We start from the raw sequence: 126,570 nt of genomic DNA, 5'->3' as shown, positions 1-126,570 counted from the left end.
ACGGTGATACACACCGATAGAGGCAATTTAACCCCATGAGGACATGGGCCTTTTATTTTTTTTTCAGTTTTTTTTCCCTCTCCGCTTTAAAAAAAATCCTAACTATTTTATTTCTCCGTATCCGTTGTTTTTTGCGGGACGAGTTGTATGTTTCAGTAGCGCTACTTAATTTACCATATAATGTGCTGAAAGACGTTAAAAAAATCTTTAAGGCCTCATGTCCACGGGCAAAATATGATTTAAGATCCGCAGCGGATCTCCCGCATGCGGATCCGCACCCCATAGGGATGCATTGACCACCCGCGGGTAGATAAATACCCGCGGATCGTCAATAAAAGGGATTTTAAAAAAAATGGAGCATGGAAAAATCCGGACCATGCTCCATTTTCGTGCGGGTCTCCCGCGGGGACGGCTCCCGCGGGCTTCTATTGAAGCCTATGGAAGCCGTCCGGATCCGCGGGAGACCTAAAATAGGAATTTAAAGTATTTACCATCCGGCGCGGGCGGGGAAGGTCAGCTGTTCCTCACGGCCGCATCTTCCTTGCTTCGGCTCGGCGGATGTGCCCGGCGCATGCGCGCGGCACGTCGGCGACGTGCCGGCGACGTGCCGCCGGCGTCAGGAATTCATCCGCCGGCCGAAAATGAAGATCCGGCCGTGAGGAACAGCTGATCTTCTCCGCCCGCGCCGGATGGTAAATACTTTTAAATTCTTATTTTCGGCGCTCATGTCCGCGGGGCAGGAGGGACCCGCTGCAGATTCTACATGTAGAATCTGCAGCGGATCTGATTTTCCCCGTGGACATGAGGCCTAAGTGGAGTGGAATAAAAAAAAAATCTGCACACAGGTGGGTGGGATACCACATGCAGGAGCCCGCAGTGTAACCCGCCCCTGTGCCCGGCTGGCATCTGCGCGTTCCTGTATTTTCCGTACTGTGGATGGTCTGCACGGCTCGCCGTAGAAAAGGCGCAGTACAGATTTTTAATTGTATTTTTATTTAGGCTCCTCGTCCCGTCCGCAATGACTTCATCCCCATGAGGATGTTATACTCCCTCCGTTGGCCGTCCGGCTCACATAGGAGACCATGAAGCTGCCGGCGCGGTGCCCTCAGCACAAGTCCCATCAGAGAGAAATCTCAACGTCAAAAAATCTTTCATCCAGAAGATCCCATAGGAAACCATAGATCATTTTTGACATGCCTACTCTGCTTCAAAATAACGCCCATATGAAAGAGGCCTCACACTCGCCTCTCCAAACCATGTTCCCTGCTGGTGCCGGCGGGTCTCAGCTCTGACATATTGCTTACAGGCTGCAGCAGCTAATAGCAGAGCAAAGCAATATTTTACTACTGCAGACACAAGAAGGAAAATCTTGTGTTTTTAACCCTTTCCAATACAATTTGTATCCTGGTTTTCCTAGGGGGGCTTACCCTTTTTCTGCCATTATACCACAGCGCTATATGCTGGCTAAAGCCAGTACTGCATGAGGTGACACGTTGGATAGGCTCCGACAGCAGAGAGGCTGGCAATATACAGTAAGAGAACCCCGACGGACGTCTTCCAACATCGGAGCTGTACAGCCTTAAATCATAATGTCTTCAGACGTCAGACAGTGGATTGGAAAGGGTTAATTTTCTCTAAATTCTATGTTTATTTCTAGGGGATAGAGATTACTGGAGTCAGGAATAAACATTTTATTGAAAAAAAGAAGGAATGGGCCGCTAATACCGGATGATTATCACTCAAAACTCGTTCAAACTTTCAGTCAGCATAAAAACTACCACTGCATCGCTGGCTTCTCGTTCCGTGTAAATGCTCAGCACTGAGCGAGAAGCCTGCGATCCAGTGGCACACTCTGCCTGTGTAAACGCTTTGCACAAGTGCCAGCGACTTTAGCGGTGACGTCAGCGCTCGTGCAGTCGTTTACTCGACTCGACCCGTGTAAAAGAGACTACACAACCCTTTTCACTCATTAGTTGCTAAATCGAATCTTCTGTCCCGGAACTTAGCTCCACCCTGTCCCGCCCCCTCCTATTGCAAATAGTGGAGAGGGGGCGGGAGCTCAGTGCACTGCTCCTGGCTCTTCCAGCCTCCTCCCCCTGCAGAGAGGGACACCGTATATCGGATGGGCGTGAATACCTGGCTGATATACGGCCGCCAGAATAAGCCCAAAATAATATATTAACCCATTCCCGCTGCAGGGCGTAAGTTTACGTCCTGGGAGCGGGGTACTTCCCGCAACAGGGCGTAAACTTACGTCCTGGAGATAGCGCGGGATCACATATGATCCAGCGCTATCCCGCAGCGGGAGCCGGCTGTCAGTCACAGCCGGCGTCTCGCTGCAACAGCGGGGGGACATCGGAGATGCGCCCGCCACTGTTAACCCCTTCCCTGCCGCGATCTAAGTAGATCGCGGCAGGGAAAGAGTTCACAGCGGGAGCGTGGCTCCCTCTGTGTCTCCGGCCGGAACTCGTGATGTCATCGCGAGAGCCTGGCCTGTCACCATGGCAACAGGACGCCAGACACTGGCGTCCTGTATTGCCTATGCCTGAGATCGCTGTATGAGCGATAAGGCATGGGAGAGCAGTAGCTCTGCCATGCCTTATGACAGCGATCATCAGGGCAGTGATTAAAGTCCCTCAGAGGGACACAAACAGTGTAAAAAAAAGAAAGATTTAAAAAATGAATTTAAAAAAATGTTAAAAAAAAGAGTAAAAAAACCATTTTTTATGCTTTTTCTCAGATTAGCATAAAAAAAGGTAAAAAAAAAATAAAACCCCACATATTTGGTATTGTCGCGTCCGTAACGATGCGTACAATAAGTTGCACATGCTTTTGACTGTGCACGGAAAAAAACGCTAAAAACAAAGCTAAAAAACTGAGGCAAAATGCTAATTTTTAGCATTTTGCCTCACTAAAAACGCAATAAAAGTGATCAAAAAAGCCGTATGTACGCCAAAATGGTACCAATAAAATCTACAGCTCGTCTCGCAAAAAATAAGCCCTCATAGAGCTCTGTACATCAAAAAATAAAAAAGTTACGTGACTTTGAATGCAGCGATTTAGACTAGAAAAAAGATTTCCAAAAAAAAGGGTTTTTATTGCAGAAAAGTGGGAAAACCTAAAAAAAATTTTAGAATTTTGATATCGTTGTAACCGTACCGGTCTGCAGAAAAAATGGAAAGTCTCATTTATGCTGCATGATTAACGGTGTAAAAAAAAAAAAAAAAAATCTATGGCAGAATTGATGCGTTTTCTCTCTCTGCTATCATTAAAAAAAAAAAAAAAAAATTTTACAATATGGTCTATGTACCCAAAATTGGCATCGATAAAAACTACAGTTCGCCACGCAAAAAACAAGCCCTCATACGGCCGCGTCGACAGAAAAATAAAAACGTTATGGCTTTTAATAAACGGAGAAGAAAACCCGCCAAAAATTGTTGCGTCCTTAAAGGGGTTGTCTCGCGGCAGCAAGTGGGTCTATACACTTCTGTATGGCCATAATAATGCACTTTGTAATGTACATTGTGCATTAATTATGAGCCATACAGAAGTTATCAAAAGTTTTATACTTACCTGTTCCGTTGCTAGCGTCCTCGTCTCCATGGTGCCGACTAATTTTCGGCCTCTAATGGCCAAATTAGCCGCGCTTGCGCAGTCCGGGTCTTCTGCTGTCTTCAATGGGGCCGCTCGTGCAGAATGCCGACTCAGTGTAGCTCCGCCCCGTCACGTGCCGATTCCAGCCAATCAGGAGGCTGGAATCGGCAATGGACCGCACAGAAGCCCTGCGGTCCACAGAGAGAGAGGATCCCGGCGGCCATCTTCAGCAGGTGAGTATGAAGACGTCGGACCGCCGGGATTCGGGTAAGTACTACCCGGTTTGTTTTTTTAACTCCTGCATCGGGGTTGTCTCGCGCCAAACGGGGGGGGGTTAAAAAAAAACAAAAAAACGTTTCGGCGCGGGACAACCCCTTTAAGCCCAAAATAGGCCATGTCATGAAGGGGTTAAAGGAATTTTACAGGCTGGTACTATTATGCCAATACCAAATTGTAATAGATTTTTTTCTTTTTTGCTACACAGTTTAAAAAACAAATGATTATTTTTTTTATCGCTGCATTCAAAGACCCCTAGCATTTTAATTTTTTTTATCACCGGAGCTGTGTAATGGTTTTTATTTTGAGGGATAAGTTGTACTTTTTATTAGTATCATTTATTGATCTGTGCAGAATTTTGATCACTTTCTATTTCATTTTTTGTATGGTGAGATAGGCTAAATGAGCTATTTTGGGCACGTTTTAAATTCTTTATTCATGTCCTGCACCCTGCAGATTAACCCCTTCCCGATCCAGGACGTACATTTAAGTCCTGCAGCGTGGGGGTATCTATGAAGAGAGATCGCGGCACGATCTCTCTTCATACAGTGCAGGCGTCAGCTGGTTTATTACAGCTGACACTCGCGTGCAATAACTGCAATTATACAGCATTACGTCATACTGCACGAGCGATCAAAGCATTGCTAGTTGTGGTCCCCCAGGGGGGCTTAAGAAAACAAGTAAAAACAAGATCAATAAAGTTTTATTAAAAAATAAGTAATAAAAGTTGAAATCACCCATCTTTTGCCATATCTATAATAAAAAAAATCTAAACCATAAAAGAAAAATACATATTTGGTATCGCCGCATCCATAAAAGTCCGATCTATCAAAGTAGCGCATTATTTACCCCACATGGTGAATGTAGTCCAAAACAAAATAAAGAACTCCGAAAATGCACTTTTTCAGTCACCCTGTCTCCCAGAAAAAATGCAATAATAAGCAATCAAAATGGCGTATGTATTCCAAATTGGTACTTACGTAAACTACAGGACATTCCACAAAAAATGATCCCTCGCACAACTACGTCGACGAAAAAATAAAAAAGTTATTGCCCACAGAAGATGCAGCAAAAAATAATTTCTAAAAATGTAAAGTCTGAATAAAAAGACAAGTACTACAGCAAATAAAAAACTATATAAGTTTGGTATCGTAGTAATCGTACTTACTGACCCATAGAATAGTTATGTCATTTTTGTCGCAGTTTGTGTGCTGTAGAAGCAAGACGCACTGAAAGATGGCAGAATGTCTTTTTTTTTTCATTTTACTGCACTTAGAATTTTGTAAAAGTTTTTCACTACATTATATGGTATATTAAATAGCACCATTGAAAAATACAACTCGTCCCGCAAAAAACAAGCCCTCATTCAGCGACGTCAATGAATAAATAAAGGAGTTACAAATTTTTAAAGGGGGGAGGAAAAAACGAAAACAGGAAAAAAAGGAGCCGCGTCATAATGGGGTTAAATAATGTACTAGCTTCCTTCTCTGGGTCATTACGATGCAGGGATACCACATGTGTAATTTTGTTTTTAATTTTTTACAAAGTAAAGAAAGGTGGTGTTTTGGCGTTTTTTTTTTTTTTTTTACTTTTTTAAAACTTTTTGTCCCTTTAGGGCAGTGGTCCCCAACCTTTTTGGCACCAGGGACCGGCTTCAAGCAAGACCATTTTTACAAGGCCCGGCAGGGTGGGGCTGGACATGGGTGGGGCTTTGGTTATATGGGGTGGGGTTATGAAGGGGTTAGAGTTTAGTGCATATTTAATTATGGCATTTAGAATGTCCTGGCAGTACACACATAGGGCAGTATAATATATCCCTCCCCTGCCTGGCAGTACACACATAGGGCAGTATAATATATCCCTCCCCCCCAGGACACACATAGGGCAGCATATAATTTACTCCCCAGCACACACATAGGGCAGCATATAATTTATCTTCCCCCCCAGCACACACATAGGGCAGCATATAATTTATCTTCCCCCCCAGCACACACATAGGGCAGCATATAATTTACTCCTCCCCCCCAGCACACACATAGGGCAGCATATAATTTACTCCCCACCAGCACACACATTGGGCAACATATAATTTACTCCCCCCCCCCAGCACACACATTGGGCAGCATATAATTTACCACCACCACCACCCCCCCCGACACACACATAGGGCAGCATATAATTTACTACTCCCCCCAGCACACACATAGGGCAGCATATATTTTACTCCCCCAACCTACCCCTCCTCCCCGGCAGGATTACCTTGAAAACTGACCTGCTGCTTGCACAAAGGCGGCTCTTCCTCCTACTCGTGGGACGCTCTGTTGTTTGGTGCTGCAGTCCTCAGCGTTTCAAGAAGGCGCCTTGTGATTGGTTGCTGCGCGCTGCTTCCACACCAGCAAGGACAATTGTATTTCAGCCGCACTTCAGTAGCGGAGAGCGATTCCAGCAACCTCATTGGTTGTTGGCTACACCCCCCCCCAGTTTGAGGTGTGGGGGTGTGTACCCAACAACCAATGAGGTTGCTGGAATCGCTCACCGCTACTGAAGTGCGGCTGAAATACAATATATGCGGCCCCTTCAGCAGCACTCTGTGCTCACACTATAGCAAGGGGCCGCTTCCACACATAGCAGGTTAGTGTGAGCGCAGAGCACTGCTCAAGGGGCAGCGGGATTGTTCCTTTTAGAACAAAAGTTCCCGGCGGTGCTGCGGACCGGTGGTTGGGGACCCCTGCTTTAGGGGACATCCACAGAGACCATTAGGACCCCCTGATCATATTGCAGGGGTCCAATGGTGACAGCCCTTTACATGCTGTGGTCGCATAGATTGCGGCATGTAAAGGGTTAAACAGCAGAGATCGGAGGTTTTCTCCATTCTCTGCTATAAGAGCTGGTACCCGGCTATCCTCTGACAGAGGGAGCCCCCTCCCGCTGTCAGCCCTTTACATGTTGTGGTCGCATAGACTATGGCATGTAAAGGGTTAAACAGCAGAGATCGCAGGTTTTCTCCTTCCTCTGCTGTAAGAGCTGGTGCCTGGCTATCCTCTGACAGAGGGAGCCCCCTCCCTGTCAGTCCTTTACATGCTGTGGTCGCATGGACCGCAGCATGTAAAGGGTTAAACAGCAGAGATTGGAGGTTTTCTTCATTCTCTGCTCTAAGAGCTGGTGCCCGGCTATCCTCTGACAGCCGAGCACCAGCTCTCGCTACCACGCTGACCATTGGCCGGCTTCTGACAAGCCAATGGTGGCAACCTGTAAACAAAACAGTGCAGGAGTTTAAAAAAAGAAGCAGGAAGATCGGTTCTATCTTCCTGCTTCTTTTTTTAAAGTCCTGCACTGTTCTCTGTGGTTCCGTGCAGGCAGAGCACACGGCCACAGCGTATGGCATTGTGTTCTGCAGGTCCCATAGTGAAATGCAGCCCGGAAATCTTCCGGGCTATATCACTATGGGCAGTGGAGCTCATCCCGGAAAATTTCCGGGTGTGCCACGGAAGGGGTTAAATAAGTTAGATATGTCATCAAAATTCCATTGGTTGGAGTCTGACAGCTGCGACACCCACTGACCCTGAAAGCCGAGGAACATGGTCAAACAACGTAAATGGAAGATTCAGAAACACAAAAGAATGTCTGACTATTATATGTCACAGCCCAATGTACTGAATACCCATCAGTGCACTGGGCCCGGCGGGAGCAAGCGCTGTGAAGGGGAAGCCCTTCACAGAATAGAACGCTTCTTCTTCACAGCACCCGGAGACGGAAGTATATGAGCGGGACCTGAGAATTGTAAAACACAGGGTGAGGGGGCACAGGATTATGTTAAAAAAAGATATATATATATATATATATATATATATATATATATATATGTAAAAGTGACATTAATTAATAAACTGTAATACAGGGAAGGGAACAGTGTTTGCAGCTTCAATAGAGTAGAGAAGGCTGTTTTCTAAATCCATTTACGCAGCTCTCATGAGAAAAAGTTCCAATCGGCCTGGGAGAAGTCCTGCCTTTAGAGAGACGCCACTGCACTCGCTGAATGTTTAATAACAAGAAATGAACTATATAATAAACTAGCTGCTACTTTAAAGGAGATGTCTCGAGGAAGCAGTGATTTTTTTTTTTTGCCCAGTCCCCCCCATTAAGTACACATTACTAATTACCCCTGTAAATGACATTTCTAGCTGGTTTGTACTTACCGTTCCAGCGTTTCAGCAACTTATAAAAGTTTCCCCAAGATGGCCGCCGGCTCTTTTCCCGTCGCTCGCTGCAGCCCGACGTGCGCGCTCCCGAGACGCTGCCAGCTGTGTCTCCATGGCAACACGACGCCCCGCAGCCGCCGACCGGACCCACCGCAGCCGCCGACCAGTCACCCACCGCCAGGCAGCAGGTAACCGGCGCTAGCCCCCGGCTCGCCAGCGCTACGCTCCCGGCTCGCCAGCGCTAGACCCTCAGCCCAGGTGAAGGCCCCGGAGCCCAGCGCTAGGCCCCGGAGCCCAGGTGAAGGCCCCGGAGCCCAGCGCTAGGCCCCGGAGCCCAGGTGAAGGCCCCGGAGCCCAGCGCTAGGCCCCGGAGCCCAGGTGAAGGCCCCGGAGCCCAGCGCTAGGTTCCGGAGCCCAGGTGAAGGCCCCGGAGCCCAGCGCTAGGTTCCGGAGCCCAGGTGAAGGCCCCGGAGCCCAGCGCTAGGTTCCGGAGCCCAGCGCTGGGTTCCGGAGCCCAGCGCTGGGCTCCGGGGCCTTCACCTGTCAGTGAACATCACCCCCGACCCATCACTTACCTGGGCGGCTTCTCGGGACAGCTGGACACCTGGGCGGCTTCTCAGGACGGCAGCTCCAGTTTCTGAACCTTCCTCTAACAGAGGAAGGTACAGAATGGCCGCTCCAGCGCGCTCCCGAGCTGTGACAGCTCGTCTGCGCATGCGCAGAAGAGCTGTAGCGGGGAGCACACTGAAGCGGCTCGTGCTGAATGGAGAAGACCGGACTGCGCAAGCGCGTCTAAAAAAGCAAGCTGCCGGCGAATTTAGACGGAACCATGGAGACGAGGACGCTAGCAACGGAGCAGGTAAGTGGAATAACTTCTGTATGGCTCATATTTAATGCACGATGTACATTACAAAGTGCATTAATATGGCCATACGGAAGTGTATAGACCCACTTGGTTTCGCGAGACCACCCCTTTAAGTGCGGCTGTTGTCCTTCTGCCCAAACAAGTCCTTCGCTTGTTTGACATCTTATATCTAAAACACAAAATCCGTTTGTGTCGCATACAAATCCTCAGTTCTGGGCTGATTCTAGTAAAATTTGGCGTTTTTTGTTGCCAATAGCAACCAATCATAGCTCAGCTTTTCATTTGTTATTCTGCTGAGGTATGAACGCTCACTCTGACTCTTCTAATGGGAATTAATTGTTGGAAATAACCAGGAATACTAAATCCAGTACGTAGAATCTATTGGTGAAAGCAAATTTGGGGGTTGCTGTATTAAAATACAAGCAAAGGCAAAAAAATGCAAATAAGGTTGCCAAGACAACAACATTTTTAAATTTTTTTTAGCCTATAACCTTCTCCGGGTTGAGATTATACTGTGTGCGAAATTTCATGTCAATCGGTCGAACAGTTTGTATGTGATGCTCGAACGAACAAACAAACGGACATTGACAAATAAATAGAAGATACATGTTTATAAGTCAGGCATCTTCTAGCTAAATTTTTAATTGTCTTTGTATAAATACTTCTGCTGATTAACTAATAAATCAGACAACTTCTAATCACATTCAATGCTGTCTGTGATTTGTAAGCTTTCTCGAGCTCCAATATTAACTCTTTGAATTTGTCCGCCTGAAAACATACCAACTAAAGAATATTGTGCTAACACCAGACAGAATGAAATCAAGAGGGATAGAGAAGCCTTTATTACGAACAAACGGATCCCAAAGGTAGTAGAAAGTTTTAGAACAATCAGCAGAAGCCATGAAAGACATATCCAAGGCCTATTCTCACCTGTCAGGATGGCCCGAAAACCTTTCATGGCATGCAACGGCACAAAGAAAAAAATGGGAAGGATCTAAATGACCAAAAGAGTATCAAGGACAGGTGGAGGGAATACATAGAGGAACTATATGCCTTCAGCCATGTACCTGGACCATTGTGTGAGGTTGAGCCTGTGAACTTGGAGCCCCCCACTTTGGAGTCAGAAGTGGCTATAGCAATGAAACAATTAGCCAAAAGTAGGCCGCCAGGCATAGATAACATACTGGCAGAGCAATTGCTGCCAGTACCAGTGAAAACCATCACGGCGGTGTGCTAGGCGTATTTGTATCCACGTAATGGCCACAGGACTGAAAAAGTCCTGCCACCTTTGCCAAAAAAAAGGTGACTCCCAGATTGCTCCAACTACAGAACAATAGCCCTCATTACGCATGCAAGCAAGATCCTTCTCAAAATGATACAGGAAAGACTGAGATCCGTAGTCGAAGCGGCACTCCCTGATGCGCAGGCAGGATTCCATGAAGAACGTTGCACCTGCAACCATATTAAAAACCTGCAATGGACCATGGAAAAAGCTTAAGAATATAAAAAAAATATCTACACGTGCTTCATCGACTACATCAAAGCCTTTGACTGCATCGACCATGACAAGCTATGGCAAGCCCTACAAGAGCTGGGCGTATCGGCACATCTAGTCAAGCTGATAAAATCACTTTATACCAATCAGAAAGCCACTGTGAGAACACAGTATGGGGTCACGTATTGGTTTAGGATCGGCAAAGGCGTCCGACAGGGCTGCATCCTCTCACCGTTTTTTGTTTAACCTATATGTGTAAGTGATTGCGCGAAAAATGGACCTAGGAACTCGGGGTGAAAATAGGTGGCAGAAACATCAACAATCTCCGTTATGTAGATGACACAACTCTGCCTGCTGAAACAGATGCAGGTCTAAAGCCGTTGATATGGAAGATTAAAACTGAAAGTGAAAAAATGGGCATCTACCTGAATTTAATGAAGACAAAAATTCTGACTGCAAAAAAGAGACAAATTCTCATCAAACTCAACATCGAGGGCTGTAGAATGCGTGCCAGACTTCATCTTCCTTGGTTCGTTTTCCCCATAGCCACGTATAGATGTGAAAGCTGGACTGCGAAAAAAGCTGGTGGAGGATTGATGGATTGGAGCTGTGGTGCTTGCGAAAGCTGCAGCGTATACCCTGGATGGTGAGAGTAACAGAGTCCTGGATCATATAAGACCAAAGTATCACTGCAGGACAAGATGGCCCGGCTCAGACTCACGGAGGACAAGATGGCCCGGCTCAGGTTCACGGATTTTGGCCATGTAATGTGAGCAGAGTCGCTAAAAAAATCTATAATGCTTGGACAGATCAGTGGCAAAAGAAGACCCGGCCTCCAAAGAACACAATGGCCGATACTGTCAGAGCTGATACTGGCATGGATATTAAACAACTGAAAGAAGCAGTGCAAAACCGAAAACATGGAGGGAGGGAGCCTTTAGGGTCACCGAGAGTCGACTTAATGGCTTTTTCACACGAATGATATTTTCATGCAGGTTTTGTGCGATGCGATGAGCACAAATATGATATCAATTCTCTTGAATGGATTAATTCACACGAGCACTTTTTGCAGCACGTTCTATCTATGGGCGTTTCCTTGGGAAGCCTTGCCCATTATTTTCAATGGCACCTTAAAAGACATTGCATGGCTCTCGCATGCCGTACGATGTGTATGCGAGTGTGGCGCGGTTTTCCACTGAAGTCATTGGGAAACAATTGTGATCCTATCGTGTGTGAAAATCACAATTTTAGGGCTCCTTCACACTGGCGAGGGCAATATTGGGCTGTGATTTACGGACTGATATCGCCCTTGCAATCCTTCTGAAATCTCCTGGATGCAAAGTGTTTTCACATGGAAACAGCCTTGTATCACTGCGAGGGTCTCCATCCCACAGCCGCAGGATGTCACAGCCGCGGCAGGAGATCGCAATGTTTTCCCACTGTTTTCAATGGGGCCGATGCAGCTGCCGCAGGCCCCATTGCAAACATATTACAGCCCCTGGATGCGACAGCCTCATATCCCTGTGGGGCTGAAGGAATTCTCCGCCGCAGCTGTCACAGCCGCAAGAGGGGATTGCAATGTTCTCCCATTGTTTTCAATGGGGCTGGTGCTGCTGCCGATATCGCAAGCAGAAAGGACATGCTGCAATTTTTTTTCACGCAGCATCGCAGGAGTGAACACATCGCAAATGAATGTAACCATTGAAAATCATTGGTCCCCTAATCATGCGTTTTCACTCACTCTCGCATTGCGAGAAAATCGCACGATTTTCTTGTCAGTGTGAAGGTGCCCTTACAGAAGCAAAAACGCTTTGCACAGCCGTGAAAATCACTTGTTGGCAAGCAGATTATCCAGCCAAGTTTCTCAGCCTGATATTGTGAATTACGCGACAGCAAGCATTTCCACATGTACTGAACAGTATATAAATACCCAATCGTACATTGTTATTGATGAGTCTCATTCAGCAAGGAGAACGCAAGTATACAAGCTGAATATTTGGGGATAACCTTAGAGGGCGATCATCTTTGGGGACACTTAGGCCGCGCTGACATGGGCGGATTCCCATTGCGGGATCTGCGATTGGCGTCTGCATGGAGGATCCACTGCAAAATGCAGGCATTGAAAAGCAGGAACTTTGACTTTTTCATTCACACTCGCAGACACAAATTGCATTTTCTGTAAGCAAGAGAAAAATTGCAGCATTGTCTATTTTGCCGCGGACTCAGCGCGGATGGCCTACATTAAAGTCAATGGAGGCCATCCGACGCACAGCCCATATGCAATTAGCTAATGGGCTGCGGGTACCTGTGTTATCGGTAAGTGACGGTGCAGGAAATACAAATATTGAAAAAAAACCTGTACTGCTCGTTGACCGACAGCGAGCCGCTGTAGTCATCCGCATTGCAGAAAATTCAGGTTGGCAGGGTCGCCGGCTGGGCTCACAGCCAGAATCTGCTGCGGGCCTCCCACATGCAGAATCCGGTCCGCCCGTGTGAGCCCGGTCCTATACAGTTTAGATCGGAATGGGAAGCAGTCATGCAAATGGCTCTTTAGAGGATACTAGCAGAATTACCCAACTTCTCACGGGTCTGTTTCATGTAGTTTATGTGTCTGGTTAAAATCTTTGTTTGCTACTGATATGACGACAACATAATAAAGTCTGTTCAGGGCGAGGGAAGAAAAATGGCTGGGTTGTTATGTGCAGAAATGGAGTCGTCTGGTTACTGGACCATCCGCTGCAATAGTATCTCCTGTATTAACATAATGAAGTGAAGTATACTTACCCCTCCACGACCGCCCGCTGTGGTCCCAGCCATTGGTGTGAAAACAAGCATTGACATTGCAGCCTCAGGCCACGCTCACACAGGCTTTTTACTGCGATTACTGTGGTGCTTTGAACGCCGCGGTAAAACACTCCCATTGTTTTCAATGGAGCCTCGCAGACATACGCTCGAACACGGCATTTTCTAACGCTGCGATTTTCGAGCGGTCTGCTGTATTTTATCACGTTTTCACCCTTTTTAACGCACCTCATTACCCATCACAATGATGCAGTGCGTTAAGAACCGTGGCCGGACGCAAGTTACTGCGTCCGAAAATGGCGATATAATCGCAGCAAACTGTTGCGATCGAAATTGCGTCATTTTGCCGACAGTATGTGAGAGTGGCCTTACATTGGCTGTACTGGTCACTTAATTCCCTGCAACATCATGTGTCACAACAATCACCAGGACTGCAGCGCTGGACCATGGTGGCCATGAAGGGGTAGGTATAGTTCACTTTATGATTTTAATACGGGGCCTCCTATATATATATATATATATATATATATATATATATATATATATATATATATATATATATATATATATAGTATATGAGAAGCGTCAAGGCTGACAGATCAGGCTGTGTCCTTATGCCATTGTATGTATAAAGTTGGTTTAAAAAGAAAAAAAATGAAAGAACGCCGTTGGTGCCGTCATACGAATGACAGCTCAGGTTGTTCTTGCTGTGTCCTTTTGCCCTTGGATGAATAAAGCTCGTGCAATTTAAAAGGGAAAAAAAATCCAAGTGGGTGGAGCCTGCGGTGGGCGGGAGTGACCTTCCCTTCACTAGCTCTCTACCGGGCCGCCATTTTTTTCAGTCTGCGCGGACAGGCGGACAGGGAGGACTCGCACGCCGCTGACCCCTCGCCCTCACCATGCTCTCAGTCCGTGTAGCAGCCACCCTCGCCCGCTCCCTGCCCCGGCAGGCCGGTCTGGTAGGTTCCTTCCTCCGCTGTTTCCTCTGTGTTCCACCTCCCAGCATGGCCGGCCTGGGCCTGAGCCGCCGCTCCTCGTCCGCCCGCGGCCTGCTAATACGGGGCCGCCCTGCAGAGGTCACCGGGGACGGCAGGGGGCAGCGGGGTCAGTGCTGCAGGACAACCGGTGGCTTTTCGTTGTCCGGGCTGCAGGTGTCCCGTGAAGGTCAACGGACGCCGCCGTCCTTGTCAGCATTGTCAACGCCGCTGCTGCATGTGCCTCACCGCCCCCTTACATCCCCTGCTGCTACATGTGCACCTGGCACTAGGGGGTGCTGGTGGCCCCACTGCCCCCTTACATCCCCTGCTGCTACATGTGCACCTGGCACTAGGGGGTGCTGGTGGCCCCACCGCCCCCTTACATCCCCCGCTGCTGCATGTACCCCTGGCACTAGGGGGTGCTGGTGGCCCCACCGCCCCCTTCCATCCCCCGCTGCAGTATGTGCACACTGTAATGGGCCCTGGGTACCCACATCACTAGGCAATGGGCAATACAAACCGTTACACTATAAAGCCTGTACTGTGCAGCCTGATGGTGAGCTGCCACGGTCATCTGCAATACAGAAATCACCGGTTTGCCAATGTGAGTGCAGCCTTGGGGTACGTAAACGGGTAGCAGAATTGGTGTGCCCTTTGCAGCCCCTTCAGTTGCCCCGGTGAAATCTGCTGTGGCTCCACGTCACAATCCACACCGTCACGGTGCCCCCCCAGAGACCCCAATACTTACCTACGGATCCAGCGTCCTACGTCCCACATGACGCTTCGGCTGATGCGCTGCAGCGTCATGTGACACGCCGGTCATGTCACATGACACGCCCACAGCGTCACATGGCTCGGCTGGCCGTGTCATATGACGCGGGGGAAGCGGTTTCACGCTATTTTCCGCTGTGCTACAGCGGAAGATAGCGTGACGGACGGCTTCCATTGACTGCAATGGAAGCCGTCTGCGCATACACCCGTGACAAATAGAGCATGCCGCGGGCGAGGATGGGAGATTTCACGGTGCGGAATTCCGCGCTGCGAGCATTAAGCTATTAGGTTCAATAGATCCGTCCGTGGGAAGGAGCCCTTACCCCCTAATGCTCCGACTAGTAAGTTGCGCACAGACTGCTCACACTTGTTTGGGGTGAGTGGCATCGGGTGGCACATGCCACACATCCCGTTCTTATGTGAGACGCCAATAAGACATGCAGCAGTTTTGTAAACTTGGACCGTCAGTCGGAGTGAGAAATCACTCAAGTGCTTGAATCCATCCAAATAAACCGTATCTCAGTCAGACGGACCCGGCATGGGAATGATGTCCATGTAAAGAAGCCCCTAATCATCGCTCCGTAGGCCCTGCAGTGGGTCAGTAGTTGGTAACATTTGGCTACTCTTACATTATTAACAGCAGTCCTGAAAAACATTAAATGGCAAAACTTCAACTTTACAGCTTTATTCTGCCAAATTGCGCCTTTTTATGTCCCGCATACAGAAGCTCATACTTGTAACGTCCGTGGAAGTTGTGATGGGAGCTTTTGTTTAAAGGTGTTGAACCACATTTGATTTCATCGGCCAACCATACGCTACAGAAGTGTTATTGTTGGGGGGTCTTGTTACAGAGACTCACTAATCCCTTTAATGGGGGTCCTGTATCCCCCTCTACTCCTCACTGCATTCCCTGCAGTAGGGAGCAGGTTTGATGGAGCAGCGGTCACACATGTGCAGCACTTGGAGTGCTTTTCTGACAGCCCCGTTGAACTATCTTATCTCTGGCAGTCCCATTGTAGATGAATGGAGCAGCAGTGCACATTTGTGACATCCCCCCCCCCCCCCCCCCCCCCCCCCCGTGTGGTGGGGGGGGCACAGGGATCACATTCTCAGGACTGGTGGGGGTCTCAGCAGTGTAACCATCACCAATAAGATTTTAATCGCCTATTTTATGCATGGGTGATAAGTCAATTGTACCCCCCCCCCCCCCCCCTTTATTAGGATGAGGTCCTGCCAGCATTGTAAGATTTCCAGTCAGATTTTCCTTTCCCTCTGTACAAACTGCAGCTGTTTCTTAGACCCTCCAGTAGTGGCCTGTGGTGGGATGAGGCTACTCTCCCATAAAGTCCTGAGGGGGCTTTCCACTGGCTCTCATGTCATGCCCTTGTCTGTTGTTTCCCTTTGTCCTTCAGGTCTGTCCTCTGTGTAGATCTTTCTATGTACAGTAATGTCCTAGATCTATTATATTGACTCCTGCCTCTTCTCCTCAGGTCTCTAAGAAGGCACTCGGAGCTGCATTTGTAGCTACCCGCAACATCCATGCATCCGGATCATGGCTCCAGAAGACGGGTGAGTGTCCTCTACTCTGTTGCACGCCAGGGATCAGAAACCGTGCCATTACTGTGAAGTTTCTAGGCTGTCCTCCTAGGTTGGGACTTTCTACTGACTGACTGACAAACCTACCGTATTTTCCGGCATATAAGACGACCCCCGACTTTTCGTCTTATATGCCGGGAATACCGTGTGGTAAAAAAAACCCCAAAAAACAATCAATACTCCCCATTGGCGGCGCTGCTGCAGGCTGTTGCCCCCTCATGCACGCTGCAGACCATTGCTTTCTGCAAGCAGGGCTTGAATGCCCTGCCTCCAGAAAGCTAATGCCCTGGTTGGCTGTGATTGGCTAACACCAGACTAAGTTAGCCATTCAATGACGTCATGAATGGCTGTGATTGGCTAACAGTCTGGCAATTGAACAGCAAATGATTCCGTTCATTGCTTTTCACATTTCTGTTTCCGTTCTATCATGCAAGAGAGAAAACCAAAATGCCTGACCCATCATGTGATGAACACTAGCAGTGCCCAGTGGATCCGACTCACCATAACAGGGTCCGAGGGGTTTCCATCATGCAGGTCATCATCTTACTAGGAATAAAGTGTCTTGTGCTGCACTTTCTTCTCTGGCCTTTATGATGGAAACTGGCCGTATGCTGCGAATGGAAACATGAAAGCTGCTTTGCATTTATATATGTATATATAATTTTTTTCTTCACGTACGTCATCCTACAAGAATGTGTGATCACACAGATTGGGAGGGCGTACTAGATGGACCAGGGAGGCTTTTTCTGCCGTCAGTCATCTTTCTATGTGCTAGACTAGTAACGGCTACTTTTGCTTTCTGCAGGCACTGCTGAGGTGTCCTCCATCCTTGAGGAGCGCATCCTTGGTGCAGACACCAGTGCCGACCTAGAGGAAACCGGTCGCGTCCTTTCCATTGGTGATGGTATTGCCCGTGTTTACGGCCTCAGGAATGTCCAGGCTGAGGAGATGGTGGAATTTTCCTCTGGACTTAAGGTAGGTTGTTTTATTTCTCAGTTAGGCTCTTTTTAGTGCTGGTATCAGGAGATGTAGCATCAAGGTAACTGCAGCAATCCAGCAAAGAGGGTGCCAGCTGTCCCGTTCACCCACACCGGATGAATGGCACTTAGTCACACAAGTAACTCTGCTCTAACTGCCCTAAGCAATTTGTGGAGGTATTATAGATGTGTTTGCGTTTTTAGGATGTGATTACATGAGCATTACTCCCCTGCAGAATGCTGTAGGGCTGCACTGGAGGCGCCTGGACTCTTCAGTTAAATGACTATGGCAAGATCAGGCACCGAATGTAAGCTACCTTTTTTTTTTTCCCTCTCCATCTGCCTTTTGCAAGGGAGGAATGCTCATATAATAGCAGCCTTAAAGGTGACAGAAGTGAATAAATCATTACATTAATGAGGAATCCATGATGCAAACAGTCTGGCAGCATCTGCTGCCTTACGGGGCCTGTTCTTTGTACTGCTCTTTATTTATTGTCATATGAAGGGATGGAAGATGAAAAGCTTGTAGGCTGTAAGTCTTATACTGCTTGTACTTGTACTGCTGTATTGGGGGCAATCATGATATCCCATGGATCTTTGTGGGTCACTAGAAGTCGCCCTTGAAGGCCTGGCCCAGACATGGTGCAATTGCTGCAGCCTTGCAATGTAGATTTCGCACTGAAAATCCAGTGCAGTTTACAGTACAAAACATGTGAATGGAGATTTGAAAACCTCATCTGTATGCAATGGAGAGAATCGGCACTGAAATCAAGCTGCAGGTTTGGCAGCAAACTCATTTTGATGCAAAAAAAAAGCGTTAGACGTCGCCCTTTGATATGTAGTATGAAATCTGCTGCCTGACGCACAAGTGGGATTTGCGATGGTGTTAAACAATGGTGTATAACATGCTTGTGTTAATGGGTAGTGCAATATCTGTCTAATTGTTAGCTAAACTGTCATGTCTTTCTGTATTGTGTATTAGGGCATGTCCTTGAACTTGGAGCCCGACAACGTTGGTGTTGTCGTGTTTGGTAACGACAAACTCATCAAGGAAGGAGACATTGTGAAGAGAACTGGCGCCATTGTAGATGTACCTGTTGGTGAAGAGCTGCTTGGCCGCGTTGTCGATGCTCTGGGAAATGCTATTGATGGCAAGGTTGGTGTCTGGGTTATTTTTGCAAGAATGGATACTAAGGCCCAATACTCACAGACGGAGTTTCGCTGCAGAATTCGTGGCCAGATACTCGCCACGAATTCCACAGCAATGTCCATCCACAGATATGCTATGTTAAGACTCTAATCAACTGCTCCCCACCCCCCTGCTCACGGGGGACAGTCACAGCATGCTCTGCTTGTTGCGGAAAATTGACTGCAATGGAAGCACTCCATCCTGCGACACTACTGCAGAAGTATTGCAGGAATTTGCAGCATGTCCTGCACTGCACATGCTCACCAGCCAAGACACTCGCGGCGGTTCCGGACAGGTGAGTATTGGTCTCTGGGGGTCACTGCCGGAGCATCGGGTCTGATTTTAGCTAAGAGATTTCGCGGTCAGAATATTAAGGCATGAGGGCTTAATATTGAGCGACAAGTGGGTCAGATAAAAAATCCCCCCCCCCCCCCCCCCCCAAGAAAAATCATAACATTTTGGTTACATTTCCACTTGTTTTGCTTTTTGTTAGCACACCGTTGGAGATATATTTTGCCTGTACTCAGAAATGTGTTATATGAAGGCTTCACCTAAATTGATAGATGGATCAGACCGCTGAGCACTGATGGGAATCAGGATGGGCCACTTTACAACTGAGGTCTCCAGCCAGTGCCACTCCAGCTGTTGCAGAACTACAGATGTTGAGATTTAAAGATTTGCAACAGCCTTTTGACTTAAATCTTCTGCTTTACAAGATGCTGCTTGTTTTTAGAAGGGACATTACCAATTTTATAGTCTTTAGTTGTTTTCTGATCAGTAGCCTTTAAACAAGTGACATTACTGTTCCCGAAAGGTAGAAAAAAATGTAATGGAAGACCAAATGTAATAAAGTGCTTTTATTAAAGGGCCCACTTGCATCAAAAATCCGCAGAAGAGTTGGACTGAAGGCCCCTGGTATCATTCCACGTATTTCTGTGCGTGAGCCCATGCAGACTGGAATCAAGGCCGTGGACAGTCTGGTGCCCATCGGGCGTGGACAGCGTGAGCTGATCATTGGTGACAGGCAGACTGGGTAAGAAGTGTGCATAGGAGGTAACTGAGCATATTCACTGGCGTTTACGAGGAGACCTGTGTGCATGGCAGCTATGTACAGTATAAGCTGGCAGGAGAGGCAAATTTGCAGAACTTCAATAGGATGCATTCACACGGGGCATGAAAATACACTTCGAAATCTGCATGTTTTACATGTGCCCTCTGCATTACAAAGGGGTGAATCCGCAGCAAATCCATGCAGAAAAGAGATGCAGCTTTTGTGACGTCTTAATGCAGTGTGTGAATTTAACCTTAGGGCTGTCTCACACGAGCATATGGTAATTGCGTATTATGCGTGTGTAATACGCTGTACTAATGTGTAGGCGGCCATGTTACGTTTTTGCTTTTTGAGAAGCGCACAAATATGAACGCCATTCTTTTGAAGCAATGCTGTGAGGACAAAATAATCGCAGCATGTTTTCTTTTGGTGTTTCTTTGGAGTGCCTTGCCCATTGCCTTCAATGGAACCTTTAAAGGCCTTGCACGGCTCTCGCGTGCCGTGCATGCACATGTGATATTTCCCATTGGAAACTTGTGAACCTCTGCGTGTCCAACACATGCCTAAGGATCACAATTTCACAGAAGGAATGCGGGTTTGAATAAAACCTCCTCACATCCGCATGAAAAATTCACGTTTACAAGTGCGATTATTTTATTTTTGCGGCAGTGTTATTAAAAATGGCATAGCTTCTGTCAAATTGTAATCTTCACGCACTTGAAAGCATGGCAAGTGTTGTCCATAGACTGCGATGGGAAAAATCACATGCGAGTGCTATCCAACTGATTTCCACAGTCCTCCACAGCATCCCACTGTTTTGCATCTTGTTCCTGTTCACCATTTAGATACTTCTTGTATTGTTAAATGACGCTTGACATGCTTCTCACTTTACAGCAAAACATCCATTGCCATTGATACCATTATCAACCAGAAGAGGTTCAATGATGGAACTGATGAGAAGAAGAAACTGTACTGTATCTACGTGGCCATTGGTCAGAAGAGATCAACCGTGGCTCAGCTGGTTAAGAGGCTGACTGATGCAGGTATGACCAGTGTTTACAGCGTCAGAACCTAAGACCTTCTACTGTGCTTTAGGCTAGGACAGCGACATGTTGCACAACAGATTGATGTCGCACTGAGATGTCATCTAATGAATGTTTATGGTGTCTCCACCTGTGACCTCTAGTCACGTGCAACTTTCCTACCATAGACATCAATGTAAGTCACATGCGACACAGACCTGACTGTTCAGCAGCCAAATCACATCTCTGAAACAGTCGTGTGAGATGGTTGTGTGACTTTTCTGAGACTTGGTTGTGCAACACATGTTGTTGTGTAGCCCTAGCCTTGTGTGACCTCCTAGATCTGTTACCTTAATTTAAGGTTAATTTGCAAGTGGAATATACAGACTTCTCTAAATAGGACTTGCTGAAATCCATGAACTTGCTGCCAGAAGAACCCCATCCAAATGTATAAAAAATATTTTCAGTCCCAACGTTCTGCTACAATTTTTTGAGGGTTTTTTTTGGAGTTATAAAGAGGCTTGCCTTTTTCCACCACCAGCAGTAGCTCTAAGTGCAGTCTATAAACAGAGCGGCAGTGGTGGTCGAAGAGGTGATTATTAGCCAACTGCTATTTTACAGTATGGGAGACTCATTAGAAGGCCCTTCAACCCACAGACCTCCACAGTGCTTTTGGTGCTGCCCATGGCTGTCAATAAAACGTCTTTCACTTATCAGCCTCTTCCTCCCATAGCGGTCTTTGTTCGGTTTTTCAACTGCATTATTTTGCAAATTCAGACTTTTTTCTGCCTCCCTTATAGATGCCATGAAGTACACAATTGTGGTGTCTGCCACTGCCTCTGATGCTGCCCCCCTGCAGTACCTGGCACCATACTCTGGTTGCTCCATGGGAGAATATTTTAGAGACAATGGAAAACACGCTCTGATCATCTATGATGACTTGTCCAAACAGGTAAATATATTTTGCAAAGGTGTTTAACTGCCTCTATATGACAGCTATGGGGCCACACATGCCTTTTGTCTTGCTCATTTACACAATGCATGCATACTCTGCAGCGCTGTACACAATCTAGCGGCCTTTACACTGGGTGCTGTACACAATCTAGCGGCCCTTACACTTTATCTTTATTAATAAATTGGTAGCAAATGTCTTATTGTGATTGCAAAAATTACAACTTTGTTGGTATTCTGATATGACCCTTTCTCCCTAATTCTTTGATTTTACAGCGTCTTGCTTACACTCCACATGCCATCTTCCTGGAGCTCTAGCCTAAAAAATATAGTCTTTGCTTCTGTTTTTGAAGGAGTCCATAAACCCTGGCTCAAAACATTAAGTAACTTTGTGTTTACCTTGTATCTCCAGGCTGTGGCCTACCGTCAGATGTCTCTACTGCTGCGTCGTCCTCCTGGTCGTGAGGCCTACCCCGGTGATGTGTTTTACCTTCATTCTCGTCTGCTGGAGAGGGCTGCTAAAATGAATGACCAGTTTGGTGGTGGATCCCTGACTGCTCTCCCAGTCATTGAGACCCAGGCCGGTGATGTGTCTGCTTACATCCCAACAAATGTGATTTCCATTACTGATGGGCAGGTAAGTGTCAGCTAAAGCATACACAATGTGTGAAGATGAGAAGACAGAATAATTCACTTTTTCTCCTTTTAGATCTTCTTGGAGACTGAGTTGTTCTACAAGGGTATCCGACCTGCCATCAATGTCGGTCTGTCTGTGTCCCGTGTCGGTTCTGCTGCTCAGACCAGAGCCATGAAGCAGGTGTGTGGCTCTTGTTTGCATGTCCTGTCTTTATTTGTCCACCTGTAGAGTGATCTAGCAGATTCTCCACACAAAGCCTATTGTAAGTCTTAATATTCCCATCCCTAGGTGGCCGGTACCATGAAGCTGGAGTTGGCTCAGTACCGTGAAGTAGCAGCTTTCGCCCAGTTCGGTTCTGATTTAGATGCAGCTACCCAACAACTCTTGAACCGTGGCGTCCGTCTGACTGAGCTGCTGAAGCAGGGACAGTATGGTAAGCTGCGCTCTTGGTTTGCACTGTACAATGCTGGCTGATGTCTCCTACTATAAAGCTGACGAAGGGTTAGGAAATCTGGAATTAAACATGTACATTGTTTTCCAGTTCCCATGGCCATTGAAGAACAGGTAACCGTTATCTATGCTGGTGTGAGGGGTCATCTGGACAAAATGGAACCAAGCAAAATCACAAGATTCGAGAATGCTTTCTTAGCTCACATTAAGAGCCAACACCAGGACCTCCTTGCTACCATCAGGTGAGTTGTAAATCAAACTACTTAAACTAAGGCCATAGACACTGCTTCGTTATAACAAATGTCGCTATTCACAAGTGCAGGTTTTCCACACAGACGATGGACTGTGTGGAGAAGGACAAAAGTGGTGGCATGTTCTATCCGTCTGTTTTAATGGATAGGAATAGGACATGCAATGTGCAGTGTAGGCTTTGCTGGTGGCTGATGTGAGTTGCACCTGAGTTTCTTGAATGCAACTCTCATATGGCCATGTCTTGGCCTAAATGATCCTGCAGAGCGACGTTCTGAGCAGCATGAAGATATCAGGTACAAAGCTGTAATACAGCCTCAATAAGACCTTTTACACGGGCAATAGTCTGTTTATGGAGATGAACCATCGCTACTATAATCACTCATCCCCCTGTTGCCACGCCAAGATGTACCGCCAGTTACAGCGGTTTGTGCTTGCTGAAGGTGAACAAGCAGCCAGCAAATGTATTTGCTCGTTTGTCGTCTGATTGGCTACTTTTACATGTTCTGCGTGTCGGATGAACTAGTATGTAGTGAAATTCCCAAGCCCCCATAATCTGCCCATGTAAAAGGACCCAGAAGTCTGTGCTCCCGTACTGTAACTTCAGGAACTTTCCTGTTCTTGATCAGTTGCTTGTGGTAATGCTAAACCTTTACCTTTTACCCAATGCTGAGTCTTTATTTTTCTCACTTTAGGGCTGATGGAAAGATCTCGGAGCAGACAGACGCCAAGCTGAAAGAAACTGTAATAAATTTCCTGTCTAACTTTGAGTAAACTCTCACCGGTTTCCGACTCCAGTCTGTGGATGTGGCGATTATGCTTGTTCCTGGTTCCATTTTCACTAAACTTATTGAAGCACTTGTGCTTTTAATGTACAGAGATTTCTCAATTGGAGAGTAAAATGTTCCATGAAACCTTTACTGGGTCCTCCTTTGGGTCTTTGTTCCTCATTATTACATTCCTTTATTATACTTCTATGGCATTTTAATTCAGTTATAATGGTTCCATCCAAATATTACTCTTCTGTTCCCCTCCCAAGAAAAGTCCTGAAGGGACATGCAGCTGTCAAGTCCTGGGGGGAATGTACCTGCCACTCACCTTAAACCAGAGCTGGTGACAAGTGCCAGCTCTTAATCTTCCACAATGTCTGTGGTATGACCAGCTACAGCTTACCTTGGCTAAATCTATTTGCCAAGGGTCTTGGGAGTTTGGACCTATTGTAGTTATCTGAGAGCCACAAAAGTAGTCAGATTAAAGAATTTGCTGTGGCGAGACTGCCTTTCTGTGTACTGTAAGGGGCAGGGGGGGAGTGGTGGTAAACCTGTTCAAAGGAGTATTCTCATCGAAAGCATGTGTAACTTGGTCACTAGAGTGTTTTTGCACTCTAGCACCGCTTTTTCCAAGTAACTGACTACTCGGATGAAAAGATTCGGGGAGTAGCAGTGGGGAACAGGGGGAGCTCGTTCTCCCCTTCCCAGTGCCCCCTGAATTTTTTCGCCCGAGTAGTCAGTTACTCAAAAAAGGCGGTGCTCGAGTGCAAAAACACCCAAACCGAGTATGCTCGCTCATCTCTATTGGTCACAGTATAGTGATCAGCCGCATCTACTTCAGCGCAGATGTAAGGCTTCCTTCACATGGAGCATAATCCTTGTATCGCAACAAATCCACATGTAAGACATACAGACTTTGCCGCAGATCTGTTTAAAATATTGTGCCCAGTGTTTGGGCACCATAACAAGTACAGCTATATTGGTTGTCACTTCTGAATTGGATTCTCAAACTTGTGCTTAAAGGGGTAATCCAGTCAGTTCTCACTACAAAAGTCATTGCCATAGCTCCGTATAGTTGTGTATTTCCTTGCACTCTTGGGCCGGGCTCACACAAGCATGTTGGTGCAGCATATTCCACACATGGGTTTTGCATGCATAATATGCTATACGAATTCTGACAGACGGCCATGTTGCTGCATGCAACTAAAATCAAAGCATGTTCTGCCTTGGCATGGTTTATGCATGCCAAGCTAGTACATGGCTACAATGTCTTTGCATGCTTGTTGCGTGCCATGTGTATCTTGCAGGCTGCCAGACATGCTCGTGTGAGCCCGGCCTTAATGACGCGTGCATGGGGTGTGATGTACTTGGCTTCCTGTGACGTTCACCTCTTGCAGCCCTATACTACAATATCCATACATGGAAGTCTGGGGTGCCTGTGCCACAGAACGACAACTAGAACATCCAGCTTCTTCCACCTGATGATGCACTTTTCTGAAACATGACAGGAAGCCATGTATGCTGACTGGAACAAGGCATCATGGGAAGTAATTGACTTGAGGTGAGGAGGAAGGGTCGTGTAACAGGCCATCAGATTGTGAAAACCATTGATTTTATTAGTTTTTCTATGCGCAAGTGTGGGAAAATTTAAGCAGGTAGTTCTGCAACCCCAAAACGCCTTTAAGCTCTCTATGGGGAGCATGCTTTTAAAATGACACATAACTAACTTGGCTGCAATTTTTTTTTTTCACGAGGCTGTTCAAAAACAAATCTAAAGAAAAAGCTTGGTTTATTAAAAACGGTGTATGAAATGCCAGTCCTAACGTTAGTCTGTCCTCTGGTGCTTTCCACTTTAAAATTTAAATTCCAATCTTTTTTTTTTTCTCCAAGTTTTTCATTACACAACAAAATATAACTTTTTATAGAACAAATGATATTGAAAAACATAACTTTTGCAGAAATATTAGTGTTTGAACGGGCTGGTCTGAAAATCTTATTGGATAGAGAAGAAAATTCACACTGTCCCTTTAGACCACCAATGTGACATGAGTTGGTTTATGCCAGAAACCAGTTGTGGAACTCTTCATAGATCCACGTTGTGTTCAATTTCCTGGTGGTGCCACCAGTCTAGGAGAAATGTATACCTTTGCTTTACACATACAGTGCTGGCATTGTGTAGTTGGAACCAAGTCTTGTTAAATTCATGGTGTCGTCTGACTTTCCTGCTGTTCCTCATTGCTTTCCTCCACAGTGCCAGCTGCAGCCACCTTCAAAGGCTGTTATCGTTGGTGCAGGACCTTTTTAGTCATGTGATGTCAAGGAAGGTCCTGCAGCTCTTAGAGTTGCAGTCTTGCCCTGCTTTTTGCAAATTCTATTTTGCTACAATTTATCTTACCATCAGTAACAATGCAGTGCAAATTGTGGTCAATTAGCAAAATGCTAAAATATCTCAGGGGCCCACTGGACATTCACCAGATCCTCCATTGGATAGTCTGGGCCTGTATATACAGTGAATGTTTGATAAGGAGACTAGATGCCTCACCTACTAATAGAAGGGAATAGTCTGTAGACAACGTTGCAGAATCAATTCTTGCTGAAGAAAAACCGCATGGAAATTTGCTGCTTCATAGAATGTCATTTGGCTTAAAGAAATGTAAGAAGAATAAAGCAAATTGTTTTTTTTAATTCTGAAGCTTTATTGAGACATATGATACAGCTCTGCACAGAAGACACATTTAACTTCTAGAATCTTATCAGCTCTCATCCATGAAATTTCTCTCAAAAATAGTTTTGATCCGATTCAGTTTCCATCTGGAATTTTAGTGTGGTCATCTAAATGCAGCCAAAGGCCTGGATTGCATGATTTGTAGAGGGGCAGTCATGAATTCAGAGTTGGAAAAGGCTACATAAGTATTGCTGAAGACCTGGGAGTAAATCAACCCATAGTTCCAAAAAATTGTACATGGAAACTATTCATGGCTTGCTCCTCTACAAGAGAAAGTCTTGTTGAGATCGCTCTAAAGGCATAATTGTGACAACCCCAAAGGTAACAAAACATTCTACAAAAGACAAACTCCCAAAACCTCCGTTCATGTGTCTATTAGGAAAACTGCACAAGAATAGTCCTTGTGGAAGGACATCACACAGACAGCTGCTGCTGTCCAGGAAGAGAACCTGGCGGAACATCTCACGTTTGTCGGAGATCCCTAGGGTGTTTCCCCCAACTGCCTAGGAAATAGTTGATGGCTGGATGAGACAAAAGTAGAAACTTTTAGCACAAATGCACAACTGTGTTTGGAGTTTAAAAAAAAAAAAGAATACTACCCACACTGAAACCTCATTCAACTCTGACACCTGGTGGAGGGGGTGCCATGGTTTGGGGCTGCTAAGCTGTTTCAGGCTGCACCCATTACAATCATTGAGAAATCAATTAATTCTAAGGTGGCTCAGAACATCTTACAGGAGAAAATGAGTCATCCATGACCTAAAGCTGAAGAGACAACTGGTGCTGCAACAAGACCAGAACCAAAGCACACAAGTAAATTTGCTAAAGAATGCTTGAAAAATAGTGTTTTGCAATGGCCAAGTCAGTGGCCTGACCTTAACCTGAGGGGGAAACTATGACGTGAGCTGAAGGTCGTGCATGCAAGGGCATCCCAGAAATATTGATGAATTCCTTATTCAAATCTTATTTTGGCTGCAGGAAATATTTAGTTCTAAACTGATTGGTGCTAAAGTGGTAGCTGTAGGTTTTAACCCCTTAGTGACGGAGCTTTTTTGCTTTTTTTTTTTTTCCACTTTTGTTTTTTCCTACTCCCTTTTAAAAAAATCGTAACTCCTTTATTTATCCATCGACGTCGCTGTATGAGGGCTTGTTTTTTGCGGGACGAGTTGTATTTTTCAATGGCACTATTTATTGAACCATATAATTTACTGAAAAACTTTTAAAAAATTCTTAGTGGAGAGAAATGAAAAAAAAAACGACATTCCACCATCTTTCAGTGCGTCCTGTTTCTACGGCGCACAAACTGCAATAAAAACAACCTGATATTTTTATTCTATGGGTCAGTACGATTGCTACAATACCAAACTTATATAGGTTTTTTTTTTTTTGCTGTAGTACTTGTATTTTTTTTTTTTTTTAAGATATTTAATTTTTTCCCCTCGTCATCCTGACAGCATACACATGGAGGTTGTCCGCTGGACCCCTGTTGGGACAGGAAGCGGAAAAACATACAAAAAGCGACTCCCACCACCGGCTCACCAGTGTCTTCCTGTCCCTACAGGACAGTCCAAGCGGAAGCCTCCAGGTGTATGCTGGAGGCAAGAAAAAAGGAAAGCTGCATGCAGCCTGCCCGCCCGTGGGGGGACGACTCTCTGGTCGGGCTGGCAGAGCTTGCGCGGGTGAGACCCTACGTGGGGACCCTCACCCGCAGGATCCAAACCCAGCACCTCGTTTCCTGCAAGGGAAATCCTTCCCCAGTGCGCTGCCCAGTGGGGTTGTCGCACTGGGAAGATGCAGCCCCGTACCTGCGGGGCTTGGAAGCCGCCCTCCGGACACCAGCACTTCCAGGGATCCTCCGTCGGGCAGAGCGGCTGAACAGGTATGCCAGCGAGGGGGGGGGAGAGAGCGCACGGCGCGGGTCAACCAGCGCACTCGATCCGGCATCTCCTGACAGCAGGCGTCCTCCCCTGAGCGTCCCGACGTAGAGTGTATCCCCCGGGTCCGGCGCGGCGGCATGACGTCAGCGCGGCCGCGTCACCGGGGGGGGGGGGGGGGGGCCTCGGAAAAAGGTGTCAAAATTTGAAAAAATTCAAAAAAAAAAGAAGAGGAGAAAATAGGATTTTCCCCACATGTCTTCGGTCTGCACCTTAGGAAAAGATGTCGGCCAGAGAAGACACGGAGAGCAGCCTGCTGGTGAGTAGACCTTCGGGGGTCTCACACCAAGGGTAAGGAAGGAATATCAGGTGCTGGAAAACCCCCCCTTTTTGCTGTCTCCGTCTCTTAGGACAGAGAAGCACAAAAGGGCAGAGAGGCCAAGAAGCGCGTGCGCAAGTGCCCAGTCTGCCTGCGGCGACTGGACGAGGGACACACCAAACCCTTATGCGCAGACTGCACGGAGAAAGTGGTCCGTGAGGAAGGCTCCTCGGGCATATCGGACATCCGAGCTATGATCCGCGAGGAGATCGAGGCCTCTCTCTCGTCTCTTTCCGTTCCGCCCCCCACGAAAAGGGTAAGGCGGTCACGGATAGAAGAGTCGGACTCTGAGGAAGAGCTCTTAGAGGATTCCCCCTCAGAATCCATGCTGCCTATGGAAGACACGAGGAATTACTTTTTCTCATCGGCGGATCTGGGGCAACTATTAACAGCGGTCCGACACACCATGCAGGTGGAGAAACGGACGCCGCAGCAGCCATCCTTCCAGGATAGCCTGTTCCGGGGACTCCTACCGCAGCCCAAACCATCATTCCCGGTCAATGATATCTTGAAACAGCTTATCTTGACCGAGTGGAAACAGGCAGAACATAAGTTTTTCCTGTCTAAGGAATTTAAAGAGCGCATGGTCTTCACCCCGGAAGACATCGAGTTCCTGGACACCGTCCCGAAAGTGGATTTGGCGGTCGCCAGGGTCACAAAGAAGGCTGCCCTACCCTTTGAGGACATCTCCCAATTGCGGGATCCACTGGATACACGAGTGGATTCGGCAATGAAGAAGGCCTGGGAGTCGGCTGCCCTCACCATGAAAACCAACATCACGGCCACGTCAGTAGCGAGTTCTATGACGGTCTGGTTAGACCAACTCCAGACACTGGTCTCGCAAAGGGGTTCGAGGGAAGATATCTCCAACTGCCTTCCCCTCCTCCAACAGGCAACCGGCTTCCTGGCGGACGCCTATATGAAGTCAATAAGGTTCGGGGCCCGTTCGGCAGCACTCTCGAACACAGCCAGGAGGGCCGTCTGGGTAAAAGCCTGGACAGGGGACAACGCCTCAAAGAACAGGCTTTGCTCCTTGCCCTTCCAAGGATGCCGCATCTTCGGGCCGTCCCTGGATACACTCCTAGAGAAGGCATCAGACAAGAGTCAGGGACTACCATCAGAGAAACCCGTCAAGCGGCCTTCCTCCTCCTACCCCCCTCCCTTTGTTCCCCCTAGAACATACAGGGGGAAGGGGAAAACCGGACGCTGGTCTTACCCCAAAGGCGGAAAGGGTGAGAATCCGCCCTTCGGGATCCGGCAAGTGGGGGGTAGACTTAGGGGGTTCGCCAATAAATGGGGCGAAATAACCTCCAATCCCTGGGCCTTACGCCTGGTCTCAGAGGTATATAAAATTGAATTTTCCGCCCCTCCTCCCCGGAGGTTCGTGGTTACCCCCTGCTAGTCACCCGCGTCGGCCCAGGCCCTCCAGTCGGGGTACGGGACCTGCTGTCCCTAGGGGCCATTATCCCGGTTCCCGCAGAAGAACTGTTCAAGGGGTGCTACTCCCCCTTGTTTCTCATCAAAAAGCCTAACAGGTCCTATAGAATTATAATTAACCTGAAATACCTGAACAAATCTATAGCATACCAAAGATTTAAAATGGAATCAGTGAGATCAGCGATCCCCCTAATCGCACCAGATAGCGTCATGGCCACGGTGGACTTAAAAGACGCCTACTATCATATTCCCATACACTCAGACTCCCAACAGTTCCTTCGATTCGCCCTGGTGATAGAGGGGTCAGTCGCGCATTACCAATTTGCATGCCTGCAGTTCGGGATTTCCTCCGCACCTCGGGTATTCTCCAAACTAGTATTAGAGATGGTGGCGGCACTAAGGACGGACAAAGTGCTAATTGTCCCATACCTCGACGATTTCCTGCTTATAGCAGGATCATCTTCGGAACTCCAGCATCGGGTCAACCTCACACTCCACCTGTTCGAGTCGTTAGGTTGGATCATTAACTTCGACAAATCCAGTCTTCAGCCCGAACAAAGGAAAAAGTTCCTGGGGGTGATCCTGGACTCACACCACCAGTGCTCTTCCCTTCCGCTAGAAAAGCAAAAAACGATCCAAGACGAGACCCGGGCACTTTCGTTAGCCTCCCAAGTCTCCCTTAGGAGAGGCATGAGGGTTCTCGGCCTCATGACAGCTTGTATTGGAGTAGTTCCGTGGGCCCAGTTACATGGTAGAACTCTCCAGGACTTTATCCTGAGCAACTGGGACAAATCACCAGCTTCCTTGGATCAGAAAGTCATCCTCACCCACAAAGTAAGGTCCTCCTTGGGGTGGTGGACGTCTATCTCCAACCTCGCCAGGTCCACGATTTGGGACCCGGCCTCCCCAGTATCCATCTTCACTGACGCGAGCGCAACTGGCTGGGGGGCCCACTTAGGCCGTCATTATGTCCAGGGGGGCTGGAACCAGAAAGAAGCCACTCAATCCTCCAATTACAAGGAGCTTTGTGCTGTCTGGAGGGCCATCCGGGGCCTCGAGACAGAGATCGGGGGTAGACCCATTAAGATTTTTTCGGATAACATAACAACTGTGTCCCTCATTCGCCACCAGGGATCCACGCGGAACCCCCGACTACAAGACCTGGCGGCGAAAGTGCTCGAGTGGATAGAGCAGCGGATGCCTTCCGTTTCAGCGTTCCACGTAAGGGGCCCAGAGAATTCCACGGCAGACTACCTCAGGCGCAGGAGGATAGACCCTGGGGAGTGGGCGCTACATCCAGAGGCATTCCAGTTAATTACGGAAAGATGGGGGACACCAAAGGTGGACTTGTTTGCCTCTCGGGAGAACAACAAGTGTCCCGGGTTTTTTTCCAGGGGGGCAGACGGGGGCTCCCTGGGAATAGACGCCCTATCCCAAGCGTGGGAATGGGACCTGGCATACGCCTTCCCACCTATCCCCCTGATCCCTCAGGTTCTAAAGAAGATCCAGGGGTCCCCGGGCTCCGTTATCCTGGTGGCCCCGTTCTGGCCCAAGAGACCTTGGTTCCCGCTCCTGGCCGCTCTATCGACACAGGAGCCTCTACATCTGCCGTGGAGAGATGACCTCCTGCAACAGGGTCCCCTGATTTGCCCAAAAGCCCGACAGTTCAGACTAGCGGCCTGGAGGCTGTGCGGGTAAAATACCTAAACCAGGGCCTATCAGGGAGGGTGACCACCACCTTATGTGAGAGCCTCAAAGAGTCCACCAGGAACATATACACCAGGGTGTGGGACACCTTCTCTAGGTGGTTGGGGCACAGCATTCACGACCTCCAACAACCAGACATTAATAAGATTCTGGAGTTCCTCCAGGATGGACTAGACATGGGGCTAAAACCTGGTACCCTCAAGGTCCAGGTGGCCGCCCTGGGAGCCTTTTTCGACTTCCCCTTAGGCGACCATAGGCTAGTCAAAAAATACCTTAAAGGGGCAGTCAGACTACACCCCTTTATAAGAAAAACCATGCCCCCATGGGACCTGAACCTTGTTTTGCAGGCCCTTTGCGCACACCCCTTCGAGCCCCTGGAAAAACTCTCAGTTAAGACCCTCTCATATAAGGTTGCCTTCCTAGTGGCCATTACATCCGCCAGGCGGATCGGGGAAATCCAAGCCCTCTCTATAAAACCCCATATATGACCATCTTCCCGGACAAGATAGAGTTTAGACCCGACCCCTTCTTTCAACCGAAAGTCCTCACAGACTTTCATAGAGAGCAAAGAATAGTACTTCCCTCCTTCTGCCAGGAACCCCATAACACTACGGAACAGAGGTTGCATAACCTAGATGTGAGACGAGCAGTCCTGAAGTACTTAGAGGTCTCACATACCTTCAGAAAATCTAATAACCTCTTTATTCAATTTCAGGGTCCACGCAGAGGAGGGGCCGCTACTAAGGACTCCCTAGCGCGGTGGGTCAGGAGGGCCATAGAAGAGGCATACAGATCCCAAGGGATCCCACTCCCGGGCGAAGTTAGAGCCCATTCTACTAGGGCGGTCGCCTGTTCCTGGGCGGAGAGAGCCCAGGCGACAACCGACCAGATCTGCAGAGCCGCCACATGGTCAAGCACCCATACCTTTGTAAAACACTATCGTCTGGACGTGGGGGCCAGCCGGGACACGGCCTTTGGGTGGAAGGTTCTGCAGGCAGTGGTCCCTCCCTAAAGCCCTTGGTTGTTGGTATTCCTCCATGTGTATGCTGTCAGGATGACGAGGGGAAGACAGGAATTAGGTTTACCTGTTAATTCCTTTTCTTGAAGTCATCCTGACAGCATAGGGGCTTTCCCTCCCCTTCAGTTATTCTTCTTTACGTGAAGTAACGTATTGTACTATGATTTCGGTATTAAAAATGAGTGGTTAAGCAAAGCCGGGTCACTGTAGTTATTTGGTACACACTGGTGAGCCGGTGGTGGGAGTCGCTTTTTGTATGTTTTTCCGCTTCCTGTCCCAACAGGGGTCCAGCGGACAACCTCCACGTGTATGCTGTCAGGATGACTTCAAGAAAAGGAATTAACAGGTAGGACCTAATTCCTGTCTTTTCAATTTTCTGCGGTCATTTTGTGCGCGCAATAACTTTTTATTTTTCTGTCGACGTAGTTGAGCAAGGGCTCACTTTTTGCGGGATGTCCTGTAGTTTCCGATAGTATCAATTTGGAATACATACAACTTTTTGATCGCTTTTTATTGCATTTTTTCTGGAAGACAGGGTAACTAAAGTGTATTTCTGGCGTTCTTTATTTTTTTTTTTCGGACGACGTTCACCGTGCAGGAAAAATAATGCGCTACTTTGATTGATTGGACTTTTACGGACGCGGCGATACCAAATATATATTTTTATTTTATGATTTAGATTTTTTAATAATTGATATGGCAAAAGGGGGGTGATTTAAACTTTTATAACTTTTTTTTTTTACAATTTAAAAAACTTTATTGATCTTTTTTCTTACTTTACTTTGAAGTCCCCCGGGGGGACTTTAACATGCGATGCTTTGATCGCTCCTGCAGTATGACGTAATGCTTTTTTACAGGCAGTCTATCAAGTTATCCTGTGAGGATGGCTTGATAGGCAGTCTGCTAAGGCAGCCCTGGGGCCACTCATTTGGCCCCCGGCTGCCATGACACCTGCACGGCTCCCCCGATCTTACCGCGGGGGGGGGGGGCGTGCGGGACCCCTGAACAGCGTTCGGGGGATTTAAATGCCGCTGTCAATTCTGACAGCGGCATTTAAAGGGTTAATAGCCGCAAGCGGCTGAGCGCGGCTATTGCCCGCGGGTGTCAGCTGTAATAAACAGCTGACGCCTGCGCTGTATGGAGGGAGATAGCGGCGCTACCTCCCTCCATACACTTCCTGCAACAGCAGGACGTAGTTTTACGATAGCGCCGTCACTAAGGGGTTAAAAACAAGAAAAAGTAAACCCTTGACTGTTATGCATACTGGCCATCTTTGAGCAGACCACCCTCATAGAAGACCAGTTTTGTGTGGATGTCTTAAAGAAGCTTCATTGTATACATATTTGGAATCACCACAACTGCGTGTGTAGACTAATCTTTAAAAGATTAAGGCTGTTTCATGCTGCTGATTTAGTTGTGGATTTTGGTGTAGATCTGCAGCAGCTTTCACCTCTTCAATATGAATTCAATTGAAAGGGTGGAAGCGGCTGCAGATCTACACCAAAATCTGCAACATGCTGTAAAAGTAAAAAAAAATTGCTATTCCTACCTCCAAAAATGAAAAGATAACAAATAAGATGTACCCCAAAATTGTGTCACTGAAAATAAGCCCTCATATAGGGCAACTAGTTTTTATGGCTACAGTTTTTGGGCGCATTCAGAAGACCGTATATCGGCCGGGTTTTCACGCCGACCTATATACGGCATCTCTCTGCAGGGGGAGGAGGCTGGAAGAGCCAGGAGCAGTGCTCTGAGCTCCCGCCCCTCTCTGCCTCCTCTCCACCTCACTGCACTATTTTTAACGAGGAGAGGTGGGATTGTGGGCGGAGCTAATTCCTGGAATAGTGCAGAGGTGCGGAGAGGGGGCGCAAGCTCAGGGCACTGCTCCCGGCTCTTCCAGCCTCCTCCTCCTGCAGAGAGACGCCGTATATCGACCGGAGTGAATACCCGGCTTATATACAGTCCTCTCAATGCACCCTAAGGTTGCATACGGCTGTTTAATCGCCTTTTATTCAGTTTTATTGGGAGACAATGACAAATCTGCAGTCTTGGCATTTTCTTTTAGATGTTCACAATGTTGGATAAATCTGATACTTAGTTCAGACTTTTTCGTGGTTTTTTGTGTTTTGTTTTTTTTTTAAAACTGGATTTATTTGCATTTTTTGTATACATAAACTTTTCCAAGTAAAGTTGCTTTCATATAGGGCAGAATTATTCTGCACCAAAATCCGCACCTTTTATTTATATATAATTATATATGCAATAATAAATAGGCTCCACTTCCAGGAATCCCACCTATTGGAATCAGCATGCCAGAGAGGAGGAGACAATGCATGTGGCTCTCTCCATTGTAGATGATGGATGTTGAGGTAACGGCCCGGCATTTCATATATATAATCCTTTCTGGGATGCCAAATGGGTCAAGAGCGTTTATTCTCCTAAGATATAGGGGACCTGAGCACATAATACTTGTCCATTCCTGTTGCCCTGCTACGTGACACTCGGAGGCGTCCCATGAAGCTCCTGGGCCCCAATGTAAAACCTGTAACGGACCCCAACTATAATGCTTTATTCAAAGTACTGGGCTCCCTATATGGAGGTGAGAGGTCTTATGGGCCCCCTAAGGCTCCTGGGCCCGGGTGCAACCGCATCCTCTATAGTTACGCCAGTGGTGCCGCTCCTGCTCACCCTGACATGGAAACTACATGTGAGCAGCCACGCATGGCTATCTGTGTCCAGATATTTGGGGCTGCACAGAATGGCATTGTGGACTGCGTGTTCTGCACCCCTCCTTTAGCGGTATATTTACATTAGTGGTTTTTTTTCTTCTTTTTTTGAGATTTTTAACAGGCAATCGCCACCTTTTTTTCTTTGCATGTGTTTTTTTCTTGCGCATATAAACGCTTTCTGATTTTTATTTATTTTTTAATGCTTGGGTTTAAAACCCATCGCACTCACATGACACAAGTAGACTATGTTTGAAAGGTATACAGTTTATGAAACTAGAAAATAAAATAAGGAATACAATTCACAGTGTGTATATATTTACCACATGGAGAAAAAACCTACAGAGGGAAAACCTAAAATACACATTTTATTGATACATAATTAAAAGCATGGGGTGTGAAGGGACAAATGCATCTACACCTAGGTCTGTGGCAAAAAAGATGAACAAACCCCTAAGATGTTTTTATATATAAGAAAAAAAGGGGGTGGGGTGGTGGGTGGTGGTAGGGGGATTATTCTCTGGAGAGACTCCCCACATAAATATCACAAGGCTAGCTAGTATCTCGTTGTGGTGTCTGACCCCAGCCCTCAGAATGGAAGTCGAGGAGTGTGACCAAAGATGTTAAGCGTTTTATCATCAAGCTTTCTTAAGAGGCTGTTTTTGTGTTTCGTGGCCACAATTAATTTTAAGATCTAACACCTGAGGAGAAAATCCGTTTTAAAATATTAAGATTGGGAAGAGAAGTAAGGAGTTTAAAGTAACTAATGAGTCAAAAGCAAACAAATTCACTTTATATGTTGTAGAGTACAGATGAGCACGGGTACTCGCTAAGGCAAACTACTCGAGCGAGTAGTGCCTTATTCGAGTACCTGCCCGCTCGTCTCTAAAGATTCGGCTGCCGGCGGGGAGGAATGGGGGGGGGGGGAGATCTCTCTCTCACTCTCTCCCCCCCCCCCCCCCCCCCGCTACCCCTTGCTCATTCCCACAACTCACCGCTCACCCGCGCCGGCAGCCAAATCTTTAGAAACGAGCGGGCAGGTACTCGCATAAGGCACTACTCGCTCAAGTAGTTTGCCTTTGCGAGTATGCTCGCTCATCTCTATTGTAGAACCAATTGGAACGCCCATTACATCTGGGCTCGGCTGCAAATGAATTGCCAAAGGCTCCGTAAGAAGGGCTAAAAGGACAGGTGAGAGAGGGCAGCCCTGCCTAGTACCTCCCCAATAACAATAGGACTAGAAGTAGCAGATGGAAGTTTAAGGTAAGGAACTGGAGAAGAATAGAAAACCTAAAGGGCCAGCGAAAAGGGTCTGCGAAATCCAGGTCTGTATAATACTGTAAACATGCTTGTGAAAAAGACTCGAACGCTTTTTCAATGTCTTTCTTGAGCGATACAATATAATATGTTATAATCATTAATAACTTCAGAAAATGATCCGGGGATTATTCTGATTGCCAGATTGGAGTCAGGACGTTTTTTCCCCCCCTTTTAAATGGGGAAAATTGGCTTCTAGTTCATTGGGATTTTCTTTTTGCCTTCCTCTGGATCAACATGGGGGGAGGGGGGGGGGGGGAGGCTGAACTGGATGGGCATACAAGACTTTTGTTTGGCCTTACATACTATGTTAATGACAATACAGTGTGGATGTAGTATTATCCCAATGTATAATATCTAATGCTTTGCGGATACCCTCAGGGGCCTGGCAACCTGGAACAAACCCAACTTGTTCTGAATGGATCAGACTGGGTAAGAGTATTCAAGTGTGATGCCAGTATTGATGTAGGAATGTTAGTATCTATATTAATAAGGGAAATGGTAATAATTGGCAGGACGAGAAGGGTCTCGATTTGGGAGTACTGTAATCATGGCATCTAGATAGTCGGGAGGCATGAAGCATCCGCTGAGAATACGATTGCAGTAGTTAACAGTATGCAGACTAGGGAATGAAAAGAAATCCCTCATAATGGAAGACTGTGAAGCCTTTGGGCTCTGGTGCTTTTCCTAGAGTTAGCCATTTACCAGATTCTTCCACATCTTGCTGAGAAATTGATTGATTGAGAAACGAGTTGGCTGCTTGTGACAAAGTGGGAAGACCAACTGAATTGAGCAAATGAATGACAGATGGGGTACGATCCAGATTGGGTTCAATCATAAAAATTGCAAAAGGCCTTGTAAATTATAGATGGATGTAAGGAGGAATGTCGCCGCCTAATCTGGATACTGTGTATTTGATCCCTCGTCTACTCATTAACATTTGTGCTCCTAACTTTTCCGGTCTTTTGGCCCATTTATACTGGGTGGCCTTGTTCCATCTCAACGCTTTTTCTGCTCGCTGAGCTAGAATAACATCCATCTGGAATATAATGGCCCTAATAGCTCTATAAAGATACGAGGAGGGGTTGCGCTTATGAGCAAAGGCTAATTTAGTAAAATTAGCTTCTGGCTTAATTGTGGGATGCTCTCTTTTTTGGTATTAGAAGCTCTACTAATAAGCTTACCCCTAATAAAGGCCCTCTGAAATAATTGAAAACTTCCTCAGAAAGCTGCTGTCGAGTATTGGGACTAGTAATCATGGATTCCTTTAGCCGCCACTAAAATAGGATAGTATTGCGATCTGCAGAATTTAACGCTGCAAACACAAAATCATGATCTGGCCATGAACAATGAACATGACAAGCATAAAGCAAATTGTGAAGGGTGAAAGTGTTAACGAGTATCTATTCAGTCCCAGCATAATGGTGGTGGGAGGGGGGAAAAAATATGAGAAACCCTGTTAAAGACCCATTATGTTCCCTCCAAGCATCCGTAAAGAAGGGCCCTTAGGACTACTTCACAAGCGCTGTGATTTTCGGCCGCACACATCATGCCCGAAAATCACATGAACGGAAGGCAGCCGCGACCAAGTGGTGGCTACATCTCCTGTTTTTTCATCCATGCAGAGGGCCAGGTGTGGCATGTATATGTTGCAGCCTGGAATACCGTCAGGTGGGTGGGTAGAGAGTAGCTCTGCTAAACTCCCTCTCCGCCCCTTGCTGGATGCCGGCAAAGGGATGGGGCAGGAGCTAGTGTGTTAAATTCCCACCCCTTGCCAGCAAGGGGAGGGGGCGGAGCTTAGCAGAGCTAGAGTGCTAATCTCCAGCTCCCTCCCTTTGCAGACAGCTGGCAAGGGGCGGAGAGGGGGAGGGAGTTTAGCAGAGCCGCTGCTAAACTTCCTTCTACCTCCTTTTGCTGGCAGCTCTCATAGGAGTCTATCAGACCGTTTGGCGTATACCGGCAAAAGATAGGTTAAGGCCTATTTTTTTCCAGGCAGCGTAAAAGCGGTCAGCTGGAATGCGCACTGTATCTTTTTTGGACGGCCGATTTTATGTTCCAAAATATGGCCCATCTGAACAAGTGCCCTGGTATCAAACGCTTCTGATGGTCACGATTTTCATCAGCACTTTATCACGGGCACAATTGCCGCAATAAAATGCTCGCATGATTAAAGCCTTAAAGTGAGTTGTTGGGCCCCTGTATATTGTAGAGGGCCCGTGTAGGATCTACCCAAATTGCCATTTACTATAAAATTTTAAGTTGCCACATCTAAAAAGGTAATCAAATTGTAAATTCTCAAACCGTGCACACATGCTGGTAGAAGAGAGAATCGGATCGGTGGTGGGGCGTAAAAGTTGGGCAGATTTTCTTACCATAAAAGGTAACGTCTAATATTATATAACGGCGCTCAGGGTTTGTTTTTACCCGTACAAAATTAGTATATTTACACTAAAATAAAGTACAATAATGGGTTCCTCATTTTGTTTCTGACATAAGTGCCAAACAGAATGTTGGACACAATAGGTATCACAGGGGAGTCACATATTCTGTATCTGCAAACATCATAGAACATGTTCATTGTGCTTTATTCTTGCAAAAAAAAAATTCTGTTCTTTGAAGTACTAAATTAAGGAGGAAGGGGGGTGTAGATGGAATGGTATCCCACTCAACTAAGGTGTGGAGACATCAAGACAGTCCAGAGCACAAGGCCACAGTCTAAATAGTATGAGAAGGTGCAAAAAAAGCTGGTAGAGAGCAGTAACAGTCTATAGAATCACACAATTAGCTACTTAATAACTGGCAAGGGGGAGGTCCCATAGCCAGGTAATGCTAACAGGTATGTACCTTAATAGTAGAAAGGCACCTGAGATGATCGTATAGTAAAGGTCATGAAGTCAGCTGCATGGGCTCACTCAAGTGCCTGCGGAATCCTGGTCAGGGGGTTCGGGTGATTGAAGCCTTGGATGAGAATCTAGCAGGGCGCCATTCAATAAATGGCTGTGATTGGTTCATCAAGTGCTGGCTCTGATTGGCTGAGGTGCAGCGCTCCTGAACCAATCAGAGCAGGGTATTCAAGCCCCGTCACCAGCAAGAAATGCTCCGTCAGCATTGAGGACTGCTGGGCGCGGGAGGCCAGCGGAAGGGACCCAACGGAAGGGACCCAACGGATCTCTAATCTCCGACTAAAATAACATCTCTGGGCACTTCCGGGCTCCAGGATTTAGTCAGCACATGGTGTATGCGTTCAAAACAGCTCAGCCAGGGTTTGTGGAAGTAAATATTGAGATAAAGAGGTTACTGTCTTTTTAAGGATGGTAGTGGATTATGGAAACTCTCGTATTCGTATGTTTGCCTTTCTGGAACGGTTCTCCAAGTCCTCTATTTTCAATTCCAATAGAATAGAATAACGGTTATATGTAAAATCTTATCAGCCTCTGCGGCGTCGGCAAGTTCATCTGCTTTAGTTTCCACATCAGAGACCCTTTGACTTAAATCTTCTGCAATGGCCTGTGAACGTTCCGCATGGAACATTTGCTGTATGTTGCGGTACAGCTCTTTGGGGCTTGACGTGTCTACTACTACATCAGTAGCAGCACGGGTTCCTGTACAGCCGCTTCAGACTAGTGGCCTGGTGAAGTAGTGCAGCGAGCCGCCATATTGGAAGCTGGGGCAGCACAAAAGGTCTGCGAACGATAGGTCCCGTTCTCCTCTCCGGATATCTATAGCCATATTCCCTTGTGCTTCAGTGGTGTTCTCACTGCTACTAAGCAGCACTTAAAGTGGTAGGCATAGATCTCACATGGAGAGCATCCTCTTCTGGCAGCTGCGCTGTGTGGGCAAACAGGTGACTGGTTCTTCCATCATGAAGAACGCACCGGCCAACGCAGCGCTGAGTGGTAAATAATTTCTTGCCTCACCCTCCATATTCACCCGATCTCGCTCCAAGCGACTTTTTTTTACGAGTGCTTTGAGCAGTGGAAAAGGAAACAAAATTTCTCAGCTGCACGTTGTTCGCAGGAATCAGCCATCACAAAATAGGTGAAAAACTCAACAATGTGTTGAAAAGAAATGACTGGAACTGAATGCAACCTTGCCCAACCACGTCAGCTTGCAGACCACCTCAGTAGGGTTCCGCAGACATTCACCTAGCAACAGAAGCCTGTACTAGTAACCCCCTGCCCAGCAGAAGATGATTCCTGCTTCTTTTGGGAACCCCCTTGTGTAATTGCATGCATTCCATTTACTTCAATTTTTTGGCCCGTTTCACAAGAGGACTTGCCTCACGGTCCCTGGTGGTCCAACAAACCTGTCCTAGCATTTCCCACGCTGCTGTTTGAGCTGTGGCCAGTAGAGGTCGCCGTGTAGCTGCCTGGATCTTTAGCATAAGTTGCACAAGTTTTCGCAGTCCTTTGAACTGGTTGAGTTTTTGGACTTAGCAGGGGCAGGGCATGACAGAGAGGGAAGGACATTTGAGGAACTAATTATTGCATTATTCTTAGTGGTGTGTACACTTCAGTCTACAGTAAACCTGGATAGAAGAAGCACTTCCTTTTCTCAGTGAAGTTTGCAGCACTTCTCACGCTTTGCCAGATTCACCATGAGAGGTGCCTACTTTAAGGAAAGCTTCTGGGTGAGTGATGTAGTCCTTTTCTGCCCCGAGGATAAGCCTTGAGGGTCCCGCGTTGCGTTGGCTGCTGTCCTCTTCTTGGTAGGAGTGTGTGGCTTTTGGCTATCTGTTGCTCTCCATATGGTATGGAGCTATTGGCCGGGCTCGGGCCACCTCTTACTAGATTTATCTGATTATAAGCTACAGTGTATTATCCCTTTAAGGACCAGGGACTTTTTAGGAATCTTACCCATGTGGTGGTTTTACTGCCCTGTTTTTTTCCTTCAGCTATCAAAATTATTTTTACTGTGTTTTTTTTTCTGTGACTTCACTGACTTATTTTTCTGTTTTTTTTTATTTTATTGGTGGTAAAAAGCTAAGCATGGGAATGGGTTCCTTCATTTTGCTTCGGACGTTTTGATATATATATGTTACAGGGCGCATACAGCAACTGTTTCGGTTGGCGTCGGAGGTAGGTTATTTTCTATGTATATATTTTTATTCTATATTTATTTATTTTTTAACAATTTTTTTTTTAAACAGCTGCTTCTCCTTTGACGTCATATAAGACCTCTAGGGGTCATTCACTTGGTCTTTTTTTTTTTTTTTTTTAGTTTCACACTTTTACCCTGAAATTGCAGCATCCATAGGAGCCCCAGTTACTGGGAAAACATCCCCCAGTAGTGACCTTAGTCACTTACAGAGCTGGTTGGGCTCATTGAGTGCTATGTACCCAGGAAAGGAGAAGGCAGAAGCGTCAAAAAACAGCTTCTCCCTTCTCCTCCAGGTCCTCAGACTGTCAGACAGCTGAGGACCCGACCTACCCCTGTTTGAATACAGGAGCAAAAGATTTAATCCTGTGCCGTACTTTTGCTATCAGCCGGGATTAAAGCCCAGGACCAAGTGACATAAATTTACCACTCTTGGTCCTTAACAAGAGCGCTCCAAAACTAGTGCCTCTTATATTATTATGTTGGCACACAACGTCGGGAGCGGATGCTGGCGGTATGAAAATCGAGTTTGAACCTTCCTGACAATATCCAGTAAACTTTGTAGCTGTGTGACAGATGGCAGTAGAGGGGCGGTCTGACATGAAAGTGCTTATAAAGCAGTTGTGTCATTGAATTCCTCCATGCGGTAAAAACTGCACCCATTGACATTCATTGTACTAATATCCACTGCGCCGATGAATGTCAATGTGTACAATTTTTTTCCCATGGAGGAATTCGATGACACACCTTTTTCTTTATACGCATTTTCATGTTAGACACCATTTTGTCAGACCGCCCCTCTGCTGCCATCTGTCGCACGGCAGCAACATTTACTGGATATTGGGGGAAAGGTTCAAACTCTGTTTCCATACTTCTGCTTCTGACATTGTGTGTCAACTTAATAAGATGGGAGGCGTTAGTTTTAGAAGGACCCTCTTAGTTTCTCATCTGATGCCACCAACTTTCCCTCCTCCACTGCCCATATGGTGGCATGGAGTACAGCCCGGGGGGCATCCAGCATTGACCATTTGCTCAGCCGATTTGGGACTTTATGGTATCAGACGTGGGAGTATGTTAATACAGTCACAGATCGTAGTAACCTTAAGGATGTAAGCCCTTTTAATGGGGAGGGGGCATTCCAATATAACCCTGACTTGTAGCAGAGCAACAGACCGGGAGGTAATGGCAAAAAGGACGGCATATATGCTGCAAATTTTCATGCGCCATAGTGCAACCATAAGATATACTATAAATTATATTTATGTCATGATGATATCCTTATTACATCATGCGCTCGGGGAAGGGGGGCAGTATATCTCCCCAAGTGCACCATTTAATAGGAGTAACGTAGGGCAGCGATTCTTTGCAAGACTTGAAGCTTCAGAGAGGTCTTCCGTGATTTCTTATACAGGCACCTCCTTATCTGATGGCTAGCTCAGCTATTGCATTATCTAGAAATTAGTGGTTAGTAGTGAAGCATAAGGGACAATCCCAATCGGGCCCTAACACCTTCGGGGCCAATAGTCTTCTGAGCCAGATAAGAGAGCAGGAGCGATACTGGATGGGCAGACAAATGACTACATCGAGCAATGTCTTGTGAAATCATTGACATTTAGGTACATGGCCCTAGTATTATTTTTGAAGAGGACCAAGGACTTCCAAACCATGACATTAAAGGTGGTTTCACAAGGAGCGGGAAAATTGCGCAATTTTTGCCTGATGTCAGTAAAAAGCCAAAAATGAAACCAATGACTTACAACGGTTTTGTTCCCATCTGCAATGTTTTCACTCATGTGATGTTGAGGGGATAAAAGATCGTGGCGAGCTCTATCTTTCTGCGATGTGCGATTTTTTTTTTGGTTTTTTTAATCTCCCATGTATCGCACAATTTTATTGTGGGCGGCAACAAGATTATTCTACAAAAAAACTCACAAATTGCAGTATATAAAGATGCGATTTTGCCGCGATTTTCTTGCGGCAAAATTGTGATCGACCCTGTGGAATTAGCCTTAGGGCTGCCGCACACTGGCGATCGCGATATTGCAATGAGAAAATCTCAGCAAAATTGTGACTTCCGCGATTTTTTTTTTTGAGTGTCAACGCTGCTTTCTCTCTCAAAAACATAACTATTTGCAATTTTTCTTGTACTTTTTTATCACATGATTTTGCCGTGATTTTTTTAGCGCAAAACCCTATGGGGTTTTTTAATGTTAAAAATTAATTGTATTGCAGGAAAAAAAAGCAAGTTTTTGTTTTGCAATGCAATAAAAAGCAAACCGTGGGAGATAGAAAAAAAATTTACATATTGCTGATTGCGTTTTAATTATTGCTGATTTGCAGCAGATTTCACCCTTTCAATTCCACGGGTCATATTGAAGGTGGAAATAAATCTGAAAGAATTCATCTTTGGCCGTTTTTTGTTTTTCTTTGAACAGGACAAAAACCTGGCATATTAACAGGGGTGCGTAGACTTTATATATCCACTGTAGCTGTAAGTGGTCTGACATGCTCAAACGTGCTGATCAGTTCCCTTTAAGCAGATTTCTTCTTCTCTGCTAAGATGTGAAGAGAAGCAGTTGTAAGGGATTGGGCATAACGGTATAGGAACTCGACCTCCTCCCAACACCCCGATTCACCATAGGGCCAACGGTCCGTAGAAAAGTCTACATAGAGCAAAATGGAGAGAAGAGTGTTAAGACCTATTGACTATTTGCCCCTGAGTTGTGGCAGGGAGCTGTGCGCTGGGCTCCACGGAAGCTGCAGGGTCTGCCTTTATGGTATGAGCGTGCCGATCCCTGTAAACCAAGGAAAATAGAATACTTCATCAAGAGACATTTAACCCTTTGCAATCCAATTTTGGATTCAGGGATTCCTAGGGAGCTTTTTCTTTCTGACATTATACAATGGCGCCATCTGCTGCCTAGAGCCAGTACTGTGGTATGGGACATGCTGGGGAAGCCCCCGACAACAGAGCAGCCAGTAATATACAGTAAGAATACCCTGGCGGATGTCTTCCGACATTGGAGCTGTGCAGCCTTCAATTAGAATGTCTTTAGACGTCAGACAGTGGATTGGAAAGGGTTAAGATATTTTTAAAATGCTATAAATGTCCAACCATCATCATCCTCGTTCCGATGTAGCAAAGTTTTACCCAACGCTGATAACTCGCTGCAACAAGTTGTCTTATGTTAGCACAACAAAAGCCAATGAAAAAGCAAGAAGACGCTCTGCGCCGCAGTTTATTTAGCGTGTTAAGTGTCAAGTTAAACTTTAGTACTTCTGCGCCATTTCTCTTTAGCTTGACTCTTTAACACAATGTGATAACACTGTGTGCCGCGCTATCATGGGGGTGAATTACTTCACAAAGGGTTTGTCGCATTAGGATAAGAGAACAATAGCTTGTCAATGGGTGAGGCTGCATTCACAGGTCCGTGTTCTGTGCGATGGGCCTGTCACCGCACATCTGCATGTTCTATTCTCGTGCGAAACTCACAAAAACATAGCACATGCTGCAAGAGAAAAATCGCCCGTGTAAATAGACCGACTGCAAACAATGGGAGGTATTTTCATGCAAGCTTCATGCTTCGCACAAATCTCACATGAGAGTATCAGCCGTAGGACACCTTCACACTGGCGTTTTTCACGCACGTCTTTTTTACACGATTTTGCTGCTTTATTTTTATGCGAAAGTCAATAGGACTTTCTAATGTTAAAATCGCATTGCATCGAAAATCACTGATAATCCTTTATAGTAGGAGTGTTAAACTCATCATCACCGAGGGCTGCTTCAGCCTTATGGGTGCCTGCAAAGGGATAAATGTAATTGTAATTGCCAAATGTTACGGAGTAATTATATTTATACAGTCTTACCATTACAACTGGCCCTTTGAAGGCAACCATACAGCTAAACATATAGGTAGGAGCTCTAGTAAGAAGGTAATTTCTCCCCCATTAAGTAGGTGTCCCCAGTAGCCGGGCAATTTCCCCATATTGAGTAGGTGCCCCCAGTGTGTAGGTAATTTCCCTCTATTAGGTAGGTAATACCCCCCAGTAGGTAGGTAATTTCCCCAATTAAGTAGGTCCCCTAGTAGGTAGGTAATTTTGCCCCAATAAATAGCTGCCCCCCGTAGGTAGGTAATTTCCCCCATCAAGTAGGTGCCCCCAGTAGGTAGGTAATTTCCCCCCATAGGTAGGTAATTTTGCCCCATTAAGTAGGTGTCCCAAGTAGGTAGGCAATTCCCCCCAGAATGCTCCCAGTAAGTAAGTAATTTTCCTCTATTAAGTAAGTGCCCCCAGTAGGTAGGTAACTTCCCATCCATTAAGTAAGTGCCCCCAGTAGGTAGGTAATTTCCCATCCATTAAGTAGGTGCCCCCAGTGTGTAGGTAATTTCCCTCCATTAGGTAGCTGCCCCAGTAGGTAGGTAATTTCTCCCCTATTAAGTAGGTGCCCCCCAGTAGGTAGTTAATTTCCCCATATTGGAAGGTGCCCCCAGTTGATAGGTAATTTCCCCATATTGAATAGGTGCCCCCAGTAGGTAGGTAATTTCCCCCCATTAAGTAGGTGCCCCCAGTGTGTAGGTAATTTCCCTCCTTTAAGTAGCTGCCCCCAGTAGGTAGGTAATTTCCCCAATTAAGTAGGTCCCCTAGTAGGTAGGTAATTTTGCCCAAATAAATAGCTGCCCCCAGTAGGTAGGTAATTTCCCCATCAAATAGGTGCCCCAGTAGGTTGGTAATTTCCCCCATAGGTTGGTAAGTTCCCCCAATAAGTGGGTGTCCCTAGTAGGTAGGTACTTTTGCCCCATTGAGTAGCTGTACCCAGTTGGTAGGCAATGCCCCCAGAATGCTCCCAGTAGGTAAGTAATTTCCCTCTATTAAGTCAGTGCCCCTATTAGGTAGGTAATTTGCCATCCATTAAGTAGGTGCCCCCAGTAGGTAGGTAATTTTCCATCCATTAAGTAGGTGCCCCCAGTAGGTAGGTAATTTGCCATCCATTAAGTAGGAGCCCCCAGTAGGTAGGTAATTTGCCATCCATTAAGTAGGTGCCCCCAGTAGGTAGGTAATTTACCATCCATTAAGTAGGTGCCCCCAGTAGGTAGGTAATTTCCCAACCATTAAGTAGGTGCCCCAGGAGATGGGTAATTTCCCAACCATTAAGTAGGTGCCCCAGGAGGTGGGTAATTTACCAACCATTAAGTAGGTGCCCCAGGAGGTGGGTAATTTCCTCTAGTTGAAAATAGTCAGACGTATAAAGCAGCATAATAATTGCGCAGAAAAAAGCTATGCTTCTTTATAAGCAAGTGCCCCCCGAACCCCAGAAAGCCTGCTGCAGGCAGTGCGTGTGCTGAATTACCAAATTATGGATGTGCTGACTGTTCTCAGATGTGCTCGGTGGCTCCTGGCTGCTACTCTGGGAACGACAAGATAATGGCACAGTAGTGCGCTGCAGCTCCACTTCGACACTTCACGCTATATTGTGGGGGCAGCGCTGGGGTTTGCTGTGAGAGAGAACAACACTTTCTGACAGTGAGGGTGATCAATGAGTGGAACAGGTTACCTCGGGAGGTGGTGAGTTCTCCTTCAATGGAAGTGTTCAAATAAGGGCTGGACAAATATCTGTCTGGGATGATTTAGTGAATCCTGCCCTGAGCAGGGGGCTGGACCTGATGACCCTGGAGGTCCCTTCCAACTCTACCATTCTATGAAAAGTAAATGAGGGAAAGATGCCGCCGCAGCACGCAGGGACTCCTGTTAATCTTAGAAGTCCTGCTGCAGTGGCGCTGTATATAAAAACCTGATTCAGTCTTTGACATGCAGTGGACCTCATGGGCCACATAAATGGAGGTGGTGGGCTGGATGTTTGCCATGTGTGCTCTATAGCTGTGTGTACTGTACTATGGTTTACCCTCTGGAGAATCCTTTATTACATTTTTGTTTTCTTACATTGTTCTTTCTTATTGGAGGTAAAATAGATTACAAAAAGACAAAAGTTGTCAACTAATACATCAGACGCAGACAAACTAAAGAAAGCAATGCAAATAAACTAAGGTTGTAATTGGTATAATACTGTGCATGTGTCTGCTGGGCAAGAACAAGCTCTATCCCGGCAGAAGAATATACAGAAGTTTCCTATGTTTTATGGAAGGAAGGGACTCAGCCAGAAAAACCCCGCTGCAGTATATTAAGAGATGACAAAGAGTAACATTTACACATCAACAGTATTTCAAAAACTGCCATAAAATGTGCAAGTAACAGTACCGTGCAATGCGAAAATAGTAAGGCCAGCCAATGTCCAAATAATTCTACCATACAGAAATCAAATAGCCTAATCCCACCTCACAGTGTCCAAATAATACTGCCATACAATTCCCCAAAAATACCACCATACAGCTTTTAATTAAAGGGGTTGTCCCGCGCCGAAACGGTTTTTGTTTTTTTTTCCAATAGCCCCCCCCCCCCGTTCGGCGCGAGACAAACCCGATGCAGGGGTTTAAAAAAAAAATGGATAGTACTTACCCGAATCCCCGCGCTCCGGTGACTTCTTACTTGCCTTGCGAAGATGGTCGCCGGGATCTTCACCCTCGGTGGACCGCAGGTCTTCTGTGCGGTCCATTGCCGATTCCAGCCTCCTGATTGGCTGGAATCGGCACACGTGACGGGGCGGAGCTACGAGGAGCAGCTCTCTGGCACGAGCGGCCCCATTCAGAAGGGAGAAGACCGGACTGCGCAAGCGCGTCTAATCGGGCGATTAGACGCTGAAAATTAGACGGCACCATGGAGACGAGGACGCCAGCAACGGAACAGGTAAGTGAATAACTTCTGTATGGCTCATAATTAATGCACAATGTACATTACAAAGTGCATTAATATGGCCATACAGAAGTGTATACCCCAACTTTGTTTCGCGGGACAACCCCTTTAATACTACCATGTAGTGTCCAAATAATACTGTTATACGCTTCCTAAATAATACCACTATACAGCTCACAAGTAATACTGCCATGTAGTATCCAAAAAATACCACCATACAGATCCCAAATAATATTCCTATACACTGATCAAATAATATTTCCTCACAGTGCCTACATAATACGACCACACAGTAACTAAATAATACCACCCTACAGGAGGACAGTGGCACAGGCCTCTGGATGGCTAATTTGAATCAATTACATATAATACACAGGCAAAAGGGAGGTTGCAATGGGGAGAGGTTACTAAGCTGCTCAAACACCTGCCAGTCCAGACGCTTAAAGCACTTCATCAAGGTCAGTTTTTGTGACGCTTCTCAAAAAAGGCAACTTCAGAGAATGCTCAAACTACGGCATAATAGCCCTAATATCAGATGCAAGCAAAATCCTACTGAAGATTATAAAAAAACGCAAAACGGCGACAGTGGAACGGGAACTCCCTGACGCACAAGACGGCTTTTTACAGAAGAAGAGGAACAAGAGACCAAATTGCAAATCTCCGATAGATCGTGAAAAAGGCCAGCGAGTACCAGAAGGAGGTGTAATATGATTTATAAAGTACAGCAAAGGGTTCAATTGCATTGAAAATAAGAAGCTGTGGTCAAACAGGAGTCCCGGATCATCTGGGGCAACTCATACAGTTGTTATATGCGAACCATGAGGCTATGGTCAGGACCACCACCGGTAACACGGAATGGTTCAGAATGGAGAAAGGCATACATACGGCAAGGCTGCATCTTATCCCCTTCATTGTTCAACCTGTATGCAGAGGTGATCTTCAGGCAATGCAGTTAGATGAATCCAACATCAAAGTCATGATCAGTGGAAGAAACATCAACAGTCTTAGATATGCAGATGATACAACCTCGCTGGCAGAAAGTCAGGAAGATCTTGAATAACTGATACTAAAAGTTAAAGAAGGAAGCGCAGAAGCCGGCCTCTACTTGAATATCAAGAAAACGAAGATCATGACAATAGATGGTAACAGAACGGGAAAAATCTAAATCAACAATGAAGAAATCGAAGCAGTTCAAGACTTCATCTTCCTCAGACTGAAAATCAACTGCAATGAAGAATCAGTACCCGAAATAAAACAGCGAATCGCACTCGGTCGCAGCTCAATGTTAAGTATGGATAAGATCTGGAAAAACAAAATGAAATGCTGGATAGCCAACGCAATCATCTTCGCAATCACAACTTATGGCTGCAAAAGTAGGACACTCAAGAAAATGAAAAGGAGGAAGATTGATGTCTTCGAACGTTGGTGCTGGAGGAAACTCCTACAAATTCCTTGAACCACCAAGATCACGGACAAAACAGTCCTAGACCGTGTCAAACCAAAGTTTTCATTGGTGGGCAAAATTACAAAACAAAGACTCTCATACTTCGGCCACATAATATGAGTTAATTCACTAGAAACATCGATAACGCTTGGAGTGGTGAGCAGCAAAAGAAGACCTGACCGCAAAAGAACACGCTGGCTTGATATTATCAAAGATGACACGAACATGCAAATGATCGAACTGAAGGAAGCCGTACAAAACAGAACCGCGTGGAGAGGGCCAATCCATACAGTGTTTGTGAGTCGGCCCAGACTAAACAGATAATAGATAGACAGAGTGGACCCAACCCATGCCATGAGAACACACCTGAATGTGTCCACTACCAGCCTCCACTGTGCCTTGTTGACAACTGGGGCCCACGGCTTCCTGAGGCCTGTGCCACCCACGAACCCTATTACCAGCCAGAAACTATTTCCACCGGGACTCATTGGACAACGACACATGTTGCCAGTCCTCCTGGGTCCAGCTAGCAACTTCACGAGTCCAGGTGAGGCGCTGGTTCCAGTGTCATGGTGGTAACAGAGGCCTCTGGTGGGCCTTCAGCTCCCATATCCCATGGAAGCTAAAGAGCTCTGCACTGACCTGCAGGATATGTGTGATTGTCTGTTTGTGTAGACCAGTGTTTCCTAACTCCAGTCCTCAGGACCCCCCAACAGGTCATATTTTCAGGATATGCTATAGTAAGAACACTGGTGGCAATGTCTGAGGCACCGACAATAATTACATCACCTGTGCAATACTGAGGAAATCCTGAAAACATGACCTGTTGGGGTCCATGAGGACTGCAGCTGGGAAACACTGGCATAGACAATTCTAGCCAGACACTGTTGTTTAAGGCCGGCTACACACGGGCATATTTGCATTGCGTAATCTGGAGTGGACATCTGCCTCAGAGTCCGGCAGCAAAAACCTTCCATAGCATGCTATGGAAAAGCGCTTTTTCCTGCATGCAAGCGGAAACCAATTGTGATTTTCTGCTCGTGGAGGAAAAATCATAGTATGCTCTTTTTTAATGCAGTATCCGCACAGATGGCTTTTCAATTGAAGTCAATGGAAGCCGTCCAACCCGCAGCCCATCTACAATTAACATTGCGGATAGGTCTCGAATTCCGTGTCATCGCCTAGCGACGGCACGGGAAAATCCGTACTGCGCATGTCCGACAACGAGCAATCCGGACCATACACAGCACAGATAAGAAAAAAAGAAGACAGGTATGCGGGGTCACCGGCCGGCCACAGGTTGGATTCTGCTGCGGGATCCCGCATCCAAAATCCGACCCGGTCGTGTGCAGCCGGCCTTAGGATATACCGTAGATTCCCCCTCTTAAATTGGCAAGTTCACTTACATGGATTAGAGGCAGCCTGTCAGTGGCATACATAAAAGAGAGGGGGCTCCATATCAAAAATAAAAATGGGGCTCTTATTAAAGTGTTGGGTTGGACTGGTTCCAGCCACCCAGTAGAAAATGACGTGGAAGCAAACATCACTTGGCCACCACTTCCTATGGGCCCCATGGCAGCCACATGATCTGCCTCCCTTACAGCCTGTGGTTGTATGGAAACCTGGCGCTAACATCATCAAAGACTGATGACTTCCCCAATGTCTATCCAACCTCATGGAGCTCTTCTTCCTAATAAGGCAGTAGGAACTTGATCCAAGGATCCCGATGCTCTTCTCTCCTGCCAGAATGCGAAAGTAGGCTCTAGGGGCTTGAAGCTCCTGGGTCCAACGCAAAATCTGTAGAGGACCTCCTCGGGTGCCAGAGATAAGATTCAACTGCTACCTTTGCTCCACTATAGCTGTGCTGCTGTCTGGGGATGTTTCAGGAGTCAGGACCAGGCGGGCGGACCATTGTATTTTTTGCTACGGGTTGTATCCGTTCACCCATGCAATTATGACCCTGGGTCCGCTAATGACCCCTGTTGGATGTTATCATTATGTTTTTTTTTTTAAGAAAGCTTCAACTGTATGGATGCAAATGCAGAAATGACGAAATATTGTGTATGACAGCTCGGCTTCCTCTTTCCACCGCAACTGTGCCGTAGAACAGAACTCCACTAAACCGGTGATTCCTGTTTTATGAAATTAGGGCAAAGCTGCAGAAGCAGTAGCCCGGCGTATTGTTGCTGTCTGGCTGACTGTACTTCATTTTTATTGGCAATGTTCATGGCGTTCAGGTTCTATCCCTACAGACAGTTTTACGGACTATGATGAAGTTTGCTTGACATTGATATTTGACTCCTTATCTGGGAGTCACTCAGTCTTTTGTGAATAAAGCTTGCATAATGAAGACTGGCAACTTTCTGATCAATCTACCATTACCAGACTTTCTGCTTGTTGACGGAGAAACGCGTTTGTTCACATTCAGAGGCTGACAACCCATCCTGAAAATCCGAAAATTTGATTCACTAAAAATGGGACATTTTCAGCCCCACCCCATTCCACAGAGAAACACCCCCAAAACAACATGGTAATACCTCTTTCTTTTTGCGAATTTATACAATCATTGCCCCTTTTAGAAATCTGCTTCATGGGACAGGTATGTAGGGATTTTAACAATAATAGGCTATCCTTAGGATAAGCCATCAATATTTCGACCTCCAGAACCCCTCTTTTAATCATAGGTATGACACTCTTGTCAATGGTGTGTCCCCTTTACTGTGCTTGGTACTGCAACTTATCTCCAAGGCTGGCCTTAGCTATATGCGACCATTCTGGTCCCACAGAGCATGTAAGCTGCGGGGAATTGCCCCCCTTAAGTCTGCCTGGCCAGATGAAATTCCTCTGTATGACAGCGTCTTGTGGAGCTACATGAATCATCCTCCTCCCGGCTCTGTCTCATCCCCTTTGATGTTCTGAGATGCTGCTGCCAGCCCATTGGCACTCCCGCAACACAGTTGCTTAGTTTGCTTAGTGTTTAATGTTATGAATTTGGTTCTGGTGCTGTACTTCTGTATTGAGCTTGGTTCTGGTGATCCATTTATTTTATGAGTTTTGGTTCTGGTGATGTATTTATATAGTGAGTTTGGTTTTGGGACTGTATTAACATCCTGAGCTTGGTTCTGGTGTTATACTTATGTTATAAGCTTGGTTATGGTGCTGTACTTATGTTATCAGCTTTGTTCGGGTACAATGTTTATTCAATGAACTGTTCTAGTGTGGGTATGCAGCTATCCCATTGCTTTCTGTTCAAACAGAATACCCAGTCCTGGGACAAGTTTTGCCCTGGGACCAGAGGGTCACTTAAAAAGCCCCAAAACAGTAGGAATCCTGGAAATTGAATCCTATTGATAAAGTCTTAGAGAACCCCTTTAATAGGGTTGTTCAATTTGGTGAATCCTTTATAGATCATCAGGATCCCCTAACGATGAGATGATCATAGGATTTCCTGCTGTTGAAAGCTCCAGCTGTAAACTGTGAGGCAACTTGTCAACAAAGTGTTCAATTTGCCTGCAGCACCCCTGCAGGAGAAATTAAGGATTACACAGTGCTCATTTAGGTAAAACGAAAAAAAGGTTTGGTACCGTGTTAGCCAGTAGAGCAAATCTACAAAATTACTTGGTTTCTCTCACTGAGAACGATCACACAGTGCTCATGGAAATAATTTTGCTGTCTGTGTAATGTGCTGGTGTGGTGGGTTCTGTAGAGCGGGGAAGGAATGCTGTTTGCACCCGCTATCTATTTACGAGATTAACTACTACTGTAGGATAAGAGATAAGTGTCTGATCGGTGGGGGTCTGACTGCTGGTACCATAACTCCATGGTTGTAGCCTCTGATCAGACACTAAGGCTGCCTGTCCACGGGCATTGCGATATCCCGCGTCGGAGAGCCGCCGCCGGGAAGCAGGAGCCAGCTGACGCATCTCCACGGTGAGCCTATCTGACAGATGGGCTCACCACGGAGAATCGCCGCATTTCGCAGCATACTGCGATTTGCCACCCGCTAGTATAGAATCGCTATGATTCTCCGCTCGTGGATAGGAGGCTGCGCTTTCCATAGCAACGCTATGGAAAGCGTTCACTGCGTTCCCCACGGCCGGATTATCGCCGCGGGGAATGCAATGCAAAAACGCCCATGGACAGGCAGCCTTATTCCCTAGCCTGTGGATAGGGGATAAGTGACAATTTTGGAATAATCCCCCTACTTATTATTATTAACTCAGAATCTGAAAATGGGTTTTATAAACCAGAGACCAGACCTTAGAGAGTCAACAGCCGGAGCTGCATTGTGACTTGTGCTATATCACAGACTACATGCCCTCAACCAAAGCCACAATCATCACAGCTCAAATGTGTGGCCGTATACTGATATACAAGATCTCTATAATCTCTGTATTCATAACCTTTCCAAAAAGTAAAATGATGAGTGAAGCAGAAAAAGATGTAAGTTGTAGGAAAAAATTGCTGATAAAATCCACTAAAATTGCACCTGTCACAGCTCGCTGCCCATGTTGGATCGGGACCAAGGTGATGTCACAGCGACACACACCGACATGCTCACTGTCATTTCAGAGCTGAGTGCCAACATTAACACCTCTCTACACTTATGTGTATGAATTGGTTGGCTGGGAGGCATGTGACCCAGCTGGTCAATCAGCACCTGTCTGCATATATTTACTAGTAATTGTTAGGAAATTAAAGTACACACGTTTCTGGTGGCGCAATGCGCCATACAGCTGTGCTACATGCTACATCAATTATGATCCCCACACATCACACACACAGCTCTTCTACATCCATCCTGATTCCCACACATTACACACACAGCTCTGCTACATGCATCCTGATTCACACACATTACACACACACAGCTGTGGTACATCCAAGCTGATTTTCAGACATCACCAGCTTAGCAGATGCCTAGATACAGTGATCAGCTCCTGGTCATGTGATCCCTGACTTCACCCACACAGGTGATCACATGACAGTGAAGTCATCACAGGTCTTGGTGGCTGCTGACGGCTTATTCAGTATACAGTATTTTCTACCAAACTGCACAATGGCTCCTCCCACAGCAGGTCCTTCAGCCCACCGGATCTGGGATGATTTAGTGAATCCTGCACTGAGCAGGGAGTTGGACCCAATGACCCTGGAGGTCCCTACCATTCTATGATTTTATGATCTCTGTGGTGGCGGTAGGTCGTTATCTTCTGTCAGGACCGCTGAGTTGTGTCTGAGATAATAACGGCTTAGTTGTATTCTCATTTTCTTATTTTTGTTCTCCCCTTCCAAGAGCCCTAACTGTGTTGTTCTTCTGTCGGTCAGACTCTGTGTTTTATATATGTTGTAGGACCTGTGATGACATCACCAGGGGGCAGAGCATGATAAGCACTCACACACAAACATATATACTGACGGACAAGTCGTCATTAGTAGTTTGATTCCAACAACTCCTCATTGAGGAACCCGATTATACTTTTGGTCTATAGGTGTTTCTGGTGAAGTGGGCGGCTCCCGTCCTGCTCCATGGTCAAATACGTCTGTTTGGTGTAAAGGATTTTTTTGGGGTGTTGTGACATCTATCCCCTGATGATTCTGCTATTGTATATCATCTAGTTCATTGTGTGCTTGTTTCCATCTATACAATATCTCTTGTTGTTGTCAGCAGCAAACATTATTCCTATTTTCCAACTAGGGAAAATCAGGGTCGCACCAGGTTCCTGACATAGGGTTGCCCTTGTCAGGGCAAGCACTCTGCTCTTAAGTAGGGTGTCATCACATTAGCAGATTCAAAATTCTCATTTCCCAACTTTTGGTTTCGTTATTCATATTTTATGTCCTCAACGTTAATATACTGTGTGTATATCCATCCTCTTATGGACAACTAATTACTTCTGACTAGGTGTTTCATGTCCAACTCAAATGTAACAGTGTCAGATCAGTCATACAACAAATACCACCAGTCTTCCACAGATCCCACTAACCTTTCATAGGGTCTGTTGGGTGCGATCTTTACCAGTGCTCCCCTTTGTTTCGGTTTCTAACCATGAATATCCATTACTTCCATAACAGTAGAAATCTAGTTTCTCCCATTGTCCCTCTTAGAACACTTGGTTTCTGCAAATGACAGTATCCTTGACAAATCTCTTTCCCTTTTCAGGGACCATCAAAGTCTTCCCAACTTTTCAAATTATTTTCCGGGACATAAATATGGTTGACCTATCCTTAGCATAAGTCATCAATATCAGATCGGGTGTGGGGGCAACTTTTGGCACGCCTGCTGACCAGATGTTTGTAGGGGCCTCAAACCTCAAGCGAGCACCACAACCTCTTCTTCAGCACATGATATCACATTCCTCAGTCACCTTTCCACATCTCAGTTCATGCATGTGAATGGGATTGAGCTGCAATACCAGGCACATAAACTACACAACATTGTGCCTGGCATACAATGAAGAAGCCATAGTGCTTGTGTGAGCACCACAGCCCCTTCATACAACAGATGCCAGGAGTTGAAAGCCCCTCTTGCCCTCTGATCTGATGTTCATGACCAATCTGGGCCATCAAAGGCTTGGTCATATGGTCATCAATATCTTAGTTTTGGATAACCACCTTTAAAAGGGGGTCTACGCTTGATAATCCCTCAATGTTAGTGCTATCATAGTCCTTCCCCCTCCCCTGTGAAATTCTATGCAACCTCTTGCAATGACACTTTAACTTCACTTGTAGCAAAAGATGACAATGGCTACTCTACGCTGTTTCTGTACGTTATAGCTACTGAAGCAGCATAGCACAGCAAGCTTTTATAACACCGACCACCTTTATCTGCAGTATTCCCATCTCAGCCATGATTAACTATGAAGGGAATATCCCTTTAGGCAATATAAACAACATGTAACAATAATAGCAATGTGACACTTCAAACTTCCTGTCCAGTATGTATTTCACACCTCATACATCCTTTCCTCAACTCGACCTTACTTTTTAAAGAAGTTACGGTTTAACTTCTTGTAGACCAGGGCATTTATGAACGTAAGATCCAAAATAATTCCTTTACTGTTGACCTTTGACATTACAACAGCCAAAAGTTTTTAGAGAATGTGCTTATGTCTTATTTTTTAAATCTTTTTTTGCAGACAAGTTGTACTTTCTTTGGTGTCAATTTCAGACACACACAAACTAATGATTAATTTATTTTTTGCAAAAAATACTGTTTCCTTTGTACAATAATATAACTACTATAATACTGCCTCCTATGTACAAAAATATAACTACTATAATACTGCTCCTATGTACAAGAATATAACTACTATAATACTGCCTCCTATGTACAAAAATATAACTACTATAATACTGCTCCTATGTACAAGAATATAACTACTATAATACCGCCCCCTATGTACAAAAATATAACTACTATAATACTGCTCCTATGTACAAGAATATAACTACTATAATACTGCTCCCTATGTACAAGAATATAACTATTATAATACTGCCTCCTATGTACAAGAATATAACTACTATAATACTGCCCCCCTATGTACAAGAATATAACTACTATAATACTGCCCCTATGTACAAGAATATAACTACTATAATACTGCTCCCTATGTACAAAATATAACTACTATAATACTGCCCCCTATGTACAAGAATATAACTACTATAATACTGCTCCTATGTACAAGAATATAACTACTATAATACTGCTCCTATGTAAAAGAATATAACTACTATAATACTGCCCCCCTATGTACAAGAATATAACTACTATAATACTGCTCCTATGTACAAGAAAATAACTATTGTATTACTGCCCCCTATGTACAAGAATATAACTACTATAATACTGCCCCCTATGTACAAGAATATAATTACCATAATACTGCTCCTATGTACAAGAATATAACTACTATAATACTACCTCCCCATGTACAAGAATATAACTACTATAATACTACCCCCCTATGTACAAGAATATAACTACTATAATACTGCTCCTATGTACAAGAAAATAACTATTGTATTACTGCCCCCTATGTACAAGAATATAACAACTATAATACTGCCCCCTATGTACAAGAATATAACTACCATAATAGTGCTCCTATGTACAAGAATATAACTACTATAATACGGCCTCCCATGTACAAGAATATAACTATTGTAATACTGCCCCCTATGTACAAGAATATAACTACTATAATACTGCTCTCTATGTAAAAGAATATAACTACTATAATACTGCCTTTATGTACAAGAATATAACTACTATAATACTGCCTTTATGTACAAGAATATAACTACTATAATACTGCCCCCCATATACAAGAATATAACTACTATAATACTGCCCCCTATGTACAAGAATATAACTACTATAATACTGCCCCCTATGTACAAGAATATAACTACTATAATACTGCCCCCTATGTACAAGAATATAACTACTATAATACTGCCCCCTATGTACAAGAATATAACTACTATAATACTGCCCCTATGTACAAGAATGACTACTATAATACTGCTGCTATGTACAAGAATAGAACTACTATAATACTACTCCCTATGTACAAGAATAGAACTACTATAATACTACTCCCTATGTACTAGAATATAGCTACTATAATACTGCCCCCTATGTACAAGAATATAGCTACTATAATACTGCCCCCTATGTACAAGAATATAACTACTATAATACTGCCCCTATGTACAAGAATATGACTACTATAATACTGCTGCTATGTACAAGAATAGAACTACTATAATACTACTCCCTATGTACAAGAATAGAACTACTATAATACTACTCCCTATGTACAAGAATAGAACTACTATAATACTGCCCCTATGTACAAGAATAGAACTACTATAATACTACTCCCTATGTACAAGAATAGAACTACTATAATACTACTCCCTATGTACTAGAATATAGCTACTATAATACTGCCCCCTATGTACAAGAATATAACTACCATAATAGTGCTCCTATGTACAAGAATATAACTACTATAATATGGCCTCCCATGTACAAGAATATAACTATTGTAATACTGCCCCCTATGTACAAGAATATAACTACTATAATACTGTCTCCTATATACAAGAATATAACTACTATAATACTACCGCCTATGTACAAGAATCTAACTACTATAATACTGCCCCCTATGTACAAGAATATAACTACTATAATACTGCCCCCCATGTACAAGAATATAACTACTATAATACTGCCCCCTATGTACAAGAATATAACTACTATAATACTGCCCCCTATGTACAAGAATATAACTACTATAATACTGCCCCCTATGTACAAGAATATAACTACTATAATACTGCCCCCTATGTACAAGAATATAACTACTATAATACTGCTCCTATGTACAAGAATATAACTACTATAATACTGCTCCTATGTACAAGAATATAACTACTATAATACTGCTCCTATGTACAAGAATATAACTACTATAATACTGCCTCCTATGTAAAAGAATATAACTACTATAATACTGCCCCCCTATGTACAAGAATATGACTACTATAATACTGCTGCTATGTACAAGAATAGAACTACTATAATACTACCCCCTCTGTACAAGAATAGAACTACTATAATACTACTCCCTATGTACTAGAATATAGCTACTATAATACTGCTCCTATGTACAAGAATATAACTACTATAATATTGCTGCTATGTACAAGAATAGAACTACTATAATACTACTCCCTATGTACAAGAATATAACTACTATAATACTGCCCCCTATGTACAAGAATATAACTACTATACTACTGCCCCCTATGTACAAGAATATAACTACTATAATACTGCCCCCTATGTACAAGAATACAACTACTATAATACTGCCTGCTATGTACAAGAATATAACTACTATAATGCTGCTCCCATGTACAATAATATAACTACTATAATACTGCCACCAATGTACAAGAATATAACTACTATAATACTGCCCTCTATGTACAAGAATATAACTACTATAATACTGCCTCCCATGTAAAAGAATATAACTACTACAATACTGCCCCCCTATGTACAAGAATATGACTACTATAATACTGCTGCTATGTACAAGAATAGAACTACTATAATACTACCCCCTCTGTACAAGAATAGAACTACTATAATACTACTCCCTATGTACTAGAATATAGCTACTATAATACTGCTCCTATGTACAAGAATATAACTACTATAATATTGCTGCTATGTACAAGAATAGAACTACTATAATACTACTCCCTATGTACAAGAATATAACTACTATAATACTGCCCCCTATGTACAAGAATATAACTACTATACTACTGCCCCCTATGTACAAGAATATAACTACTATAATACTGCCCCCTATGTACAAGAATACAACTACTATAATACTGCCTGCTATGTACAAGAATATAACTACTATAATGCTGCTCCCATGTACAATAATATAACTACTATAATACTGCCACCAATGTACAAGAATATAACTACTATAATACTGCCCTCTATGTACAAGAATATAACTACTATAATACTGCCCCTATGTACAAGAATATGACTACTATAATACTGCTGCTATGTACAAGAATAGAACTACTATAATACTACTCCCTATGTACAAGAATAGAACTACTATAATACTACTCCCTATGTACAAGAATAGAACTACTATAATACTGCCCCTATGTACAAGAATAGAACTACTATAATACTACTCCCTATGTACAAGAATAGAACTACTATAATACTACTCCCTATGTACTAGAATATAGCTACTATAATACTGCCCCCTATGTACAAGAATATAACTACCATAATAGTGCTCCTATGTACAAGAATATAACTACTATAATATGGCCTCCCATGTACAAGAATATAACTATTGTAATACTGCCCCCTATGTACAAGAATATAACTACTATAATACTGTCTCCTATATACAAGAATATAACTACTATAATACTACCGCCTATGTACAAGAATATAACTACTATAATACTGCCCCCTATGTACAAGAATATAACTACTATAATACTGCCCCCTATGTACAAGAATATAACTACTATAATACTGCCCCCTATGTACAAGAATATAACTACTATAATACTGCCCCCTATGTACAAGAATATAACTACTATAATACTGCTCCTATGTACAAGAATATAACTACTATAATACTGCTCCTATGTACAAGAATATAACTACTATAATACTGCTCCTATGTACAAGAATATAACTACTATAATACTGCCCCCTATGTACAAAAATATAACTACTATAATACTGCCTCCTATGTAAAAGAATATAACTACTATAATACTGCCCCCCTATGTACAAGAATATGACTACTATAATACTGCTGCTATGTACAAGAATAGAACTACTATAATACTACCCCCTCTGTACAAGAATAGAACTACTATAATACTACTCCCTATGTACTAGAATATAGCTACTATAATACTGCTCCTATGTACAAGAATATAACTACTATAATATTGCTGCTATGTACAAGAATAGAACTACTATAATACTACTCCCTATGTACAAGAATATAACTACTATAATACTGCCCCCTATGTACAAGAATATAACTACTATACTACTGCCCCCTATGTACAAGAATATAACTACTATAATACTGCCCCCTATGTACAAGAATACAACTACTATAATACTGCCTGCTATGTACAAGAATATAACTACTATAATGCTGCTCCCATGTACAATAATATAACTACTATAGCAGAGAGAGATTGGTACTGCTTATTACACATGAAACAAAAATAGGAGGCAAAAAGTGTGCAGGTAACACGCAGTGAGCGTATACTCGTGTGAGAGAGGCCTCAGTATATAACTACTGGTTTTGTCAGGGATGATACATTTACATTTGTGTCATCATGGACTGCTTTGTATATATAAGCGCCCTCTGGCTCCTTCTGCCATGATAAGGACTCCTAGAATATATTCAAATCTGTATGCGCTGCTGATAATGTATTGTGCTCTTCCCCAGCACACAAAGGAGCTCATTGTTTATGTGATAGATCATGGATTAATATTATAACTTATATGGCTCCGCAGTTCTCACTTCTGCAAGTCTTAAACTCTCGATAACAATCCTGGACTTATTATACAGTATATCTAAGGTGACCAGAATTTTCCAGGGTCAAAGTGGGACAAAGGGGTGTGGTCAGGGGCGGGGCTTATCACAATGTATGGTTTTACCTCTGTCGTTATAAAATATACAGGGCTGTTTTAAAAAAGATAGGGAGCAAATTCCGAATCCAAAAACAGTCAAAATCTGTGTCATTGAGGCAGATTTTGACTGGAAATTAGCAGCATAGCCACAGCTGAGATCATACTATGCGGCGCTCCCCCTCACCTCCTCCGAAGGCTCCCCACTGTCAGTGCTTCCCGGATTCCGGTACCAAGCAGCCTGGTCAGGTGAAGCTATTACAGACCGCTGAGACCAGAAGCCGGGGAGCGCTGACATCGGTAAGCCTTCGGAGGTGAGGGGGAGCACCGCATAGTATGAAATCAGCCAGGGATTTCCAGTCAAAATCTGCACCAATGATATGAATTTTGACAGCTTTTGGATGAGGAAATACTGCATAAATTACATTCCACAGCATTTCTGCCACGTGTAAACATACCCTAAGTCAGCTTGAGGGCGCCCACCCACTGGCGTTTGCGTTTTCGGCGCGTTTTCCGCGATTTTTCCGCGCGTTTTTCGCGACGTTTTTTAGGGCGTTTTCGCGGCTTTTCCGTTAATTTCCATTGACATTCATGGGTGCATTAGGAGAAAAATAAGGACACATATGCAACTGACAGTTCCTATGTTAAAAAACGCAACGCAACGCAAAAAAAACGCCAGTGGACAGGAACACATGTTATCTCTATGCCTGTGCAGGAAAAACGCAAAACGCAAAACGCAGGTAAAAAAACGCCAGTGGGTGGGCGCCCTGAGGTACGAACCTACGTTCAGAGTAGCCCCAGTAGTAATAGTGTCCCCTATATTGGCCTCTCTAGTAATAGTGTTCCCTATATTGGCCCCAGTAGTATTGTTGACCCCCACAGTGGGCATATATTGTATTTCTGCCACACTTCAGTAGCGGTGAGCGATTCCAGCGACCTCATTGGTTGTTGGGTACACACCCCCCTTTGGAGATCTGCACTAGTACTAGTTACGAGACCCACGGGGGGTTAGGGTTAGGGTTTAGGGTTGGGGTTTAGGGGTTAGGGTTAGTTGCCGACCCTCCTACGGCCGTGCTGCTGCTTATTTAACGGGCCGCCCACTCGTGCACATCTCCAAAGGAGGGGGTGTACCCAACAACCAATCAGGTCGCTGGAATCGCTCACTGCTACTGAAGTGCGGCTGAAATACAAAATATGCCCACAGTGGCCTTAGTGGTAATACTATTACTACTGGGCCTGATATAGTGTCCCCTATATCGACCCTAGTAGCAATAGAGCCCCCCCTCCTGAAACCCATATACTTACCCTCCCCTCCTTGTCTTCAGAGCGCTGCTGCTCCTCTTCCCGGCGCTGCTGTGAGCAGAAGCATGTCTACCTGCAGCAGCGCCTCCTCTCCTCTTGCAGAAACAAGGAGAAGAGGAGGAAGTTCCTAGATGCACACATTGCCGTCAGTGTGAGCATCCGGGAGCAGCACCACAGAGTGATTACCAGCCACAGCACCCTGGCTGATAATTACTGTCATGGTGACCCAGCATCCCAAAAGCGGGACAGACGTCCCGAAAGCAGGGCAAATGGCTGTCCCACTTGGGACCCTGGGAAGAGCGGGATACAGGGTCCCAAATAAGGACTGTCCCGCCTAAAGCCTCATGCACACGGGCATGCACGGATTCCGTGTGGGAAATCCCGCATGGAATCCTCCCGTGCCCGCTGCCTGCGTACCTGTCAGAAGTCGTCTTCTTTCTGTATGCAGATGTGCCGTTGGCATAGAGGACGCCACGTTGTCGCCTAGGCGATGATACGGATCCGCGACACCTGCAATGCTCATTGCAGAAGTGCCACGGGAGGGACGGCTTCCATTGACTTCAATGGAAGCCGTCCCTGCGTATCCTCTCTAAAAATAGAGCATGCTACGATTCTATTTCGGCACGTAGCGGCTGCAAATAAAATCTGCTGGTGTGCATGGAGAGAGGAATCTCCACACACATGAATGGGCACATTGAGCAGCGGATCACCCGAGCATGCTGACAATCGCGGCATCCCCTGCTCAATTAGCCCTTTGTGCAGGAGGCCTAAATCGGGACATCTGATCACCTAAGTATATCAGTCTGCCCAATTAGGAAGCAGAAGTGATTGTGAATGAACTTCAAACTTCAAAAACAAAACTTCTATAGCCTCTAAATGCTTTATAAATGTAAGACTCCTCTCCATATACACAGGGGTCATAATCAGCATTTAAGGATTAACCCTTGCTACAAGTGGAAGTAAAGCCCTAATTACAGGTAGGAGTATCAAACGTCAGGCTGCAGCCCTGCAGGTCCTTTTATCAGACCTCAAGCTCCGTGTACAGCAGCCTGTACTCTGCCAGTGAAGTAGGTGGATCCATACATCATGGTAGGAACCGGGCTGCACCATGTAACTAACGGGAGTTATAAGACAACCTTTGTTGCAAGCGATAAGTTACTTTTGTCATTTTTACAGAATCAAGAGGGACCAGGTCATCATTTTTCACATAACCTCTTGCACTCTCTGGTGTCTGCTGGGGATATCTTCACTTTGACATTTCATAGGAAACAATCTCATTGACATGCCTATCCCACAAAGTGACTGTCAGGTGGCTGGAAAATAGATTGGCACTATGCACCTATACTCTCAGACAATCAGCAGAGCCAAAAGGAGGCATATGATACACTTCTCTGCAATACTGACCTCTTTGGAACAAAGAAGTTAATAAAAAGAGAAAAGTTACTAAAGAGATTTTCCAGTACTATGATATTTGGTGGGGGTCCAACATCTGCGGTCCCCACCCCACTAATCAGCTGATGTGAAGGCCTCATGGAGAGCTGAGAGAAGTATAGCTCTGTACACCGTGCAGTGGCCATGAATGGTACTGCAGCTCTCTCCCATTCATTTCACACCTTTGTGGCAAAGTCCCCCCCTATAGACATACCTTAAAGGGGTTTTCTGCTACACAGGTGAGTGTGATATTGGTTGGACCGATATCGCACTTGTAAAATTGTGATTCTGGATGCAAGCACAATGCGTTTTTGCTTAAAAAGCACATTGCATCTATAGTTACGATTTTCATGCGTGTGAAAAATTCAAAGTGCTGCAAATATTTTTCGATGGTTAAAATCGCATCGTATTTGTATGCAAATCTCATCGCTTGTGAGTGCGATGCAATTTTTAAAAAATTCCTGCTATTGGTCAGCAATCTGATTCAGAGATGCATGTAAAAAAAAAGACCGTCCCTAGTGGTGCCAGTGAATTCCATACTGCGACTGTTTTTTTTATTACGGACCACTGGTTTTAAAAAAAATCCAAACCCTCAACCTGTGTGAATGACTGCGTTTACTTTAATGTGTCCGAGTTCTGTCATTTGGAAACTGGGACAGAATTTGAACGCTAAACTTGCCAATGTGTAGAGGGCCGTAGATTATATGCTGCGTAGATTCTGTCTCTAAAAAAGCTGCAGAAATCCACAGCTGGGTTGCACATTTTTGCGGCTGCTTTTTAAATATTTGGCCTTTGGACTTAGCCCTTTTCAATGAGTAAATCTGCGTGCGGAATTGCCAACGCGGATTCCACATGGAAACGTCACGTATTCTGCATCAAGACATGACCTCTCACTTTTTTTCTTCAACATCTACATTTGAAATCTATGCGTGGAAAAAATAGACTACAACGCAGATTACAATTAAAAGTAATGGGATGCAGATCTGCCACAGATTTAACTACGAATTGACGCGGATTCCACATCAGATTTTGACGCAAAAATCTGCCATATGCACATACACTTCGAGTAAGATGGGCAGGGTTAACTTCTTCTGGCCCCTTGACTGAAACCCTGCATTACCATTAAAGGTGTTGCCTAGTTGTGGACTATAATAATAATAATAATAATCTTTATTTGTATAGCGCCAACTTATTCCGCAGCGCTTTCAGGCATGGATAAATGCAAAACAATACAACAATTACAATATGAGATACATTGGGTTAGACACAAATGGGTTGAGGGTGGTACAGGAGGTGCAGGGGTTGGGGAACATAGGCAATAGGAAATTTTATGTACAGATCATTTATCAGAAGGCAAACAGGGTGGAGCACCATAGGGAGGGGCGAGGGACTAGGTCAGGAGATTTGGTATGCTTCCCTGAAGAGGTGCGTTTTTAAGGCACGTCTGAAATTTCGTGCATCGGGAATTGTCCGGATGCCTTGGGGTAGAGCGTTCCAGAGGATGGGTGCTGCTCTGGTGAAGTCCTGTAGGCGAGCATGAGAGGTTCGTATTACAGGGGTGTTTAGTCTGAGGGTGTTAGCCGATCGGAGTGAGCGGGCTGGGTGGTGTACTGACAGGAGGGAGGTGATGTATGGTGGCGCAGCGCCATGCAGAGCTTTGTGAGTGAGGCAGAGGAGTTTAAATTTAGTTCTGCAGTGGATGGGCAGCCAATGCAGCGACTGGCATAATGCAGAGGCGTCTGAATAACGACTGGATAGAAAAATGAGTCTAGCTGCTGCATTTAGTATGGATTGGAGCGGAGCGAGTCTAGTGCGGGGGAGGCCAATGAGTAGCGAGTTGCAGTAGTCAAGCCGGGAGTGGATGAGCGCAACCACGAGCGTCTTTAGCGTGTCCGTGGTTAGGAACGGACGTATTTTAGCAATATTTCTGAGGTGCATGTGGCATGTTTGGGCCAGAGATTGGATATGGGGGTAAAGGAGAGGTCAGAGTCCAGTGTGACCCCAAGGCATCGGGCATGCCGTCGGGGGGTTATGATGGTGCCAGACACTGGAATGGAGATGTTGAGGGGAGGTCGGTTAGAAGGTGGAAAGACAAGGTCAGTTTTAGAGAGGTTTAGTTTGAGAAAAAGGGAGGACATAGTGTTAGAGACAGCGGACAGACAGTCGGTGATATTTTGGAGGAATGGTCCAGAGATCTCACGAGAGGAGGTGTATAGTTGGGTGTCGTCAGCATAGAGATGGTATTGGAGGCCGAATCTGTGGATTGTTTGTCCAATTGGGGCAGTATAGATAGAGAAAAGAAGGGGACCAAGGACCGAGCCTTGGGGTACCCCGACAGCGAGAGGAAGTGGAGCAGAGATAGAACCAGCAAAGGAAACACTGAAAGAGCGGTCAGAGAGGTAGGAGGAGAACCAGGAGAGAGCAGTATCCTTTAGACCAATAGAGTGGAGCATAGTGAGAAGGAGATTATGGTCGACAGTGTCAAATGCAGCAGACAGGTCAAGGAGGATTAGTAGAGAGTAATCACCTCTCGACTTTGCAGTCATCAGGTCATTTGTTACTTTTGTAAGGGCAGTTTCGGTCGAGTGTAGAGAGCGGAAACCAGACTGGAGGGGCTCGAGGAGTGAGTTGTCAGAGAGAAAGCGAGTAAGCCGAGAGTAGACCAGGCGTTCCAGTAATTTGGAGATAAAGGAGAGGTTTGAGACGGGTCGGTAGTTAGCAGCATTAGTCGGGTCCAGAGTTGGTTTTTTAAGCAGAGGGGATATAATGGAGTGTTTGAATGAGGAGGGAAAAGTGCCAGAGGTTAGGGAGAGGTTGCAGATTGTGGTAAGGTGAGTAATGAGAGCTAATCCTCACAATAGGTCATCAAGAGTAGAATGGCATGGGTCCAGGGCCTGAGATCACTGCCGATTAGCTGGTCATTGGGCCAGTGCATTCGTTTACTCAGCTGATTTCTGCAGGAAGCATACAGCTCTGTTCTTACTGCAGTGGCCAGGCTTGGTATTGCAAGCTGAGTTCCACTTAAAGGGGTGGTCTCGCGAAACCAAGTGGGGTTATACACTTCCGTATGGCCATATTAATGCACTTTGTAATATACATCGTGCATTAAATATGAGCCATACAGAAGTTATTCCACTTACCTGCTCCGTTGCTAGTGTCCTCGTCTCCATGGTTCCGTCTAAATTCGCTGGCAGCTTGCTTTTTTAGACGCGCTTGCGCAGTCCGGTCTTCTCCTTCCAGCACGAGCCGCTTCAGTGTGCTCCCCGCTACAGCTCTTCTGCGCATGCGCAGACGAGCTGTCACTGCTCGGGAGCGCGCTGGAGCGGCCATTCTGTACCTTCCTCTGTTAGAGGAAGGTGCAGAAACTGGAGCTGCCCAGCGGAGAAGCCCAGCCCAGCAGCCCCGAGAAGCCGCCCAGGTAAGTGATGGGTCGGGGGTGATCTTGACTAACAGGTGAAGGTCCCGGGCCACAGCGGTAGGCCCCGGAGCCCAGCGCTGGGCTCCGGAACCTAGCGCTAGGCTCCGGAACCTAGCGCTGGGCTCCGGAACCTAGCGCTGGGCTCCGGAACCTAGCGCTGGGCTCCGGGGCCTAGCGCTGGGCTCCGGGGCCTAGCGCTGGGCTCCGGAACCTAGCGCTGGGCTCCGGAACCTAGCGCTGGGCTCCGGAACCTAGCGCTGGGCTCCGGGGCCTTCACCTGGGCTCCGGGGCCTTCACCTGGGCTCCGGGGCCTAGCGCTGGGCTCCGGGGCCTTCGTCTGTTGTCAGGGTCTAGCGCTGGGGAGCCGGGAGCGTAGCGCTGGGGAGCCGGGAGCGTAGCGCTGGGGAGCCGGGGGCTAGCACCGGTTACCTGCTGCCTGGCGGTGGGTGACTGGTCGGCGGCTGCGGTGGGTCCGGTCGGCGGCTGCGGGGCGTCTGGTTGCCATGGAGACACAGCTGGCAGCGTCTCGGGAGCGCGCACGTCGGGCTGCAGCAAGCGAAGGGAAAAGAGCCGGCGGCCATCTTGGGGAAACTTTTATAAGTTGCTGAAACGCTGGAACGGTAAGTACAAACCAGCTAGAAAAGTCATTTACAGGGGGGCTTAGTTATGTATGCTTAATTAGGGGGACTGGGCAAAAAAAAAAATTCACTGCTTCCTCGAGACATCTCCTTTAAGTAAAAAGGAACTGTGGCTGCAATACCAAGCTGGCCACTACAGTAAGAACGGAGCTGTCTGCTTCCTATAGAAGTCAGCCAACCTGGCAAACAGCTAATTAGCGGACGTCCTGCCTGAAAGACCTATGCCAATCTACTATTCATGACCTATCCTGAGGATAGGCTAACAATAGTTCACAACTTGACAAACTTTTTAATAGGACAGAACTTTGATACCAAAATCTGTAGAAAGCAAATTCCCTTTAAATGTACATTCAAGCGGCCACGTCCCTACATGTCGGAAGTACCATAAAAATTTGTGTCCCCCCTAGATAGGAAAGGTACACTTTGGATCCTGCTACTTCCTCTTGGACAGGTGACAGTATGTCAATAAGAAATTAGATCAACAGTAGTTTATAGTTAGTTATTAATCCCTTATCTGTTTGCAGTAGTTTGATTTAACGTTAAATGGAATTTTTGCCCCCTCCGGCCCTGAGGTTTTACTGAAGTTCCAGTTAGGCCATTTTCACATGGCCGAAAAAATTGCACAAGATTTGTGCGTTGCAAGATGCACAAATCTCCCAAGAATATGAACCCCATTCTTTTGATGGAGTCATATACATGAGCAATTTTCTGTCCTGTCTTTGGGCGTTCCCTCGGAACACTTTGCCCATTGTTTTCAATGGGGCCAGAAAACACATCACACGGCGTGTGAGGTGCACGAAAATGCGATGCGAGGTTTCCCATTGAAAACAATGGGAAGCACTTGCCAACCCTCCCGTGTGGCTGAAAGCAACTGTACTGGAGTGATGGGAGGCGTTTTTGACAGAAAAACCCCTCGCATCTGCAGGAACATCGCATGTGCACAAGCGCAATATCAGGCTGAGTTTCATGGCCTAATATCATGCTCACCCGTGACATTAGCCTTATGTAGTGTGGATGTGAGCCTAGATGTAGAAGAACCATCTCCTGTTATGCTATACACAGTATATGTACAGCTAGTATAACTTATACTTCTTGTATATACAGTAGTGTGATGCATAGTTCCTGAATTTCAGACCCCGGAAAGAGGAACAAATCCACTTGCTGTCTCAAATTTTTTCTGTTAAGCCACACCCTGTTATACATTAAGCCACAAACTTTGTACCCCGATATAGTAATAATGCCCATTAGTGACCCCCACACAGCAATAGTGCCTTTTAGTGACCTCCTCACATTACTGATGTCTCCGATACCTCCGTGTTTGGTTCCATCATGGGTGGGGGTGTAGTGGCACCGGATTCTGGATATGATGCAGCAGATGGAGTAATTAAAGTGTACAATATAAAGTAGAACAATGTGCTACCAACTATAATGTTGTAATTAGAGATGAGCGAACGTACTCGTTTCGAGTAATTACTCGATCGAGCACCGCGATTTTCGAGTACTTCCGTACTCGGGTGAAAAGATTCGGGGGGCGCCGGGGGGCGGGAAGAGGCGTGGCGAAGCGGGGGGTAGCAGCGGGGAACAAGGGGGAGCCCTCTCTCTCTCTCCCTCTCCCCCCCACTCCCCGCTGCAACCCCCCACTCACCCACGGCGCCCCCCCGAATCTTTTCACCCGAGTACGGAAGTACTCGAAAATCGCGGCGCTCGGGCGAAAAAGGGGCGTGGCCGAGTAGGTTCGCTCATCTCTAGTTGTAATACCTTCTAAACAATAACATTAACATTTTACTATTATCAACTCAGTTTCATAGAAATACAGGTTATGGAATACACTCGCTATGTCTCTGTAGGCGAGCTGTGAGTAGAGTCCGCTTTACTTTCCCCCTTGCAAAAATATGCAAGCAAGGGGTTGAGTGATGTAAACTTAGCAACAGTTTAGCTTCCTCAGTGTAGGCTTTGTCCCCTGCAGTAGACCTTCTGGCTAACTTTTTCTTATCCTAACAGTGTGCACTCCTAAAATCCTAATTGAGGCCGGCCTCACTTTCGGTTTGATGCACGGGAGTCTCCACGTCTACCAACCTAAGCAATCCTGCAGTGTTGTCACTGGTCGGGAGTGCTATTCTAAGCTTCTCTTTGCCAGTGCAGGTTGATGTTGCTCCTCTCTGTCCCAGGCAGCGCTGTCTTCCGCTTCTCCAGCCTTTGTCTCATGCCAGCTCAATTCTCTCTGTCTTCCTTTCAGTCCTTGCACAGCTTACTAAATAGCAACTAACTGGCTTTTTATGGCAGGACACCATCCAATGAAGAACTGTCCAGTTAGCATGCTCAGTTCTGTTGCACCAAAATTTGGTGTAAATTTTGGAGCATGCAGTGATTTTGGCGCCTGCCTCCAGTCAGTCTTTATAATGACATTAACCCCTTGGGGCGAGTGTCTTACAGTGCCTCCCTCTCCTCATCTTGGACACCTCACCCACCTTCTTTCCCAGGTTGAGCAGGAGAGGACATTCTTGCACCTTGCCTGCACCAATCTTGCTGCTCTGCGCAGTTTGCGCTGAGCAGTTGGGTAGCAGTGTCTGTGGGCTACCAGATAACGCTCTCAGTCTGTAGGTGGCTAATGATTTCATCAGAAGCATATACACACTGTGGACGACAAGCGAAACAAGATTACTGGTGGAGCAGAGAGTTGACGGCTCCCTGCCCCATAGTATACAACTGTATCTGCATCACGGGGAGACACATACAATTGAAATTGGGACATGTAGCATACCTCCTGGGACTGTCCTGCTATATCTGGGATGGTTGGGAGGCATAGAGATGGACTGTACTGGTATAACCAGTATCATGTTGGTATGCTCTTCCTGCCTTGGAGACCATTAACCATAACCTGGTATTTTTGGGAGACCGACATAAGCAATTCTCGTTTTTTCTAGAAGTAAACATATTTCTTTTCAACCACAGCATCCAATTTCTATTTTAGAGTCTGGGTTTCTTTATCTTGACTTCCTTTTTCTTGGGGGTTGATGAATTCAGAGAGAGGTTTTTATTACTATTATTATTTTTCATAGTCACTGACTATCTTGGGGACAATCTAGCTAGGTATTAACCAAGCACCTGCAAAAAATGTTGTAAAGGGGCTCCTAACTGTCATGTGTTCAGGGGTAGAAAATTTTACATTTGCTCGACTTTTTAATGTGGCCCCAAAGAACTGGCCTTTGGGTCAACTAGAGAGCAGAGTAAAAATTACTCTGCCCTATTAACCCCTTCTGCCGTACGCCATCAGGGACTTTGGATTAAAGGGGTTGTCCAGTTACTGGACAAGTTCGCTTCAATAGCAATGCCTGCCATAGAACAATAAACTGAACTATACTTATGAGTCAGCGGGCACCAGGATCCAGCGCTGCAGCTCCGCTGTAGTCCCGGTGGTTGTTGTCACTTATGATGTCACAGGAAATCACATGATCGCTGCAGTCAATGAGAGGCTACAGTGTCTACGCTCATTCTTCTGGCATCAGCACTCAGGATGCCAGGAGTTTAAGAACGTGCCATTAAGAGGCTAGAAACACAGGGCAGCTGGCTGTACATGCCATACAACTCCCATCTGTGGTGGACAATGGCTACACATAGTTACATATAGTTACATAGTATGTTAGGCTGAATGAAGACAATGTCCATTTAGTTCAGCCTGTTTTAACATCCCCCTTGTTTGTCCATAGGAGGGCAAATTTGAGATAAACAACCTCGTTGATCACCTAATGTCTATATCCTGTAATATCATGGTGCTCCAGAAAGACATCAAGTCCCCTCTTAAACTCCTCTATGGATTTTGCCATCACCATGTCCTCAGGCAGAGAGTCCCACAGTCTCACTGCTCTTACAGTAAAGAACCCCTTTCTGTGTTGGTGATGAAACCTGCTTTCCTCTAAACGTAGCGGATGCCCTCTTGTTACTGTCACAGTCCTGGGTATAAACAGATCCTGGGAGAGATCCTTGTATTGTCCCCTAATGTATTTATACATAGTTATTTGCTCGCAACCTTAACCGTCTTTTTCCCAGGGTAAATAATCCCAATCTGATAGCCTCTCTGGGTATTCCAGTCCTCCCATTCCATTTATTAATTTAGTCACCCTTCTTTGAATCCCCTCAAGCACAATATTGATGGTAATTTTTTAGCCACTAACCGGCTCAGGAGGGCATGTTTTGGCTGTGTGTGGCCAACTGCACCATATGCTTCCACCTAGTGGCGTAGCTAAAGGCTCATGGACCATAGTACTGGGCTCCCTATATGGAGAAGAGAGACCTTATGAGCCCCCTAAGGCTCCTGGGCCCATGTGCTACTGCATCCTCTATAGTTACTTCAGTGCTTCCACCCTTAGGGTGGGTCACTACTTATGGACCGGTATGGTGCTTGCCTCGCAGGGTAAACTATGCCAGCTAGCCATAACCAACACTGTACTCCATACTATGCCCTTGAAGGCCTGTGGCATAATACAGACATTGCGGTCTAACGCAAAGAAGGTGCAAACATCTGCACAGAATATAGACCGTCTCTTCTGTCTAACCAGCTTACTGTAATTTTGGCGTTCCGTAGCATTGCGGACTCAACACACCATAGGTGGGACAGTACATCTTCAATGCTTTACTCTCCTCTCACATACACTTTCATCCTCACATCATGCCACTACTACAAAGTACCTTGTCTTCCCGTTACAATATATTTTCTGCAAATTGGAAGATGGAACAATGCCTCTGCAGCACCAAATACTGGAAGGCAGCATTCCTGCAGGTCAGACCTTTAAACAAGCCTTGTAACAATGACTAAGAGTGTAAAGGCCCATTTACATGCAACGATTATCGCTCAAAATTCGTTCAAACAATTGCATATGAGCGATAATCATTGTGTGTAAACACAGCCATCGTTCACTCTTCGGGACCGCACGCTGTGTTCTGCACGGCATTCAGAGATTACATTGTATTCTGCCGCTAGCCACATTCTGAGCTCTGCAAACAGCTCCTGGAGGCCCTTTTACACACAAATGAAGCTGATTAAGTGTTAATGGACATTAGTATCCATCAACACTTTATGCAAAACGATCACTAAAACTGTCAATCTTTCAATCGTTTGAAAGATTGTCTTTGCATGTAAATGGGCCTTAACACAAAGCCAGAGTCTTCTCCAGAAGGAAAAGATAACCATGTACAAACAGACTGTTTCGGGTTTTATGCCCCTCATCACTGTGCAGCAGGTTTCTGGCTTGGCTAGTGGAAGGTCTGTGATGTGGGTTAGGAGGGGTATGGTTTCTCCTTAGAGAGACTTACTGTATAATTAAGGGTGTGACCCATAGGACAACATCCAGTGCTTAGCATATGCAAACAACTGACTACCCAAGGGTTTTAGCACTATTAGCTTGTAATCCCTAAAATATAACCTTTATTATGTAACCATGTATAAGCCATATAGCCCAAGTATGTTCACCCTGAAGACGCTGCGTTAGTAGTGAAACCTGATGGGGGGGCTTTTTGTGTTTTAATCACGGTTGCCACATGCTTAGCCTCTAGACTTACTGGCTTGGTAGGTGACTTAGCACAGCTTTATAAAAGAGCCTATATAGACTCTAGCAACTCAGATAGCGAAGACACATATACGCTTTTCAATCAATAACGCCTCGCATCACTTTTGTGAAATTGCGCTCCACTGGCACGTGTTTCACGAACGTCAGAGGATCGCAAAGAAGCCTTTAAATATCCCATTGAAAACAATGGACAGCGCATTCCAAGAGAACACCAAAAAATAGTACATGCCACCATTTTTAACCTCGAAGCATCACGGTTAGGGAAAAAAAATGCTCATGTGAATAACTCCATTTAGAAGAGAGTCCCGCTCGTGTGCATGTCATATTCTGATTTTTCTTTTGTTGGGTTGTTTTATTTAAACATAATAAGGGCGAGCACCCACTGGCGTTTGCGTTTTCCGCTGGAAAAAAACACAGCGTTTTCGCCGCGTTTCCCGCGATTTTTCCGCGCGTTTTTCGCGGCGTTTTCACGGCTTTTCCGTTAATTTCCATTGACATTCATGGGTGCATTAGGAGAAAAATAAGGACACATATGCAACTGACAGTTCCTATGTTAAAAACGCAAACGCAACGCAAAAAAAACGCCAGTGGACAGGAACACATGTTATCTCTATGCCTGTGCAGGAAAAATGCAAAACGCAAAACGCAGGTAAAAAAACGCCAGTGGGTGGGCGCCCTAAAGGTTATATTTTAGGGATTCCAATCTACTAGTGCTAAATCCCGAGGGTATTCAGTTGTTTGCAGAGACTCAGAAGTATGTCACAGCGCCATATATTTGACTGTGGCTGTGCCTGGAAGTGCAGCTCATAGCAACACAGTGCTGTACACTTAGTTGTGGCTGTGCCTGGTACTGTAGCTTACAGCAGCATGGCTACCACCATGTTTGACTTAGGGCTTATTCACACAAACATAATTTCACTGTGTATCATGTGAGCGACGTACGCATGTGTAATACTCAGTGCATAGAGTTAATGAAAATGCATTGATTTTCATCGATCTATTCACACTAAGGTCTGATGTTCATGAACGTATCGGTAAAACGCTGCGGGTCTTCCATTGCGTATGTGCGGTGTTTAATACGCAATGCCGCTAAAAGACAGAGCGGGGAATTAAAAAAAAGAAAGAAACTAGTCACACTGCGCATCACAGCGTGCATGAGATACCCTGCCATACGTAGTGCGCAATCACAATCGCAACGTTTTACGCATACGGCCGTGTGAGCGAGCCCTTACTGATTACAGGATCTGTACATTCCTCTTCAATGCCTGGAAGGAAATGTCCAGCGCCTGCGTGCATGTAAAGCATGAGGAAATGTTCCTGCAGTGTAACAGGAAGAGCTCCAAATATTGCAAAGGTGACTGAGGACAGGGGTCAGAACACCCTTTAATCACAAACTTAAAGGGGTTGTCTAGGCCTTTTACTACTGATGACCTGTACTCAGGAGAGGTCATCAATAGTTGATCTGCAGGGGTCCACCACTCAGGATCCCCGCCAATCAGCTGATTCCAACACTGGTAAAAGTACATACGGTAGTACCAACCCTGGCTGCTGCAATACAAACAGCACTATCTGTTCCAGCGCTGACATCAAGCCTGGGGATCAGCTGATTAAGGCCGAATGCACACGGCCGGGTCAGATTCCGACTGAGAAATCTTACATTGACCCCCACGTACCTCTCTTCTTTCTGCTCTGCGGATGTGCCGGCTGGTGCGCCACTGCACATGTGCAGTGCTGAGAGTCGCACTGACGATGACGCGGATCCGCTGCGACAGGACGGACAGCTTCCATTGAATTCGATGGAAGCCGTCCGTGTGAGACTCGCACTAGAATAGGACATGCTACGATTTTTCCCTGCAAATGGAAAATCGCAGTTGACTTCCTCTCGTGGGCATGGAAAAGCATTTTCCATAGCATGTCCGATGGGGAGTATTTGCTGCGGGATCCGGAGGTGAACACTCTCTCCAGATGCTGCAGTGCAAATACGGCCATGGACATTGGGCCTTAGGGGGATCCCAAGCAAGGGACCCCTGCCGATCAATTATTGAGGACCTATCCTGAGAATAGATCACCGATAGTTAAAGTCCCAGACAACCCCTTTAAAAGAAGTTGTCTCCTGATGTGAAACCCATCAAAATGACCTAGGGACCCTCCTCTATGTGAGATAGCTGCTCTCTGGACCAAGTACATCCATATACTATATAGACACCCATCCATCTGACAAGTAATGGTATATTTTTCCTTGCCATGGCTTTGGTGGGAGATAAGTAGATTTAGATGCAGCTTTATATGTCCTTTATAAATAAGCTGGTTAAATAGCTATAACATTTGACTTTTTTATGCTGTTAGTGATTTTTGCATTAGTTTACAATACAATTTATGAGTTTACATAGGCCTATAAACTCAAAAAACTTCCTGATCACAAACCCAACTAACATATGCAATTATACACCATAGAGTTGCATACATCACCCATAGCTTCCCATATTAGGGACCATGTATTCGGGCCGTGTGCTGTCCGTATATTCAACGGATAGCACACAGACCCATTTTAGCCAATTAGGCTGTTCACACAAGCGTCCTTTCACATGGCGTGATGGTTCATGAGAAAGTAATCACTGCATTGTCCAATGTGCATCATACAGAGGTTTCTCGGGTGTAACTTACATACGGCTATTTGATTACAGCCTTAGGTTACATACACAAGGGCGGCCGTTATATCAGGCCAAGAAACACGCTTTCCAACATGTGATTTTCACGGAGATGTGAAGCACTTTTGAATAAAATTTTCATTGCTTCAGTGAAATTGCGATCATGGATCGCAAGTGTTTGCCATTAACTTCAATGGGAAATCTCACATTGCACTCGAAGCACACCACAATGTCTTTCAAGGTCCCATTGAAAACAATGGGCAAGGTGTTCCAAGGGGACGCCCAACGATAGAAAATGTTGTGATTGTTTTTTTCTTCAGTGCATCATGTGAATGAATCCATTCAAAAGAATGTGTTTCATATTCGTGCCAGTTTTTTGTGCATCGCACGGCACAAGAATCACGCGAGAAGAATGCACTCTTAAAGTAACATAACATCCTAAAGTCTGCTATACTTTTTGAAACAACTATAAAAAAAGGTATAGCAATGCATACCACCTGAATGAATGCAAAAAGAAAACTTTTTTGGTAGGTCAAAAAGATCCTCTGTGCATTACTGGTATAAACGCGGCACATGAAACAAGAGTAACTGTTCAGCAAAGCAGACAGTAAAAGGAGCAGGATTTATGCAAATCTGTAGATCACTGCACTAAAAAAGACAACTATGTAGAGACTAGCACAAACAAGATATATCACTGCTAATATTCCCTATATTAAAACAATTATTTTTAATTTCTTATCAATTAAAAACACCCCATACATATACACAGCACACGAACTGGCTAATAAGCTCAAAATTAAAGTGCATATATAATAGCAGTGGTGACTCACGGTTGGTAGAATCAGGTAAACACACACATAAGTCCATAGGAATCAAACAATCAATCCTTTTGGTAATCCAGAAAGAAAAGAAAAAAAAATTGGATCGGCAAGGAAAAAAATCCCTGGTAATACCCTGCACTTACACCTGCCTAACTGTGGGGTCACCTCCCTGAGAAGGGCAACCTCACTCCAGAATGACTGTCCACTGTTATGCACCTATAAATGCCCTCACAAGTCAATTATAACACTCACTATCATATTTCAAAATCCTGACGTATTTCTTCCTGCCAATGTAAAAACATGGTTCATCGGGGGTTCAAAACAACAGAGTAGGGAGATGAACTCGCCCCCCACGTGATAATGACATGTAGATATCAGAAATACTTACCATGTATCCAGGTGGGCTTTTAAATGTCAATAGGTTCCACCTCCCTTTATGCAAATCTGAAATTAGCAGTTTCTAAAAAATTTGGGGGTGTCCCACTGTAAAACCGTAGGGACACTCATTAAGGGGTGGGTATGGCAATATGGACATACATGTAAAAGCAGAGTGTGTGGTATTACATGGTGCAGCGGTGACAGAGGTAGGCAGAGGCAGCATTTTTTTATTAATACAAATAAACCTTACTTAACATAGCTAATGGCTCTTTTAATTTCACCCCATAGGAGGGCACAAAATTCTAGAATGTCACCGTAAATAAATAATAATAAATGTCTTAGATCGGACAGCTGTAAGCCACCTGACCTACTCAGTCTAGCTGTTGGCCGGTACCGACTCTGCTACATGTAGCTTAGACCTTTTATACCCCAGAGGAGCGGTGTTTCTACTCCCGAGACGCCCGACATCGTAGATGTTACAATCATCTACAGTCTACCCTGCTACACACATTTCCTCACTGTATGTCAGGCCCTGTATGCCCTGTTGTGCCCGTACATGTGACACACAGTATTATGCAGTTTCAGCAGTAAAACTTGAACTCCAACTTAGGTCAATGAAACAACTCATAATTCCCGCAGCCTGTTAATAAAGGCTGGTCCTCCATATTGTATGGTGTCTGGCGAGAGTTTACCTCAACTATAGTTCATTCCCAACTAGTCCCCATGCCCCATGAGCAGGCCTGCTAATGTCCTACCATGTCCTTTACATGGTGTGCACACTGATTTTAACAAGGACAAGCCTCACTTACAATCCTGATGCTGCAGCAATTCCCAGTGTCCTCTAGTAGCCCGAACCACCACCTACGCAGCCCAGCTCTGACCTATAATTCATACAGGCTAACAATGCTGCTCACTAGATAAAACAGCCACCATGTTACCAATGTTTGCCAGGCCCCACTATGTGCAGCTCCCTGCAAACACACCTGCACTAGTGCTATGGAGCAGCTCCTAAACCTTTTATCTCAGGCGCTTCCCTTTGCCTAGAACAGTCCCATACATTTTGGGCTGGAAGCGGGGCCTAGCCCCTTATTATTCCTTGTCGCTATCACTGGGGACAGTTTTTCTGGGCGGTGATGAGCTGGCAGCGCCGCCAGGAGGCCGAGCCCCTTGCTTTAGCGCTTCCTAGTGCTTCTCTGCTCCTTCCCCTCCTGGATGGTCATATGATTAGAGGGAGCAGAACTTCAGGTGGTGGCCTCAATGGCGGCACTCTATGCACCTCTTAAGCTCTTCTTACCTCTCCCCCTTGCAGCAGCTGGTAGCTCTCGTGCTGCTGTCTGATTCCCTTACACATGGCGTACTATAAATTAAAAAGATAAAAGAGAAGAGAGGGTAAGAGTTTGATATGTTCACGTAAGTGTGAAACTTAACCCTTTCCAATCCACTGTCTGACGTCTGAAGACATTCTGACTGAAGACTGTACAGCTCTGATGTTGGAAGATGTCCGGGAGGGTATTCTTACTGTATATTACTGGCCGCTCTGTTGTTGGGGGCCTCTCCAGCATGTCCAATACCGCAGTACTGGCTCTAGTCAGCAGATGGCGCCATTGTATAATGGCAGAAAGAGAAAGCCCCCTAGGAAACCCTAAATCCAAAATTGGATTGCAAAGGGTTAAGAATGAAAATGTATATACATGATGAGACTTTCAATTTTGATAGGTTGCTGTATGTCCAGTAATAAAACAAAGGACATAAAGACAAAGAGAAAAACTAAAAAGCAAAAGTGGTAAACGTTAGAATTGGGGTTGTCTGTTGAGCTTCATAGATGTTGGTCCCTTGGTCATGGGGCTTTATCATGTACATACTGGGTTATCACCCGCAATATGGGGTTTGCTTGTGGTAATAACTACGGTTGTGAAGGCGGGCTTAGGCCCAACTTCCCTATACCTTCACCTGCTAAGTTAGGGCGTGGGGGTGCTCGATCACTTGTCAATATTGTGGTAAAGCGGGGTGGGTCACGACGGTACCCTTGTTGCCTAGTTGGGATTGGTGAGGTGGGGAATTGGGCATTTATGTTGTTATCACTTGATATCGTACTAATATACCAGTCTTGACCTTTTACCACCAAGCGCCGGCTGTCAGTTTATCATTCTTTATTGTCTTTTATGGGTTTATGGGTGGTAATCTGGGTCGCTCTCGGACTGCGGGAATCACGATCCATCAGGTATTGTATCCTAAGCAACTACACCTGACTTGATTACGCTAACAAAAGAAAATAGGGGAAAGATATCTTAGACAAAGGAGAAATATATTTGTTGAAGCGACCACCTGGGGCTGGACAAACAAAAATGTCCGCACCGCTTCTCGGACTATGTGATGCACACTGTACATTAGTATACATTGGTAGTCTAAGATACTATATGTTGCTCATGTGGGCAGTATTGGTTAATCAATGCAGTATGTAGTGTCTTAGACTAGTGATGCGTACTAATGTACAGTGTGCATCAGGTAGTCCGAGAAGTGGTGCGGCCATCGTTGTTTGCCAGAACCGGAGAATCGCTTTAATGCAACAGGGATGTTTTAATGGAGAAAATTTTTGTGAATCTCTAACGTCTGTACCTTTCTACAAAAATTAGAGCCATGTATTACTACCCAAGGTTGTAATCTTGCAAAGTCAATGTAGATATCCAGGGCTTAATGCATGTAGTATGAAATACAATTAGATGTATGGGTGAATGAACACAGCTCGCAGCACATGACTTGTCACACACAACACATAAAACTTGCTAAACCGGCGCTGCACCGTCAGTGGGTGGACCTCTCCTCGGGCTGTAGAGCAATTCCCTGGCCATGCTCCTCTTTTACCTGCAGTGTTTTGAATTATATTTCCACATGAGTCATCCTAACCTAGTTGATGGCTGTAAAAGTAACACAAGGAAATAGACATATGGTAGGAACAATAAACAATCCTATAACATCCGTATTGTGTTGTCGCAACATTTTTCAGAAGTCAGCTTCCAGAAATTTTTTTGTTTTATATACAACCGATCAAAGCATAACGCAATAACCAAGTAAGAAAAAAGAGTTAGGAACGGGAAGAAAAAGCCCGGCTATGTTTTGCCAAAACCTCCATCCAGTCTGCCAGAAGTCTGTGGGCGAACGTGTTATGTCTGATGAGACCGAGGGAGAACTTCATGGCCATAATTCCAAAAGGTATATTTGGTGCAAAGCCAACACTGCCATCACCAGTAGACCATCAGACCCGCAGTGAAGATGGTTGAAGCAGCATTATGCTTTGGGGCTGTTCTTCCATTCCTGGAACTGGGGCTTTAGTCAAGGTGGAAGGAAATATAAAGAATTCCAGATATCAGTCAATTTTGGCACAAAACCTTCAGGCCTCTGCTAAAATCTGAAGATGAAGAGGAATTTCACTTTTCAGCACGACAACTACCCAAAGCGTACCTCCCAATCAACAAAAGAATGTCTTCACCAGAAGATCACAAAGTTTTGGAATAGCCCAGCCAGAACCCACACCTGAATCCCATTGAAGATCTGTGAGCTGACCTGAAGAGGGCGCTGCTCACGAGATGCCCTCGCAATCTGACAGATTTGGAGCGCTTTTGCAAAGAGAAGTGGGCGAAGATTGCCGAGTCAAGATGTTCCGTTCTGATAACACCTACCCAAAAACACTGAATGCTGTCATACAGTGAAAGGGTACATCAACAAAGTTGATTTAGTTTTAGGGTGTGTATATTTATGCAACAGCATTATTTTAGGTTTTAATTTTTCCACCCTAAAAGATTTCAGCTTGTTTTCCAACGGAATTGTACAGATAACGGGTCCCACTGAAGGGGGAAAGAAATCTGAAATGATTCATCATTTTTTAACAAAAACATGGCATTTTAAAGGGTGTGTAGACTTTTTATATCCACTGTAATTGCTTGAACTGGGCGAGCAGGGAAGTAAGCCAAGAAAGGGGCTCCAAGGGCATGGATATAACTACAAATTTGAAAATAGAACCATGTCTCAGCCATTGGGCCCGTGTTGCCCAGAATTTTCCAAAGGTGCTTAATCTCGGACACAGAAACCACATCTCTTATTCTTGGAAGAGGTCAATTCAATCCCAATAGTAGAGCAGATCCCTCCAATGCAGCTGGAAAATGGGGGTTACGCACTAGTGGGGTGACCAGATGTAAGAGGTCAGAAAAGTCCTTGTTTCATCATATGAAACCCAACTTGCTAAGAGAAAGAGGAACGAGAACGTTTTTCAGGTGACAGAATGTCCACAAAATAGGGACAACCAAAATTCCCAGGGATGCCCCAAGGTTGGGAAACAGTATAATAAATGAGTCAACCACAATGTCCCTATAGTAGAACCAGACAGAATTTCTGTGACGGGACTTTTTCTTCCGCAGAGAAACAATGAGGTTACATATTGGTCACGATTTTGCTACAGCGATCTGATGACCAAGTCCCCGCCTTACCAGGAAATCCTCTGTCACTTAATAATTAGTAAGACTTTCACAATTCTAGCTCTACAATTGAGAAATCATTAATTTTGTAGAAGTCTCCAAAGCGGTATGTTAATGTCACGTAGTTCGCAGTAACCTTTGCTTATCTGGTGTATAAATAGTAAGTAAAACAAGTTAAATATGACAATAGTACATGTAGACCTCCTGTATATATACTTGGTCTGACTATATTGTAGTCGCATTCCATGCTAATAGAATAAAATCCCCCATGCAATCACCATAGAAAACAATGGATCATACTGGAGTGCCAAGAAGATACCATCTGCAAAGCTAGAGTATTCCACGGATATAGTGAACTGGGAATGTCTTGGCGTCCAACAACTGCTTAGCTGTGAAATGGTGGCCACACGAGTTTACAGAAAGTGACTGTCAAATGTGTAAATGAGTAATCCAAACAAAGTAGTGACTGGCAGCATACAGGGATGTAGAAAGATGCAAAAAACACTTTATTGCCCCATTACAGATAAGGTAGCGACATTTCGGCCAAATAGGCCTTCCTCAAGCGTAAATGAGTAGTCATACATGTTCTGCTTTTAGTTGGGGCACTAACAACTACCAAGGAGCCAAGAAGAACTGTTCATCAAGAGCTTGATAACTTGAGTTTCCATGATTGAGCAAACCCGAGAGCTCAATGTCAGTTGCAAAGGTCTAAACTTACTGTTATGTGTTTCATCTTTTTAAAAATATCTCTTAATTGGATTTTCAATATAAAAACAACAAAACTTGACATTTTTACTAATTCAGTGTGATTACACAACTAGAGGGATCAGAAATGAACATATAACAGTGCATAAGAAAGGAGCAGGAGTTCCCAACCAAAAGCCCTAGGTACAACGGAAAACATTAGCATGCAATGTTTGCAACATGCAGACCCGAGGCTACTAGTGAACTAGATGCCATTGCCCATGAGAAATGGACTACAATTCTTCAGGAACGCTATCTGATGCTGCTGTTTGGCTATACATTATGTTTGCAACAGGTCATAACAGCAAAAGGTCTTCTAATAAGTACAGTACAATATGGAAATGTGAACAAACCCATTGAAATCAATGAGTTCTATTCCCTGCGTATTACACACATAAATTTTACACACGCAAAGAGGAGCCCTTACTTGTTTTGAGCTATTTAAAATGTTCTTGTTTTTGTTGTTTTTGCAAACAGCTGAAAGTTTGTCAATTTGGCAAATAAACCTAATTTGGAATGGTGGGGTGGGGGGTAAATAATTTTGATTGCAACTTTATGTCAACTAAACTTACTTCACTAAAGATTAATTGTACTGGAGATTCGCACTTTTACATGGTCTTACACAATCCCTGATCAGACTGTTCTCCTTCTTGTTTCCCGCAGACTACAGACATTACTAGTACCCTTGGCTATGATACTCTCCTCCAGCACATGAATGATGGGAGAAAGAACTGCAAGGAGTTTGAAGACTTCCTAAAGGAAAGGTAAGCATCTAGAAGATTACAGATGCATGAAAAGAGTTATCAAATAAAGTGACTCTTTTTTTTTTGTTGAATCCTCTGAATATATGGTTCAAAAATATTTTATTAGCTGTATCGGACAGTACAATAAGAAATCATTGCAGGGTTAGTTATGCAGCAGTCAAATCCTAATCACAAACCCTTCTCCCTGATAGTTCAACCGCCACCCAGTGTCCCAGCTATTTTTATATTTATTCGTGAAAAATGGAATATAACAAAACAAAATGAACCAAAATCCCCTGTTATAAATTGCAACAAATCCTGGTCTGGGGGATTGAGGTAATATAGGGGTCTCCAAGGTTTTAGAGCAGAGCAGGGAAAACCCTGAAGGAGAGATTGGGGGGGAAGGACATTGTGGGAGTTAGAGGTCTAGGGGCGGGGGGAGTAGGGGAGTAGAAAAGTAGAAAAAGAGAAAGCGAAAAGGGGGAAAAAGAAGGAAGAGAGAGAAAAAGAGAAAAAGATGTCTGTCCAGTCTATAAACACCTATCAATAAGCTCGTAGGTATGTTTGTAAGCATTCGTCGGCTCCATTAGAGGGTGTTCTGGAGCGGCAACTCCACCACACAACCAAGCGTTCAGTTTAGGTGAAGCCCGAAACTGTATCCACACCGCCCAGGTGCTGTAGAATTTAGAATATTTCATGTCATCTTTGGCACAGAGTTCCTCCATTTGTTTTAAATTATCCATGGCTTCCAACCACATCAGTCGTGATGGGGGAGTTACAGATTTCCATCTCCTGGGAATGATCTGTCTCATAGCCAGTAGAAAGAAGCGTAGCAGGGAGCCTTTGGCTTGTGACACTGATCCTGGTATCATGGATAGAAGTGCCAACTCAGGGGTGAGATTAAGCGGGCTTTTGCAAACCACTGTATATAGAGCTTCCACCTCGCGCCACAGTGGTTGAATTTGTGCACAAGACCATCATAGATGAATGAAGGTCCCCTTTTCGCTGAGACACCTCCAGCAAAGATCCGGATACTGAGGGTATATTCTGGATAGTCCCGCCGGGGTCCTATACCATCGGGTCAGAATCTTATAGTTAAGCTCCTGTAGTCTTCTGGAGACGCTCAGCTTATGGGTCATAACATAGGCCTTCTCCCACAACTCCGCCTGAAGATCCTTTCCTAGTTCGTTCTCCCAAGTTAGTTTCAGGGTCCTATTTCCCCCTGATGTGTCCCTCTCTAGAAGTGAACTATATAGTGAGGAGATAGACTGTGGTGTGCCTGGTTTAGTCAAACACATTTTCTTGAAGGCAGTAATTGATCTCCTCAGTTGTTGCGGACAGCCCAAAGACCTGACATAGTGGCATAGCTGTAAGTATTGGTACCATGCTCCAGCTGGGGGGTCCCTTCCCTCTAGTACCTCTTGTAGGCTCTTTGACCCTGTGTCTGTCAGGATGTCCCGTATCCTGGGAACTGGGTCTGCCATCCCAGCCGTCAGGGGTGTGCCCTTTAAGAAGGCTGGTATATCTGGATTACCCACCAATGGGGTGAGTGGACCCGGGGATGTAATCAGCCCGGATTTGACAGCTGGGCCGATCCAGGCGCTGAGTAAATTTTCTATAAAGGGCGAGAATCCCAAGTCTTTGTGTCTGTCTTTACCCGGTATCCAGATGCAACCTCGCCCCCGAAATAGGGTCGAGTCCTGCTCCGCCTCTACCCATCTTTTCTGTTCCTTACCATGGAGCAAATCTAACACGCATTTGGTCAAGGATGCTCTATGATAAAGTGAGAAATTGGGGACTCCCATTCCTCCGCTAGCTTTTGGGCCAGAAAGGGCCTTCCATCTACGCCTAGGTCTGTGGTTACCCCAAATGAATCTCATAACTAACCGCTGAATCTGTGACAGAAATGCGCCTGTTAATTTTATAGGGACTGTCTGGAAAAAGATATAAGAATTTGGGAAGGGAATTCATTTTGATTGTATTTATTCTCCCGAACCAGGACAGCGGCAGAGACCTCCATCTATCCAAATCCCTCTCAAGGGCCGCAAGCAGCGGGGTATAGTTTTTTTCAAAAAGCCTGTCAGGGTTCGCTGTGATGACTGTTCCCAGGTATCTGATCCCGTCCTCTCTCCAGGCGAAGGGAAATGCTAGTTGTAGGGATTCTTTCTCTTTTCTGGGCAGGGTTATATTTAAAATTTCGGATTTATTAAGATTTACTTTGAAGTTAGATATTCCGCTAAACATCTCAAATTCCTTTAGGATACAGGGGAGTGCTATTCTCGGATTGGTGACGTAGATCAGCAGGTCGTCTGCATACAGAGCAACCTTATGCTCCTCCGGGCCCACCCTGACCCCCTGTATACTGCAGTTAGCTCTTAGGGCGTTTGCTAGTGTCTCCATCACCAAAATGTAAAGGAAGGGAGACAGGGGACAACCTTGCCTTGTGCCGTTATTAATGTTTATTGGCTGAAAGAGTTGTCCATTGACCCGTACCCTAGCAGTAGGGCCATGATACAGAGCCAGAACCCTACTCAAAAAACGCGGACCTATGCCCACCATCCGCAGGGTTGCCTCTAGAAACCTCCAATCCACCCTGTCAAATGCTTTCTCGGCATCTACAAGTAGTAGGCACAGTGGGCTTCCCGACCGATGTGCCCTTGATACAATAGCCAATGTTCTAATTGTGTTGTCACCTGCCTCCCTTCCGGGGACGAATCCCACCTGATCCCTGTCTGTCAGCAAGGGACAAGTGGCCTCAAACAAGCCGCTAGCATCCCAGAATAGATTATAGTGTCAATATTTAACAACGATATGGGCCTGTAAGTGCCACAGGCAGAGGGGTCTTTCCCAGGTTTAGGGATGACGGTTATAATGGCCTGCAGGGCCTGTGGTGGGAAAAAGCAGTCATGTGATATGGCGTTAAAGGCGTCTAGCATTATAGGGGCCATCGCCTCCCCGCATATCTTGAAGAAGCGTGGGGTGAAACCATCGGGCCCAGGACTCTTTCCCACCTTGAGGGCCAGAATACCGTCGGTTAACTCCTCAAGTGAGAAGTCCTCTTCCAGTGACCGGCAGTGGGCTTCAGGAATGTTTTTAGGGCAATTTTGTAGTAGATAGGCGTCCTGACCCCTTATTATCTCCTCTGGCTTCGTTGTGTGCTCTTTCTATAGGTTATATAGATTGTGGTAGAAAAAGTGGAAACTATCTAGAATTTCCGTGTTGGTATGTACCTGTTCCTCTTTTCGTGACTGGATGGAGTATGTCTGTGGAGACCTAGGGTTAAGAGCCCTAGCTAGCCCTCTACTGCACTTGTTCCCGTATTCATAGAAACTTCCCTTCACCCTATCTCTCTGACACAGCGAAGCCTGATCCAGCAAAAGCAGGATCTGGCTGCGGACATCTGATATCTCTGCCGCTCCCTGGTCCGAAGGTGTCGTTTTGTTGGATGATTCCAAGAGACCCAGCCTAGCGAGTAGACCCTCAAGAGCATTACTTCTATCTTTTTTCAGGCGTGCCCCGTGGGATATAAAAATGCCCCGTAACACGCATTTAAGCGCCTCCCATTTAATTGGGGCTGGGGTTTCATCCAGCTGATGATTGGCTTTAAATTGCTCTATTGCCAGCTGGATGTCCTGTAGGCAGGCCCTGTCGTTCAGCAGGTTGTCGTTGAGCCTCCAGCTGTTATTGGTGTTGTCTTTCCGACCCCGTTCTAGGGATCCCCAGACCGGAGCATGGTCCGACCATAAGAACGACCCCATGGAGCACCCCGGGCCCCTATCTAAGAGTCTATGTGAGATGAATAAGTAATCTATGCGATGATAACTATTATGTGCTAAGGAGTGGTAACTATAGTACCTAACCTTGGGGTGTAGCACGCGCCACATATCTACTAGCTGAAGGTTTGTCAGTTCCCTCACTAGTCTGCGTGTTGCTGAGTGCGATATGCCAGACTTACCCTCTGATGAATCGAGGCCAGGATTCAGACCCAGGTTGAAGTCGCCTCCTAGTATTATAGAAGACCCGTCAGCAAAGGATGCCAGAGCCCCCAGCATCCGGATCCCAAAGCGAACCTGTGCCTGATTAGGGAAATAGACATTGGCAATTGTGAATATCTCCATACCCATTTGTCTTTTCACGAACAGATAACGTTCCTCAGGGTCAATCTCTGATGAGAGGAATTTGTGTGGAAGATTTCTGTGGATAGCGATGCATGTTCCCCCCGCCTTTTTTTGCGGGTGGGGGCTGTGAAACCAGGTCGTGTAGTGGCGGTGCCTGCATCCGGGGATGTTTCCGGCTTGGAAGTGTGTTTCTTGTAGTAATGCGATCATTATGTGATGTTTGTGTAGGTGGTCTAATATTTCCCCTCTTTGGGCCGGTTTGTTTAGGCCCCTCACATTGAAGGTGCCGAATGTGAAGTTAGCCATCATGTGGTTACCATGTGGTGGCTTTCAAAGACTGGACAGACATATAATAGAGAAAGGAGGGACATTAGAATGTGGAAGGGAGAGAAAAACTCAGAGGTGGGAGAGAGAGAGAAAATAGTGAACGGCATAAAATAGCAGTTAGATGGTGAATCAGCGGTACCAGCGATTCGCCAGGGGTCGCGTTCAATTGCGCGACTAGTCACCCAGTAGGGAGAGTGAGCACATCGAGGGTCAAGGGGCACCCCCTGGCTACTACCACCCTTTAAAATATCAAAGCTCAAACGTGTGACCTCTAAGAGGTCTCTGCTAATGAACCTCGGACACCGACGTCCCGGTAGAATTAGGTAATTTTTAGACAGTAGGCCCCTTCAGAACTGGGCCTCTTAAACAGGGAGGCATGAATAAACATAAACATTGCGCCCTTCGACGGGACCCGTCCCCGTCTCTTCCCCACCCCCGGCAAGTGGCCGGAGAGGGGTAGTCGACCGAAGACAGACCCCGCCATTCCGTATGCAAAGGCATCGGGCAAACATTCTATTCTTGGATATCGCCCTCACGGGGGGGGGGGGGGGGGGGGGGCATACAGTAATAAACTTTCAGGACATAAAACTCTCTATTTACGTGGCATGGCCTCCTCCTCTGTGGCCTTCTCGTTGTCTCCTGGGGCGCGCTGTCTGTCACTGCTCCCGTGTGGTCTGCGTAAGCAAGCTGGGAGGCATGGGCCATTCAGGGAGTGCAATCATTGGCAGTTCAAATGTTCCTAAAAATTTGGACAGGTCGCCAAGTGATCGGAAAACTGCAGATCTGCCATCCTTTTTTGCTGACAGCGAGAATAGGAATCCCCAGCGGTACTGGATTCCGTGATCTTTGAGTGCCATCAGGAGGGGCCGCAGAGCCCTTCTCAATTGCAGTGTGTGGCGGGCTAGGTCCTGTAATATGATGATAGGTTTGCCCTCGCACACTAGGAGGTCTGGCTGGTCCCTTGCTTTGCGAAGTATAGTGTCCTTGTCCCGAAAAAAGTGGACCCTGCATATAACATCTCTAGGGCGGTTTACATCAGTCGCTCTTGGGCCTAGTCCTCTATGGATCCTGTCAAGATCAACTGGGCGCTCAGGTGGTCTGTCCAGTAAACGCATAAAGAGAGCTTGAGCCCATGGTTCTAGCTGGTTCCCTTCAATTTCCTCGGAAATACCTCTGATATGCAGGTTATTTCTCCTGTTCCTGTTCTCTAAGTCGTCAAGGTGCATAGTAAGATTAGCGATCTGATCTGCCTGCGCCTGGATTGCTTGTTTATGTGATTCCAAAATGGCCGCTGTCTCCTCCTGCGCCTCCTCCACCTGGTGCAGCCTATGTCCAATCTGGTGTACCTCTGTATGGATGGACTCCAGCGCCTGTTTGTTGGACGCTTCAGATTTATTAAAGAGGGCGCTCAGTTCATCTCTTGTTGGAATTGCCATTATGTGGGCTTTCCAGCTATTCTCCCCTGCTTCGTGTAGTGACATGGCTGGCAGAACCCTCCTTGCCTTCTTGTGCGTCACTGTGGGGTAATCTGTAGGGGATTGTGTCTCACTCCATGGGGGACTACCACTCCTCTCAGGCATCTGTCTCTGTTGTTCATGAGGGAGGAGGGGTGAGGAGTACTGGTGTGCAGCGCTGCTGCTTACTCTACTCACATATGCCCTGCCATGGGCGCTGGAGGAGTTCATGGGGCTGCTGCCTCTGCTGTCCTCATAGGCTGTGGGACTCCGTGGGGGGAGATCCTCGCTCAGCTGGGGTACCGCTGGCTGCTTCGGAGGAGCTCCCCGCTCCTGTCTGAGCCACGGGGGTCTCCTGCACGTGGCACTCCGGCGCCATCTTGGGTCTGACGGAGGTTGAGCGCGGGGTACTGAGGAAGCGTTCAATCGCCGCCCCCCCCCCCCCCCCCCGCTACCATCATCTGCCGCCGCCTCCGTCCTGTCGTTCCTGCGTCTTCCCATGGTCGCTGCTGGGGCTTTCAGGGTGAGTCTTGTCGGTGTCTGGGGTCTGATTACGGGTGGGTGCCGCGGGAGCTCTTAGGGCTGCGTCCTTATCCCTCCATGCGCTCCTCTGAATATATGAAAGTATGCTTGCCTTTGGAATAGCAGACTGGCATTGTGCTATTATGTAAAGTATATTCCCTGGTCTACCACCACCAATAGGATTAAGATAAACGTAGGATTTTTAACAGGGGGATTTCCAACTTGACAGCCAGTGCCCGCAATGCCTGTCCATAGAGACTGAAAGGGAGAAACACTCATGCACAGTTTCGAAGCCGGCAATACTTACTGTTGTCAGGCTCTTTCTGTTCTGCGTGGGCATGCTCTTCTCATCTTCAGGTTCCAATGATTGGCTGCACCTCTCATGTGACATGCTGCTCCTAGGAATAGAATTTAGAGGAGGTAGAAAAATTAGAAACAATGGAATCACACAAATTGCCACAGGATACGAGATAACTTTCTGATCAATGGGAGTCTCACCATTGAGACCTTCACTGATTTCGAGAATGGGGGTGCTGTGTCCCTCACCCTCCTGTGGGGTTACTGCACTCCCTGCAATGAGGAGGAGACTGAGTGAAGCGCTGGTCATGCAAACACATTAACACTCGTTTGAATGGGACTCCGGAGATACCTGAGTGGCACCTGCTTAGGTATTTCCGTCAGCTCTATTTAAATGAATAGTGTGCTTCCCGCACATGCTTAGCCAGCGCTCCATTCATAGTGATAGCATTGCGGAGGAAGAAGTGACCCCCGTAGTGAGAGGCAGAGTGGGACCCAGAAGTCTTGTTCTCGAGACCCTCATTGATCAGCAAGTTACTGCCAATCCTTTGGAAAACTTTTAATTGTGGTGCAACCCCTTTAATGTTCATATATTCACACTCCCGTGCCATTGCCGTTCCTCCCGCCGCTGATTGATAAGTCTTTCTGTATTAAATGGGCACTAGGGAAGAGAGACATATGCTGAGGTTTTTGTCACAGGAAAAGCAGGACTTCCAGCACTCTCATAAATATGGCTTGAAACATGTAAGCATTCCTATGTTTATCCTCTGCTTCCCACTGTGTTGCCTTTTAGAATAGCTGTGTTTTATTTATGAGAGTGCTGGAAGTCCTGCTTTTCTTATGACCTGAAGCGAGTGTTTTTCTTCCCTGTATCTCCTTATTTACGAGTGCTGATTCAATCCTGTAGTGGTGAGTTATTTTTTTCTATCTATTTGTACAAAGGTCATTGTGCAGGGAGGGGCAGGAGGTAAGCTGTGAGCATCTTCTATTGTAAATGATGGATCCTATGTTATCTTTATATAGGTGTTACCTTTCACTGTAATCCTGCCTATGAGGATCATGAGATGACTGCTGCTGAAGTTTTCTCTACAGAACAGGAAGTTTCAGACTATTATTAGGCTTAGTAGTCAGAGTGAAAACTGCAGAATTTTAGAATTTTTTAAATATATATTTTGACTGACATTTTTAAACAAAATCATCAAAAAATCTTTCAAAAAATATTTACAGTAAAAACTTTGGTAAGGTTGGCATATCTTGTACTTTGTGAATAGAGTATTAATTGTTAAAGTGATCTCCCATCAAAGATAGATAAATAGATAGATATGAGATAGATAGATTGATATGAGATAGATAGATAGATAGATAGATAGATAGATAGATAGATAGATAGATAGATATTAAGCACAGCGCAAGAAGTTGGCTTATTATTATAGATAGATAGATATGAGATAGACATGAAATAGATAGATAGATCAAAGTGCTAATGAGCACTTGTGCATCTTTCCGTGTGTGACGTGTGAGATAAATGCAGAGCCTGACAGCATCTGTGAATGTCAGTTAACAGCTCTTAGCTCCACTCCTGATCACATGACGGTGACATCATCACAGGTCCTTTATCCTTGTGTGCTGAATGAGGGATTATGAGCAGACTACATCGCCCACAAACCCCTGTGGCTTCAGTTGCTATGGATACAGCAGTGCTCAGTCTGCTAGTTTGTAATTGTTTGTGAGACAGCTGCACACCTGTGTGGAGACTCCAATAAACGACATCTCACAAATGTCCACGTACATACCTGGTGATGCATATTGACCAACAACATTGAAGCATAGTCCTTCCCCACTATCTTCACATCTTCTGAACGTAATATCATGTCCTCTAAAGTACTAATTCTGCCAATACCAGTCCAGCCTTCATCTAATCGTCAACCGTTGTCCAGTGTTGAAACAAACACGTCACCACAGAGGGTTCAACGTTGCCGTGAAGCTAATGCAGCTTACATGACACAGCCACAAGCCACGATTTCACCTCAGCCACCACCTACAGTCTGTACATCTCATGCAGCAGATATGCAAAAGATATGCAAATACGAGCGAACATGTCTCCTCAGCGAGCAGGTGAAGTTCGTTAATCACGTTCAGCTCACATGCAAAAACAACGTAGCAGAGCTGTGTGTGTGAGACATGCATGTAGCAGAGCTGTCATTGCACAACCAGAAACACTGGTACTATAATTTCCTAATAATTACTAGTAGACAGATATGAGGTAGATAGATATGAGATAGATAGATAGATAGATAGATAGATAGATAGATAGATAGATAGAACCAGAGTAACGTGATTGGTTTTAGATAAAGACATATATTAATACAACATTTTACTTCCTGCAGGGCAGCAATAGAAGAGAGATATGGCAAAGATCTGGTTAATTTAACGAAGAAGAAATCTTGTGGTCAAACTGAAATTAAGTGAGTAAGCAATTTCCTATAAGAAGAACCCTTTAACAAAAATGATAAAAAAGTGGAAACCCCTTTAAAAAATATGATGGGAAAATGACATCTCACAGTGTGTAGTTCCCCTTTCCTCTGCAAATGTTTACAAACTTCTAAAGACACTTAAACCTCCATCTAGAATAATACAGTAAATGCTGCGGAGGGAGGTGGGGGATGCAGCTGCAGTAGTAGCTCTCCCTTTGTGTGTGTTATGGGTTCTTAGCAGAGGACTAAAGCCTCTTTTAGGGAATGTTCACATATAGCGGAATTGGTGCAGATTTACCTCAGTGGAATATTCGCACCAAATTCTGCAGCAAAAACTTTATCAAAATCCGCTCTGTTGTTGTGCATTTTGGTACAGATCCACAGCAGAATTTACTGGTTTATTTGCCAAATTTACAAACTTTTAGCTGTTTACAAAAAAAAAAAAAATAGCTCAACACAACTGATATTACAAGTTGTTTCTCAAAATTCAGCACACAATTCTACTTTTAATGACTACTAGTCTCGGAATTATTCATCTACCTGAATAAAATCCCTCATAAAAGCACACATTTGTAAATTAGGTGTTGTCTCAAGCACACCTGATGCAACTAAACAAGGGCTTCATTACTTGCATCAGGTGTGCTTGTGATAAAACAACTGTGTAATTAAAATCTGGGAAATAAAAGATATTAAGAGGAGATAACTAATAGTGGAATTCCCCTTTCAGATAATTAATTGGATGCTACTTTTATATTAACTCATCCTGTATTTCTTTTTTACAGCACACTTAAGAGGGCTCTAGATGCCTTCAAACAACGTAAGTCCTTTTTTTTGCATATGAGGAGTTTACGATTTTTACAGTTCTATATTGATTCATATCATAATAGAAAAATATTGGGTTCAGAGTTGCCTTATCCTCATAGAGGTATATGATAAAAATCTGACTGCTACATAGGACGCTATATATCTATATGTAGTCAGCTCCCACTAACGGCAACTGTTGGTAAACAGAATTTTATATAGTAGCCAGAGCTCCCTCTCACCATGGCCCTATAGCAATGGAGTGTGTTATATGTAAAAAGGTGTAGTTGTCCATGTTATGGATGTCAACTGCTAGTGCCTCCTCTCACTCGTATCCTCCATTGGTCGCAGCCGGTGGCCTCTGTTGTCTCCTCTGTGCAGCAGACATCACACTCTAGCTCCTGCCTATAGGGGCACCCCCCTTCTTAAAGGCCGGAATACACACAGAGCTTTTGTATTCCCAACCAAGCTGGATAGGCATCTGGCTATTTAAGGCACTTTCTCACCTCTAGAGGGTCCTGAGTAATAGGCTCTGTTTGGTTCTGCAGAAGTGTTATTGACTACTGCCTGATTCCTGGTTCTGACCCATGCTTGTTAACCCAGGTTTTCCATCTTCTGCTGTCCTGACCTCAGCTAGTTATTTGACTACATGTTGTCTGACTGTTGCCTGCCACAATTCTCTTCCTGTCTTTCTGTTTATACATAAACTCTGACTTCGGGCTGTGCTACTACATCTCTGGCTGTCACTCTGGTACCACGCTAGTGTCTCTGATCTGTCCATGTCAGCTACCACTGCACTGAAACTACTCTTCGGGTAACAGCATAGGAAACCATACAGCAAAGACCAGATACCACTGAGAAGGGTTAGAGGGTGAAAACCAGTAGAAGGTGCTGCCTTCAGGAATAGCCAAAAGTCAAATCAGTCAATGGCACAGCAGGTTTCAGGCTATGATGGCAACCCATCTGCACCCATCATGTTGCAGAGGGGAAGATAAAGCGCCTCCCATGCGGCTAACGGCTTGGATGCCACAATCAGCATTGAACTTGGCAGAGTACACAGGGTAATCTCCTGCTGAGCTGTTCCATTCCTGGCTAGATAGCAGACATGGCGTGGTTTTGCAATCTCTGCATACTACTGCAGACAGAGCAGAGGGGGGAGGCTCCCGCTGCAGCCTGTTGATTCAAAGACACAGAACAGTGAGGGAGAGGAGGGAAACATGGCTGATTTCCTAAAAAGAGGAAAAAGATTTCTTTATTTATTTCTCAGTTTTACTGCAATATAAAAAAATATGACCACGTTTTAGACTTTTTTCATGTGGACGTGGCCCTCATAACGTCACCCGCTCGTGCAGATCGTTTAGCTTATAGGTTAATTCCCCCAATTACTATCTCAGATACACTCCAGTGAGTATTGAAAATAGGGAAAATTGGATTGTGAGCACCACTAGAACAGGTACTAATTTGAGTAATGACAACTTCTGTACAGCGCTACAGAATATGTTGCTGCTATATAAGCAACTGAAAATTGTGGGATACTGAGACTTTTTCAATTTTCGGCTTTTCTTCTTAGATAATAATGTATGATTTGCTCATGTAAAAGCCAACAATAAAACTTATATCCCTAGAGGAAATCATGGGTAAAGGAGTTCAACCCTCACCACAACTAAATTACACCTTCCACCATAATAATGTTATAATTGGATTAGAGTTGAGACGATGTAACGAGGCTGGAATGTGACAATTATAGTTCCTTCTCCTTTAATTAGAGGTTTATTTTTGGCAGAAATCGACAACATTGGTCAATGTCACATCCAGCTGGCTCAGACTCTGCGAGAAGAAGCCAAGAGAATGGAAGAATTCAGGGAGCGGCAAAAAGCAGAGCGTAAGAAGGTAAGAAAATCACCATCCACATCATTGCTCACACATAACTGCCCCTGTCATCACATATCTGCCACTGTCATACTAGTCATGATGAGAATATGGAGGTAGGTGGTAAATTTAATAGTTTAAAGGTGCATTTACACTGAAAGATGATCGCACAAAAATCACTCAAATGACAGTTGGGGGTGACAGGTTTGAGTGATCATCTTTGCATAACTCTTAAGTAGCTAATTAGCTACTTAAAGAGATAAATTCAGGCGGAGCGCGACAAGGCTGATAACTCCGAGAACAGCAGCTGTTTTGTATATGGAAATAGCTGCTTTGTTCTCCAAGCCTTCAGCTGGTATCCTGCAGTATACCAGCTAAAAAGAATGCTATCGGCGCCACCCGATGAGAAAATCAGCGTGCTGCGCTGATAACAGTCATCGGTGATTTCTAGCGTGCTAGAAGTCAGCAATGAACGCATGTTTAGACACGATTATCGATCAAAAGATGGATTTTGAGCGATAATTGTTGTCTAAATGGGTCCTAATTTGACTTGTGTTGTGATCATGTACAGTGGTCAGGTCATGTTTGGGACTGTATTGCTCTATGTATGGTTAGAATTATACTATGGTCATTTCCAGTGGTCGGTCATGTTGGGGCTTTTAGTTTGAATGGTATGGAGTATAATAGAATTGTATTATGGTCATGTCCTGCAAACATCTAGCGGGTTCTCTCAAATAAGATGCATCGGCCTGTATACAATGGTGCAAGGAAAGTTTTCAATGGACAGTTGAGCAATGGAAAAATGTATGAAATGATGAATCACTGTATTCCATCTTCAAATCAGACGGTCATATCCCTGGGTGTGGAGGACCTGGGGATTACCTTTTGCCTAAATGTGTTGTGCCAACAGTTAAGTATGACGGAGGTTCCAATATGGTCTGGGGATGTTTTACGTGGCATGGTCTCGGTCCGTTAGCTATAGTGACAAGACCCATGAACACGGAGGTGTACCGTGACATTCCAGATAGTAATCTGCTGCTGACAATACTCTGGGAATAGTCAGCAATGCTTCCAACAAGACAACGCGCCTTGTCACACATCCAACACTGTTTTATGTTGCATGGAGTCCCGACCTGATCCCTACTGAACATCTCTGGGACAAGCTGGAACGTCTGACAGGAAATATGAACAGTGTCCATCTTCTTTTAGAGAACTCGCCAGTCATTTCCAGGATGAATGGAGGGAAATACCAACTGAAGTGTATCAGATGTTAGTAGAAAGTATACCAAGGAGATAGGATAGTGTAGAGCATTACAACTCTCAACATGACGGACCACTGGACATGACCATAGTCTACACATATAACACCACAGCCTCCAACATAACCTGACCACTGAACATGACCATAATATAATTAAATAAACAGAAAACACATAATATTAACATGTGGAAATAAATTCTACTTCTGATTCGGGCTCAGATAGGATAGTGTATGTATTGAGTATACTAGCATCGGATTATGGTCATGTACAGTGGTCAGGGAGTTGTAATGTTTTGTCTGTTAATGGGGTACAGCTCACATTAGATGGAGTGAACATAAAACTGCTTGCGCCTCCTTAGGTGCAAAATGCTGTAGGCTCTTGATACGGTCAAGTTATTTAATCATCGTCCAAAGCCTGGTATGGTATGAGTTGCCACAATTGGTTTAAGAAAACGTAGCCCTAAGACTTGCATACTAGAAATGAAATATAAGTGACTGCAACATATCCCTGTGCAACAGAGCATTGAAGTGACGGGTGTTGTGAACACCCTAAAAAGTTTGGTTATTAGTCACAAGGAAATAGCAGGGTGGAGCAACCAAGCAGTGCTTCCTCTTTCACTTCAGAAGGGTTGTTGATCCAGGGATTCTTCCGATGGCCAGAACTAGATGGACATATGTCTTTGTTCGGCCTAACATACTATGTTACCATATATCAGTGTTGGCCATCAATGCTTAGAGTCTGGTGACCATGGGGAAGCAGACCATTCTGCTGCTCGGAATTAGATACCAATAATAAACATATGAACAATCAGTTGTAAGACAACACTTCCTGTAGTTCATTTCTACTGTGCAGGGTGAAATTACTGTAATTTGTCATACAAAGGATTGCGGACAGCTATGGCTTTCATAGTCTTTTATATTTGCTTGCAGTATGAGGTACAGCTATTGAATTGCTCCATTGTGAGTAACGGTCCTTTGACATGGCCACATGATTGAGCAAGAGCGCTTCTAGGAACTTTCATTTTCCCTCTCACTAGGAACTTCTTGAGTGGCAGATTTACTTATGCCTTTATCTTGACCTTGAATTACCATTCAGCTCAGTTCTTTAAGGTGCATTTAGGCACAAAGATGATCGCTCAAAAGATGGCTTTTGAGCGATCATTTTGCATAATCTAGTAATTGGTACTAATGCCTATTAGTACCAATTAGTAGCATGTGAGCTGCCGGGAGCTGAATTTATTCAGAGGACCACCCGCTGTTTACTGAATAAATTTTCTTTGTTCTGCCGTGCTGATAACATCTGAGACAATGCAATCAGCTGTTATCAGCATTCCCTGGGCAGAGCACAGCGTGCGGTCCGTCTTCTCAGTCCGGTCCGTCTTCTCAGCTGTTCTGCTGAACAACGGATTTCAAGCTAAACTGAAATCCATCGTTCGGCAGAAAATTGAAAGATGGGTACATTTAGATGCAACGATTATTGCTCAAAAGATGGCTTTTTAGTGACCGTTGTGTCTAAATGGGCCTTAAGTCAGGCATGTGCTTGGTGGGCTGGTTCTCAGCCTTCTACCCCTTTCTTCTCTATTTTTCCTTATCTGTTCTTAATCCCTTCTGTGCTTTGCCTTTTCTTTTCCTCCTATCTCACTGTTCTCTCTTCCTCTTTTTCCTGTGATCCTTTCCTATCCTGTGGATGGTTCTCCTCTTTTTTGACTTACTGTGGGTGCGTATGACAAGCTGTACTCAACCATGTTATAGTAAGGCTACTTAAGATTTCTGTACTTCATACCTGCGGGATGGTTGCTTATTTCCTTTGTTCAAGCACTTTTTTGTGTTCTATTGTTTTCAGGCCAATTTTAGGCATTCACTACTGTCATGTTGAACAGTGCCAAGACTTTCTCTATATGTGCCTATTTTATTATGGTGCTGTTACCCCCAATTATTGAAAAAGTCTGTAAAGCAAAATAAAACTTAAGTTAAAAAAAAACCGGTTTACATTGTTTCTAACGGGAGCCTTAAAAAAGCAATTACCGGTATATAGGAGTTTATAACGGGGATATGTAACCTTAATGAGAAGATAAAACAAGGTGCACAACCGCACATCATGTACGTCAGACAGTTAAAGGACCAGTTCAGTTTAGACAATCACTTTGCAGAAACCAGGTCAGTTATAAGGAGGAGGAAGCCCTCAAATGGCACCCACTGAAATAAATTGTAATTGGAAAGCACAGTTAATTGGGTTTTCTAAACAAAGAGCAGATCTTTTGTTTTTTAATTTTTCTAAAAAAAACCCCCAAAAACAATATTTTTAAAAATCGCAGTAGGGAACTTGAACATCTGACCAGCTGACTCATATAATACACTGTAATACTTCTGTATTGCAGGGTATTACTGCCTGTCAGTGCTGCACTGACAGACAACATAATAAACCCTAAATTTGCACAAGCTTTCCCTTTCAAAGTCCATTATTATGGGAAAAGAAAAAAAACGATATATAATAATTGGCATTGCTGTAGCGGTACTGACCTACAGTATATCACACTGTAAGGCTGCTTGAACACAGCAGAGCTGGATTCCGCATGTATAATCTGACCCTGGCAGCAGTGACGACCACGTGTACCTGCTTTCTTGATCATCATCTGTACTGTGGATAGTCTGCATGGCTCGCCATCGGACATGCACAGCACAGATTTTTTTTAACCTCTGCTTTTCCCGCGGAATCCACGGGCCCGTCCACAATGTTAATTGTGGAAGGGCTGCGGATCGGACGGCTTCCATTGACTTCAATGGAAGCCATCTGCGCAAAAATGGAGCATGCTGCGATTTTTCATCAACAAGCAGAAATCGCAATTGGTTTCCGCTCGTGTGCAGGAAGAATCACTTTTGCATATCATGCTATGGGCAGTATTTGCTGTGGAATCCGCCTATGTGCATTCAACCTAAGGGCCTTTCGCACAGAATTAAACCCATTAGTTTAAATGAGTCTATTTACAGGGGCGACTTTTCTTTCACAATGATACTGCAAGATAGAAAAATAGAACATGCCCCAATTTTTCTGCGCTTTTGCAGAAAACTCGCCCATTATTTCCCATTGTCTTAAGAATGGTAGAGCAGAGTTGGCACATGTTCTGGTTAACATTGTTTTAGTTGTTAATTTCACCCTATTCCATCTACTTACATTGCTCTCTGCGCTTACCGAATTCCCTCTCCTTAAGGGCCTATTCACATGAGCGATATTCTTGTGTGAGTTTTGTGCGATGCGCTCAAAACGCTCCTGAATATGAAATCCATTCTTTTGAATGGACTTCTTCACATGGGCGATTTTGTTCCTTGCAGCATGTTCTATGTTCGGGCGTTCCCTCGGAATGGGACCTTAAAACACATCACATGGCACTCGCATGCCGTGCGATGTGATGGTTCCCCTTGAAATCAACAGGAAAAACTTGCGATCCTTTGACGCATGTGAAACACACACCTGAGGATCGCAATTTCACAGAAAGTGTTGTGAGGTATCTTTTAACCCTTTCCAATCCACTGTCTGACGTGTAAAGACATTCTGATTGAAGGATATACAGCTCCAATGTTGGAAGACTACCGGCAGGGTATTCTTACTGTAGATTACGGGTCGTTCTGTTGTTGGGGGCATCTCCAGCATGTCACATACCACAGTACTGTCTCTAGCCAGCAGATGGCGCCATTGTGTAATGGCAGAAAGAGAAAGCCGCCTAGGAAACCCTGAATCCAAAATTGGATTGCAAAGGGTTAATTCAAAAACGCCTTGCATCACTTGTGTGAAATTGCGTGAAAAATGCAATAGTCGTGTAGCTACAGCCTAATACATCAAATCATGCCCAGTTATCATTTTTCAAAGTTCGACCAATGGCCCTAGTGAACAATCGCTCATTTTAACGAACCCATGCAGAAATGCAGTCCTAAGCTTATGCTCACGAGTCACGACCTGAAGTTTGCGAGTTCAATCCCCAGATGGTTCAGGTAACCGGCTCAAGGTCACCTGAGCCTTCCATCCTTCTGAGGTCAGTAAAGTGAGTACCCAGATTGGGGGGGGGGGAGGGGGTTAATAAATAAATTACTTGAAAGCTCTGCGGAATAAGTTGGCCTATATAAAGAACAGGATTTATTTTATTTGCCTTTACTATATGATGTGGATACTTGTATAAACCGTTAAATACTCTTTGCAGATAGAAACCATTATGGACAGTATTCACAAGCAGCGACAGCTTCAATACAAGAGGACTGTGGACGTAAGTACGGCATTGTAATTAATACTGCCAACATGGTGGCCGAAAGCAGTGGTCTCCAACCTGTTGTTCTCCAGCTATTGCAAAACTGCAATTCTGACTGTCAGATCATGCAACAAACAGCCCCTTTATTACACCCCGGCCCTTTCATGATTGGATCTGCCCTGTATGGAGAATATCCCCGTGACCCCGGAGTGCAGCATAACACTACGTCAGCAATTATCATCGAAGTATTAGACAGTATCAGTACTGTCACAAACGTCCTGGCAGCAGAGACAAACTCTATTCTCTGGTGCCATCAGTGAACCAACAATGGTGTCACCAGCCATACTGGAGGAAACCCTACTAGTCTGGGAGGGTCTCCCCTTTATCTAGGGGTCTTCCAGAAGTTCCGGAACAGTAAGTTATAGACAGCCCATTAAAAATTGCCTGCCTCTGCTGACGGATCTGTAGGGAGCTGTTTTTACTGAAGAAAGAATTCTAGTTAGGATGATCAAACGGACATTGTGAGATTAGGATTTAACCCCTTAAGGACCAGGCTGTTTTGGTCCTAAAGGTCCAGACACTTTTTAGGGATTTTACCCATGTGGTGGTTTTACTGCCCTATTTTTTTCCCTTCAGCTGCCAAAATAATTTTTGATTCTTTTTTTTTTTTGAGACATATAGGGCTATTTTTTATATATTTTTCCTTTTTCTTTTCTTTTTCTGTTTTTTAGTTTTATTGGGGGTAAAAAGCTAAAAAAAAAAAAAAGATAAAAAAAAATTTATAGTTAGAGATGAGCGAACGTAATCGGCTCCGCCCCTTTTCGCCCGAACACCGAACTTTGCGAGCAATTCTGTGCTCAGGTGAAAAAAGTTCGCGGGTCGCCGTGGCAGCGCGGGGGGGTGCGGCGGGAAGTGGGGGGGAGAGGGAGAGAGAGAGGGCTCCCCCCTGTTCCCCGCTGCTGCCGCCCGCGCCGCCGCGCCTCTCCCCGCCCCCCGGCGCCCCCCGAATCTTTACGCGCGGACACTGAAGTCCTCGGTAAAGCCGGTGTCCGGGTGCGTAAGTGTTCGTTAAGAACACGTTCGCTCATCTCTATTTATAGTTGTATTTTTTAAAATGAGTATATTTTTGTTAAAATAAAGTATAGGAATAGGTTCATCATTGTGTTTCGGACGTTTTGATATATAATATGTATAGTTTTGGATTACAGGACGCATACGCCGACTGTTTTGGTTGGCGTCAGCAGTCTTTTTTTTTTTTCTGTATATATTTTTTTTATTCTGTAATTTTTTCTACTTAATTTTTGTAACCATTTTTCTACCATCTATGTCCCCCATGATATTCACATACCGTATATTCCGGTGTATAAGGCGACTGGGTAATAAGACGACCCCCCAACTGTCGCCTTATATGCCCGGAACACGGTGTCAAAAAAAGAAAAAAGCAGTACTCCCCTCCCCTGGCGTTCTGCAGCACTGCTGCAGGCTGTCGCTCCCTCCTTGTCCCCGACAGAGCATTGCTTTCTGGATGTGGGGCTTGAAATCCCCGCCTCCAGAAAGCTAATGCTGTGATTGGATAACTAACGAGGCGTCAGCCAATCACAGCCATTCAATGACATCATTGAATGGCTGTGATTGGCTAACTCAGGCGGCGTCAGCCAATCACAGCTATTCAATTATGTCATTGAATGGTTGTGATTGGCTGACGCCACGTAAGTTAGCCAATCACAGCATTAGCTTTCTGGAGGCAGGGATTTCAAGCCCCGCATCCAGATAGCAATGCTCTGTCGGGGACGAGGTGGAAGCGACAGCCTGCAGCAGTGCCGCAGAACGCCAGGGGGAGGTGAGTACTGCTTTTTTTTTTTGACACCTTTTTTCTTTTGTATACCCAGGCGTATAAGACGACCCCCGAATGCAGAGCAGATTTTTCGGGGTTAAAAGGTCGTATTATACGTTGGAATATATGGTAATTTTGTTTTTATTTCCCACTTTTCCACTGTCGGTGGGCCATCCATAGGAGCCCCAGTTGCAGAGGAAAATATCCCCCTGTAGTGATAATAGTCACTAACAGAGCTGGTCAAGGTCTGTTAGTAAACGCAGGCATCGTGCAGTTTTCACTTGAACAATGATTTTAAGGTGAACTTAAAATCTATCATTCAGCTAGTGAGAGATAAAGTATCTCTCAATAAACCGCACACTGTTATCTCCACGGAAGTCGGCAGCTAACATTGTAATCTACCAGCAACCGCGAAGAGAACAATGCAGCTGTTTGCTGGGCCTGTGATTAATCATAAGCTGTGCTCTGCAAACAGCTCCTGGAGGCCCTTTTACATGCAAATGAAGATGATAAAGTGTTAATGGCCATTAATGCAAATAGATCTTAAAATTTTTCAATCTTTCAGTTGTTTAAAAGATTATCTTTGTGTGTAAATGGGCCTCAACAGGGGGCACCCTGAAGTCACGTGATCATCGGGTCACATAGTGGAAGTAATTCTTCTACCTTTTAGTACATAGCGGCCATTGAGTACTGCATACAAGGGAAAGGAGAAGGCAGAAGCTGTTAAAAACAAGTTCTCCCTTTTCCTCTGGGTCCTGAGCTGTATTTGACAGCCAAAGACCCGACCTGCCCCTGCTTAAAGCAGAGGCTTTAATCCTGTGCCGTACATAAACTATCAGCGGGGATTAAAGCCCAGGACCAAGAGCCATATATTTACCGTGCTTGGTCCTTAAAGAGTTAAGCAATGAATTTACTCTTTAAATTCTATTATCCTGCATACACCAGTTAGAGAATGAGCACATTAATAAACAATAGCGCCTTTTTGCTTTGCACCAGTTTCCATCAATCACACCCCCCACACCCCCCCCCCCCCCCCGCTATGTCCCCAAGCTATGTCAGTGAAAACTGATCCCTGTGCTTCTGTTGATCTCATCAGTCTAAGAAGATGTATGAGCAGAGGTGTCGCGAGAAGGACGAGGCGGAGATGAACGTCTCTCGCTGCAACAAAAACAACATGAATCAAAAACAACAGGACAAGGTATTGTAAAAGTAGTGAGGAGCGTGCATTGTCATGGTAGTGTCATAGGCTTCAAGATCATTCAGCTTTAAAGGGCCACTCCAGCAAAAATATATTTTTCCATCTCTGTCCCCCTAACCTGATTACCTGCCACACTCTGGAGGTCTCCTCTGTGTATTGCAGCCACTTCCCTGTAGCGAAGCCCCCTGACTGATGCATATCGGCCACCGTCTTGATGGCAAAAGATTTTGGTTTCTCTTTCACATCTATCCTATGATCCATCAGCACAGCATTAGCTGAGGCTATACCATTTCTGCCTGTCGGAGGGACAGTTTAATTCCATTAACTTCTATCTTCACCTAAATAGGTGTACAGTGAAGAGAATTATCTGTGATCGTCTTTATTTTACCTATGTAATCATGAATAACTGTGTAAGGAGGGTTTGTGTTATATTTTAGGCGATTTGTGCGTTGTGGTCCACACGAATATAAACCCTATTCTTTTGAATGGGGTCATACACATGAGCGATTTTTATCCCGCATCGTGTCACGTCCTATCTTTGAACCTCGCATTTCATATTGCTTTTAATGTGGCCGGAGGCAGCATCATACCGCGTGCTAGGTGCACAGGAGGTCTCCCCATTGAAAAAAAAGGGAAGCACCCCACGATCCTCCCATTAGGATAGCTGATAGCCGTGGTGGAGGATCGCTGCTTTCCTGTAGTGATGCGAGGCAGTTTTGATTTAAAAACACCTCGCAACCGCAGGGAAAATCACATGTTGGTGAGCGCGATATCGGGCCATGATTTACGGCCCTTTTTCAAATTCACCCATGTGAAGTTAGCCTCTGGCAGTGTCTATGGTAGGATTCAGGCAACAGCATAAGGGTTTAATCAGGTGAGCGCATGTGCAAATATGCTTGCCGATACGGAGTGCATTTGGGCACGAACAAGTGAAATTTTTTTTTTAATTTCGTGCTATTGCTCGCAGTAAAAAAAAAACAAAAAGCAGAAAAATAGTTCCTGCCTAGAGATGAGCGAGCGTACTCGGCCACGCCCCTTTTTCGCCCAAGTACCGCGATTTTCGAGTACTTCCGTACTCGGACGAAAAGATTCGGGGGGCGCCGTGGGTGAGTGGGGGGTTGCAGCGGGGAGTGGGGGGGTGAGGGAGAGAGGGATTGCATAAAGAGTCTAACCTTGACATGCAGGAATGCTGCCTTCCAATAGGTGACGCTGCAGAAGTATTATTCCATCTTCCTTATTTGCATATTATCCAGAGGAGCATGAATGGCCTTATAAGTCTCCTCACTCACCTTCTAGTTGCCCCCCCTAAGGGGAAAAGATAGCGTTCCTGACAAACTTTTTTTTATGTTAAACAGATTTATGCAAAACTGGCACATTCGAAGGTGACGGCAGAAGATGCTGGTAAGACCTTATGTTAAATAGACAATAGAAGTATTTGTAGCATCAACCAATGTTACCCAAACTTGGAAAACTGTGGGGTTGTAGTGCTGCAGGGACTCCAACTTGAAGCTCCAGGGTCATAATGCAAAGTCTAACACAGTCTTCAGCTACCATTTATAACATTGATGTTTTCTTATATGCGTCGGGCCTCTGTAGGCACCAGGGGCCAGCATAAAACCGCTACCTCTGACCCCCTATATAACTACACTGAATAGGCACTTTATTAGAGACCCTTCTAGTAGCACGTTGGACCTTCTTTGGCCTTCAGAACTGCATTAGTACATTGTGGTGTAGATCCTGCTAGGTGATGAAATTGTTCTACAGGAATATTGGCCCCTGTGGACAGGAAGCTGCTTTTAGATAGAGGTGCTGACATGTTCTGACCAGCTGACAGGAAGGGGTCATCGGTTCATGCTGCTTGTGCCAAATTCTGACCTCCCATCAGCACGGGGCAACAGAAATCTGGATTCATCTGATCAGATGTTTTTCTGCTGCTCAATGATGCAATTTTTGTGCCACTGTCTTGCCTTTCTGTTTCCTCTAAGCCCGTGTCACATGGGCGTAAGCACAGTTACACATCCATTTGGGCATTGGCATTGCGTTTTTGTGTACTGTATTTTTTGTGCATGCAAGTCGTACACATTTGCGTGTGCAAAAAAAACACACAACCATGCTCCCATTGATGAGCATTTACGTTAATTAGTCACTATGTGCTATTTTCACATGCAAATGCGCAGGAAAATAGAGCATTCTGGCTATTTTTTTCGTAAACGAAATGCGCTCACAAAATACACTTATGTGTACGAACCCATTAACCCCTTCCCGCTCCTGGACGTACCTGGTACGTCATGGTAGCGGGATACTTCCCGCAACATGACGTACCTGGTACGTCATGTCATTAAAGTGTCGCCGCGGTGACAATCGCGGCGACACAGCAGTGATGTCTGCTGACATAGTCAGCAGACAAGTTCTGCGTCCGGGCTGGGGACCAATCAGAGCGGTCCCTCCCCCACGATCGCTGTGATTGGTCAGGGAAAAACTCCCTGACCAATCACAGCGCAGCAGCGGACTTCGCGCTGTTTACAGTAGGGGCTCCATGTGCAAGCACCGCAGTGTGTTTCCGGTGCTTGTAGATAGAGCACCTACTGTGGTATTTGTGATAAAAAAGAGCGATTACTGTGTAGATTAGGCAGGGAGTGCGTGATCAGTGTAGTGGAGTGTAGTGGAGTGTAGTGGAGTGGAGTGGAGTGAGTGATCAGTGTAGTGGAGAGGAGTTAGTCATCAGTGTGGTGTAGTGGAGTGAGTGTTAGTGATCAGTGTGGTGTAGTGTAGTGAGTGTAGTGAGTGATTGATCAGGCAGTGTAGTGTAGTGAGTGTAGTGAGTGATTGATCAGGCAGTGTAGTGTAGCAGAGTGGAGTGAGTGATCAGAAGTGCAGTGTAGTGTAGTGAGTGAGGGATCTGTAGTGTGTGATCAGAAGTGTAGTGAGTGAGCTGTAGCGTGCGATCAGCAGTGTAGTGTAGCGCAGCGTGTAGTCAGTGTATCCCTTGGTGTAAAAAAAAAAGTTCCTGTTGTTCCCATTTCGTTACCTGTCCCGTCACCCGTTATTAGTTAGTGTAGCGTTTAGTTAGTCCGTCTAGTGTGTAGCGTGTCGTTAGTCCGTGTACTGTCAGTGTATTCGTCTGTGTAAAAAAAAAAAAAAAAGAAAAAAAAAAAACACTTACGTGAATACACCACATAAGTTTCCGCGTTCTTTCCGACCCCCGTCCCGTGGTCACCCCATCCCGCAGTGTCCCATCTAATAAAACTTTTTCCCCGTGTGCCCCATTTTATATAAATATGGCCCGCAGGAGGTACACTTCAGAGGAACTGTATGCAATCATTGCATCAGACTCAGACTCAGGTAGTGGTGATGACGACCCCACTTTTTTGGCATTCTCCGACTCCTCATCCTCATCCAGCGAGTCTGAGCTCCCTGCACCCCCGAGAAGGCGTCCAAGGACCGCCACTGACCCCAATGCATCAGATGCTCACTGGAGTACCCCGGAAGATTACAGACCCCAGATCCCTGATTTTATTGGGAACCCAGGGATTCAATTTGACACGGAAGGGCTCAGAGGGAAGGACTTTTTCAAGTTTTTTTTTTCTGAAGAGTTCATTGCCCATATTGTTACCCAGACGAATTTGTACGCCCAGAGTTTTATAGAAGAAAATCCCACCTCCAGCTATGCCAGACCCGATAAGTGGACCCCTGTGGATGCACCAGAGATAAAAAAATTTGGGGGGCTTATACTAACCATGGGGCTAATAAAGAAGCCAACAATCAGGGCGTACTGGTCTACCGATATTTTGTACCACACCCCAATGTTCCGCATGGCGATGTCGAGGACGCGCTTTGAGTGTATTTTAAAATTTCTGCACCACAATGACAACCAGCTGTGCCCCCCCAGCGATCACCCCAATTACGATCGGTTGTATAAGATCAGGCCCGTAATAGACCATTTTAACGCCAAGTTTGCCCAGGCGTATGCCCCACAGATAAACATTGCAGTAGACGAGTCCCTGGTACACTTCAAGGGGAGGCTAAAATTCCGCCAGTACCTGCCCAGTAAGCGGGCACGGTATGGTGTGAAGTTGTACAAGCTGTGCGAAAGTACATCAGGGTACACCCACAAGTTCCAGATTTACGAGGGGAAGGACACTAAAATTGAGCCCCCAGAATGCCCCCCCTGTGCTGGGAGTAACAGGGAAAATAGTGTGGGAACTGGTGCACCCACTATTAGACCAGGGTTACCATCTGTACCTGGATAACTTTTATACCAGTGTCCCCCTGTTTCAGTGCCTCGCTTCCAGAGGAACAGTGGCATGTGGCACTGTTCGGAAAAATCAAAAAAGCCTCCCTAAGACGCTGCTTGGGCAACTGCTCAGAAGGGGTGAGAGCCGGGCCCAATGCAGCGACAATGTATTGTGTGTTAAATATAAGGACAAGAGGGATGTCCTTATGTTGACGACAATACACGGCCACAGCAGTACCCCCTGCCCAGTACGAGGTACCAGTGCAGAGACCCCCAAACCAGACTGCGTCCTCGACTATAATAAGTACATGGGAGGGGTCGATCTATCAGACCAGGTACTGGAGCCCTATAGAGCCATGCGGAAAACACGGGTGTGGTACAAAAAACTGGCCGTGCACCTCGTACAGATGGCACTGTATAATGCCTACGTGCTGTTCCGAGGTGCAGGCCACAGGGGGACATTCCTTGAATTTCAAGAGGAAGTTATCAAGGACCTAATATTTGGGGACCAGGAGGTGGGGGAGAGGCCCAGTACTTCTGGAAGCGAGGCCACAAGAATTGTACCAGGGCAGCATTTTCTCAGTGAAATTCCCTCCACTGCGACGAAGGGAAGGACCCAAAAGACGTGCAGAGTGTGCTACAAACAGGGGATAAGAAAAGACACCATATACCAGTGTGAAACGTGCCCCACACAACCCGGCCTCTGTATAAATGAGTGTTTTAAGATCTACCACACGTCCCTGAAATTTTAATTTTTTTATTGCCCTGACGTTTTACCCTGATGTACTTCGCACAGCTTGTACATAAAGCCACATGCTAAGTCCTTCCCTTCTGAGCCCTGCGCCCTAAAAACAGTTTAGATTCACATATGGGGCATTTCCCTGTTGGGTAACATCATGGGTTACGTTTTCTCCTTCTGCCCCTGGTAAAAAATAAAAATCTGGGCCTAAACTGAGCATTATTGGAAAAATGTGAATTTTTCGTTCTCAACTCAAATTGTTAAAAAAAATTCCTCAAATACCTGTGGGTTCAAACCGCTCACTACACCCCTTAAAAAATTCCCTGAGGGGTGTAGTTTCCAAAATGGGGTCAGTTGTTAGGGGTCTCAAATGCACTGGTACCTCAGGGGCACTGCAAACACTACACGGTGTCTGAAAATTATTCCAGCAAAATCTGCATTCAAAAAAAGCGCTCCTTTCTTTCTGAGCCCTGCCATGTGCCCAAACAACAGTTTACATCCACATATGGGGCATTTCCGTGCTCGAGAGTAATTGGGTAATGCATTATGGACTATGTTTTCTCCTTCTGCCCCTGGTGAAAAATGAAAATCTGGGCCTAAAGCTGAACATTATTGGAAAAATGTGAATTTTTCGTTCTCAACTCAAATTGTTAAAAAAAATTCCTCAAATACCTGTGGGTTCAAACCGCTCACTACACCCCTTAAAAAATTCCCTGAGGGGTGTAGTTTCCAAAATGGGGTCAGTTGTTGGGGGTCTCAAATGCACTGGTACCTCAGGGGCACTGCAAACACTACATGGGGTCTGAAAATTATTCCAGCAAAATCTGCATTCAAAAAGCCAAGAAGCGCTCCTATCCTTCTGAGTCCTGCCATGTGCCCATACAACAGGCTACGTCCACATATGGGGCATTTCCGTGTTCGAGAGCAACTGGGTAACGCATCATGGGGTACGTTTTTTCCTTCTGCCACTGGTAAAAAATATAAATCTGGGCCTAAAGCTGAACATTATGTGAAAAATGTGATTTTTTTGTATTGAACTCAAACTGTTAAAAAAATTCCTCAAATACCTGTGGGTTCAAACCGCTCACTACACCCCTTAAAAAATTCCCTGAGGGGTGTAGTTTCCAAAATGGGGTCAGTTGTTGGGGGTTTCAAATGCACTGGTACCTCAGGGGCACTGTAAACACTACATGGGGTCTGAAAATTATTCCAGCAAAATCTGCATTCAAAAAGCCAAGAAGTGCTCCTATCCTTCTGAGTCCTGCCATGTGCCCATACAACAGGCTACGTCCACATATGGGGCATTTCCGTGTTCGAGAGCAACTGGGTAACGCATCATGGGGTACGTTTTTTCCTTCTGCCACTGGTAAAAAATATAAATCTGGGCCTAAAGCTGAACATTATGTGAAAAATGTGATTTTTTTGTATTGAACTCAAACTGTTAAAAAAATTCCTCAAATACCTGTGGGTTCAAACCGCTCACTACACCCCTTAAAAAATTCCCTGAGGGGTGTAGTTTCCAAAATGGGGTCAGTTGTTGGGGGTTTCAAATGCACTGGTACCTCAGGGGCACTGTAAACACTACATGGGGTCTGAAAATTATTCTAGCAAAACCTGCATTCAAAAAGCCAAGAAGCGCTCCTATCCTTCTGAGTCCTGCCATGTGCCCATACAACAGGCTACGTCCACATATGGGGCATTTCCGTGTTCGAGAGCAACTGGGTAACGCATCATGGGGTACGTTTTTCCTTCTGCCACTGGTGAAAAATGAAAATCTGGGCCTAAAGCTAAACATTATGTGGAAAATTGGATTTTTTCGTATTGAACTCAAACTGTTAAAAAAAATTCCTCAAACATCTGTGGGTTCAAACCGCTCACTACACCCCTTAAAAAATTTCCTGAGGGGTGTAGTTTCCAAAATGGGGTCAGTTATTGGGGGTTTCAAATGTACTGCTACCTCAGGGGCACTGCAAACACTACATGGGGTCTGAAAATTATTCCTGCCAAATCTGCATTCAAAAAGACAAGAAGCGCTCCTTTCCTTCTGAGACCTACCATGTGCCCATACAACAGGCTACGTCCACATATGGGGCATTTCTAAAAACTGCGGAATCTGGGTAATACATTCCAAGTTTTGTTTCTTTGCTAACTCCTACTGTTTTATATTAAAAAAAGGTTTTATATTGAAAATCAGTAGAAAAAAGGAACTGTTCTAATTTTTGATGCACTTTCCTTTAATTCCTGTAAAACATCTAAAGGGTTAATAAACTTTCTAAATGCCATTTTGAATACTTTGAAGGGTGCTGATTTTAAAATGGGGCAATTCATGGGGGATTCTGATATACAGGCTCGGCAAAACTATGTCTGAACTGCATTGGTCCTTAAAAAATTTAGATTTTGAAATTCGCTAGTAAATGTGAAAAATTACTGCTAAATTTATATACTTTGTGGAGTCTGCAAAAAGTAAAATAACACTTAAAAAATGATTGCTGTGTAAAGTAGGCCTATGGGAAATGTTAATTAATAACTATGTTGTGGTGTTTGACTTTCTATCTTACAAAGAAAACAATTCAAAGTTTGAAAATTGTGAATTTTTCCAAATTTTCAGTAAATTTGGATTTTTTTTTCCTAATAAGGACAAAATTTATTGATGAAATTTTTACACTAACATAAAGTACAATATGTCACGAAAAAACAATCTCAGAATCACCTTGATAAGTAAAAGCATTCAAAAGTTATTAGCACAGAAAGTGACAGATGTCAGATTTGAAAAATAAGGTTTGGTCCTTAAGCTCAAAATAGGCCATGTCATTAAGGGGTTAAAATCAATAGATTTTACTCATTGCGTATGTAAAACGCGGCGCAAATGCATCCATGTGACACGGGCCTTAGGGTCCTTTTACACAGAGCGAGAAACCATTTGCACGATTGAAGAATGACAGACTTAACTGGTTCAGTCACTTCATACGGGTAGATAAATCGTTTAAGTTTTGTTTGCTTGAGTGTTCAGTCGTTCACCTTATCCATAAATGTGAATGACTGAACAATCTCTGTTTACACGTAACCAGTTGGAACGAGCGAACAATGATTTTTATGAACAAAAAGCAAACGAATTATCATTCGTTGTTTGCAAGATTCAACAATTTAGACAGTAACGGCGCTGGAACTGGTCATCTGCTGTTATAGCCCACCCGTGCTAAGGAATGGCAAGTTGTGCATTCAGACACATTCATTGGAGCACCAGCATTGTGTCAGCTGCAATCCACATGACTGTGCCGCGCCTGTTCATCAAAGTGATACCCAACATCCTCCACTGACATTTTTTGATGGTCAGTTGTTTCCATCCACAGGATCCCCTTTTGCTAAATGTTTTTCCTCGATCACGCCATTCTCTGTATACTCTCCACACCGCTGCATCAAAAATCCCCACACGGTCGGCAGTGACATCCCGTCTAGTCTAGCACCGATGACCCGGCCTCGTTAGAAGTCGCTCACATCTCTGGATTTTCCCATCTAATGTGGATTCACACTGAAACTGATCCAAGGTCATGTGTCTAATTTCCATACAGAGAAGCTCTAATTGGGAAAGGGTCGGTGTGTCTAATGAAGTGGCCAATTAGTGTATGTCCCTGGATTACTAGAGGGATGGTAGCAGGGGCGTAACTAAAGGCTCAGGGGCCCTGATGCAAAACGTGAGCTGGGGCCCCCCCTTTATCTGTATCTGTACCCGTACCCATACCTAAACCATGCTGCACAGAGACATAACTTGAAGCTTCTGGGCCCCAATGCAAAACCTGTAACAGGGCCCCCAACTATAATGCTTTATTCATAGTACTGGGGTCCCTATATGAAGAGGAGAGGCCTTATGGGCCCCCTAAGGTTCCTGGGCCCGGGTGCAACTGCATCCCCTGCACCCTCTATAGTTACGCCCCTGGATGGTAGGCTTCTTGGTAAAACATTTGTTTTTCATGCTCACTTGCGGAATCCACAATTCCACGCTGGGCTCCCCTCCCCAAAAAACCCTCCAAGACCCCGATGCAGTGATGTAACCTTGTCTTTCAAGCATCGAGATTGAACGCTCAGGACCCAGGCTTTAATATATGGATCTTCTGTTTGTGCAACAATTTCTGACTATTCATGACCTGATGGGATTGATAGAAAACCTTAAGTTAGGGACAGCGCTCCACCAATCTAAATACAGCCGTGTATGAAGATGAAATAGGACTTACCCGGCATTAGTGGGACAACCAAACGTGGTTACCCACCAACACCTCCACGTCCCAGTAGACGTATATCAACTCCAAACAGGATCCATATGTCGTTCCCTTACGTCCTGGGTGAAACAGGTGAGCCGCATGGCAAGTCATACCTTCTCATGGAAAAGGCCTACAAATGAAATAATACTAAGTGCAGAAAAAAGAGCTCGGCACTCAAAAAGAGAAGACTCAAAAAATAAATTCTTCCGTAGTACCAATATGGTTTGTATTTTAAATAAAAAGTGCAACGCGTTTCGTCGCTCTAAACCGCGACTTTCTCAAGCACAACAATACATATAAAACCTTACAATTATTATATACAAGATCAGTAAACTCACATATCAGACAACCCTGATGGGATTGATGATAAAGATGGCGTCTCATTATGTATTCCAGATAAAACATACCAGCAGAATATAAACCAGCTGGATAAAGTACGGGAAGAGTGGCAGAAGGAGCACATCATGGCTTGTATGGTAATGTACCACCATTGATAGTCTTGCCATACCATGTATAAGGACACCTTTGCACAAGACTTCTTATCATGAAACTCTGCTTTTGCACTGTAGAGAAAATAATCAGCCAATGCTGACACTATTGTGCTTCACAGCAAACACTTCATCCATTATAGTGCAAGAAAAATAAGTCCTAGCTGTCTGGTCACTTATTAATCCATTTGTCGTCCCTATCTGTCAGGCCTGGTGCCCAGAACTTCAAACACTAAAATATTGCACAGGGTACATCCCTTACCCTGTTGTGCACCATACCACATGCCACTGCCATACAGCATTAGGGCTTTATCACAGCCTGTCTCGCTCCAGCCAGGAGTCTATTTCCAGAATTAGAGTTATAAGGGCGTGGTCACACGAGCGTAGGCGTATTTAGGTTCACACATGCGCAGCGTTTAATCGCCGGAAAGAACGTTTTTCGGCAATCATAACCACAGCTAGAAAGCGTATTATCGTTTGTTCCTACTTTGCAAACTATCTTTCCGGCCATCGAATATGCGTTGGCGCGTATTTCGGTCGCGTATGTTCCGTCTTTTTTTCGGGTTGCCGTTTTTACGTGCCGTAAAATCGCCCGTGCGAACGAATACATTGGAAACCAACGCCTCAGATGGTCACGTTTATACGATTGGGCGCAAAAACGCGCCGTTTATGCGCGCGTGTGAACGCACCCTAAGGCAAAGGCTGTGCTGCACGATAGGGTAAGGGATGCACCCTGCTTAGTTGTATGATTGTGAAATTCTAGACGCCAGGCCTGATAGAGAGGGCCAATATTTGTGTAATTGGCCAGATAGCCAGGGTTTATTTTTGTTGCACTGTAATATGTAAAGCCTGTGTAGCCAGTATTGAACCAGAATACTGTGTTCCAGAGTGCATTTTGTGTATGCGCCATCACTTTGAGATCCCAGCGAGTTGACATGCCCACGTTTCATGAGAGATCGATAGATTCCATCTGTATTGTATTGTGTTCTGCATATTATGACATCTGTGTTCCGCCTTGGTTTGCAGTTCTTTGAGAACCAGGAGTGGGACAGGATAAACTATTACAGGAATGCCGTGTGGACGCACGTTAATCAGTTGTCGCAGCAGTGTGTCGTCGTTGATGGGGTAAGTCAATAGTGAAGATATGTGTGAAAATCGTATGTGCAGAGATGCCATGTGATACGTTTTTTTCGCAAAATGCATTGCAATCGCAGGGAAAATTTCAAACTTACCAGTGCGATATCAGTCTGGGTTTCTCAGACAGATATCGCACTCACCCGTGTAAATCTGGCCTAACTGTGGTAGCATGTCAATCCCATGTTACCTCCTGACATGCGGCTCTTTCCACTCCAGATATGTGAAGAAGTGCGGAAAACGCTGGAAGGCTGTATCATTGAGAAAGATATAGAGCACTTTACAGAAGGCCACAAGACGGGAGATAAACCTCCAGGTATGTGTTTATGCAGTTCCTCACTGCCCATAGACTGTAAACGTCCAGGAGAGACAAGCTCTAGTTTTTTTTTGTTTTTTTTTTTAATAGGAACCAAATTTCAGGTAGATATAATGTATATATCTCCGCCACCTCTCATTGCAAATAGTGCCGAGGGGCGGACAGGGGGCGGGAGCTCAGTGCACTGCTCCCGATTCTTCCAGCCTCCTCTCCCTGCAGAGAGGGACACTGTATATCGTGCGGTGTAAATACCCAGCCAATATAGGTTCGTCTGAATAAGCCCTTAAATTGTTTTTACAGAATTTACTGTGCTAGATAAATTATGTAATATTTTATAGTATGGGTTGTTATGTGTGGCGATATGAATTTTGTGTAGTTTTTTTTTTGTTCTTTTTATTTTTTTATATTTAAAGCCTTATGGAAGGGGGAAAAACAGTCAACAATGACTGCAGCATCTGTGAGATTAAATGGTATAGAGGAGTAATTAGATGAGCAAATCCTCATCACTTCACTTCATTTCTGGGAAAAATCCCCATAAGTGACAATCAGAGAGCAAATATGCTCTCTGATTGATAGCATAAATAAAAATTCAGAGCTGGTCCTAAACTACTGGAGGGTTAAAGAATGGTCCTATAAAGCCAACCCTCAATTCCTTTTTTTCGTCAAAAAAAAAAAAAGTCCATACGGTGATGGATTGATAATATGGAGGAAAAAAAAGAAAAAGTGCACAAGCACGGACCAGCGCACATGCAGATTCTCTATTCCTATTGTGGGCAGACTCGACTGCCTCTTTTTGCCTTTTGTGGAAGCGTTGTTCCGTGTTTGGGTAGTGCATACGCAAGATTTGGATGGGACTGGATGATGTAGGAGATATCCACATCACCCATCAATTGCAGTGAGAATAGCCGAGGATTGGAGGGCACTGCAGGCTGCAGAGATGGTCCATGCTCGCCCACCGGACCATTCAGGATTAATTACCATAGAGTGCAGGAACGATTAAACTTCACTTTTATGGGGTATCTGGACATTACAGACGATCGCTTAATCTTAAAAAGGTCCTCAACAATAAACTGATCACAAGGTGTCCTGAAACTGAGGTCCCCGGCAATGAGCTCTTGGCTTTGGAGAACGCAGCAGCAGGTGTTCGATCCCCCTGCAGCACCAACACATAGGAAATGAAGGACTACATAGTTTTTATTGAAATAAATGGGCCGACCGTGTAGAGAATCAATGTGCGGGGTCCTCCAGAGCGAAATACGTGCTTAGTAGTCACCATCTGCTCTGGCTAGTAGATGAGGATCCTAAAGGAGGAACCTGTCCCACACAATAAATGGAGTTTCTAAACTACACAACTCCTTTAGTCGCTGTATAATAAATGTTCTATATTGCTCTAATACATCCCTGATCCTCTGTAAGTAGTTCTTACCAGATTTTCAGCACACATTTGGTCTAAGTGTAGAGCTTTTAAAGACAGCCGACGTCTAGTAGGTTGTTCTACTGGACCCAGGTTATATCCAGATAAACCAGGAGCCATGACGTTCTGTAGCAGATGATCCCATCTCACAAATGGCCTGTACCGTTACTTCTCTATGTCTGCAATGACAAGGGCAGAGTTTATCATGCAGTTATTAGCGGCTGCCCCAAGTACTCTGACTACCGGCACTCAAGCTTTATCGGCTTTATATTTCAGCACCTATACCCTATGAAAACTTCTACAACAACGTGAGGAGCACAACACCGGTGATAAGGTGAGACCAGCGCTGTACCATTTTACTGTTATGTGCGCAACTGTTCATGTTCTGTATGCCAACTGCCAGCGTGTCATTATTCTGTACCCCCAGTGCCAGTGTGTCATAATCCCGTGCCCCCAACTGTTAGCGTGTCATAATCCTGTGCCCCTACTGCCAGCATATCATAATCCCGTACCCCCAGTGTCAGCGTGTCATAATCCCGTACCCCCAGTGCCAGCGTGTCATAATCCCGTGCCAGCGTGTCACAATTCCATGCCCTCGGTGCCAGCATGTCATAATTCCGTACCCCCAGTGCCAGCGTGTCATAATCCCGTGCCAGCGTGTCACAATTCCATGCCCTCGGTGCCAGCATGTCATAATTCCGTACCCCCAGTGCCAGCGTGTCATAATCCCGTGCCAGCGTGTCATAATTCCATGGCCCCAGTGCCAGTGTGTCATAATCCTGTGCCCCCAGTGCCTGCGTGTGATAATTCCATGCCCCCAGTGCCAGCGTGTCATAATCCCGTGCCCGAAGTGCCAGCATGTCATTATCTTGTGCCCCCAGTGCCATTGTGTTATTATCCTGTGCCCCCAGTGCCAGCGTGTTATAATTCCATACCCCCATTGTCGGCATATCATAATCCCATACCCCCAGTGTCAGCGTTTCATTATTCTGTAACCTCAGATCTCATTTTGTCATTCTCCTGTACGCCAAGTGGGTAACATCTAAATAACTTGAAATCAGTAGCTGTACAATATATTTTGCGGGGTGTGCTCTAGTTTTTTTTATAGGAACCAAATTCTAGGTAGATGTAATGTATAGAATATATATATATATATATATATATATATATATATATATATATATTTTGCTGGAGACAATGGAAGGGAAAGCAATTTCACCATTGTTTTTATGTTATTTATCTTCATGGCGTTCACAGTGTGGTGAATTAGGTTACCTCTATTCTGCAGATCAGTATAATTGTGACAACATCACATTAAGGGCTAATGCTTATAGCCGGATTTCTGCCACATGAATCAAGCAGGAAATCCGCGGCGTTTCAGCGCAGCTAAAAGGTTCTATTGAACCTAATAGCTCAATATTCACGCTGTGGAATTCCGCAGAATTCCGCAGCGTGAAATAACCCGCGGCATATCCTATTTGCCAAGGGGAATATGCACGGACAGCTTCTATTGCAGTCAATAGAAGCTGGCACAGTTTGTAGCACAGCGGAAGTATAGCGTGAATACGCGCCCGCCCCCCGCTTCATATGACACTGCCAGTGCGTCATGCGCTGTACTGCCGGCACATCATGCGGGAGCTGTGCAGCGGATCCGGAGGTGAGTATGGGGTTTTAAGGGGGGGGGGGGGGGGGCGGCGCGCTGTGACGGACTCCGCTGCGGTATTCCGCTTGCGGAGCCCATCACGGTCGTGGGCATGAGCCCTTATATGGGTTCCATTTTGTTTAAATTTTTTTGCACAATATAAACACTTTTTGTAAAAATAATACCTAAACAGCTTGAAATCCGTCAGTATTAGGGCGAGCACCCACTGGCGATTTTTTTTCCTTTGCGTTTTGCGTTTTTTTCTCAAGAGCAATTAGAATTGAATGTGTTCCTGTCCACTTCCGTTTTTTTTTTCAGTCCGTTGCAATTTTTAACATAGGAACTGTCAGTTGCATATGTGTCCTTATTTTTCTCTTAATGCACCCATGAATGTCAATGGAAATTAATGGAAAAGCCGCGAAAAAGCCGCGGAAAACGCGCCAAAAACCCGTGAAAAACGCTGCGTTTTTCACGCACGAAAATCGCAAACGCCAGTGGGTGGGCGCTCTTAATGGGGATTGTCCAGGACTTCTAGATTTTTTTCTATTAGTGGCGTGTTCACAGGACAGGTCATTCATAGATGATCAGTGGGGGTCCATCACTCGGGATCTCCAACTATCAGCGATTCCCAGCGCTGCTGTCACCGTGCAGGGAGCCGGTCACACTAATCATAGCATAGAATTCAATGTCAACAGTGCCTGTAGTGCCAAACCTGGCCACAGCGCTATGGTCAGCGAGATGTGCTTCCTGTGCTGTCTGTAGTGACAGCAGTGCTGGAAATCAGCGCATCTGTGGGGATCCCAAGCAGGAGACCCCCTTTGATCATCTGTTGATGATAGGTCCCAGACAACCCCTTTAACACAAGGTATCCTGCTGTATGGTGTCAAACATGCATAGATCTCCTTCTACTATATGCTGCTGCACATTCTAAATGCCTGTGTGGTATTGTCTAGGCGAGCTCCACTGCAATCAGCCAGCATGGTGCCAGGTGAGAACTCATATATTTGCATTGTGCAGTTTGATAGTCAAAGTAACGCCATTCTTATATTGTATCTCTTATCTTACTGACATAATGGAACGTGCAGATATGCCATAAAGCCACAAGACAATCCTACTACAAATATACACAGTTACAAGAAAAAAAAAGTGAACCCTTGGAATTCCCTGGATTTCTGCATTGAATACTAATAACATGTAGTCCGATTGTTTAGAAGTTTGACTTGGGCAAAATTAAAAAGGGGCTCTCCTAACAGGGAGACTATCTATTGAACATTACTTGGTTAAAGGGGTTGTCCGAGTTGTAAGGACTCTGGATAACCCCTTACCTATGCATTGAAATAACAAATGGGGATATACAGATTTGGATCCTTCTGTGCAACTTTTCATGGCTGTTGGCGGCGTTCCATCTGTAACTTTCCGCTGCAGGGCCGGTTCTCTAAGTCTGTTAACATGGGGTAAATTTCAATTAAAATCCGCTAGTTGCCACTGATTTCTGACACAAATTTTCATTTGTTAGAGTTGTGGATCTACCTGCAGATTAAGCACAGTTAGAGTGATAGTGTCCTCCTACATGCCCCATCCAGAGCAAAAGCGTCCCCTATGTGCCCCCTCCAGGGCGATAGTGTCCTCCTACGTGCCCCCTGCAGAGCGATAGTGTCCTCCTTGCCCCCTCCAGAGCGATAGTGTCCTCCTACGTTCCCCCTGCAGAGCGATAGTGTCCTCCTACGTTCCCCCTGCAGAGCGATAGTGTCCTCCTACGTTCCCCCTGCAGAGCGATAGTGTCCTCCTACGTTCCCCCTGCAGAGCGATAGTGTCCTCCTACGTTCCCCCTGCAGAGCGATAGTGTCCTCCTACGTGCCCCTTGCAGAGCGATAGTGTCCTCCTACGTGCCCCTTGCAGAGCGATAGTGTCCTCCTACGTGCCCCCTGCAGAGCGATAGTGTCCTCCTACGTTCCCCCTGCAGAGCGATAGTGTCCTCCTACGTTCCCCCTGCAGAGCGATAGTGTCCTCCTACGTTCCCCCTGCAGAGCGATAGTGTCCTCCTACGTTCCCCCTGCAGAGCGATAGTGTCCTCCTACGTGCCCCTTGCAGAGCGATAGTGTCCTCCTACGTGCCCCTTGCAGAGCGATAGTGTCCTCCTACGTGCCCCTGGCAGAGCGATAGTGTCCTCCTACGTTCCCCTTGCAGAGCGATAGTGTCCTCCTACGTTCCCCTTGCAGAGCGATAGTGTCCTCCTACGTGCCCCTTGCAGAGCGATAGTGTCCTCCTACGTGCCCCTTGCAGAGCGATAGTGTCCTCCTACGTGCCCCTTGCAGAGCGATAGTGTCCTCCTACGTGCCCCCTGCAGAGCGATAGTGTCCTTGTACCTGCCCCCTGCAGAGCGATAGTGTCCTCCTACGTGCCCCCTGCAGAGCGATAGTGTCCTTCTACGTGCCCCCTGCAGAGCGATAGTGTCCTTCTACGTGCCCCCTGCAGAGCGATAGTGTCCTCCTACGTGCCCCCTGCAGAGCGATAGTGTCCTTCTACGTGCCTCCTCCACGGTGATCACCTGGAGTCTGACTCCTCGCACATATGTGACTAATTACATGCTCATGACATCATCAAAAGGCCCTTCTGATTCTCCAACAGCCCTTATATATGTAAATGATCCCATGCTCATGACACCATCAAAGCTCATTGACTTTTTCTCTGCCCTGCTGCAGCAATCAGCCGATTGCCTCCTTCTACTGCAGACTGGTCTAGCACCCCCACCACCCCCCATTGCACCATGGGCACATTCCGCACCTGCTCCGCCAGCTATGCCCCTGGATACCATTCCATCTCCCACAGAACTTGTGATCCAGCTGTGCCAAACACCAGAACAGCAATTTTGGCTAGCCATGCACTTTTACATCGTACACCCATGTATTGTGGCATACCCAAGTTCATTTATGTTCAGGGTAAACTGCCTTGTGGGCTGTGGTGGGAGCAATATTAACTGTACTGTATAAAATGTAATACAAGTTTTGAGTTAATTTCATGTGTTCATTCTCCTCTCATCAGATGATCCAGCTTATGCGACGGTGGGCAGTTTCAGTGCATATCAATAGCAGTTGATGTGAGTATCACATGCGCCATATTTCTAATGCTCGCCATAGATTCAAGTACATTGTGTGTAGATGGTGCCTGGCTGTCCCCCAAGTCTACTGGACTTCATCATGCCTTAGCTGAACATAAGATTAAGAGTACCTGGTCTGCCTGGCAGCTCCTTATCCCTAACATTAAGCATGCCCGCTGGCCAATCCAAGCAGGAGTAGTGGAGATTCAACAAATTCTATCTTATGTGTTTGGTCAACTTTTACACGGGCCAGGTTAAAAAAAAACAAAACCTCCCATTAAAGTTCATGAGATTAAAATGCGCAATACACATTAAGCATCCGTAATCACTGCAGGTTTTTTGCACACTCTGCTTGCTGTAGATTGTGACAAAACTGGCAACAGTTATGCCTTCTTGTGTTTTTTGGGGTTTTTTTGCACGCGTGTGAACATGGACATAACACAGACATAACATACACACGGGACCCAGGACCCTGGCCAATTAGCTGCTCACCAGACCAATCTCACAGTGTATGAAGCAAGAAGAAGATAGCTCTGTATATTCTGTGGTGGCCTGACTTGGTGTTGCAAGCACAGCTTCCGATACCATGTTGTACCACTGCACAGAGCCATCTGCACTCGTAGGCACTGGTTTCCCACCATTCAGCTACTAATGAGCTATCCTACGACTAGGTCAGGAGTTCTTAAGGGCTATACAACCCCTTTAATATCAGTTGTGCCTGGAATTGCTCAATGTTTTTTATAATGTCTGTTATATCCACTTTGTAAAAAAGCATTTGTTGTGTTAGCTTGACAACAAAATAACCCTATTCTCTCTCTTCTAGGTTATAGTCTGGACGGTTTTCATATTGGAGGGTAGATGAAGACCCCGATGTTTTAGTTAACATTATAGCTAGTTATTTATATTGAGGCTGTAGGACCTCCAATAAAATGTTTGTGGTCCCATCATTCTCCTGCTTGCTTGGACTGAAACACGATGTAAACGTGCATCGGGAGATTATGGATGTACACTCAAGTTCTTCCAAGTAGGAAGACGTCCGTTTGCAGGCCTCAATGAATTTTGTGAACATGGAGAGGTCTGTGAGACCCCGGCCTGGAGAAAGTAAGGGAACGCAACTGCATGCCCCAAGATGAGGACCAAGCCAAAGCCCAACCATGCGGTTGTTCTCTCACAGCCTTATATGTGCATATGTCTATGCCAATCTCTTCTTCTGGCCCTGGCGGAATGTGATTTTCAGCCATCTGAGTCTAGTGCCAAATCTTTGGCCCCCATTACCTATCGAATTGCGCACCACTGCTTTTACTTGGCCATCTATATGCAATGACCACTGTCAGACAACGATTGGCAGCGCATCATTCCAAAATTGTCTACTGTTGAAATAAGCATGTATCCTATACTGAAGCAACAAAATAATGCGCTGCTCTATTGTCTGTCACGTTTTGTGCCATTTGCCTGATTTCATATGTTCTCCCGATTTTAAACACTTGTTTTCTGTCCAGCAAGTTAAAAAAAGGCAACAAAAAAATACCTTCACCAATTTGATCTTCTTGTATTTTTATGAAGGTTGTTAGCTTGGACCAGCAATTATTTCCGGAATGAAAGGCCTCTCTCTAAAGAGGGTACAAACCCCTTTGGCACTATGCAGAGATTTCCATTACTGACAGCATGACACAATATTCAGAATTAAAGGCCATTCAAATCAACAGCGGAGTGCTTAAAGAGAGCTCTGGTTTTGGGCCAAAAGTCTGTTCTGGGACAGGGGTATATTACCAGCAGTTGTCCTTCTTTGCCACCGCCAGTTCCAGATCCCATTTTCAGCTATCCAAGATAGCTGCTGTAATTTTCTAACTACCTATTGCACGCTGTGCATCATGTGAGTAGCTGTAGCCAATCACAGAGAAGATAGTGTATTGGTAGTCTATTACTACCAATGTACCATCGGGACTTGATAATCTTAAGCTTGCGTTGGCAATCTTAAATGGCTGAAAAATGGGACCCGAAACCGGTGGATCAGAGTGATTGCAGAAAAGAAAAACTGCTGGTAATATACACCCCCTCCCTCTCTGGTCCCGGGGCAGAATTTTGTCCTAAAACAAGAGGATCACTTTAAAGAGATGGTCCAATAATAGTTTATTGATGGGATATCCCTAAAATAGGTCTGCAATAGTAGATTGGCAATGGTCCATGGCCCAAAACCTGCACCAATCAGTTGTCCGCTGGGATTGTGTATTTGTAAACAGAGCTAGTTTCTACAGACAGCACTGTTCCCACTGCAATGGGGAGGTTTGGTATTGCTGGCCATTCACATCAATGGGAACTTTGCCTGAAATAACAAGAATGGCCATTGCAGGGAAAACAGAGCTGTCTGCTTTCTACAGAAATCAGCTCACGATCGCACCTGCCCAACAAACGGACCATTGGCAGGCTTTCCTGAATACAGACCATCAATAGTTTACAACTGAACAACCCCTTTAAGGTGGTTATATTTTAGATAAAAGTCATCCCAATCCAGCAATAAATGTATGGAGGTCTTTAAACTCACTTTTAGCAGTGTCCATACTGGAGATAAGCCACTGCTTATTTCCCCCTACTCACTGATGCTCAGTCCACTCAGTCACATCTTGGAGTTATATATAGTGCCTACACATGGGAAATTTCCCAATGTATATACAGAATGTAAAGCCAATTTCCATATACTGAAAACCTGTGACAGATGTCAATAACAGCACACGTCTGCCATCTGTTGAATCTATAAGGGGGGGGATCTTATGGTCTACACGCTGAACATTCGCACCAAATGTGCAAGAGACATAAATCAAAGCTTTTATATATTACAAGAGGAGAGATGGGACAGAGAAGACATGATATAAACCTTTAGACGATATGTTACAGGAGGAAAGAAGGGAGAGGAGGACATGATGGAAACCTTTATATATATATATGTTACAGGAGGAAAGAAGGGAGTGGGGGGGACATGATAGAAATCTGTACATATATATGTTACATGAGGAAAGGGGGGGGGCATAATGGAAACCTTTATATATGTAACAGGAGGAATGAAGGGAGAGGGGGACATGATGGAAACCTGTCCTACATCTGGGCAATAAAAATTAAAAAACACACATACAGAATGGGAGGAATTGGGCTAAGCAGCAGCACATGTGAAAAAAGACTTGGGTATACTAATAGATCATAGACTGAACATGAGTCAACAATGTGATGCAGCAGCCAAAAAGGCAAACACAATTCTGGGATGTGTTAAGAGAAGCATAGAGTCTAGATCACGTGAGGTAATAATCCCCCTCTACTCTTCCTTAGTCAGACCTCAATGATAAAAAACATTTTTATATAGGTTACAGGAGGAGAGAAATGAGAGGGAGGACATGATGGAAACAGTTATATAGGTTACAGGAGCAGATAAGGGAGAGGGAGACATGATGGAAACACATTATATATATATATATATATATATATATATATATTACATGGGGAAGAATCGGAAGAGTGGGGACACATGATGGAAACCTTTATATATGTTACAGGAGAAGAGAAGGGAGAGGGGGACATAGAATCATAGAATGGTAGAGTTGGAAGGGGCCTCCAGGGTCATCAAGTCCAACCCTCTGCTCAGAGCAGGATTCACTAAATCATCCCAGACAGTTATTTGTCCAGCCTTTGTTTGAATACTTCCATTGAAGGAGAACTCCCCACCTCCCGTGGTAACCTGTCCCACTCATTGATCACCCTCACTGTCAGAAAGTTTTTTCTAATATCTAATTTGTGTCTCCTCCCTTTCAGTTTCATCCCATTGCTTCTAGTCTTTTCTTGTGCAAATTATAATAGGGCTGATCTCTCTGCACTGTGACAGCCCTTCAGATATTTATAGACAGCTATTAAGTTTCCTCTCAGCCTTCTTTTTTGCAAGCTAACCATTCCAAGATCCTTTAACCGTTCTTCATAGGACATGATTTGCAGACCGCTCACCATCTTGGTAACTTTTCTCTGAACTTGCTCCAGTTTGTCGATGTCTTTTTTAAAATGCGGTGCCCAGAACTGGACACAGTATTCCA

The 126,570-nt window shown here is 45.1% G+C and overlaps 2 protein-coding genes across 3 annotated transcripts; both read left to right on the top strand.

Moving 5' to 3' along the window:
- Positions 1 to 14,033: 14,033 nt before the first annotated feature.
- On the top strand, positions 14,034 to 24,021 carry ATP5F1A (ATP synthase F1 subunit alpha). Its single transcript, XM_066602610.1, has 12 exons — positions 14,034 to 14,190; positions 16,470 to 16,548; positions 17,381 to 17,550; positions 18,535 to 18,708; positions 19,608 to 19,774; positions 20,687 to 20,835; positions 21,615 to 21,766; positions 22,178 to 22,402; positions 22,475 to 22,582; positions 22,691 to 22,835; positions 22,944 to 23,094; positions 23,797 to 24,021. Exons 1-12 carry the CDS (start codon positions 14,131 to 14,133, stop codon positions 23,873 to 23,875), a joined length of 1,659 nt encoding a protein of 552 aa, XP_066458707.1. The 5' UTR covers positions 14,034 to 14,130; the 3' UTR covers positions 23,876 to 24,021.
- Positions 24,022 to 41,536: 17,515 nt separating this feature from the next.
- PSTPIP2 (proline-serine-threonine phosphatase interacting protein 2) lies at positions 41,537 to 123,447 on the top strand. 2 transcript variants are annotated; one of them, XM_066602608.1, is made up of 15 exons: positions 41,537 to 41,684; positions 84,708 to 84,808; positions 93,893 to 93,970; positions 94,762 to 94,796; positions 96,564 to 96,670; positions 102,104 to 102,166; positions 105,079 to 105,180; positions 106,536 to 106,581; positions 114,806 to 114,885; positions 115,924 to 116,022; positions 116,251 to 116,347; positions 118,038 to 118,095; positions 120,357 to 120,391; positions 122,446 to 122,500; positions 123,324 to 123,447. In XM_066602608.1, exons 1-14 carry the CDS (start codon positions 41,652 to 41,654, stop codon positions 122,490 to 122,492), a joined length of 981 nt encoding a protein of 326 aa, XP_066458705.1. In that variant the 5' UTR covers positions 41,537 to 41,651; the 3' UTR covers positions 122,493 to 122,500; positions 123,324 to 123,447. The 2 variants fall into 2 exon arrangements, with proteins under 2 accessions (XP_066458705.1, XP_066458706.1); XM_066602609.1 differs by lacking the exon at positions 41,537 to 41,684 and adding an exon at positions 52,806 to 52,932.
- Positions 123,448 to 126,570: the final 3,123 nt, after the last annotated feature.

Source organism: Eleutherodactylus coqui, chromosome 5 (genome assembly GCF_035609145.1).
Source record: "Eleutherodactylus coqui strain aEleCoq1 chromosome 5, aEleCoq1.hap1, whole genome shotgun sequence".
NCBI lineage: Eukaryota > Metazoa > Chordata > Amphibia > Anura > Eleutherodactylidae > Eleutherodactylus > Eleutherodactylus coqui.
This window is presented reverse-complemented; position numbering and strand designations above follow the sequence as displayed.

Bases quoted from the DNA above. Each gene is read 5' to 3' on its own strand.
- ATP5F1A (XM_066602610.1), top strand. From the start codon at position 14,131: ATGCTCTCAGTCCGTGTAGCAGCCACCCTCGCCCGCTCCCTGCCCCGG. The intron at 14,191-16,469 runs GTAGGTTCCTTC...TCTTCTCCTCAG, and splicing joins TGCCCCGGCAGGCCGGTCTG to GTCTCTAAGAAGGCACTCGG. The intron at 22,403-22,474 runs GTAAGTGTCAGC...TTCTCCTTTTAG, and splicing joins TTTCCATTACTGATGGGCAG to ATCTTCTTGGAGACTGAGTT.
- PSTPIP2 (XM_066602608.1), top strand. From the start codon at position 41,652: ATGAGAGGTGCCTACTTTAAGGAAAGCTTCTGG. The intron at 106,582-114,805 runs GTAAGACCTTAT...TATGTATTCCAG, and splicing joins GGTGACGGCAGAAGATGCTG to ATAAAACATACCAGCAGAAT. The intron at 116,023-116,250 runs GTAAGTCAATAG...TTTCCACTCCAG, and splicing joins AGTGTGTCGTCGTTGATGGG to ATATGTGAAGAAGTGCGGAA.